At 41.9% G+C, this 144179-nt stretch overlaps 10 protein-coding genes and 1 pseudogene across 26 annotated transcripts in view; 5 read left to right on the forward strand and 6 right to left on the reverse strand.

Annotated features, from left to right (window-relative positions):
• The first annotated feature begins 17675 nt into the window (after nt 1–17675).
• On the forward strand, nt 17676–39257 carry LOC111970236 (mitochondrial proton/calcium exchanger protein). The gene is made up of 11 exons (XM_023996858.2): nt 17676–17923; nt 20774–20907; nt 21260–21375; nt 21661–21743; nt 21950–22136; nt 22599–22700; nt 23100–23252; nt 23684–23780; nt 37215–37343; nt 37541–37923; nt 37999–39257. The coding sequence occupies exons 1-11, from the start codon at nt 17802–17804 to the stop codon at nt 38176–38178; spliced, it is 1686 nt and encodes a 561-aa protein (XP_023852626.1). The 5' UTR covers nt 17676–17801; the 3' UTR covers nt 38179–39257.
• Nucleotides 39258–39999: 742 nt separating this feature from the next.
• LOC111970237 (NGFI-A-binding protein 2) lies at nt 40000–47173 on the reverse strand. 3 transcript variants are annotated; one of them, XM_023996860.2, is made up of 8 exons: nt 46801–47167; nt 46520–46653; nt 44830–45747; nt 44551–44684; nt 43783–43834; nt 43000–43114; nt 41978–42163; nt 40000–40343 (listed from the first exon to the last, which is right to left on the reverse strand). In XM_023996860.2, the coding sequence occupies exons 3-8, from the start codon at nt 45736–45738 to the stop codon at nt 40246–40248; spliced, it is 1494 nt and encodes a 497-aa protein (XP_023852628.1). In that variant the 5' UTR covers nt 45739–45747; nt 46520–46653; nt 46801–47167; the 3' UTR covers nt 40000–40245. The 3 variants fall into 3 exon arrangements, with proteins under 3 accessions (XP_023852628.1, XP_023852627.1, XP_023852630.1); XM_023996859.2 differs by having other exon boundaries at nt 46520–47167; XM_023996862.2 differs by lacking the exon at nt 41978–42163 and having other exon boundaries at nt 46520–47173.
• A 3744-nt stretch (nt 47174–50917) lies between these two features.
• LOC111970238 (dnaJ homolog subfamily C member 14) lies at nt 50918–61069 on the forward strand. The gene is made up of 7 exons (XM_023996863.2): nt 50918–51194; nt 51815–53352; nt 55313–55419; nt 55801–55920; nt 56127–56287; nt 56562–56667; nt 57430–61069. Exons 2-7 carry the CDS (start codon nt 52075–52077, stop codon nt 57749–57751), a joined length of 2094 nt encoding a protein of 697 aa, XP_023852631.1. The 5' UTR covers nt 50918–51194; nt 51815–52074; the 3' UTR covers nt 57752–61069.
• Nucleotides 60972–79730, reverse strand: LOC111970240 (inositol polyphosphate 1-phosphatase-like). The gene is made up of 6 exons (XM_023996869.2): nt 79310–79730; nt 76506–76727; nt 76282–76342; nt 75897–76097; nt 63340–63508; nt 60972–62941 (listed from the first exon to the last, which is right to left on the reverse strand). The coding sequence occupies exons 2-6, from the start codon at nt 76707–76709 to the stop codon at nt 62437–62439; spliced, it is 1140 nt and encodes a 379-aa protein (XP_023852637.1). The 5' UTR covers nt 76710–76727; nt 79310–79730; the 3' UTR covers nt 60972–62436.
• A 2289-nt stretch (nt 79731–82019) lies between these two features.
• Nucleotides 82020–83490, forward strand: LOC111970243 (protein S100-B). Its single transcript, XM_023996872.2, has 3 exons — nt 82020–82580; nt 82924–83082; nt 83403–83490. Exons 1-2 carry the CDS (start codon nt 82473–82475, stop codon nt 83071–83073), a joined length of 258 nt encoding a protein of 85 aa, XP_023852640.1. The 5' UTR covers nt 82020–82472; the 3' UTR covers nt 83074–83082; nt 83403–83490.
• On the reverse strand, nt 83180–92422 carry LOC111970239 (bile acid-CoA:amino acid N-acyltransferase). Of its 6 annotated transcripts, none has more exons than XM_023996865.2 (13): nt 92077–92411; nt 91681–91777; nt 91058–91183; nt 90564–90773; nt 90236–90335; nt 86751–86971; nt 86398–86573; nt 85755–85871; nt 84718–84803; nt 84400–84493; nt 84122–84202; nt 83811–83946; nt 83181–83491 (listed from the first exon to the last, which is right to left on the reverse strand). In XM_023996865.2, the coding sequence occupies exons 4-13, from the start codon at nt 90721–90723 to the stop codon at nt 83391–83393; spliced, it is 1272 nt and encodes a 423-aa protein (XP_023852633.1). In that variant the 5' UTR covers nt 90724–90773; nt 91058–91183; nt 91681–91777; nt 92077–92411; the 3' UTR covers nt 83181–83390. The 6 variants fall into 6 exon arrangements, with proteins under 6 accessions (XP_023852634.1, XP_023852633.1, XP_023852632.1 ...); XM_023996864.2 differs by having other exon boundaries at nt 91681–91796; XM_023996867.2 differs by lacking the exon at nt 91681–91777.
• A 2986-nt stretch (nt 92423–95408) lies between these two features.
• Nucleotides 95409–97408, forward strand: LOC111970241 (protein SYS1 homolog). Its single transcript, XM_023996870.2, has 4 exons — nt 95409–95545; nt 96017–96217; nt 96310–96377; nt 96657–97408. The coding sequence occupies exons 2-4, from the start codon at nt 96056–96058 to the stop codon at nt 96895–96897; spliced, it is 471 nt and encodes a 156-aa protein (XP_023852638.1). The 5' UTR covers nt 95409–95545; nt 96017–96055; the 3' UTR covers nt 96898–97408.
• Nucleotides 97409–102036: 4628 nt separating this feature from the next.
• LOC111970244 (neuritin-like) lies at nt 102037–108365 on the reverse strand. Its single transcript, XM_023996873.2, has 3 exons — nt 108108–108365; nt 103231–103381; nt 102037–102696 (listed from the first exon to the last, which is right to left on the reverse strand). The coding sequence occupies exons 1-3, from the start codon at nt 108220–108222 to the stop codon at nt 102462–102464; spliced, it is 501 nt and encodes a 166-aa protein (XP_023852641.1). The 5' UTR covers nt 108223–108365; the 3' UTR covers nt 102037–102461.
• Nucleotides 108366–109583: 1218 nt separating this feature from the next.
• On the reverse strand, nt 109584–113159 carry LOC111970245 (translocon-associated protein subunit alpha). The gene is made up of 9 exons (XM_023996875.2): nt 113030–113159; nt 111831–111946; nt 111625–111718; nt 111345–111472; nt 110871–111005; nt 110624–110700; nt 110408–110486; nt 110184–110277; nt 109584–109956 (listed from the first exon to the last, which is right to left on the reverse strand). The coding sequence occupies exons 1-9, from the start codon at nt 113097–113099 to the stop codon at nt 109886–109888; spliced, it is 864 nt and encodes a 287-aa protein (XP_023852643.1). The 5' UTR covers nt 113100–113159; the 3' UTR covers nt 109584–109885.
• Nucleotides 113160–135579: 22420 nt separating this feature from the next.
• On the reverse strand, nt 135580–136714 carry LOC111970691 (ammonium transporter Rh type B pseudogene; annotated as a pseudogene).
• Nucleotides 136715–140249: 3535 nt separating this feature from the next.
• Nucleotides 140250–144179, forward strand: part of LOC111970247 (ADP-ribosylation factor GTPase-activating protein 1) — a 20742-nt gene continuing 16812 nt past the window's right edge. For 6 of the 10 annotated variants that reach the window (XM_023996877.2, XM_023996879.2, XM_023996880.2 and 3 more), the window contains exons 1-5: nt 140250–140449; nt 140763–140833; nt 142562–142671; nt 142942–143113; nt 143276–143376. In XM_023996877.2, coding sequence (XP_023852645.1) covers nt 140774–140833; nt 142562–142671; nt 142942–143113; nt 143276–143376 — 443 coding nt within the window. In that variant the 5' untranslated portion in view covers nt 140250–140449; nt 140763–140773. The remainder of the gene's footprint in view (nt 140450–140762; nt 140834–142561; nt 142672–142941; nt 143114–143275; nt 143377–144179) is intronic. The other 4 variants (XM_023996883.2, XM_023996884.2, XM_023996886.2 and 1 more) reach the window with 1 other exon arrangement.

A 144179-nucleotide genomic window follows, 5' to 3' on the forward strand; every position in this document is an offset into this window, starting at 1 on the left:
GGGAATAAAAGGAGCAGATGTCTGGGTGTGGTAGGATAGATTCAGGGCATAATGTACAGACAAGGATATGGTAGGGTGCGAGTACATTGGAGGTAAACCTAGGCATTGAGTGACTATGAGAGAGGTTGCATCTCTGGAGGCGCCAGTTAAGCTAGGTGCGGTCTCCGCATGTGTGGGGGATGGGACAGAGGAACTATCTGAGGCATGTTGAGCGGGACTAGGGGCTCCGCAGTAAAATAAAACAATGAGAGCTACCCTAAACAACAGTATACAAGTCATTTTTACATTAMAGAGATGCATAAAGCAATCACAGGTGTTGATTGGGAGAGCTAAGACAACAACGGGTAAAGACAACAACGGGTAAACAGCTAAGACAACAACAACGGGTAAATGGCGATGAATGGGCAGAGAGGGGCAGTTAGCTACACACAGGGCTTGAGTTCGAGGCTGGTGCCGACAGATAAACAAAATTAAGTACCGTGTTAATGAACAGTCCAGCAGGCATCAGCTGTGAAGCCAAGTGATCATAGGGTCCAATGAGCAGCAATAGATGAAACAGGAAGCCGTTCGGTAGTCGTTACTACGCTAGGCGAGTGGGAGACACGGCGTTCAGGAAGCTAGTGGGCCGGGGATAGCAGAAGGGTCTTCACCGACATCCATGACGCAGAGGCCAGTTGAGAGCACATCGGCCGAATAACGTCAGCAGACCAGCAGACCAGTCGTGATGGATCGGCGGGGCTCCGTGTCGACAAAGAGCCCAGGCCAATTGGCAACAGAGGTATTGTAGTTGGTGTACTTCGTTTGCTAGCTGATGGGCCCAGCTCGAGGCTAGCTGGTGCTTGCTTCTGGACAAGGGCGTTAGCCACAATAGCCACTTGGTAGCAGATAGTTAGCTGCGATGATTCAATGTAATGGTCCAGAGCTTGAGGCAGGAATCCGGTGATGTAGTGGGGGAAAAAATCGGTCCGATATCGCGCTGTGCAGACTGGCAGGTATTAAGCAGGCTATCCGTGCTAAAGCGTCTGGTGTCTGAGCTAAAGGTAAAGACCACTAGCAGTGGCTAACAATGACTAAAAAGCTAGTAGCTAATTAGCTGGCTAGCTTCTGATGGCTAGCTTCTGATGGCTAGCTTCTGATGGCTAGCTTCTGATGGCTAGCTTCTGATGGCTAGCTTCTGATGGCTAGCTTCTAATGGAGGTTCCAGTTATAAGGTCTAAAAAATAGCAGATCCGTACCACATTGGGTGAGGCGGGTTGCAGGAAGGTATATTTAATTCGTAAATGGAAAAAAGAGATTGAAATATATTGAAATGTATACAAAAAAAAAAGAATGTATATATATATTTACATAGGACAAAGACAAACACGTCTTACTGTTACGCCATCTTGGATAATAATGAACAGGTGCATAATGAGTGTGTGAGAGAGACAGTATGGTTAGAAGCAAGGAATAGACCAGGTAGAGTTTTACTCCTGGATTTAATATTTTAATTATGGTTTGACCATGTTTCTTTCCTTACAAGAGACAAATGCATTCGTTCATGGGTTTATGTACCTTAGATGGCTGTCTTACACCTGGGAAGAAGAACTCTTGCAGCTGAGAAAACGTAGTGTACTGACAGTGTCCCAGTCTGACGGTAAAACACTACAGATTTATAATCTTCAAAGAGATTAAATTACACCCCACCACTCTCATCCCTCAACCACAGAGAGCCTGCACACACACACACACACACACACACACACACACAACGGCTTGGGTTTCACCGGCAGATGACAGTCTGGCCATCGGCCTGAAATGTTCACAGCAAAACCACCCCATCACATGCCACCCCCCTCTCCCCACAACACACACACACACACACACACACACACACACACACACACACACACCACACACACACACAACACACACACACACACACACACACACACACACCACAACACACACCACACACACACACACACACACACACACACACACACACACACACACACACACACCACACACACCACACACTTCAGAAAGGCCCAATATAAAAGGGGGGGGGGACAAGGTCAGAAGGAACACATGCTGTCAGACACACTAGTACAGGTGGGAAACCATCAGGCGATGCTTTGATTCCCCTCCAACCTATAACACAGGACCGCAAACCATTTAGGCATCATGCCTGAACCTGACTGGTAGATTACATAGATAGGCTAGTATTGATTGGAGTTATAATTGGGACAGGAAATTCCAAGCCCTATCTATAGTCTATAACTATGACCCTTTATTCCGATAATTCAAGTTGGTATTTTAACTTGCTAAGCATTCAACACTATTTTAAATATTTAGCCCACTACCATAAAAATTGAATTCACAATTTAGTTTTGGGGGTCGTTTTAGATTCCTTGTCTACATAAATCCACAATTGGCCCTTCCCTAAGCCCCCCGCCCCCCCTTGATTACCGTTGCAACCTCGGACAACATTTTCCCGGGAAGCCRAATTACCCATTTCACTGCTGGTGAAATCCCTTCACAATGATCCCAAACTGTGTTTCTAAAACACAAAGAAATTAAACCCCTTGCTAATCAGGAAACTCCTGGGAATGWTGTAGTAGACTCATTACAATTGCTTTACGGGAACCTGGTAAAATGATGTTTGTAGTGTAGCTAACCACTGAATGGCTCTGAATTCACTGTCAGCATGCAGTCAAAGCTATGACCACATTTGGAGCAAACTAGTGCTCTCAAATTGAATCCTGATGTCGACAGCAGATGGGAGTTGTATTCATAACATTGCTAACTTAGTTAGCTAACATACATTTTAAGAAAATAAGTTGTATTAAGTGGCCAGATGCTGTAGCTAGCATTAGCAATGTTTGGTTGTCAAAGAGAGTTAACCAGCTAACCAGCTAATCAGCTAACCAGCTGAGCTAGCAAACAATGTAACAAAAGTATAATTTTTTCAATAGGCTCTGCACTTCAGGAATCACAGTAGCAAGTACTCCTGGTGCACTGTACAATTATTAAGCTATTTAACTTCTCTAGGATAGAGGGCAGCATTTTCACGTTTGGATGAAAAGCATACCCAAATTCAACTGCCAGCTACTCATCCCCAGAAGATAAGATATGCATATTATTAGTAGATTTGGATAGAAAACACTCTGAAGTTTCTAAAACTGTTTGAATCATGTCTGTGAGTATAACAGAACTTATTTAGCAGGRGAAACCCCGAGGACAAACCATTCAGATTTTATTTTTGTTGAGGTCACTCTCTTTTCAATGGGTTTTCATTGGGAACACAGATTTCTAATTGACCTTCTTGCAGTTCCTACTACTTCCACTGGATGTCAACAGTCTTTAGAAATTGGTTGTGTTTTTTTACTTTGTGTAATGAAGAAGTACGGCCATCTTGAACGAGGGTCACTGGAAGTGTACTGTTAGAGGCGCGTGACCAGAAAGCTAGCTACAGTTTGTTTTAATCCTGTATTGAACACAGATCATCGCGTCTTCAATCTTATATATTATTTACGTTAAAAAATACCTAAAGTCGTATTACAAAAGTAGTTTGAAATGTTTTGGCAAAGTTTACAGGTAAGTTTTGAGATATTTTGTAGTCACGTTTCACAAGTTGGAACCGGTGTTTTTCTGGATCAAACGCGCCAAATAAATTGACATTTTTGATATATATCGACGGAATTAATCGAACAAAAGGACCATTTGTGATGTTTATGGGACATATTGGAGTGCCAACAACAGAAGCTCGTCAAAGGTAAGGCATGAATTATATTTTTATTTCTGCGTTTTGTGTCGCGCCTGCATGGTTGAAATATGCTTCTCTCTTTGTTTACTCTGTTGCTATCCTCAGATAATAGCATCGTTTGCTTTTGCCGAAAAGCCTATTTGAATTCTGACATGTTTGCTGGATTCACAACCAGTGTAGCTTTAATTTGGTATCTTTCATGTGTGATTTAATGAAAGTTAGATTTTTATAGTAATTTATTTGAATTTTCTCTGGCTTTTGGCCAAGTGAGACAGTAGCGTCCTGCCTAAACTCAGATTTTTGAATATAAATATGAACTTTACCGAACAAAACATACATGTATTGTGTGACATGAAGTCCTATGAGTGTCATCTGATGAAGATCATCAAAGGTTAGTGATTTATTTTATCTATTTTTCTGCTTTTTGTTACTCCTCTCTTTGGCTGGAAAAATGGCTGTGTTCTTCTGTGACTTGACTCTGACCTAACATAATCGTTTGGTGTGCTTTCGTCGTAAAGCCTATTTGAATTCTAACATGTTGGCAGGATTCACAACAAGTGTAGCTTTAATTTGGTATCTTTCATGTGTGATTCCATGAAAGTTTGATTTTTATAGTAGTTTATTTGAATTTGGTGCTCTGCATTTTTACTGGCTTTTGGCCAAGTGGGACGTTAGCGTCCCACATATCCCAGAGAAGTTAAACATACAGTTTTTAAAGAAAACTATCAGTTTTTGCCATAGACCTCACTGGCTTTCATGCGATTTAAACATGAGCTTGTCTGACAGTTGCTATCCAGCGCTGGAGAGCTGCGATTAGTTGCCCAAAATTTGGGGCGGGGCTTATCGAAGGGTCAATTGTTCCCAGACTTATGCCAAAGCTCTTATTCATGTGTGGACACTTACATTACATGTACTAGAACAATAACTAAGTAAGCAAGTACCACATTTCGTCCATATGAGCTTCTTGCAACCTGAGAACACATGCATGGGCCCCAGGTCTAAAACAGGCATTAACATGCTAGCTCTAGCACAATGTGAAGAAAGGGGAGCAGCATAACAAAAACATAGGCCTCTTACCACTGGGAAGGCTGTCCTTCACTGAGTCACTTCACTTGTTTCAAATTGCACTCTATTCTCAATGTAGTTCACTACTACCCATAGGGCTCTGGTCAAAAGTAGTGCACTACATAGAATAAAGTCCTTTTTGGAACGCAGTGTTACGTAATACTGCTGGAGGACAAGGAGAGGGAGTCGGCGCCCTTTTAGGTATAGTTGCTGCTCGCCGTAGAGGATAAAATCTATCGCACTCCATTGGGGGGATGCCACCTCCAATGTACCGTTCGCTGTCTTGGGACAGGAAGTACAGAGCTATTTCTGAACCAATGTCAGCCACAGCCCCATGACTCGTCTTCCCACATCCCAACTCCCCCCACCCACCCCCCACCACCACCCCCACCCCACCGTCACCTCCCCTCCAACGCACCAAGCCCCACTCACCAGCCCTATAGCCTGGGTTCTGATTGGAGAGCACTGCTGTGTCTGCAAAATATAGCCTGGCAGACTGCAGACAATGGCTCCAGCTCAACTCTGCAGCTAACGGTCATGTTTGGGGAATAAAGCATTAGCAAGGGTCTCATAGCATCCTGTCACAGAATATCCCTGTCTGTGACGCGGTAGACAGCGGTGCCAATATATTAATATAATGCCATGTCAAGTGTTTAGTGCCCAAGTACCTATTGACTGTTTTCTTCTCTGTGTTAGATTTATTAGCCTGTCTATATTCAGCACCGTCAGTGCGGTCTGATTTATTCATATGATATGACAGGTCTTTGTACTTCCCATCTACCAGGGCTGGTGTGGAGCTATTGGGAGAACAGGCCCCGGGTAATATATTTTTGTGTCATAAAGAGTAGTATATAGCTGCAGTATGTGGAGAGTAGTACATTGGTAAATAGCATTAGAATAGGATAGTATAGTATGTACAAGCCCCTAACTATCTACTTCTAGCTGTGCTTGATAAAGTGGAGGGTAACTACAGTGTAGCAGGATAACAAACAGTCTTATTGAGGGATTCAATGATGTACACTATCCAGAGAAGCCAATAGTGTGAATCATCAAGCCAGCATGTTCATAACAACGCCAACCCCTGTACACAATTCTACCCTTGACAAAACCTGACAAAAACCACCAACAAAATAATTTTCCTTCTTTTCTTTGGTCACTTTTTTGTTCATACCCCCCCTCCCCGGCAATGGAGACATATTTGAATGTGTGGGCATTGGAAATCCTGCATCACACATTACCAGAGATTTCATCTCCACTGAATGGATGCGTTTGACAGTTTTTTTGTGGGAACTGTTTCCCACTGAACGAGTAGAGAACAAGGCCCGTTGTTCGACAGAGGAACCATTGCAGCAGATGACGGTTGTGGAGGGAAGACATGAATAAAATGATTTAAAGAGGTCCCTCCCATTCACTTTGTCTTTGACTCTCACTCCCACACATGTTTTTATGACGGGTTTCAATAATTACCTCAGGCTGAGTTCATCTGGAGGACTGGCTTTGTGAAAGAGAGAAATGGAAAAGACCCACACACATGAAGAAAAGAGATAAGACCTACTTTGTGATGGGAAGAGGACAGAAATGAGTTTGTTGACAACACATAAACATATTTTCCACCCTTTTGATTTGTAGTGGCTTCCTAAAATGTTTGGTCCATTTATGTTTTTTGTCACACTCTTAGTTTTAATCTCACATCTTTAAAATGACAGTCATTCAGGCTTGTCCACACTCAGTAACTGTAGCAACTCCAAAGCTGACCCACTGTCTCATAAATGTGCAGAGCATGTGGGTTTTCAATTATAACTTCAAGGCAGTAACCTGTATTGACACTTAAAACTGCGAAAGGGGAAACTTCTTACGGTCTAGTAGTAGAGAATGCCCAGTCAGCGGTCACAGTCTGAATAAGACAGGCACACTTGTACTGTATGATGTATCTACATAGATTTATTGAGTCACACATGCACAGACAGAACACACAGTATATGTCCAAGAATAACTTTATGCAAGCCCAGCAGAATGTATACCGTACCCATAGCAGCCTATGACAATAAATCATATAGATAACAACTTTTTCCCCTTAAAAAGGCTGAAAAGATATTGTCATGGGCCTTCAGATCCTCAAAAAGTTCTACAGCTGCACCAATGAGAGCGTCTTGACTGGCTGCATCACCGCTTGGTATGGCAACTGCTTGGAATCCGACTGCAAGGCGCTACAGAAGGTTAGTGCGTACGGCCRAGTACATCATTGGGGCCGAGCTCCCTGCAATCCATGACCTCTATATCAGGCAGTGTCAGAGGAAGGCCCTAAAAAAAAAAAAAAACACCAAGGTCATAGACTGTTCTCTCTGCTACCACACGGCAAGCGGTACTGATGCACCAAGACTGGATCCAACAGGACCCTGAACTGCTTCTACACCCAAGCCATAAGACTGCTAAATAGTTAGTAACATAGCTACCCAAATAACTACCCGGACTATCTGCATTGACCTTTTTTGCACAAWTTTTTTTGACTCATCACATACAGTACGCTGCTGCTACTGTTTATTATCTGTCACTTTATTCTTAGTTATACTGTATGTACATATCTACCTAAATTACCTCATACCCCTGCACATCGACTTGGTACTGGTGCCCCGTGTATATAGCCATGTTATTGTTACTCATTGCGCATTTTTATAACTATTTTTATTACCTGTTTTTTCTATTATTTCTCTATTTTCTTTCTCTCTGCATTGTTGGGAAGGACCCGTGAGTAAGCATTTCACTGTTAGTCTACACCTGTTGTTTAAGAAGCACGTGACAAATACAATTTTATTTTATTTGGTTACTGAATATGCAGGTCAGTGAGGAAGGAGACAGCTTCAGTATGCGCCGCAAATGGCACCCTATTCACCATGGTCAAAAGTAGTACACTAAATAGGGAATAGGGTGCTATTTAGAATGCATCTCTGTTAAAGGAGAATTATCATGAGACATTAAACTGTGATAAATGGGTCTGAACCGTCACCGAACCCAGCTGCTGTGGACAACATGCTCAGTCACGGTCATCAAATGTAAGTATGAAGTGAGACAGRATTAGTCTAACATAGGTTCTCTCACTTCTCCTCCAAAGCCAGGCGCAAACCCTTCAATAAAGGAACTGAAGTTCCTCTTCTAACTGATTCACATTTTAGCTGAGGGACCACACATTTTTTTTTTTTTACCAGGTAGGCCAGTTGAGAACAAGTTCTCATTTACAACTGCGACCTGGCCAGGACAAAGCAAAGCGCCAAAAACAACACAGAGATACACATAAACAAACATACAGTCAACAACACGATAGATAGTTCTATGTACAGTGTGTGCAAATATAGAAGAGTTGGGAGGTAAGGCAATAAATAGGCCATAGATATTATAGCATTTACACTGGAGTGATGGATGTGCAGATGATGATGTGCAAGTAGAGATACTGGGGTTCAAAAGAGCAAGAAGATAAATAACAATATGGGGATGAGGTAGTTGGGTGTGCTATTTACAGATTGGCTGTGTACAGGTACAGTGATCGGTAAACTGCTCTGACAGCTGATGCTTATAGTTAGAGAGGGAGATATAAGACTCCAGCTTCAGTGATTTTTGCAATTCGTTCCAGTCATTGGCAGCAGAGAACTGGAAGAAAAGGCGGCCAAAGGAAGTGTTGGCTTTGAAGATGACCAGTGAAATATACCTGCTGGAGCGCGTGCTACCGGTGGGTGTTGCTATGGTGACCAGTGAGCTGAGATAAGGCGGAGCTTTACCTAGTATAGACTTATAGATGACCTGGAGACAGTGGGTTTGGCGACGAATATGTAGCGAGGGCCAGCCAACGAGAGCATACAGGTCGCGGTGGTGTGTAGTATATGTGGKTTTGGTGACAAAACGGATGGCACTGTGATAGACTACATCCAGTGCTGAGTAGAATGTTGGAGGCTATTTTGTAGATGACATCGCTGAAGTCAAGGATTGGTAGGATAGTCAGTTTTACGAGGGTATGTTTYGCAGCATGAGTGAAGGAGGCTTTGTTGCGAAATAGGAAGCTGATTCTAGATTTAATTTTTGATTGGAGATGCTTAATGTGAGTTTGAAAGGAGAGTTTACAGTCTAACCAGACACCTAGGTATTTGTAGTTGTCCACATATTCTAAGTCAGAACCGTCAAAGTAGTGATGCTAGTCGGGCGGGCGGGTGCGGGCAGCAATCGGTTGAAGAGCATGCATTTAGTTTTACTAGCATTTAAAGCAGTTGGAGGCCACGGAAGGAGTGTTGTATGATTTGTCGGGATCCAAGATTTGCAGCTCTATCAGAACATCAGCTGTCTTGCTTTGGGTGAAGGGAAGCGGGGGGGGGGGGGGGGGGGGCTTTGGGCCAAGTTGCTGCAGGGGGCGCAAAGCTGTTGGCCGGGGTAGGGGTAGCCAGGTGGAAAGCATGGCCAGACGTAGAAAAATGCTTATTGAAATTATAGATTATCGTAGATTTATTGGTGGTAACAGTGTTTCCTAGCCTCAGTGCAGTGGGCAGCTGGGAGGAGGTGATCTTATTCTCTATGGACTTTACAGTGTCCCAAAACTGTTTGTAATTAGTGCTACAGGATGCAAATATCTGTTTGAAAAAGCTAGCCTTAGCTTTCCTAACTGACTGTGTATATTGGTTCCTGACTTCCCTGAAAAGTTGCATGTCACGGGGGCTATTCGATGCTAATGCAGAACGCCACAGGATGTTTTTGTGCTGGTCTAGGGCAGTCAAGTCTGGGGTGAACCAAGGGCTATATCTGTTCTTATTTCTACATTTTTTGAATGGGGCATGCTTATTTAAGATGGTGAGGAAAGCACTTGTAAAGAGCAACCAGGCATCCTCTACTGACGGGATGAGGTCAATATCCTTCCAGGATACCCAGGCCAGGTCGATTAGAAAGGCCTGCTCGCTGAAGTGTTTTAGGGAGCGTTTGACAGTGATGAAGGGTGGTCGTTTGACSGCGGACCCATTACGGACGCAGGCATTGAGGCAGTGATCGCTGAGATCCTGGTTGAAGACAGCATAGGTATATTTAGAGGGCAAGTTGGTCAGGATGATTGGGGTGGCAGGTAGCCTAGAGGTTAGAGCGTTGGACTAGTAATTAAAAGGTTGCAAGATCAAATCCCTGAGCTGACAAGGTAAAAATCTGTCGTTCTGCCCCTGAACTGTTTGTAGGCTGTCATTGAAAAGAAGAATTTGTTCTTAACTGACTTGTCTAGTTAAATAAAGGTTAAAATAAATGCTTTTTAAAATATCTAAGAGGGTGCCCATGGTTACGGATTTAGTGTTGTACCTGGTAAGTTCCTTGATAATTTTTGTGAGATTGAGGGCATCTAGCTTAGATTGTAGGACAGCCGGGGTGTTAAGCATATCCCAGTTTAGGTCACCTAACAGTACGACCTCTGAAGATAGATGGGGGGCAATAAATTCACATATGGTGTCCAAGCGGCAACGGTGAGAGACTTGTTTCTGGAAAGGTGGATTTTTAAAAGTAGAAGTGTAACGCTCGTCGGAAGGATGAGACCAAGGTGCAGCGTGGTACGTGTTCATGCTTCTTTATTAAAACCGAACAAAACAACAAAAGAACAACACGTTCTGAAGGCTACACAGAGCTAACAAAAACAACATCCCACAACCTAAGGTGGCAAAACATGCTGCCTAAGTATGATTCCCAATCAGAGACAACAATAGACAGCTGTCCCTGATTGAGAACCATACCCGGCCAAAACATAGAAACACAAATCATAGAAATAAAGAACATAGAATGCCCACCCAAATCACACCCTGACCAAACCAAATAGAGACATAAAAAGGCTCTCTAAGGTCAGGGCGTGACAAGAAGCTCGAATTGTTTGGGCATAGACCTGGATAGTATGACAGAACTCTGCAGGCTATCTCTGCAGTGGATTGCAACTCCGCCCCCTTTGGCAGTTCTATCTTGTTGGAAAATGTTGTAGTTGGGGATGGACATTTCTGGATTTTTGGTGGCCTTCCTAAGCCAGGATTCAGACATGGCTAGGACATCAGGGTTGGCGGAGTGTGCTAAAGCAGTTAATAAAACAAACTTAGGGAGGAGGCTTCTAATGTTAACATGCATGAAACCAAGGCTTTTACGGTTACAGAAGTCAACAAATGAGAGCACCTGGGGACTGGGAGTGGTGCTGGGGGCTGCAGGGCCTGGGTTAACCTCTACATCACCAGAGGAACAGAGGAGGAGTAGGATAAGGGTACGCCTAAAGGCTATAAGAACTGGTCATCTAGTGCGTTCGGAACACATAAGGGAACACCAATGTTAACTTTTATTTATGTTACAGCGGACTTAACATTCCTATGCAAACTAGGACTAGGCAGCATATCCTTGTGTAACGTTGCCCCAGGCACTTGACCTTGACCACGACCGTAAAATTAGGTCAAAATCCAAAATTAAGCAAACAATGCAAAGTGGACCAAACTGATGATATGAAGATTGCTTGAAAAATCTATATTTGGTGAATGTATTCATTCATGACAATGGAATATTCCTTTAAAAGAAATACTACCTTGGCCTACCAAGAGTTGCTGAATATTTTCTCAACTAACTTTGACAGTTCAGCTTGAAAATAACAATCAGCAGGTGGCACATGTACCTTGGATACAAACTAGAGCTCGGCTGCATCTCCTTGTGTCCAAAATTGTAGTCAGTAATGTAACGGTAATGTAACTCACATTTTATCTTCGCAGACGATGGGGAGGAAGGAGGAGTGGCAAAGGGGTAAAAGGCTCGGGGATGGGTGGGTATCATAAGAATGTTTCCAATATTAGCCTTGTCCTGGCTTTAAAAATAGAGCTTCATCACATGGAATCAATAATGCCACTTAGAAGTGACAGAGTGTGTGTTGGCGGCAAGGACCCTCCGTGGATTAGCGCTCTCTGTGCTTGGTAATCACTACCACATTTGGATGGCAACACCACTAGCGGTCGGTCGTCAAAAAGGCCTGTGGGGAACTCCAGTGCACAAAGCCTATACAAATAATGTTGTTGGGCCTTTGCAGATGTAAGATCTTAATTTCATCACCCTGTTGCAGGAGAAATTAAGATCTGTATCTTCATTCAATGATCATCTAACATTTGACTGGCATAATTGATGCTAGAACTGTCAAGGTTAGGTCATTTTCAATTTCATTCGCAAATATCTTTGCATACATACAGTGGGGAGAACTAGTATTTGATACACTGCCGATTTTGCAGGTTTTCCTACTTACAAAGCATGTAGAGGTCTGTAATTTTTATCATAGGTACACTTCAACTGTGAGAGACGGAATCTAAAAACAACATCCAGAAAAACCATTGTATGATTTTTAAGTAATAATTAGCATTTTATTGCAAGACATAAGTATTTGATCACCTTCAACCAGTAAGAATTCCGGCTCTCACAGACCTGTTAGTTTTTCTTTAAGAAGCCCTCCTGTTCTCCACTCATTACCTGTATTAACTGCACCTGTTTGAACTCGTTACCTGTATAAAGACACCTGTCACACACTCAATCAACAGACTCCAACCTCTCCACAATGGCCAAGACCAGAGAGCTGTGTAAGGACATCAGGGATAAATTGTAGACTGCACAAGGCTGGGATGGGCTACAGGAAATAGCAAGCAGCTTGGTGAGAAGGCAACAACTGTTGGCGCAATTATTGAAAATGGAAGAAGTTCAGATGACGGTCAATCACTCGGTCTGGGGCTCCATGCAAGATCTCACCTCGTGGGGCATCAATGATCATGAGGAAGGTGAGGATCAGCCCAGAACTACACGCAGACCTGGTCAATGACCTGAAGAGAGCTGGACACAGTCTCAAAGAAAACCATTAGTAACACACTATGCCGTCATAGGTTAAAATACGCAGCGCACGCAAGGTCCCCTGCTCAAGCCAGGGCATGTCCAGGCCCGTCTGAAGTTTGCCAATGACCTCTGGATGATCCAGAGGAGAATGGGAGAAGGTCATGTGGTCTGATGAGACAAAAATTTAGCTTTTTGGTCTAAACTCCACCTCGTGTTTGGAGGAAGAAGAAGGATGAGTACAACCCAAGAACACCATCCTAACTGTGAAGCATGGAGGTGGAAACATCATTCTTTGGGGATGCTTTTTTGCAAAGGGGGACAGGACGACTGCACCGTATTGAGGGGGATGGATGGGGCCATGTATCGCGAGATCTTGGCCAACAACCTTCCTTCCCTCAGTAAGAGCATTGAAGATGGGTCGTGGCTGGGTCTTCCAGCATGACACGACCCAAACACACAGCCAGGGAACTAAGGAGTGGCTCCGTAAGAAGCATCTCAAGGTCCTGGAGTGGCCTAGCCAGTCTCCAGACCTGAACCAATAGAAATCTTTGGAGGGCCGCTGAAAGTCCGTATTGCCCAGCGACAGCCCGAACCTGAAGGATCTGGAGAAGGTCTGTATGGAGGAGTGGGACAAAATCCCTGCTGCAGTGGTGCAAACCTGGTCAGAACTCCAGGAAACGTATGATCTCTGTAATTGCAAACAAGGTTTCTGTACCAAATATTAAGTTCTGCTTTTCTGATGTATCAAATTACTTATGTCATGCAATAAAATGCAAATTAATTACTTAAAAATCATACAATGTGTTTTTCTGGATTTTTGTTTTAGATTCCGTCTCTCACAGTTGAAGTGTACCTATGATAAATATTACAGACCTCTACATGCTTTGTAAGTAGGAAAACCTGCAAAATCGGCAGTGTATCAAATACTTGTTCTCCCCACTGTACATCCATTTCCAAAAATCACTTGATACTTTATTCATAGCATTTGCATTTGTCCATTTACAGTTTGCACTAAAATAGTTAGTTCTTCAGTTGTAACACAATGACAGTCAAAAACCATAGACTGAAGAAAAAAACATCATGGTGAAGTTATAGATGATCAAAAACCAGGTAATATCCTCAAAATACACACTGCCTTGTTTTCTCTACAATATTAAAATATAGCAGATGTTGCCTGGGAGAGCTTAGTGTGTACATATTGTAACTTTTCCAACCACATCATGAGATACCCACTAGGTCCTAGGACTTTCTCGGAACTAGCCACTACAAATCTTCCCTGCGATGCTCAGTCAGGGACCAATATAGATCCAAGATAGAGATATCGCATGGCCGATAAACTCGAGGGACAGGCTGTCCCCTGGACGCACTGCGGCTCTTTCTAGTGACACGCTCTCTGAACCAGGCCCTCCACCAGTGTCTAGTTTAGATCAACTGCATGCTAAAGCCAGCATTGTACTGTTGCATCAGCTATAGGCAAGTATCTCACTTATAGCTAGTGTCTCACCTCACCCTCATCTTATGGTTCAAATTCCCCTGTATATAATTTTATTAAAGCAGTGTCAGGTACCAACTGAATATCCTACATTATAAGTTACATTAATACTTCACTCTGAACTTGTATTTACAATTACTTATTCTGACCCCAAGGTCTTCACCTATAATAACTAGTCTAGAGCGCATCAGTGGGCAACATCTAGGCCAACTCATTTTTGCAGACTGCCCTACTCAGTGGTTGTCACTAGTTACCAGAGCCACAAAGTCAAAATTGTCTGRGTCGTAAAAATGTATGACAACAAAAATGTAATTTAAGTTTAGGGTTAGGCATAAGGTTAGCAGTGTGTTTATGGTTATGGATAAGGTTAGGGTTCAAATCAGATTTTAAAAAGATAAATTGTAGAAATGGGTGGGGTTTAGCCATAATTATGACTTTGTGGCTGTGGTAACTAGTGGCAGCAGCTCAGCCTGATGTGATGTACAAGATTGCTATCTGCTGGCTATTTAGTGTCCCTACAAGTTCATTCAGTTTAATATTTAGACAAATGTGGCCTACATGCTGAGATAACATGATATTACATCATAATAGTAGTAGAAGAAGAAAATGGACTACTTAAAAATGTATACAGCCTCAATGGCGCTGCCCTTCCGGTCACAGAAGCTATTATGGGACAGATCACCGTTGCCATACATCTCTATGGGTCGCTTGTACTTTCACGCACGAGTGGCGAGTGGCGACGGCGGTTTTAATGTGCTGATTCGATTACGCTGAGCCGCGGGGCACCGGGCATATGCCCATCTCGTCATCGGGCAAAAGCGGGGAACAGTACTAGGTCATTTTGTCAACAAGGCTGCATGGTGCATCATCCAGAAACAACCAACATATATTTTTCCATTCAATACATTTTAGAATTGTCTAACTCGTTTTTATTGGGAAGGCAGATAAAGCTTCCCTATCAAATCTAAAAATCTAAAAATGTCAAACAGAAAACCGAAGAAAATAAACAACAATGACAAATGGTTTGATAAAGAATGCAAAAATCTAAGAAATAAATTGAGAAACCTGTCCAACCAAAAACATAGAGACCCAGAAAACATAGAGACCCAGTCTATGCCTTCACTATGATGAATCACAAAACCAATACAGAAATACACTACAGAAAAAGAAGGAACAGCAAGTCAGAAATCAGCTCAATGTAATTGACGAATCCATAGACTAATCACTTCTGGGAAAATTGGAAAACACTAAACAAACAACAACACAAATAATTATCTATCCAAAATGGAGATGTATGGGTTAACCACTTCTCCAAACTTTTTGGCTCTATAACAAAAAACAAACAGCAAAAACATATACATGATCAAACACAAATCTTAGAATCAACTATTAAAGACTACCAAAACCCACTGGATTATCCAATTACCTTGAATGAACTACAGGACAAAATTTAAAAAAACGTGCAACCCAAAAAGGCCTGTGGTGTTGATGGTATCCTCAATGAAATGATAAAATATACAGACAACAAATTCCAATTGGCTATACTTAAACTCTTTAACATCATCCTCAGCTCTGGCATCTTCTCCAATATTTGGAACCAAGGACTGATCACCCCAATCTACAAAAGTGGAGCCAAATTTGACACCAATAACTACCGTGGGATATGCGTCAACAGCAACTTTGGGAAAATCCTCTGCATTATCATTAACACCAGACTCGTACATTTCCTCAGTGAAAACAATGTACTGAGCAAATGTCAAATTGGCTTTTTACCATATTATCACCCTACACACCCTAATTGACAAACAAACCAACCAAAACAAAGGCAAAGTCTTCTCATGCTTTGTTGATTTCAAAAAAGCCTTTGACTCAATTTGGCACGAGGGTCTCCTATACAAATTGATGGAAAGTGGTGTTGGGGGAAAAACATACGACATTATAAAATCCATGTACTGTACACAAACAACAAGTGTGCGGTTAAAATGGGCAAAAAACACACATTTCTTCCCACTGGGCCGTGGGGTGAGACAGGGATGCAGCTTAAGTCCCACCCTCTTCAACATATATATCAACAAATTGGCGAGGGCACTAGAACAGTCTGCAGCACCCAGCCTCACCTTACTAGAATCTGAAGTCAAATGTCTACTGTTTGCTGATGATCTGGTGCTTCTGTCACCAACCAAGGAGGGCCTAGAGCAGCACCTAGATTTTTTTGCACAGATTCTGCCAGACCTGGGCAATGACAGTAAATCTCAGTAAGACCAAAATAACGGTGTTCCAAAAAAGGTCCAGTCGCCAGGACCACAAATACAAATTCAATCAAGACACCGTTGCCCTAGAGCACACAAAAACTATACATACCTTGGCCTAAACATCAGCGCCACAGGTAACTTCCACAAAGCTGTGAACGATCTGAGAGACAAGGCAKGAAGGGCGTTCAATGCCATCAAAAGGAACATAAAATTTGACATACCAATTAGGATCTGGCTAAAGATACTTGAATCAGTTATAGAAACCCATTGCCCTTTATGGTTGAGGTCTGGGGTCCGCTCACCAACCAAGAATTTACAAAATGGGACAAACACCAAATTGWGACTCTGCATGCAGAATTCAGCAAAAATATCCTCAGTGTACAACGTAAAACACCAAATAATGCATACAGAGCCGAATTAGGCCCCAGGTCAGCAACACAATTAGACCCAACCAAATCATGAGAAAACAAAAAGACAATTACTTGACACATTGGAAAGAATTAACAAAAAAGTGAGCAAACTAGAATGCTATTTGGCCCTAAAGAGAGAGTACACAGTGGCAGAATACCTGACCACTGTGACTGACCCAAACTTAAGGAAAGCTTTGACAATGTACAGACTCAGTGAGCATAGCCTTGCTATTGAGAAAGGCCGCCGTAGGCAGACCAGGCTCTCAATAGAAGACAGGCTATGTGCACYCTGCCCACAAAATGAGGTGGAAACTGAGCTACACTACCTAACCTCCTGCCAAACGTATGACCATATTAGAGACGCATATTTCCCTCAGATTACACAGATCCACAAAGAATTTGAAAACAAACCAGATTTTGATAAACTCCCATATCTACTGGGTGAAATACCAGTGTGCCATCATAGCAGCAGGATGTGTGACCTGTTGCTACAAGAAAAGGGCAACCAGTGAAGAACAAACACCATTGTAAATACAACCCATATTTATGTTTATTTATTTTCCCTTTTGTACTTTAACCATTTGCACATCATTACAACACTGTATTTAAACATAATATGACATTTGAAATGTCTTTATTCATTTGGAACTTCTGAGAGTGTAATGTTTACTGTTCATTTTTATTGTTTGTTTCACTTTTGTATATTATCTACCTCACTTGCTTTGGCAATGTTAACATGTTTCCCATGCCAATAAAGCGCCTTGAAATGAATTCAAGCCTTCCCAATGAAGACAATCACGTTTGAATGGCGAAACACTGAATCCTACTAATTACAACACGCGCGTAAATACTTTACTCTTGAGTCGACCGGGAGGCAGCCCGGTTCTAAATCAAATGCAATCAACATTCAGCCGACGCAAAACACGCCAATACGGGCGCCCGGGCGGGATTAATCGAACCCCCTCATTGACGCACCCTGCAGTGTAAAAACCACCATGGCGCTGTGCAAGAGAGGGGTCCAATGCTGTGTTACAACGAAAATACGATGCAGTTATCCATTTCAAGGGATCTCAACCGTGTCGACATACACTCCAATATTAGCCTACTCCAGATTAAGGTACTGAATAACTCGAATGTCACTGGAAGATGGAGAGTAGCTAGCCTACTCGAAATGTTTTGTCGGTAATTGTCGTTGGTTATTCTCTCTTGTCTTTCCAGCTAGGGCTAACAGTGATCATTCTAATGTTGCAAGCACGCGAAATAAACAATGTCGCTAACAGCATTGGCATGCAGCCTTCTCGTCTTAAACGCCGGGCAGTTTCTGGTGGTCGGTACTAACGTTAGCTTCTATAGCCACAAAGGCATAAACTCCGGTCTTCTATATCTAATTAAAATTTGATTTAAAACCTAACCTTAACCACACTGCTAACTTTATGGCTAAGCCTAACCGTATTAAGACCAGAAAGAATATTTTGTTATGTGCTCATTTAGTTTTTGTGTATGAAATCTGACTTTATGCCTATAGAAGCTAGTGGAAACCATTTTGGTAAGCGAGGGGGGAGTGCCTCGCCATGGGGTTAGAAAACATTTTCTGCAATTCTACACATTTTCCCATGGGGCAGAGTGAACATTTTGCGGTTTTAAAGCAAATTCTGTAATTCTACACATTTTGCCATGGGATGACGAGAAAAATGTAAAGCTAATTTCCTGCTTTCTACACGTTTTTCCATGACTTATGCCATGTTATTATGATATGTGATTTTAAAGTGACTAACAAAATCGATTGCTAGGTAAGTTAGTCTAGCCAGCTATCTATAAAATGTCAGCTGACATGGGCTAATTGAGTGACTGTCAGTGACTAACAAGCAGAACGGACAGTTATGCCGTTTATGCCTGAGAACAGCACTGTTTAAACGGTGACAATGTAACCAAATACATTTGCCTTCCTGTTATATTTTGTGATTTTCCCCCCCCTGCGGCAGGTGCACGTGAAAGAGCAAAGACCACTGTCAAAGTCATCATATTTCACAACATATAACCACATCCAAATTGATAATTCTTTCCCTGATTTTAGGAGACATCTGCAGGCTAGCACATTATGCTGCATCCAGAGGTTAAGCAGACTTGTCAACAGAAATCTATTACATTTCCACTGAAACCTTATACGCTTAGGTGTCCTAAACTCTTCCCTGTCCTCATACAACTACAAAACATCACATGGGATATATACAGTGGGGAGAACAAGTATTTGATACACTGCCGATTTTGCAGGTTTTCCTACTTACAAAGCATGTAGAGGTCTGTAATTTGTATCATAGGTACACTTCAACTATGAGAGAAGGAATCTAAAACAAAAATCCAGCAAGTCACATTGTATGATTTTTAAGTAATAAATTTGCATTTTATTGCATGACATAAGTATTTGATCACCTACCACCCAGTAAGAATTCTGGCTCTCACAGACCTGTTAGTTTTTCTTTAAGAAGCCCTCCTGTTCTCCACTCATTACCTGTATTAACTGCACCTGTTTGAACTCGTTACCTGTATAAAAGACACCTGTCCACACACTCAAACAGACTCCAACCTCTCCACAATGGCCAAGACCAGAGAGCTGTGTAAGGACATCAGGGCTACATTTTAGACCTGCACAAGGCTGGATGGGCTACAGGACAATAGGCAAGCAGCTTGGTGAGAAGGCAACAACTGTTGGTGCAATTATTCGAAAATGGAAGAAGTTCAAGATGACGGTCAATCACCCTCGGTCTGGGGCTCCATGCAAGATCTCACCTCGTGGGGCATCAATGATCATGAGGAAGGTAAGGGATCAGCCCAGAACTACACGGCAGGACCTGGTCAATGACCTGAAGAGAGCTGGGACCACAGTCTCAAAGAAAACCATTAGTAACACACTACGCCGTCATGGATTAAAATCCTGCAGCGCACGCAAGGTCCCCCTGCTCAAGCCAGCGCATGTCATGGCCCGTCTGAAGTTTGCCAATGACACTCTTGGATGATCCAGAGGAGGAATGGGAGAAGGTCATGTGGTCTGATGAGACAAAAATAGAGATTTTTGGTCTAAACTCCACTCGCCGTGTTTGGAGGAAGAAGGATGAGTACAACCCCAAGAACACCATCCTAACCGTGAAGCATGGAGGTGAAACATCATTCTTTGGGGATGCTTTTCTGCAAAGGGGACAGGACGACTGCACCGTATTGAGGGGAGGATGGATGGGCCATGTATCGCGAGATCTTGGCCAACAACCTTCTTCCCTCAGTAAGAGCATTGAAGATGGGCCGTGGCTGGGTCTTCCAGCATGACAACGACCCGAAACACACAGCCAGGGCAACTAAGGAGTGGCTCCGTAAGAAGCATCTCAAGGTCCTGGAGTGGCCTAGCCAGTCTCCAGACCTGAACCCAATAGAAAATCTTTGGAGGAGCTGAAAGTCCGTATTGCCCAGCGACAGCCCGAAACCTGAAGGATCTGGAGAAGGTCTGTATGGAGGGGGCCAAAATCCCTGCTGCAGTGTGTGCAAACCTGGTCAAGAACTACAGGAAATGTATGATCTCTGTAATTGCAAACAAAGGTTTCTGTACCAAATATTAAGTTCTGCTTTTCTGATGTATCAAATACTTATGTCATGCAATAAAATGCAAATTAATTACTTAAAAATCATACAATGTGATGTCTGATTATGTTTTAGCATTTCCGCTCTTCAAGTTTGAGAGTGTACCTATGATAAAAATTACAGACCTCTACATGCTTTGTGAGTAGGAAAACCTGCAAAATCGGCAGTGTATCAAATACTTGTTCTCCCCACTGTATACAAAAACATAATCTTGAAACCCAGAACCAAATTATTTTATGAACACTGGGATGATGGGGGGAGAGACTAACAAAAACACAATGTCACAAGGTGTTTTTTATGTAATTTGTCTCTAAATCTGATATCCCTCTCTCTTGTATAGTGTATTATCCTGCAGGCACTACTCGTTATCTCAGGGCAGACAAGGCATATTTCAGAGAGCCAGTGAGAGGTATGAGAAATTCCTTGAACATCGATTCCCCCGCCTCTACATCCTTTATACCACCTTTGTGAAAGGTAAGTACCCCCTAACCAAAACAACACCCTCTAATGCCTAACTGACAACTTCTCATGGGCAGCTCCAGGGAGGGGTTTGACGGTGCTGAAGCCCCCTCAAGAACAGGCTTAGCACCCCCGAGAAATAATGTATTATTACTTACATGCATAGGTTGCAAGCAACCCTACGCAACAACCAAGCTACTTCTTAGTTACCTCAGTGCAACTTCTCCATAGACAGTCTACAGCTGTAACATTTTCCTGTTGGAATTGGATAGCCCCTTTCCCGCTAGATTGTGCTGCCCAAAGTGTATTTGTGTTTTTCTTTGAGGCAATACCATGAAGCATTTTTGCAATATGTTTTTGTGTTCAGGATTTCAGCTCATGGTACACGATGTGAGGGAAACGAAGAGGATAAGGATGAAAATGCTCACTCAAGATGTTTCACTCAAAGAGCTGCCCTACCGTGAGATGGAGACCATCATTCTGGTCAGTGAGTCACACTTTGCAGTTCCACCCTGGCAGCCATACATTTTGTGCAGTAGACACATTGACTGTGTCCCAAATGGCACTGTATCCCCTACATAGTGCACTACTTTTGACTAGGGCCTCTAGCCAAAAGTAGTTAACTATAGGGAATACGGTGCCATTTGGGATGCACATATCATAGAGGCAGTTTATGACTGTCATAAACTCTACAGCAGAGAACGTGATAAAATATTCAAATGTAATGCTCTCTTTCTGTCTACCTCTTTCGCTATCTTTTTCTTGCAGTTTCGCAAAGACATGATAAAAGCCATTCCGCTGGTGATAATATCTATCCCGCCTTTTGCCATCATTTTGGTTTTCACTCTTATGTGAGTTGTTGTGAATCAACCAACCTGATATTGACTATCATTTGCTAACAGTTTTAAGAGACTGATTGAAAAGAGTGSAAATTAAGTCCATTTAGGGGAGTCATGCATGCTTCCAAAATGCCTTTTTTGGGGGGGGTYTTAAATGAGTGGTGAATGATGGGTTACCTCCAACCCCTAATCTGATATGTGTCCCCTCTCCTCGGTAGGTGCCTGTTTCCTAGGCAGCTCCTGATTCGTCACCTGTGGACTCCGCAGCAGCAGCAGGACTTCCAGAGGTTGTACCACGAGCAGAGATGCCGATACCGTGAGAACATCCTGAAGGGTGTGGCCTGGTCAATACCTCACATCAAAGAGTGGACCCTCCGCAGCCATCTGCTTACTCTTATCAGCAAGGTTAATCATTTAGCTCTTTAAACTCTGAGCATGTTTGTTAATTTAACACGGACATTTCAAACAGTTGCCATGCATTTATTTTATTCTAAGCCTATACTTTAGGTAATGATTCATCACAATTTTGAAATGCATAACCAGACTGTCAGTGTATGTAAATATTACAGATCATCTAAGGGTTATCCCAGCTATACAAWTCTGTGTTTACTAATTATCATTACATAGATGATCAGTGAGAAATTGTGTTAATGGCTAAAGGGAAAGGTCCACACCCATATCATGCTAATAATACAGTGTGATAACTTCTCACACCAGTGATTGGTTGAGGCCTTTTGTGTTATGAAAGAGTACAAGACTGTAAGTGGGTGTTTTTTGTGTGGAGAATGCAGTGTAACCTGTCCTGCCTGGTACAGTTGSTGTGTATCTGCAGAATGGGAGGGGTGATTTGAAATGTTTGTTATGCAGGTGCAGAGTGGGGCTCACCCCAGTGTGAAAGACATCAGTGCAGTGAGAGGCGTGTTTTCCGGACAACCACTGGGATTAACAGGCATGGACTCTGGTCACATGGTAAGGATTTTTGGTGTTTATTTCAGTGGGCCTCTGCTTGTAAAGAGCATCGCATTTCATATCGTTATGCAATTGTGTTTTATAAGAAACTTGGAGAGAGCAGATTAGGAGAGTGAGGGTCATTCCTGTATAAAAATAGTTTTGTTTCATCTGTGTTTGGTCTTGGGTTTCACAATATGCTTCAGGTTATTTTAACCCTTTTTGATTTGTTTGGGGATTCAATTCACATGGATGATTCATCTGACAGGTGTCTTTCTCACTCTTTCTCCCCATTTATTCCTCTCTACACTTCTCTTTCTTTCTTTCCTGATCTTTATTTTTCCCCATGCTTCCTCTTCCCATTTCTTTCCCCCTTCCTGTATTCTTATCCTCTTCTAATTCCATTGTTCCCTCTCTCAGAGGCTGCTGTGCTCCCACCTCTTGCTGAACCCCTGGCTCCCTGGGTTCCTGCTCCGGCGACGGCTGAGGGTCAAAGCCCTGGACCTGCTTTACTTGGATCAGGCTCTAGACACACTGGGACAGGGCCAACTCACTGACTCAGAGATTAGAGAGGTCAGGTTCCCCACAACACCTCCATATAATCCCATCTCAAGACTACCATTTAAAGATCTAAATAAAGTCAACACGGTACTCCCTCTATACAAATGGGTTGGAATGGAATAGCAAGTGACAATCAGAGAAGTCAGGGGTCTCAACACTGTCATTTTTAGATAGAAATCAATAAGCAAATGCCTTTACCCAAAGCAGAATTTGTATTCAGTAGATGTGTCCGATGCAGTAAGCAAACCTACAACTCCGGTGTAGCACTATATTCTAAATAAGAGAGCAGTTGGAACTGCTAGCTGATCCTCCAGTGTATGGTTTATGGCACAAAAAATAAACATACATAATAATCTTTGGTAAATCAGAATTACAAATTTACAAGGGAAATGTTTTATCTTAAGCGTGATACACTGCTTCTCTTCCTCCCTCCACTTCCCCAGGCCTGCTATCTGCGGGGTCTCAATCCCAGTAGCCTCACCAGTAGCCAGTGTCGAGAGTGGCTCCTCCAGTGGCTTCAGCTGTCTACCCAGCTCACAGGTCTGACACGTTTTACTTACAGGCAGACTTGGGTTCAAATACTATTTTAAATAATTTCATATATTTGGGGTTTTCAATTGAGCTTGCCTGGRGCGATGGAACCAATAGAATTGTCGCTAAAGTGCAAACCCCTCCCGTGGCACGCAAGGCGGGCTAAAGCAATCACTCAAATATATTTGAAAGACTTCAAAAAGTATTTGAACCCAGATCTGTTTTACACAACGGGGATTGCTTGCTGTCATATTTATGACGGCTTGGTTCACAATGCCAGTTTGCTCTATACACTCTACTTTTATCATGGCACATCCTGGCTTTCACAGTGCACCTGCTATACAGCATTATGCTATTGACCTGGGCCCGGTTTCCCGATAGCGATGGAACCTAGGRATATGAGGGTTTTAAAGATGCATCGTTCCTACAACAGCCGAAGATGTAACATGCGTTTCCCAAAACACTGCGCAGAAAGAACGTTCGTTGGAGCATGTGTCGATACTGATAGGATCGAAAGACCGTGCTTCTCRCAGACCGTGCTTCTCTAAGACCAGCTATCTCCATTAAAATCTAACCTTAACATTGCAATTATTCCACAATAATGATGACGGATCAGCTCCTAGAGAGATACCACTTATATGGTTGCAAATATTTAGGCAGCTTATTTTTATGCTTACCCTGTAATAATGTACTATATCACAGATTTGGCACATTTTGTTACATACTTCAAAAATGTTTTTTACAGTGTAGCCTACAATTTGCAAAAAATAACTCAAATGACTGAACATTATATTTCAGTCATATTGAAATCAAATCAAATATTAAGTTCTGCTTTTCTGATGTATCAAATACTWATGTCATGCAATAAAATGCAAAATCTATTACTTAAAAATCATACAATGTGATTTGCTGGATTTTTGTTTTAGATTCAGTCTCTCACAGTTGAAGTGTACCTATGATAAAAATTACAGACCTCTACATGCTTTGTAAGTAGGAAACACTGCCGATTTTGCAGGTTATCAAATACTTGTTCTCCCCACTGTACGTGTTTAGTAGATGTGGGTGTAGCGAAATGCTCGTTTCTGGCTCCAGCAGTGCAGTAATATCTAACAATACACACAAATCCAAAGTAAAGGAATGGAATCAAGAATGTATAAATATTTGGATGAGCAATGTCGGAGCAGCATAGACTAAGATACAGTATATACATATGAGATGATTAATGCAAAATATGTAAACATTATTAAAGTGACCAGTGAATTCAAGTCTGTATATAGGGCAGCAGCCTCTAAGGTGCTACTGATGGCTGTTTAACAGTCTGATMGCTTTGAGATAGAAGCTGTTTTTCAGTCTCTCGGTCCCAGCTTTGATAACCTCGCCTTCTGGATGAAAGCGGGGTGAACGGGCAGTGGCTTGGGTGGTTGTTGTCCTTGATTTCTTTTTGGCCTTCCTGTGCTGTAGGTGTCCTGGAGGGCAGGTAGTTTGCCCCCGGTGATGTGTTGGGCAGACCGCACTACCCTCTGGAGAGCCCTGCGGTTGCAGGCGGTGCAGTACCAGGCGGCGATACAGCTCGACAGGATGCTCTCAATTGTGCATCTGTAAAAAAGTTTAAGGATTTTAACCTCTCTTCGGGTATGTGAGACGGTAGCGTCCACTGGCCAGACAATCCAGTGAAATTGCAGAGCGCGAAATTCAAAATACTAAATTCAAATTTTAACATTCTGAAAATATATGTGTTATACATCATCAAAATAGCTTCCTTCTTGTTAATCCAGTCGCATGTCAGATTTCAAAAAGCTTTACGGCGAAAGCAAACATGATATCTGAGGACAGCACCGCATAAAAACACATTGAAATCATATTTCAACCAGGCAGTGTGACACATGTCAGAAATAGCAATATAAAAAATGCTTACCTTTGATCTTCTTCTGTTGGCACTCAAAGGTCCCAGTTACATCACAAATGGTCTTTTTGTTCGATAATGTCCTTTATATCCATAAAACTCAGTTTAGCTGGTGCGTTCAGTCAATATATCCATCAGTTTCCCTCCATCAAAATGCATACAAAATGAATCCCAAACATTAACGTACATTTCAACAAGTCAAACAACGTTTATAATCAAATCTTAGGTATCCAATACACAAATAAACTATAAAATTTAAGATGAGAATAGCATGTTCATTACCGAGATAAATAAGAAAGAACGTGCCTTCTTCCACTCGCTTGAAACACTACAGCCAAAATGGAGTCACCTAGAAAAACTACAATTTCCGGGTCATTTTTCAAAAACCAGCATAACTCTTTCTAAAGACTGTTGGACATCTAGTGGAAGCCTAGGAACTGCAAATTGTGAGGACTTGGGCTTATAATTATAGTACTAGCCTTGAAATAGTGGTAAGCTGAATTTGTTTTTTGAGGGATGGTTTGTCTTTGGGGTTTTGCCTGCCATATCAGCTCTGTTATACTCACAGAATACTTTCATCTAAAACTACCAATTATATACATATCTAGCTTCTGGGCTGAGTAACAGGCAGTTTACTTTGGGCACGCTTTTCATCCGGGTCAAAATACTGCCTCCTAACCCAGAGAGGTTAACTTCTTTGGGAAGGGGGGCAGTACTGAGTAGCTTGGATGAATAAGGTGCCCAGAGTAAACTGCCTGTTACTCAGGTCCGAAGCTAGAAAACACTAAAGTTTCCAAAACTGTTAAAAAATGTCTGAGTATAACAGAACTCATATGGCAGTCAAAAACCTGAGAAAAATCCAACCAGGAAGTGGGAAATCTGAGGTTTGTAGTTTTGTGTATTGCCTATCCAGTGTAAATGGGGTCAGATTGCACTTCCTAAGGCTTCCAGTAGATGTCAACAGTCTTTAGAAAGTTGTTTCAGGCTTCTATTGTGAAAGGGGAGAGCTGTTTCACCAAGTGGTCGGCTGAAAGCCTTTAGTTTAGTCCGGGAGTGGCGTGAGCGGACGGTCGTTTCCTTTCTAATGACAACTGAATTGTCCGGTTGGAATATTATTGAAGATTTATGATAAAAACATCCTAAAGATTGATTATATACATCGTCTTCCGGGTGGCGCAGTGGTCTAGGGCACTGCATCGCGGTGCTAGCTGCGCCACCCAGAAGTTCTGGGTTCGCGCCCAGGCTTCTGTCGCAGCCGGCCGCAACCGGAGAATCCGTGGGGCGACCACAATTGGCATAGTGTCGCCCGGGTTAGGGAGGGTTTGGCGGTAGGGATATCCTTGTCTCAGTATGTAAAAAAAATGTAATAAATGTATGCACTCTACTGTATAGTCGCTCTGGATAAGAGCGTCTGCTAAATGATCAAATGTAAAAAAAAAAATGTTGACATGTTTCTACGAACTTTATGAACTTTTTTGACTTAGTTCTGGATTAATGCCGCCCGCTTTGCATTTTGGATTCGTGAACTAAACGTGCAAACAAAAAGGAGGTATTTGGACATAAAGATGGACTTTATCGAACAAAACAATCATTTATTGTGGAACTGGGATTCCTGGGAGTGCATTCCGATGAAGATCAAAGGTAAATTAATATTTATAACGCTATTTCTGACTTTTGTTGACTTCACAACTTGGCTGGTATCTGTATGGTTTGTTTTGGTGGCTGTGCGCTGTACTCGGATTATCGCATGGTGTGCTTTCGCCGTAAAGCTTTTTTGAAACCTGACACAGCGGTTGCATTAAGGAGAAGTTTATCTTTAAGTGCCAAGCCAAAGAGACGCTGTTGTGCCTTCACCACACTGTCTGTGTGGGTGGATCATTTCAGTTTGTCAGTGATGTATACGCCGAGGAACCTGAAGCTTTCCACCTTCTGTGGATGGGGGGGGTGCTCCCTCTGCTGTTTCCTGAAGTCCACGATCAGCTCCTTGGTTTTGTTGACATTGAGTGAGAGGTTATTTTCCTGGCACTACACTGCCAGGGCCATCACCACCTCCCTGTACGCTGTGTCGTCATTGTTGGTAATCAGGCCTACTACTGTTGTCATCTGCAAACTTGATGATTGAGTTGGAGGCGTGAGTGGCCACGCAGTCATGGGTGAACAGGGAGTACAAGAGGGGGCTGAGCACACACCCTTGTGGGGCACCTGTGTTGAGGATCAGTGAAGTGGAGGTGTTGTTTCCTACCTTCACCACCTGGGGATGGCCCGTCAGGAAGTCCAGGACCCAGTTGCACAGGGCAGGGTTCAGACCCAGGGCCCCGAGCTTAATGATGAGCTTGGAGGGTACAATGGTGTTGATTTATAGCACAGCATTCTTACATAGGTATTCCACTTGTCCAGATGGGTTGTGCAGGGTACAGTGTGATGGCGATTGCATCGTCTGTGGATCTATTGGTGCGGTAAGCAAATTGAAGTGGGTCTGGGGTGTCAGAGGTGATATGATCCTTGACTAGTCTCAAAGCATTTCATGATGACAGAAGTGAGTGCTACGGGGTGATTTAGTTCAGTTACCTTTGTTCCTGTACCCAAGAAATCAATGTTGGACATCTTGAAGCATGTGGGGACAGCAGACTGGGATAGGGAGAGATTGAATATGTCCGTAAACACAATGGCCAGCAGCCCTGCGAGGGTTAACACGCTTAAATGTCTTACTCACGTCGGCCACGGAGGACAGCCCACAGTCCTTGGTAGAGGGCCGCGTCGGTGGCACTGTTATCCTCAAAGCGGGCAAAGAAGGTATTTAGCTTGTCCGGAATCAAGACGTCGGTGTCCACGACGCGGTAATACATTCGGCATTTGAGGTATTCTAGGTCGGGTGAACAAAAGGACTTGAGTTCCTGTATGTTATCACAATCACACCATGAGTGGTTAATCATGAAACATACACCCCTGCCCTTCTTCCCGGAGAGATACTTATTCCTGTCTGCATGATGAACTGAGAACCCAACTGATTGTACAGGCTCAGACAGTATATCCTGAGAGAGCCATGTTTCTGTGAAACAGAGTGTTACAATCTGTCTCTCTGGAAGGAAATGCTCGTCAACTTTATTATGCAGAGACTGAACATTAGCGAGTAATGTACTCGGGAAGCGGAGAGTTGTCTGCGCACCTCCTGAGTCGACTAGAAGTCCACTCCAAATACCTCTTCTCCGCCTGTGTTTTGGATCAGCRTCTGGAATCAGTTAAATTGCCCTGGGGGGTACGAACAAAGTATCCGATTCGGGAAAGTCGTATTCCTGGTCGTAATGCTGGTGAGTTACCTCTGATATCCAAAAGTTCTTCCCGGCTGTATGTAATAACACACAAATTAGGGATAATAATGTAAGCAATAACACAKAAAAACAGTACTGCAAAGTTGCCTAGGAACTGGAAGCACGGCTGCACTATCTGTCGGCGCCATTTTCACAATTGTTACTTGTTTGTAATAATTTCAAAGACATTGCAACTTTGTATTTGTAGTTAACTTCGCTCAAGTTGTCAGTGGTCAGAGAGACAAACAGCTTTATTCTATGTTTAGTGGATTCCTTCAGTTTATGAAGTGGCGGGGAAGGGCATAAAAAGCATTTAACATCGCACTTAGCTGTTCTACAAGTGGTATAAGGRAGTCTGTAAATAACAAGCATTTAAGTGTAACTTGAGTAACGATGGTTTTGGGGAAACAGTCAGGGGATTTAACGATGCTCCTTCAAAAATTCTAATGATGAACTTAAGTCTAAGATGCTTTTGGGAAACTGGGCCCTGGTATTTACAAAAGAAATGACATGGTAAATATGGTTATTATATAGTAATTACAGATATTACACTTCACAGTTATTGGGGATTAATGAAAAGACTGTCATTATATAATTTCATAGCTACAATGGTGTTGAATGCTTTGAAGTAGCCTATACCAGAAAGTAGCCATTTAATTTCTTTATCACACAAACACCTGAAAGTAATTTTTAATGCATTTTTTTACTGTAGTAATGATAACTTCAGCTTCATTAATATTTAGAAGTGTATACTTCCACAGATGGTGCTACGGCCTGTCGAGCTGTGAAAATTATTGAATTTGACATTAATGTTAATTCTTTATTTTCCAATTGTCACTCATGAATCTCCGATAGTATTCACTATCCTTGTCTTATGGGTCTCTTTCTGTGCTTTCTAGAATCAGAGACATCTCTTCTGCTGCACAACATGGTCCTGCTCTCAGTAAACTACCCCAGCTCCTGACCAGAGGAACAAAAGCATGCAGCAGCAACCAGACTTTATTATATTTATTAATTGCTCTCAGGCGAGAAAGTCTAATGGAACAGCGACAATTGTCATCTCATTTTCTTGGGACAGAAAGGGAAAGAATGATCTAAACTGGTCAATTGTTACCATGTAGAGAATCAATGATTCAGTGCATGGATGACATTGACTTTTACTGTGCTGTATGTCTTTATTCATTCCAGTCAATTGATGTCACACATTTGGTTGGAATCACACGTGTACGTACACACACACAATAGACGTCACGCATATGTCTTGTGGAATGAATTGGAAAGAGATGCACTGGATAAAGTGACTCAAAAGAAGAAGCTCGCACACACTCAAACTTTTATTTGGCATGCAAACATTTCAGTCTACCAACTGGTGTTCAGCATAGAAGTGGGTTCCCAGTTCAGCATAGAAGTGGGTTCCCAGATATGCCAATGCAGCCCAGTTGTACCTTGCTCTTCCAAAATGTATAAATGTCCTGTGGGGCTGTATATTGATACTTTCAAGGAGATAGTATGGGACATTTTTCTATGTGTTAATGTAAGTGTCCCTTTAGTTAACTTCTTGACTTGGTAAGTATGGTGCATTGTAAAATGATAGTCTGTCAGAACACCAGTCTAAGGTGCATATTTATATAGGCCTACCGTAATAAATTTGAGACATTTGTTTACATTTTTTATTATCTGAATTTATTTATAACAAGCATACCACTGGAAACCATATTGCAACCAAAAGATGCAGGTGCATATTTAGTTTCACCTAATATAAGGTAAATCAAAAAAAAAAAGCACAGTGTTCATGTGTATGACACTACAAGATCTATAAACCTTTTGTCTGTATCTATGCTCATCAATCTCTGTCTACTTCAAACCCTTGATTCACGAACCAGAAAACAATGTATCAAGTTCTGCTCTAAAGCTCAGCAGTTTTTCTTGGGAAAAGGCTGCTATAGAGAGCAACAGTAATGGGGGTACAGGTTTGAATATCTTCGACTACCCAAAAGAAGGCATGACTGACAAAATATTGGGGGGGACAGGTTTGAATATCTTCGACTACCCAAAAGAAGGCATGACTGACAAAATATCCAGAAGAGGGTGCGGTGAGGACAGGAAGAGTAAGGATGCGTATGTGAGGAAATCCGTTTGAGGTGTCAAATGTAGGAGAGGCCAGGAGTGGTCTTAATTTGATTAATTGTATTTCTTAAGAACAGTGGGAGATTGCAGTGGGCCTTAAAAGAATCCAGACAACAGAAGTTTTGTGTTTTGAACTTTAGAGTAGGAGTCATCTCAGGGGTGACGACGGATGTTCAAGTTGAATACCTGAAGAGAATTCCTGGAGTGGTTGGTGCCCAGCATCTGACCCGCTGGGTGAATGGAGAAAAATAAAATTCGGTCCTGTTTTTTGATAAAGAGCAAATACCTACGCATGTGAAGCTTGGTTATGTAAGAGCTTTCGTCCACAAACCACTGCAGTGTAAGAATTGTAAAGGATTTGACCATGTTTCAAGCGTGTGCATACGAACAGAGTATACTGAAGAAAGGTGTGTAGAAAGATGACAGTGTTGCAATTGTGGTGAGTCTCATGATCCTGAGTTCCTGGAGTGCCCTGTAAGGGTGAAGGAATTTGAGGTGGCAAAGTTAGAGCGGTCAATCAAATCTCCTATGCGAGGTGATTAAAATAATTGAGACAACAAGTGATGCAGCCGGTAGTAAATGTTTGCTGCCAGACAAAAGATACCCTGTGTGTTAAGAAGGTGGAATATTTTGTGTTCATTGCCACAGTTATAAACTGTARGCGCAAGTCTCAAAGCAGTTGAAGAAACTATACATTATTGTGGCTGCAGCAGAAAAGTTTTTGGGACTCAAGGAAGACTTGCAAGTGGTACTGGTGCAGGAAGACCTGCCCTCCCAGGTTCTCATTGAGCCTGTGTAGGGATCAGATCTGTTTTTAGTTATTTATTTAGTAAATTATTTTGTTTGTTTTTTGGAGGAATCCTGTTTCCATCCCTCATAGTAGGTGGCGGGATGCACATTAAATTGTGTGATCGCCAATATACCATAGAAAAATAAGTGCATGTCATTGCAAAAACCAAGCCGTGAGGTCGAAGGAATGGTCCGTAGAGCTCCTAGACAGGATTGTGTCGAGGCACCGATCTGGGGAAGGGTACCCCAAAAAATTCTGCAGCATTGAAGGTCCCCAAGAACACAGTGGCCGCCTGGCCAAACTGAGCAATCGGGGGAGAAGGGCCTTGGTCAGGGAGGTGACTAAGAACCTTCCAGAAGGACAACCATCTCTGCAGCACCAATCAGGCCTTTATGGAAGAGTTGCCAGACGGAAGCCACACCTCAGTAAAAGGCACATGACAGCCCACTTGGAGTTTGCCAAAAGGCACCTWAAGGAGTCAGACCATGAGAAACAAGATTCTCTGGTTTGATGAAACCAAGATTGAACTCTTTGGTCTGAATGACAAGCGTCACGTCTGGAGGAAACCTGGCACCATCCCTACGGTGAAGCATGGTGGTAGCAGCATCATGCTGTGGGGATTATTTTCAGCGGCAGGGACTGGGAGACTTGTCAGGATCGAGGCAAAGATGAACTGAGCAAAGTACAGAGAGCTCCTTGATGGAGAAACTGCTCCAGAGTGCTCAGGACCTCAGACTGGGGCGAAGGTTCACCTTCCAACAGGACAACGACCCTAAGCACATAGCCAAGACAACGCAGGAGTGGCTTCGGGACAAGTCTCTGAATGTCATTGAGTGATCCAGCCAGAGCCCGAACATCTCTGGATAGACCTGAAAATAGCTGTGCAGCGACGCTCCCCATCCAACCTGAAAGAGATTGAGAGGATCTGCAGAGAAGAATGGGAGAAACTCCCAAAATACAGGTGTGCTAAGCTTATAGAGTACCCAAGAAGACTCCATGCTGTAATCACTGCCAAAGGTGCTTAGACAAAGTACTAAGTAAAGGGTATGAATACTTACAGTATTTTTTWATACATTTGCAAAAAATCCCAAAACTATTTTTGCATTGTCATTATGGGGTATTGTGTGTAGATTGATGAGGGGAAAAAATATTGAATCAATTTAGAATAAGGATATAATGTKACAAAATGTGGAAAAGGTTTACTTTCAGAATGCACTGTAAATACAAAACATTTACATAGATAGACAAAAATATTCTCAACCTCCAGATGAGTATGAGGGGGGATTTTAATTATAATTCTTACAAGCTTGTTTTGCTGGTAGCTTATTCTTTAGATGTTTAGGGCTGCTGGTAAATCCTGATGTGCAGGCATAAAGAAGTGACATTGGACTAGTCTTTAGGGTGTCTATAGCTAGGTTTCCATCCAATTGGCGACAGATTTTCATACCAATATTCTAAAATCTTCATAAAAACAATATACCATTTGAGTTTCCTCTTGAAAAATTTGGCGTCGAACAACATGACAGGGAAGATTTTAATTTACCAGACATATGCATTCAGATCTGACCTGGCGCAACTAGCGCCATCAATAACAGAGGGATGTTGGTCAAATGAGCCACATTTACGTGTCCTTAAACAGCTATAAGAAATTACAAAAACACTTCCTTGTGTTTTGATGTGTAGTGTATGCTAAACTTCATAGCCTATTTTTTTTTCTGCTTTCCTAAACTTTCCTAAAACTATAATTGTCCACCTCACGGGTCAGCTTTCAGAGATTTGAATATTAAATTGCATCAGGGCATTGCATGCATAGGCCTTTAGGCTTAGATGTCCACTGTATAATATTAATATTTTAATTGTATACATACTACCGTTCAAAAGTTTGGGGTCACTTAGAAATGTCCTTGTTTTTGAAAGAAAAGCACTTTTTTTGTCCATTAAAATAACATCAAATTGATCAAAAATACAGTGTAGACATTTAATGTTGTAAATTACTATTGTAGCTGGAAACAGCAGATTTTTTTTTTATKGAATATCTATATAGGCGTACAGAGGCACATTATCAGCAACCATCACTCCTGTGTTCCAATGGCACATTATGTTAGCTAATCCAAATGTATCATTTTAAAAGGCTAATTGATCATTAGAAAACCATTTTGCAATTATGTTAGCACAGCTGACAACTGTTGTTCTGATTTTAAAGAAGCAATAAAACTGMCCGCCTTTAGACTGGAGCATCAGTATTTGTGGGTTCGATTACAGGCTCAAAATGGCCAGAAACTGGCCCTAACCAGAATAGAAAAGATTGGGAGGCTCCGGTGCACAACTGAGCAAGAGGACAGTACATTCGAGATCTAGTTTGAGAAACAGACACCTCACAAGTCCTCAGCTGGCAGCTTCATTAAATAGTACCCGCAAAACACCAGTCTCAACGTCAACAGTGAAGAGGTGACTCCGGTATGCTGGCCTTAGAGTTACCAGCCTCAGAAATTGCAGACCAAATAAATGCTTCAGAGTTCAAGTAACAGACACATCTCAACATCAACTTTTTAGAGGATAGTGCCTGAATCAGGCCTTCATGGTCAAATTGCTGCAAAGAAACCACTACTAAAGGACATCAATAAGAAGAAGAGACTTGCTTGGGCCAAGAAACACACGCAATGGACATTAGACCAGTGGAAATCTGTCCTTTGGTCTAATGAGTCAAAGTTTGAAATTTTTGGTTCCAATCGTCATGTCGATGGTGAATGGATAATCTCTGCATGTGTAGTTCCCACTATGAAGCACGGCGGAGGAGGTGTGGGGGTGCTTTGCTGGTGACACCGTCAGGGATTTATTTAGAATTCAAGGCACACTTAACCAGCATGGCTACCACAGCATTCTGCAGCTATAAGCCATCCCATCTGGTTTGCGCTTAGTGGGACTATCATTTGTTTTTCAACAGGACAATTACCCAACACACCTCCAGGCTGTGTAAGGGCTATTTGACCAAGAAGGAGAGTGATGGAGTCCTGCATCAGATGACCCGGTCTCCACAATCACCCGACCTCAACCCAATTGAGGTGGTTTGGGATGAGTTGGACCACAGAGTGAAGGAAAAGCAGCCAACAACTCCTTCAAGACTGTTGGAAAAGCATTCCAGGTGAAGCTGGTTGAGAGAATGCAAAGGGTGGCTACTTTGAAGAGTCTAAAATATTGTCAAGTCTACTCCTGCTCCCCGGCACTCAACATTGCCGGTTTACTAATCACTGGTTCTGACTACCATCATTACGCACACCTGGATCCATCGTTACACACACCTGTGCCTCATCGTGACACACCTGGACTCCATCACTTCACTGATTACCTCCCCTATATGTCACTCCCTTAGTTCCATTCTCCAGGCAGTATTGGTTGTGTTTCATGTTCAGGCGCTACTCTTGTTTTTGTATCGTTCCATGTTTATAGTATTATTAAACTCACCTCCTGCACTTGCTTCTCGACTCCCAGCATCTCCGTTACAAATATAGTTTGATTTGTTTTACACTTTTTTGGTTACTACATGATTCCATATGTGTTATTTCATTGTTTTGACGGCTTCACTATTATTCTACAATGCAGAATATAGTAAAAATAAAGAAAAACCTTTGAATGATTAGGTGTGTCCAAACTTTTGACTGGTACTGTATATCGATCTATATAAAAGGTCTATATAAAGGAAGAGAAGCTTAGTCCTAACACCAGAGAGATATGCATTTCTTTGTCAGATGGCTGTTGCGGCTACTATACAGATATAGACGTACAGGAGGCTAATTAGATCAATTTCGATCCGAATATTTTTTATAAAGATACTCATATAATCTAACAATATAATGCTTAACTCTGGTAGGCCTCAAACAGACTTTCTCACCTTAAATTCAATTGACAGAGTGACGCGACGCACTGCCTTCAGGAAGTTTACCCAGGACACTCCTGACCTGCAAACCAACATTTTATTTCATAATTGGTTAAAGTAAGTCAGTTTTAGATGTTGGTTAGTCGTTTTACATGCGTATCCTTATCGAGATTCCCTAAAAAACACACCTCTTCGATACAACTACGACCGGAAGTGGCTTTTTCGCAGCAGGTTAGGATAATTKGATTCCTAACCTGCTATAAAAAGTAACTTACGGTCGTAACTATATCGAAGTTCCGTGTCCTTATCTTATATACTCTGCCTTTTTCCTGCAACAACTCAACTTCTCTGTTGTGCTCCTCTCATTGAAAGTTCAAAAATGATCCGGTTAATGGTATTCAAAAGAACAGTTTACGAAGAACAACTTTTCCTGTTCCTGTTTCGGGGTTGATTTTGTTTCACTGGTAGGCTACAATCAACATTAGGACAAGTCCTCTTCTCAATAACGTTACATGAAAGATATGAAAGCGTGTTCAACGTGATTTCCCGTTGTGTCATTGAGAAAGACCACTCGTATGATCGTAAGTTATATTAATCTTCACCTTTGTCAGTTTAAGTGCGTCCACGTCTTGAAAATGCCTGTTCCAAAATTATCAGAGTTGACCTTATCTCACAAGAAATTCAATCAATGAAAACAAAGTTTGAAGCTAGGGGAACAACATGCTTTGTTTTCAACAATTGCAGTATGTTATTTAATGGAAAATCAATAGTATATGCAGGTTTTCAAATACAGCTCTAATAAGTTTTCACAATAATCATATACACTTCAACATGTGATTGAAGTGGTAATTTGAAGGCTGGCTGTATCAAACATGAATGAAACTTTTACATTACCTTATTAGAAAGCCTGTATAAGACATACACATGTAATGGAATTGACKGTATTTTCCTGTTATGTTATGAATGCTTTCTGTTTTATGAAGTGGTATGAGTTCCTGTACAGTTTACAATTCTCGTCACAAATAGAATATGCCTCTTGGAAAAAACCAAATGTGATTTTATTATGCCTGAAATAAAGGCGTTTGATAGGTATCAGTTGTATTTAGTACATTTAGAGCCAGGTATTTTTAGTTATACTGTAAAAAGTGTTCAGTGATTTCTGTGTTTGACTTTGGACATAGACCCCACAGATGTTTTGTATGATAGGGCCCCATTCTCTCCCCTCGACTTGGTTCCCTTTTTCCTTATCACTTCCTTCTTTAGACTCAAGTTGAGGGAGGGAAACTAGACCTTGCACACAACTGACTYTAGCATAACATAACAGTATATTACACTCACGGGAGCAGAAGTACCACCTCAACATTTATTTTTTGGACTCAAAGGTGATCATTTTTCATGTACATTGTAATGTACGGGTCTGTTTTTCAATGGCTTTGTAAAGATCCCTATGCTGCTGAGATGGAGGAGGCGTACACAGAGCTGTACAGGGAGTTCCTCCGACTGCGCTCACTATGTCTGAAGCAGGCTGCTCTACTCCAGCAACTCACAGAGACACTGAGGAGACAGCGAGGTCACTCCCATCTCCTTTTTATATGATAAGAAATTATATGCTTCTCATACATGCCTGTTCTGCAGGTTTTTTGTGTTACGATGAATGCCAAAATCTGTGAATTCAGTGCGTACTGTATATACAATATAAATTAATCTAGTAGGCTACAAGACAGTCAAGATGTTTGACAGACTTATAAAATCTGGTTCCTTCCTTAGGAGAAGCCCCTGTTCCTGATGGACAACCCAGCGTAATGGCATCAATCCCAGTCCAGTGCACCCAGGATGGCCTGGGGTCTCTCCCTGCACGGCCAGAACCCCCAATGGTACCAACACACAACCCTGCTGCACACCGTGGCGGTATAGTCCTATCTGGAGCCTTTGGCTCACTCTCTGATCTCCTGGAGGGGGATTTGGGCAGACTACGGCTGGACTTTGCTCATCCAGGGACAGAAAGGAATGAGGTCCTCAAAGCRGCCCCCCTCAGGCCTCTGGATCTACCTGGGGGTAATAATGGAGAGGTGGCACCCTCCAGTGTCTCTGGGGACTCGAAGCAAGCAGGTCGATTTTGGGGTGATGATACGACCCGACAAATGTTCCGGGTAGGTTTCTCCCCTTGAATTCATATTTAAATGTTTTATTAGACTTAATCATTTGACTAGTCACCCCCTCCTTAGATGCCCTCGGCGTGTGGCTCCTTCTTGGACAGTGAGTTCCTGAGCCAGACCGGGGGAATGATGCTGATGTCAGAGGTGGCAATGCAGTCTCAGGTGTGTGACTTCTGCAATGCTGTGTTCCCTGGCTACACCACCACCAGGGGGGACTTCCTGCGCCATCTCCACACACACATCAGCTAAAACTCTGGTTCCACGTTGATTCAACATCATCGCATAGATTTTTTGTGGTTGAAATGACATGGAAACAATGTTGATTCAACAAGTCTTTTCCCAGAGGGTTATTTTGTTGCCACAGTGATCAGTAATTTGCGCCATGGGCCCTGGTCAAAAGTAGTACACTATATCATAGGGTGCTATTTGGGATGCTGCCTTTGTCTTTCACAATCAACGCAGCGATGCAAAAGCACACAGCAGAACTCCTCAACGAGCCACCAGATTGGCAGCTATATCTCCCTATATTTAGTCTGCTATCTCATCATGGTGGTGGGGGGGTGGGGGGTGCGCAGACTCACATGGAGTGAAAAGAGGGTGACATCACAGATACAGGTGAGTCATGCAAGCATCGTTTGTACAGGATTAGCACTCAGCACAGAACTGGAAGGAACAAACAACTTGACGGCGGTGATGATGGTGGTGGTGATATTGGGGGGAGAGTGGGAATGTCTGTTTGGACTTAGTGCTTTTCTATTAGTTCCCTAATTGCTGGCAGCATTCGAATGACGAAGGCTTATTCAGCCTTATCGTACATTTGACTCTTATGCTCCGTCAAAATGGATATCCTCAAAAGGAGTGCAACAAATGGGGCCACAAGATTTTTAAAACAATAAAATAACATTTATTGAGATTTAACAAAATAAATAATTTTCTGTTCAACATAACAAACTGAGGTTGTTTAATGCTTGTGAGGCAGGAGGTTACAGTTTAGGTACCTCATGGTAATAATGTGTGCATCCCAAATTGCATTCTATTTCCTCTATAGAGCACCACCTTTAACCAGAGCCATATGGGCCCTGGTCAAAAGTAGTTCATTATATAGGATATTGAAGGCCTTTTGGGATGCAGAAAATGAAATGTCCTTGATTCACCCTGATTTCTTAYTCATCCAAACACCTTTCTTTTCAACATTCATACCCAGTAACATCTGATGATGTTTTCTTAAAAAAAAAAAAAGTTAAATTATCCAAAACTCCGTTGTCAAAGAATTTAGTGTTTTAATATGACATACATACTGTATAAAAAAATAAAACATTGGGAGATGATCATTTGTCATTGTTACCTAAGTAATTGCCTCAAGTAACAGTTATGCAAATGATTGTTGCTTGTAAATTATTGTTGCTTGTTTAAGCCTTAAGTTAAATCAAAGAATGTTGAGTTCACCAATAAATCTAATCTAAGGGCTCAATAATATTTACATATTAACATCCAAACCCACCTCTCCAAATGAACATAGTCTCAGTGSGTGTAAGTGACACTTGCTGCAGTATTGGGAGGAAAAGGCCTCTGAACCTGATTATCGTCTCTGTACACATATTTCTGTTTATCATCTAACTATCAAACGGTCAACACTCGAACGAGTGACACTTTGCAAACCAAGCTTTAACGGCATTGTCATTACAGATACTTATCCTCATCACAAGTCCTTTCTCAGTTACAACCTTCTGATAGAAGGAACAAAAATAGCACCAAAAGTTAGTCATGATATCAACATTTTGCATCCATTGTCCCGGGGGCGGAGTGGGGGAGGAGGGGATTATTGGGATTATGTTCATAGGGGACAAACCTCCCACAGTTGTGTAAGTGTTACTGTAGTCCTGTGGAGATGTGGCTAATGCCCTCGGAGGGTTTGGGCACACAATATACAGAGGTAAAGTTGTAGAGCACCTGTCTCTCAATTTCAGTACTGGAGGGCCGTAGTATTTGCAGGTTTAGGATGTGTTGCCTCTGCCTGAACCACCCGATTCAGCCAATCATGGGTTCTGTCCCAAATAGCACCCTATTCCCGAAATCATGCACAGCTTTTGACCAGGGTTCTGATCAAAAGTAGGGCATTATGTAGGGTGCCATTTAGGATGCACATTTGATTTAGATTGGAATTATTTATTCCACGTCCCCTCCCCCTTCCCTGTACTACTACTGTTAGTGGTTTAAGTACAGATGGAAAGCCTGCTGAGTTTGGCCCTCCAGGATTGAAGGTGATGAGAGGCAGGGTTGTTGATGGGTTCTCAGGATGATGAGTGGTTGGTTTCACTACTTTCCCCCTTGGTCCGAGTCATCTTTGGTGCTGCCAGGGCTGCTGCTCCTGCACACTGCTACTGAGCTCCTCCTCTCCGCCTTAGCCTCAAAGTCTTGAATGGGAAAGATGAGGGCTGTTAGCCTATATGCCCGACTGAGACAATATGATGACAATACATTATTACTCCCCCTGAACCTTTGAGTGCTTGCTATGGTCAACTGTACACCAATTAATGCATACTAGATTGGTTAGGGTCATAACTTTTACGAGTACTTCACTTACTCAAAGTAATAAAACTGGAAATACAACAACACCATTCAACTATGGTAGCAAACTTGAATATTTGAAATGGAATATTAAATGTCAAGGGTTTTGTCTGACAGAATGAGCCCACCTACAGGCTAATAGGATAACACTGTAGAGGGAGTAGGTGCAGTTAAAGTATAGTCAGAGGAGACGGGTCGTGTTGAGTGAGTGAAACAGAAAAGGAGAAGGAAACCAAGGTGAGTGATAAGAACAAAGGACGACGGAGGGGAAGTGAGAGGGAGACCGACGTCATAGAGAGATGAAATGGTTGTTTTTCCCCCTCTACTTACTTCTTAAGTAGAGGGAGAGGGAGAAAAATAAGCCTGTGCCATTTCCCTGCCCACAGGTTTTTATTTTTGTTCTCTGTCGCTCGGTGAGTCAATGCAACGCCCCTCCAATTACAGCCCACTCCTTCGCCCCCTCTCTCCATCCATCCCGCCCTTCAGCCCACATGCCTAACACACTGTGACGTCAGCCGGTGGCGGAGCGAGGGAGGGGGTCTGTTTCTACCGCCCCACAGCACTTCCTCTGCCCCTCCCGCTATCATTCTCTCTTTCTCCCACTCGATCTCCCTGTATCTTCTCCACCCTGCCTACTGTGACAGCCTAGTGCTACGGCACAGTAGTTTTATTCACATCTGAATGGCTGTACCTTTAACATTTTAATGATGTGTTATAAGATGTGACAGGGTAAAGGGTTAAGTACAATCATTTGAAGTGTCATAATCAGTTATTTACATACGCTACTAGACCTCATGGCAATTTGACTGTATTGACATCCATGTCAATTTTCAGTATGGTTTGTAGCTGATAGGCTACCTCCTCCCCTCTCTATCCCCCAACTAATTTTCCTTCTTTCTTCTCCAGTCCCAGCTAGTTAGAACTCAGACCTGGCTAGTGGGAGGAATCACAATAGAGATTCTGACTCACTTGGGTTCAAACCGAAGATCCTTGAAACAGTCTTTAAATGACGGTAGCAAAACTCTCCGGCCTTTTAGCCCTACCTCAGTTTCTACTTGTTATCAATGTAAACGATACTGGCAACAGGGACAGTATGTTAAAGTGATAGTTCACTTCAAAATTTAAGTTTGTTAAAAAGATTCAGGCCTCGAAAGTGGTTTAATATCAGGATGAGTCAATGTGCCAGTCAATGTCCCACGCCATCTGTTGCGTCGCTCTAGTGAGATTTGGCTGTATGTCTCAATCTCAAATTAATGGGAAAGATAGGCACCGTTTAAAAACAATGAAATGAGACAGTGCATATTTCCTATTCATTTGAGATTGAGACGTAGCCGAATCTACACAACAAATGTTGTGAGACAGAGTCATCTCAACATCACAAAAACCTTTTATCCCTGAAAAATTCAGACTATCACTTTAAGAGTGTTAGTATGATAACTCTTGCATGATAATGTTTGTAAGCCATTATTCAGAAAGTCACCTGTGGTATGTGTCCCCTCTGACCTAAGGCTGACCTTGCCAGCACGGTCATGTGACACCATCCTAGCCAATCGCAGCCCCTCATCCATGAGCGTTTGTTGCATGAGATGGCGATTCCAGTTGGCAGGTATGGAGGTGTCGGTGGGGGGGCGGGGTGATGGAGATTGGTTGCACTGTGAGCCTACGTCTAAGACAGACAAGGTTAGGTGTGAATGCCATTTTGAACCAATCACATATAGCTGCTTCTTGACAAGGCTGAGATTGCGTCCCAAATGGTACCCTATTCCCCATAGACGGTTTGGTTGATTAGCAACAAAACCGACACGTGCGCAACTATGGGGCAAAAAAGATGGGGTTGGCATAGATTGTTGACAAAATTTAAATACATTTTAGTCCCCAAATGTTTATTAAAAACAAATACATTTGCACAATGAGCACTTGTCTCTCAAATACATAGTTACAGTTGTTGATGCCCTAGCTAGCGAATTTTAGCCATATTAGCATAGACATGAGTCAAAACGCCTCAAAAGAATACATGGTATCAATAACAAGATACAAAGAGCTGAAACGAGCCACTTACGATTCCCCATATGGCAGCTTCTTGTCATTGTTGCTAGTTATTTGACTGTTCAGAATCATAACACCACATGGCCTTCTGCCTCATCGATGCTCACACATTTTTTGTGACGATGTCAGCCAACCTGTCTATTGGGCTACGGTCAAAAGTAGTGCACTATATAGGGAATAGGTTGCCATTTGGGACACATATGACACCACAGAAAACATTAACTATTTGGGCTTGATTATAAATGGTGCTTTAAAGTCAGTGGGGCTCTGTGACATTTACAGAAACACATAAAGAATGTCTGGGAATGGAATGTGATTAAGTGACACTACAAGATCAGTGCTAAATGTGTTCAACAATTACTGTATATACTGTACATGCTAGACTTACTTGACTTAAGCCGATATAAATGCTAGTGTTACTAAGAAATAATATTTGGATCTGGACACCATACATACCTTGTGTTAGGCTGTCCAGACTCTCTCCTGATAGGCTGTCCTCGTCAGCCCTCTGGGACACGCCCTCTGACCCTTCAACACCATGGAGGGAGGACACACACTCCGACACTATCACCTGAAACACACACACTTAACCATTAAACACACAAAACATCTCAAACACACACTTCCACACTATCACCCYAAACACACACCAAAACGTAATATTGTGTGTATTACAATGCAATTACTACTGAAAAGTACCTATGGTATAAAATGATTTATGAACTGGGTGATTTGAGCCCTGAATGCTGATTGGCTGACAGACGTGGTATATCAGACCATATACCATGGGTATGACAAAACATTTATTTTTACTGCTCTAATTATGTTGGTAACCAGTTTATAATAGCAATAAAGCATCTCGGGTGTTTGTGATATATGGCCATTAAACCACGGCTAAGGGCTGTGTCCAGGCACTTCGCTTTGCGTCATGCCTAAGAACAGCCCTTAGCCATGGTATATTGGCCATATACCACACCTCCTCAGGCCTTATAGATTAAATATTGTAAAGGACTAATTGAATTGTAGCCATGGTATAAATTACAGCATATAAATTATTGCAATTTATTCCCATTACAGCTCATTCATTGTCTACCAATGCCGTATCCAATAGATTACCAATATTATGTTGACAAAACAGCTTTTGTACACCCACAATAACACAATTAAACAAGAGTGAGATAGAGTTTGGTATAGTTTTACTCTTTCCTGTTAGGGGTTCAGAGACTTTAGCCCACTCACCTCACTTTTTACTCTCTTTTGGGATGGTAAGCTGCAGTCATCTGCACTTGATCTGTAATAAGAMAAGGTATAATAAAGTAAAAAGGCAGTAAAAGAAGAGCAAACCTCTTGTGCAAACTCCAGAATTCAGTTGGTCCTGTTTTGTTCATTAGCAAGTAGTAGCTCACTATATCCAATTACAATATAAAAACTGATGTTGAGTAACCAAACCTCGAGGCTATTTGTGACTAAAAGTAAACACATACATTATTCATTGAGTTTGAAAGATGTTTTTTTGTTATTGATTATATGAGACGCTTGAGTGTTTGAATGTGCTTTAATTTAGTTGGTTACACAGTATGACTTTGTTTTTAAGCTGATGCACTGACTGCAGTGCTGTCTGACTAATAGCATGACCTTGGCTAGGCTTAGCTATGTGTGCTGTGGGAGTTCCCAGCTTTCCCTCTGTTCTATACGCCCACCTCTCTTCGCCCCTATGCTGCCTGCAACCACATAGTAGTTTCTCTATGATCATATCTGGTTGAGAAAAGGAATCATATATTCTCAAGGCAAAGCAGAACATAACATTTGAATTTCTAATATCGTAACTCTCTCTATTTGGGTTTCTTTGTTTGCGTCCCAAATGGCACCCTATTCCCTATGTAGTGCACTACTTTTGACCAGAGCCCATAGGGGATAAAACCTAGTTATAGAGGAAGAGACAGAGGGTGGGATGGTCATCAGATTGGGGTAGGGAAGACCCTAAACTGCGCAGGCTCGTGCCCTTACCTGGCATGCTTGAGTGTGGAGGTGTAGGCGCATTCTCTCGCCACCTGTCTAGCCAATGAGAAGAGCTCTACCCGTCGCAGAAGCAGAGCGTTGTCACGCATACAGAACTGTGCAGCCGCTTCATTGATGATCAGCTGAAAATGAAGAGGACATAAAATAAGGTGAAAGGGGAAAGAGAATGGTAGAATGATATGAACAGCATGATAAAAAGAAAAGGCTCAAGCCTAACACATACCGGTACACAGAGACCTCTAATAGTGGAAACACTGATGCCCTTACCTCGTGATGTGTGAGCTGCTTGCCCTCCCTCCTCTTGGAGTCGAAGCGGCCGTAGATGAGGCTGTACTTACGGATCTCCTCCTCCTTGGCCACATCCTGGGGTGCCATCTTGAAGATGTGGCCCACCGTCTTGGCCATCTTCTTGTTCATCCTCAGCAGTGTCTTCACCTCTCTGGGGTCCGACCTGGGTAGGGTCCTCAGGAGCCTGTCCACGCTCTCCCCCACTGCCTGCGCCGTCTCCCCATCCAGCTGGCCCCCGGGCCAGGCCGAGAGGGCTGCCGGAGAGAGAGATGAGGAGGATGCCGGGGGCGTGGAGGGACCTGGGGGACGAGGGGGGAGCAGAGGTGGGCTGGGCTGCTCCTCGTCCACCCCTGAGGCTGAGGCGCTATTCCCGTCCTGTTCAGGGCTGAGCCAGTGGGGGTCCATTGGGGACAGCTTGTCCCTGTAGTGGGTGTCCTGGGGCTGCGGTGAGGCCTGGGAGCAGGGGCTTCTGGGGCTCCCGCTGTGCATAGGGGTGAGGCATGCCCTGTCCTCTCTGTCACACGGTGACCCCGGCTGCCCGTTGCTCAGGGACTTCCTGAGTCCTCCGGCAGCGGTCCCGCTAGCACCCGTCCCATCAACCTTGAACAGAGGGATTCCCCCCAGGGGCACGTTGGCCAGGGGCTGGTTGAAGAGGGCTGGGTTGGCCGCCCAGTCGCGGAGGGCCTTCTGCAGACGGCGCACGTGCAGTGGCTTGGTCGCCATGCCGACCAGCGCCATGATTTCCAAGAACTCGTCCTCTGCAGCCTCACAGAGCTGCTGCACGTCGTCGCCACCRTGCTGGATGAAGGTGTCGTAGTATGCCAGAAGGTTGGCCCTCTGCAGCACCCGGTACAGCTGCAGCTCGCCCAGCGTGCGTGGCAGAGACATGGTGCAGGACTGGAGGTGGGAAAGAAGGAACAGACCGGAGGAGAGTTACTCAAGAGTCTTAAGTTTTAATAAATGGCTCATCAATCAATGGTAGGASTATTGTGTTGTGTGTACAGAATGCTTTATTCATTTGTTTGCTATATGGTATAATCTATATGTATTGTTATTTCGGGTTATGTTTTCTTTGGAATGTTTGGAAGCAATTTTCTACCAATCTTTTTGTGGTGTAGTGGTAACTACTGCTGTGATGCTATATCTGGGAACAGATGTCTCATATAAGAACACCTAAAGTCCATATCCATCAGATGTCTTGTATAAGAAGACAATGTCAATATCTTTAATTTTTTTTACCAAGATTACTAAATTAGATACTTATACTCCAATAGCCTACTTTTCCTGATAGTATATTATTATTGGTGATAATCTTTGGCAACATTTCACATGTGGGTGCCCAACCCTCTATACCTCAAATATGCAGGATATGTACACATGGTATTATTGGGGAAATGTAGGCCTACAGTTTAGAAATGCACCATTTTTGATCTCTTATTCAAGTTGTGAGAATTAAAAACAGTTTGTCTATTCTTATGAGACCCGAATTTGATAGTTCATATTACGCACAAAGCGATGGTTACGAAAACAATAATTGAAAAAACTATGACAATAGTATTACGCGCACWTCCGTCCAAGCCCAATACCAGACAATGCATATATCTATGGAATTACACACGCATGTAAAATTTCAGAATAAAACATTTAAATGACTAATGTAATCTCTTACCTCGTCCACGTCGTCCGACGGCTGAATTGGCAGAGGGGACCCGCGCTCACTGAGTGACCGAGTGGTGTCTCCAGCAACAGAATCCAGTTTTCGCGCAATATGTGCCGCCTCGTAATAGGCTCGATTATGGAATGCTAAAGGTAAATGAGCAAAATCCTAATGGTTATCTCACTTTTAACCTTGTCGAAAGTCCCATCCAATCCCGTTAAATTGTTATCAATGAAAGGGCTGAGACAAAAAATAATAATAAGAAACGGTGATCAACAGCCTATTGTAAATACCTTAAATTGCTTTGTATAATCGCTCTCTTTCCCTGTACAATCGTTTTCTTTCTCACTTCGGAGTGGTGTTGTCATCAGCTAAATCCCTGAGCATATCGTAACTCGTCTGGATTCGTTAGCAGATATCCTCCCCTGACGAACCGTATTGGTTGCTGGCTGCCTTTTTGCTGGTTGTGTGGGTGCGAGAAACCTGGGGGCGGACTGCAGCACGCCATCTGACCGAAAAAGAGCTTTCCTCTCCCGGTAGAGAGGCGGCTTTCAAATTGGAGATGTGGGAGGCGGGGGCTTGAAAGGCTGAGGTTTGCTTATTAACCCTTTCATTTTCTGATTTTGTCTGCCCACTTCGCAATAAGATGCACCTGTCTAAGCCTATTCAATACAAACTGAGGAACACATAGGCTACCATTCTGGTCAGTCACATAAATGTGTGAGGTTAGCTGTATGATAGCCTATGTTGATAATAGCATAACCTTCGATTTAATTAATCTCCCTTTATTGCACTAGATCAGTTATTTATATTGGGTGCTGTTTCACATATATATCGTATTGATATACAGCGCAGTCGTGTAAACAGAATGGACATACAGTAATAGCCTTGTGCAGCAGAATCATAAAGTGGGTGGCAAGTGGTGAAGGACTGTTTCCGATCGGTTGGGTAGATTCTCTGCATGACGCATAAGATAGGGGATTCCCCAATGATGCAACAGGCATCACTGTGAATTTGATGTACAGTAGTCCTACAMCGTTGCAGGTTTGTTGTGATAAATAGGCTATCTTAAATTAATTGAACAAAATCCGAAGTTGATTTTGCYTAAATTAATGGCATTTAGGCTCCAACATGTCTGGCCATGATTGTTTTGATTGGTTTAACTTGGGAAGAATTGGTTATATGGTTTATGTTGAGTAGGCCTATATGTTCACCACAGCTGTGTGATTTTGCACAAAGCACCACTGTCTCTGTGTCCTTCGGGTCACCATGTAGGCGTTGAAGCATGCTGACACGTTCTATTTCCGCCCTCTCAACCAAATAAGCAATCTTTTTTTAAATTTATCAAAAGCTGTGTGTGTGAAAAGAAAGTCTAGATTATTAATGAAAACTAAACTATAGGCTTCACTATTTCTACTAGGCTGAACAATTTTTATTAGGCCTACAGTGCATTCGGAAAGTATTCAGACCCCTTCCCTTTTTCCACGTTTTGTTACCATACATCCTTATTCTAAAATGGATTACATTTTTTCAACCTCTCATCAATCTACACAAAATACTCCATAATGACAAAGCGAAAACAGGTTTTTAGATATTTTTGCTAATTTATAAAAATGTTAAAACAAATACCTTATTTACATAAGTATTCAGACCCTTTGCTATAAGACTTGAAATTGAGCTCAGGTGCATCCTGTTTCCATTGATCATCCTTGAGATGTTTCTACAACTTGATTGGAGTCCACCTGTGGTAAATTCAATTGATTGGACATGATTTGGAAAGGCACACACCTGTCTATATAAGGTCACACAGTTGACAGTGCATGCCATAGAAAAAACCAAGCCATAATATTGAAGGAATTGTCTGTAGAGCTCCGGGACAGGATTGTATCGAGGCCCAGATCTGGGGAAGGGAACCAAAAAAATTCTGCAACATTGAAGGTCCCCAAGAACACAGTGGCCATCTCTTCCTAGATCTGTCCGCTTGGCCAAACTGAGCAATCGGGGGAGAAGGGCCTTGGTCAGGGAGGTGACAAAGAACCCGATGGTCACTCTGACAGAGCTCTAGAGTTCCTCTGTGGAGATGGGAAAACTTTCCAGAAGGACAACCATCTCTGCAGCACTCCACCAATCAGGCCTTTATGGTAGAGTGGCCAGACGGAAGCCACTCCTCAGTAAAAGGGACATGACAGACAGCTTGGAGTTTGCCAAAAGGCACCTAAAGGAGTCAGACCATGAGAAACAAGATTCTCTGGTCTGATGAAACCAAGATTGAACTCTTTGGTGGGAATGCCAAGAGTCACGTCTGGAGAAAACCTGGCACCATCCCTACGGTGAAGCATGGAGGTGGCAGCATCATACTGTGGGGATATTTTTCAGCGGCAGGGACTGGGAGACTAGTCAGGATCGAGGAAAAGATGAACTGAGCAAAGTACAAAGATATCCTTGATGAAAACTTGCTACAGAGCGCTCAAGACCTCAGACTGGGGCGAAGGTTCACCTTCCAACAGGACAACGACCCTAACCACACAGCTAAGACAACGCAGGAGTGGCTTCAGGACAAGTCTCAGAATGATTTTTACATTTTTTTTATTTATTTAACCGTTATTTAACTAGGCAAGTCAGTTAAGAACATATTCTTATTTACAATGACAGCCTACCCCGGCCAAACCCAGATGACGCTGAGACAATTGTGCGCCACCCTATGGGACTCTCAATCATGGCCGGATGTGATATAGCCTGGATTCGACCCAGGGACTGTAGTGATGCCTCTTGCAATGTCCTTGAGTGGCCCAGCCAGAGCCCGAAATTTAACAGGATCGAACAGCTCTGGAGAGACCTGAAAATAGCTGTGCAGCGATGCTCCCCATCCAACCTGACAGAGCTTGAGAGGATCTGCAGAGAAGAATGGGAGAAACTCCCCAAATACAGGTGTGCCAAGCTTGTAGCATCATACCCAAGAGGACTTAAGGCTGTAATCGCTGCCAAAGGTGCTTCAACAAAGTACTGAGTAAAGGGTCTGAATACATATGTAAATGTATTTWTTTTTWTTAWTTTTTTTWATAAATTTGTAAAAATTAAAATAAAATAAAACTGTTTTTGCTTTTTCATTATGGGGTATTGTGTGTAGATTGATGAGGAAAAAAACGTTTTAATACATTTTAGAATAAGGCTGTAACGTAACAAAATATGGAAAAAGTCAAGGGGTCTGAATACTTTCCGGATGCACTGTTCACTTTCCTAAAATTCTTATAATAGTAGGCCTAATTGGACCAGAGAATTCTGATTTTCTTATGAATAAGAAATAATGATTGCCCTCTTAAAATATCAGATTGACTGTAGGTCAAATAAAGGTGATTCTGAGAGGTCTTCTACTTCTTGGTCTTCTGAGGCAGAGGACATCCATACTGTGTTCAGTCCATCCCACTTCCTTTATATCCATCCAAGGATGTCATGCACCCCAAAAATCTGAGGGGGCAAAAGTTACGTGAGGATGGCGGGGGGTGGTCTGGAGGGTGCTAGATCCCCCATCCGTAAATTGGATAATTTAACATTTTTCACCTGAATCAGCTTTTTTTCTGCAATCTAGAGCCATAATCATTATGCTTAATTCTATGTAACAAAAAATGTTATATTTTTCTGTATATCTAAGCAAACCTCTTGAGCTGTCTGTATCCTCCTGACTGGTGGTTCTTTTTTTAAAGAAACTAAATATGCTTCTCTGTATCGCTGCTCAAATCTGGGTAAAATATGAAAGGAATGTGATTATTGTAAAGTACATCTAGTTATTTCTAAAGTCTACCAACCTTGCCAGCAGGCATGCCAGCTAAGATAGTTAGACAAGCTAGATACTCTAACTGATTGATAGCCTAAAATGGCTTCTTGGTAGCTAGTTATGAGGTTGATAGATTGGAAACCCACAGGATAAATCCGAGGGGGCACGTGCTCTCTGTATCCATCTCCAGCCTAACTAACTAGACACTTGGCCCACACAGACTTCTTGCACACACAAACACACACACTCCTTGAGGAACACACAGCATCCAGAATGGGCAGAAATAGGCTAGAGAATGCAATGCATCCAGGGAGTGTGTAGGTGGGTGGAGAAGGCAGACATGAGAGAGTGGATGGTGTTTGAGAGTAGGAAAAAGTGACTGCATGATATCCATGTTTACATTGTTGAATAAACAATTACTTGTTTTGTTAATTCTAGTTTTTTWATTATTATTTCGTTATTAGGCCTAGGCTTCTTGAAGATAATACAATTGTAGACCCATGTAATTGCATTGATATAAAGAGAAACCTGGTGATTAACGTTACATTCATCCTCTTCTCTTTACATTCAGTGGCCAATAAAAGTTAATTCGGAACGTTTGTGCGTAAATTTGTTCTGGCAAGGATAGGGTTAATACAGCGGAAACGAGGTTGTGGTTTGTTTCACTCGGAAGTGAAAAATAGTAAGACAAAAAACAAGGACAACGTTAGCCAAGAACATAATAAGAAAACAATTATATTTGAATTAGGAAAAAGAACACACTCTGCTAATACAGGATAAATGTTCTTTCTACGAGAAGAACTGATCAGTTTGCCACATTTGGTCATTTTATAGGAGCGACGCTAACGTTACAGGGCTCCAGCTAGCCTACATTGTGTCACCTAATCTTGCCTTCCCTTTTTACGGAAGAGAAAGGTGAGTTGCGTTGGTTGTCATCTTTCCCAATGTTATTCCAGTCAGTGTTAGCAGTCAAATAGCTAAAATAACATTGTCAACAATCCACCGTTAATATTATTAAAATTACATTAGCTAGATAGCTAACGTTATATACGAGCAAACTAATGTTGTAAACTAGTTAGCGTTTTAGCTACGAGACAGCTAGCTATTCGTCTCGAGACAGTTGGTCATTTTGTTCGCGACGGTGACGACATAACTTATTAGCTAGAACCTAACATTGCCCCAACTATCCTCTGATATCACGTCCCAGTCATTTCTTGTAGAATAAATTAATTGCATTTCTAGATAGCTAGCTAGTGCAACTGCTGATAACCAGATGGCTAGCTAAAGAGTTTGGTTTATCTTTTCAAAATGTCGGCGCTGCGGATCAGCTCGTTGAGTGGATATTGTGGTCATCAAATATGACATTATTGCCAATAACATGTTAGAACTTTGACAACAACAACGATTAATGCAGAAGCTCCACATCCCGTTTGATTTCACATTTCGGTGAACTTTAGATTTGACCCCTAGTTCTGGTGCTTGGAAAAGTGAACGTGTTACAGGGAGGCTAATGTTTAAACTTGCTGTCTCCACAGGCAAGAACCAGATACAAGATGAAGCCAGTCGGGTCCAAGGATTGTAACGATTGATCCTTGATTCAATGTCTGCATTGGGTAGGGTACCAAGGACAATGATGCCTGCCATTGCAGTATTATTCAGCCGTCCTTGTCTGACTCTTTGGCCCTGCTGAGGTGTGGTGTCGGAGAAGGTGCAGTCAGTGAGAATGGATCAAGGCCCCCACCTGACATGACATTGGATAATTTTTTGGAACTTTAATCAAGAGACTGGGAGGAAGATGGAGAACAAGGTGGCTGAGAGGGAGGTGGAGATGAAGGGAGYGACATGGACTGTAGAGGCAACTGAGGAGAGTCCTGAAGAGCTGCCCTCAGGTGTTCCTCTCCTCCCATCTTCAACCGCCATGCCCGACAAGTGGGAAGTCAGAGGAGATGAGGAGGAAACTCAACAACCAGTTCCCAATAAGGACATGACTGACTATATCAAAGTTACCCCTCAGGATATCCAATCCCTAGTCAACCAGGAGGACTCGGAAGATGTAGAAGCAGAGGATTGTGGGATTGCAGAGGACAATGAGGTCTCTCTAAGACAGGAGGGGGTGGAGAGAGAAGGAGAAGAGGAGACAGAGGGTGGAGATGAAGAGGAGAGCGGAGGGAAGGAGCCAAGCATAAATGGGGAGTCAGGCTGGAGGAACTCAGGGGCCGGAGGGAGGAGAGTCCGGTCCCGGAACAGCGGAGGAGGGGGGGCAGCCTCGGAGCAAAACACTCAGGCTACATTGTCGTCCTCCTACCTCCCTAAAGGTTCCCTGTCGTCGGGTGGCGGTAGGAACAAGCAGACCCGGAGGCGCAACCACCACCATCAACAGGGCCGGGGCCGGCGGCGGACGGGCACCCAGCTGGCCTTGGCCTTCAGGGAGCTGCTGTCGGAGTCGCTCAGCCCCTGGTGCATCTCCTGCATCCACATGGTGGTGGAGGTCATTGTCATCGTGACCCACCGATGCGGAGTGGCCGTGGAGGTCGGAGGGGTGGCCCTCTACGACCTGGGCTCACAGATGCTCAACAGGGTCACTGACGTGCCGGGGATGAAGGCAGATGCCCAACGCGTGCTGGAGAGGGCGAGGTGCGCCGGGGCGGTCCTGGTGGATAAGAGTGTTCGATTGGTGAAATGGGTCCGGAAGGCCTCCCTAACCTGCTTCGGCCTCTTCTGTGCCGTGGTGCTGCTGGGGTTCCAGTGGGCCCGGTTCACGCTGGTCCGGCTGGGCGGGGAGAGGGCCCAGCGGTGGTGGACAGCCATGCAGGACTCCAGGGTATGGAGGAGTGTGGCCTCGCTGGTGGAGAGGGTCAGCAGCTGGTTCAGGAGGAGAGCCACCCAGGTGCCCCCCTTCACCCCGGATTCTCCTGGTGGAGCAGGCAGATACCAGCCTGGGAAGGAGCTGGAGAGACTGCTGGCGCTGGCTCAAGTCCCTGAGGAGGAGCTGGACCCTTTTACAGTGCTGGGGGTGGAGGCCCACGCCACTGAAGCTGAGCTAAAGAGGGCCTACAGACAGCTGGCTGTCCAGGTGAGTTTACGGTTGCAATGAGATGTGCATTACATCTTTTGAGTACATGTGTATAAAAATGTGTGGAATTCATCAAATGGAGAGTGTAGCGATTATAGTCAGACGCAATCCAAAAGCAGTTTTGCACTTGGCTGTGCATGGCTGCATGCATCTTTTTTTAATATCCACAATAGAGGTCGACCGATTAATTGGAATGGCCGATTGATTAGGGCCGATTTCAAGTTTTCATAACAATCGGTAATCGCCATTTTTGGACACCGACCATGGCCGATTACATTGCACTCCACGAGGAGACTGCGTGGCAGGCTGATTACCTGTTATGCGAGTGCAGCAAGGAGCCAAGGTAAGGTGCTAGCTAGCATTAAACTTATCTTATAAAAAACAATCAATCTTAACATAATCACTAGTTAACTACACATGGTTGATGATATTATACGCCTTTCTTAAAATCAATACACAAGTATATATTTTTAAACCTGCATATTTAGTTAATATTGCCGGCTAACATGAATTTCTTTTAACTAGGGAAATTGTGTCACTTCTCTTGCATTCTGTGCAACAGTCAGGCTATATGCAGCAGTTTGGGCCGCCTGGCTCGTTGCGAACTAATTTGCCAGAATTTTACGTAATTATGACATAACATTGCACAACCTTCAATGTAACAGGAATATTTAGACTTATGGATGCCACCCGTTAGATAAAATACGTAACGGTTCCGTATTTCACTGAAAGAATAAACGTTTTGTTTTTTAAATGATAGTTTCCAGATTTGACCATATTAATGACGTAAGGCTCGTATTTCTGTGTGTTATTATGTTATAATTAAGTCTATGATTTGATATTTGATAGAGTAGTCTGACCGAGCGGTGGTAGGCAGCAGCAGGCTCGTAAGCATTCATTCAAACAGCACTTTTGTGCGTTTGCCAGCAGCTCTTCCCTGTGCTTCAAGCATTGAGCTGTTTATGACTTCAAGCCTATCAACTCCCGAGATTAGGCTGGTGTAACCGATGTGAAATGGCTAGCTAGTTAGCGGGGTGCGCGCTAATAGCGTTTCAATCGGTGACGTTACTCGCTCTGAGACCTTGAAGTAGTTGTTCCCCTTGCTCTGCGAGGGCCGCGGCTTTTGTGGAGCGATGGGTAACGATGCTTCAAGGGTGGCTGTTGTCGATGTGTTCCTGGTTCGAGTCCAGGTAGGGGCGAGGAGAGGGACGGAAGCTATACTGTTACACTGGCCTATAAGAACATCCAATAGTCAAAGGTATATGAAATACAAATGGTATAGAGAGAAATAGTCCTATAATAACTACAACCTAAAACTTCTTACCTAGGAATATTGAAGACTCATGTTAAAAGAAACCACCAGCTTTCATATGTTCTCATGTTCTGAGCAAGGAACTTAAACGTTAGCTTTTTTACATGGCACATATTGCACTTTTACTTTCTTCTCCAACACTTTGTTTTTGCATTAAACCAAATTGAACATGTTTCATTATTTATTTGAGGCTAAATAGATTTTATTGATGTATTATATTAAGTTAAAATAAGTGTTCATTCAGTATTGTTGTAATTGTCATTATTACAAATAAATACATTTTTAAATGAAAAAAAACAAATAATAATTTTTAAAATCGTCCGATTAATCGGTATCGGCTTTTTTTGGTCCTCCAATAATCGGTATCGGCATGGAAAAATCATAATCGGGTCGACCTCTAGTGGACACCTGCTTGTCGAACATCTCATTCCAAAATCATGGGCATTAATATGGAGTTGGTCCCCTCTTTGGTCCTCCAATAATCGGTATCGGCGTTGAAAAAATCATAATCGGTCGACCTCTAATCCACAATATAAAATGTAATCAGAAAATGACTAGAAGTAGTCTCTTCCTTAGTTCTTCTCTCTATTCCATTATGTTTTCTGCTGTGCCCTTCTGTTTGTATTTATTTTTTCCTTCCCTTCTCAGGTTCATCCAGACAAGAACAAGCACCCGCGTGCTGGGGAGGCCTTTAAGGTGCTGAGGGCTGCCTGGGACATCGTCAGTAACCCAGAAATACGGAGGGAATACGAGCTGTGAGTAGAAGACACACAAGCTACTGGACCAGTACTTATATCAAATGCAAGAAACCATGATCACATGACTTCACCTTTAACAAAAACATCTGAAGTTAGAACTCAGGCCTTTTCATAATAGGATTACAGATGGAGAAGCATTCCTTAACTGTGGTCCTTGGCATGTTATAGTCAATTTAAAGGCCTYTGGGATGTTTAGTTTAGTTTCTCAGTAACCCAGAAACATGGAGAGAATACGTGATATGAGTAGAAGGCACAAAAACTGGACTATTACTTAATTAAAATGCAATAAACCGTGATCAAATGACTGCACTGAAGGCCGGTGGGATGTTTGGTGTAGTTAATATGGCTTTGACTTTTGTTTCCCTGCTCCTCCCTCAGGAAGCGCATGTCGAAGACGGAACTCTCCAAGTCGATGAATGAGTTCCTCACCAAACTGCAGGATGACCTGAAGGAAGCTATGAACACTATGATGTGCACCAAGTGTGAGGGCAAGCACAGGTACATCACTGACTGAATTAATATCTGTACTATTTGAATATATTAATAATCTATTAATAATATCTGTATCGTACTTTTATAACCAGACTATTGTGAAAGTGAGGGATTGGAATAGTAATATAATTTACCTACCCTGACTACTCCCAATCACTAAAAATTAGTTACATACAAAACGCACAGGCCCTGACTCCTCCCTGTGTGTGCAGGAGGTTTGAGATGGACCGGGAGCCTGCGGAGGCTCGGTTCTGTGCAGAGTGTAACAGACGCCACAGCGCCGAGGAGGGAGACCTGTGGGCCGAGTCCAGCATGCTGGGCCTACGCATCACATACTTCGCCTGCATGGATGGCAAGGTCTACGACATCACAGGTACTGGCTTGACTATGACAGTTTTTGAGAGCATCAAAACTGTAGTGCATTGTGGGTACATTTTGACTTAATGATGTTTCTGTTTCATCTGTAAACTAAAAGCACTCTTAACAAGCCAACTGACATGCTCAAGAGCTCTACAACTAAATTGAATTCTAAGCTGCTAAATAATGTTAAGACAGCTAAAGTCAGACTGACTATTTCTCCTCCTTGCCGCTTGATTCAGTATTGTCACATTGATTAATTTGTCACCTTTTCCGCTCCCACCTTTTAGAGTGGGCCGGCTGCCAGAGGATAGGAATCTCTCCAGACACACACCGCGTTCCCTACCACATCTCCTTCGGATCCAAGAACAACAGCAACTCCACGCAGCGCCACAGGTAGGTCCCAGGGCACTGAGGGTTGTGTTCCAATCTAATTTTCCTCCTGAAGTTTGCACTCGTTAACTACTCCACACGAATGTAAAATTATTGTATTGGTGTATGCATGGGCTAGAGGGAGTTTCCATATACCAGTCATATCCTTTCAAATCCATGAAGGGAAGGGAACAAGTGCATATTTCGTGAGAAAGGAGAGATTATTGGGACACAACCTAGGTGTTATGTGACCAACCGTCTAAAAGGGGCCTAAATTAGATTGTTCTCTGAAATACCATTACGCTCTGGTCAGTGCAGGTGCTCCTGCATGTGAAAGAGTTACATATTTGTGGACAGAGATGAGTTTTGGAGCTCCAGATTATCAAGCATCTCTGATGCTTGTGAATGATGCCTCTTGGCCAAGGCAAAAGATAGAACAATCTCTCTTAACTATAGGCTAGATGGGGGTGGGGCCACAAAAAATCTGAACTCATTATGAGAGGCCGCAGTTGCTTGCGAGTGAGTTACTTTTTTGGGGGGATGGGATTGATCAAAGGCCATTTGGCCCACGTGCCCCCGGTTGCCCATCCCTGGTGGGCTAGATGGAAATAGAATGAATGTAACAGAATGAAAGGCTATCCAAGGATCTGATGGTTTTTTGTTTGTCCCGTGAATAAAACTCAGACACGGAGTGCTCCTTTTTCTTGATTTTCCTGGAGTCACCTGTTGAATATATATATATATATATTTTTTTTATTAATGTAACTCTCCTTTCATGATCTCCAGGACACCTCCAGGCCCAGAGCACCCTCCTCCAGGCCCGACCAACCCTGCTGACCTGCAGGACTTTTTCAACCGCATCTTCCAGGGGGGACCTCCCCCTGATATGGCTGCCAACGGGGGTTTCTTTCCCTCAGGACCACCCCCCCATCACCCCTCTGGTGCTGGACCGGGACCTAGTGGACCTTTCTCCCCTCCTCCACCTCAGACTGGCTTCTTCATTCCTCCTGGGGGGCCCCGACCAGAGCCCAGCGAGACGTGGGCTGAGAGCGGAGGCAAACCTCCACCCCGCAGGAAGAAGAAGGTCCGCAAGCCCTTCCAGAGGTGAGAGCGGCCATTGTTGTGATACGTCATCGTAGCAACACAGGGACACTCTACACACGACCATGTCTGTCTTCTTGCTTGTCTGTCAGCGAGCCCGGACCTCCCCTTACTGTACATGAGTCGAAGGATCACTCGAGCTCAGGAAGATTCACATTGGTCGTGGCTACCACCCAAATCAATGACTGACAACACATAGGTCCCAAGCCAGAGATGAGACTGGACCATGTATAAGAAGAAGAAACTAACTCAGTTTAAATATATTTGGGGTAAGGAGGTGGCAGTATTTCTGCTTCTCCCTCTCTCATTTGTTTTCTTCTTTGATGAAACAGCTGTAGCCATGCCACTGAAATCACAAGCCTATTGCTTATAATGCAAACACATTTCCTTAGGTCTTACTTTCCTGCKCAATTCTGCATACACGATTGCATTATTACATGCCATTGGACTCTTTTATTCCTTGAGACTTTTGTGATACATTTTTGGGGATATGGTAATGTAATATTGCTTCAGGTCTCTGTGCATTTATGTTTGAGAGGGACATGGCTAGAAGAAGCCAATCAGAATTGATTCATTTCTGAATTTAACTGCTCAATCTGAATCCTGGGTCTCCAGAGAGAGGGCTCCTCTGCCTGTTACTGCTTGTACACACCCTTCCTTCCGCCTGTTGCCTTCTTTGATAAATTGTTAGGTTATCATTTGAGCAACTGCTTTTCTGCCATTTTTATTGCTTTGAATGAAGTTAGAGTGAAAGTTTGTCACTAATTTATATTGGGAAGTAGGTTAGTGGGGAATGCTTTTGCACCTGAATTAGAGTGCAAGTATGCGCCCTGCCAAACATAGATACACTGCTTGTTGAACATCTTATTCCAAAATCATTGGCATTAATATGGAGTTGGTCCTGTTATAACAGCCTCCACTCTTTCACTAGATGTTGGAACATTGCTGCGGGGACTTGCTTCCATTCAGCCACGAGAATGAATTAGGTCGGGCACTGATGTTGGGCGATTAGGCCTGGCTCGCAGTCGGCGTTCCTATTCATCCCAAGATGTTGGATGGAGTTGAGGTCAGGGCTCTGCAGGCCAGTCAAGTTCTTCCACACCGATCTCGACAAACCATTTCTGTATGGACCTTGCTTTGTGCACGGGGGCATTGTCATGCTGAAAAAGGAAAGGGCCTTCCCCAAACTGTTGCCACAAAGTTGGAAGCACAGAATCGTCTAGAATGTCAGTGTATGCTGAAGCGTTAAATTTCCCTTCACTGGAACTAAGGGGCCTAGCCCGAACCATGAAAAAGAGCCTCGGACCATTATTCCTCCTCCACCTTTACAGTTGGCACTATGCATTCGGGTAGGTAGCGTTCTCCTGGCAGATGATGAAGTGTGATTGACGTTGCTTCCGGAGGTAGTTTGGAACTTGGTAGTGAGTGTTGCAACCATGTTGCTACGCGCTTCAACACTCAGCAGTCCCATTCTGTGAGCTTGTGTGGCCTACCACTTTGCGGCTGAGCTGTTGTTGCTCCTAGATGTTTCCACTTCACAATCACAGCATTTACAGTTGACCGGGGCAGCTCTAGCAGGGCAGAAATTTGACAAACTGACTTGTTGGAAAGGTGGCATCCTATGATGGTGCCTTGTTGAAAGTCACTGAGCTCTGTAGTACGGGCCATTCTACTGCCAATGGCTATGTGCTCGATTTTATACACCCGGGTGTGGCTGAAATTGCCGAATCCATTAATTTGAAAAGGCATCCACATTCTCTTGGCCATGTAGTGTATCAACTCCGTCTAGCTACAGTGAATACTGTATGTTTAACCTGTCTCTCAAAACATTGAAGCCCACTTAGAATCACTTTGAGGTATCAGAGGTTAGCAGGTTCACATTCAAATCAAGACGGTTATATTGTGAGTCAAGGACCTAGGCTATTTACTGCTTGCAGTCCCTAGTATTGGTGTGAAACATCAGTGTTCAGTTGATTTTCTAGTAAAGTTGATTTCAGATGGATGAATGGACTTTGTTTGTTTTGTGAGTTATGTGGATTAAATTCCATGTTCAAGTTTCGACTCTCACAGTACAGGAGAATGCTGGATAATTCCAATGGAGCAGAAACCAGAGGACCTGTCTAGAAGGCATCATGTTGTTCCTGTGGCTCAAGAGAATGTCAAGATGCAATCCGCCCCGAATTGCATCTTGACACCCTTTAAGATTGGAGGTGACTGAACTTCCATTGAGAACACAATGACTATAGCAGTGTACAATATTGTTATCAGAGATTATTCTTTGGCAGATACTTACCAACAGTTTAAAGGTTGATTGAATGACAGTGGAGCTGAATATCAAGACTAACAGTCCTACCACCACTTTTTATTTCAAAGAAAAGCTACCACTGCCCTCTTTCGCCCCTTTCTCATTAGTCAGTATGCTCCAGATTGAAGAGGGATAGTATTCAGATCTCTAACAATCTGCCTGTACTTATTATGGCAAATCATTGTGTTTTTCCTGTGGAGATACAGTATTGGAAATAAATGTGGTGAAAGTTGATAATCTAATTCCTTTTATAAGCCACAGGACTAGCTAGGTTCCAGTGAAGGAGATAAAACATTCAAACGTTAATAGGTCTGATTCCATATTTATCGATCGCCCCAGAGTAGGAGTGCTGATCTAGGTTCAGGCCTTTCCATGTAATCTTATTCATTAGGATCAAAAAGGCTAAATTGATCCTAGATCAGTACTCCTACTCTGAGACGCTTTATGAATATGTGCCCTGCCCAGGTATCGGTTCCATTTTACCTTTTGATTTGTGTTATTCTGTGGATGTTGGGAGATGGGTTGTAGCTTTGATTTAAAGGGCCTAGGTCCCTTGTTGCACATGTTTATTTGTTCTCCTTGAAGTGAAAAGGGTTTTCAGTGCAATTGTCCACTTGCTTTTTATTTTTTTATGGAGGTATTCGAGGTTTAATTTAATCTCAGTTTTAGCCTGAATTATCAATACTGTCAATGTTTAGATACCCTAGTTGACTTGAGAATGTATGGCTTAAGTGGCAGTCTAAAGCGGCAAGTCAACTAAGGGCTCCCACTGTGGAAGAAGAGCCAATATCGCAGATTATAATTTGTTCTTGAGATATCTTTAAACGGTATATGCAAAAACAAATATTGCAAAAAATCAGACAATCATCAGGGTTAAATGTGTGGGGCACTTGCATTTTTTTCAGTTTTTTGGGTAGGAAAGTGAGTTTGCTGGCAAGAGTTTATTACAATTGTGAAACATCAGTGTTCAGTTGATTTTCCTTTTCTCTGGATTTCATAGTAAAGTTGATTTCAGATGGATGAATGGACTTTCATTGTTTTGTGGATTGAATTCCGTCTTCAAATTCTGACTCACAAGACAGGAGAATGGTGGATAATTCCAATGGAGCAGAAACCAGGGGACCTGCTAACGGCACTTCTGGAGCACACTCATGAAATGGCCTTTTACAATACACAAATTTTAAACATACAGTAGATCYAACCAGTCTTTATACAGAAGTGGTCCACAACACAGACCTGAGTGGTTGTCATGCTTTTCTGATGGAAGGCCATAGACAGCCACATTTAGTAATGACAACCACTTTGGACCGCATCCCAATAGATTCTTGGGTGTGCCAATGAAGTGGTGCAAGTGATAGTTGTGGAAAATAATAAAAATGAATCTCCACACCACCCCCTTGGTACAGGACAGGTGGACTTATGTTAAACAAACCTAATCCTGTAACTCTTTTTATTCAATAAATGGAGTACCTGACTGGGTTTAAATACCCCTGAATCATGCTATATCTCCAGAAATCAACTAACCTGGCTGTGTGACAGTTCCCCTTCTTTCCTTCAAAAGGGGTTTAATCCTTAATTTACAGTAAATGAACACTAGCCCCCGTTTCATTGTTGATTGCTGCACCTCGTGTTTTCCTCTGCCCTGATTTATCCTAAGACATACAGCTAGAGCTATGGAAACAGTGTCAAATGCACCTCTTTTCCATAAAAGGCCTTTTCTGGGCCGCTGCAGATTCCCAGAAGCCAGTTTATTTGAGTCCTCTCAGCTCTCGCCTGTCACACACACACCATTAGTGCTTCTGTCAAGGGGGGACACTTGGGATATTTACTATGTCTCCCTGTCCCACTATACTTCAACTAGGCCATCAAGTAATATTCAGGTAAGTCCAGCAGAGATCCTTAACCAATCAAAAGCAGGGTTATTGCCATGTGCCACATTTTGGTATGACAGACAAAAAGCATGTTTCAGCTATGCAGTGTGTGCTACTGTTCCCTGAACCATGCTTGTTCCTGTTCATACCAGTCTCTCGATTCTGATTATCTTGCTTTGGAATAAGTTTTACTTAAACAACACTCAGGTCTTTCCTGAAGTTAGATTTGTTTGCCACCAACACGCTTCCTGTCAATGAGAAAACCAGTAACTGTAAAAGTTAGATGCAGCTTAATCTTTTACGAAACACCTTTAACATACCACCTACTGTAGATAGTTTAACATGTTTACATTCCTTACTATATATTTGCATATACATCAAGCTTTTACAAAATAACTTTAACAGCATAGTAGATTTTTTTWAAACAGCTCCTCCAAAAATTGACATTAAGCAGCACGTCCCTATAAGCAATGATACAGCTACTTGTGCCCTTCACCATAATCAATGCCTCTTCCTTTAAAACTTTCCCTTCAGTTCTCCAATAACCCTATGAAGCATTTGACAGTCTAGGTAGGCCACCAGGCCACCCTGGTTGGCCCAGCGGTCTGCCCCAGTGCTCTCTGAGTGGGATTGGTGGTAGGTTAGTTCCCCCTGGTCATGGTGCCCCCCCTCACAGTGGCCGAAGCGGAGGCACTCTTTAAGGTCCAGCATCCCCCCACCCAGTGCAAGGAGCAGGGCATGGGGGCCGCAGGAGTCCCACTTGAAGGTGCTGCCCTCGGAGAGGACGTAGACGTCAGCTAGGCCCAGGATCACACACAGGATCTTGTATCCGGCCCCCGAGGCGTACATCAGCCTGTCAGGCCCACACAGAGGGGCCAAGGCCTCCTTCACCGCCTGCTTCTCACTGGAGCTCAGCACCACCGATAGTCCTGGACATTCTGCAGGTCTGTCTTTAGGTCGGAGCACCGAGCAGGCTTTGACGCTCCCATATGACACACCCCAGAAATGCTTCCCCTTCCAGCTGCAACAAATATGCACATCACATCAACCAAATGTCATTAAAGGAAGCTTAGTTGGTGAAGTCTGAGCATTACTGAGTATGTTATTTCTGTGTTTGATAGTTAACTCTATTTAAATTCAGTAAGTGGATTGAAAATAGTAATTGCAAATGAAAATACCTTTTCCAATACTTAAATTGGGGAAAAAATTGTAATTTAATCGACAACTTAAATAGCATTGACCCTAACACTGGTGTCAAAATGATTGCTGTTCTGGTTCTAGAGTCAAATCCAATTGTTTTTGTCACATGCTTTGTAAACAACAGGTGTAGACTAACAGTGAAATGCTTAAATACAAGCCCTTCCCAACAATTCAGAGAGAAAGAAAATAGATAAATAATAGAAAAGTAAAGAGTCTCACCCTGTTGGGTCTTTGTGGTTGAAGGGCTGGTTTATGACCCCTATGACCGGTTCCCCAGTGGCGCGGATGTATAKCCCGATCAGGACCAGGGCACACTGCAGACCTGAAGAACAGAGACAGCCCTCCTCCACCACCTCCTCACGACCCTGAATGTACTGGCTAGTGGCATCTGAACGAAAACCAAACACATAGAAACAACATACACTATATATAAAAAAGTATGTGGACACCCCTTCAAATGAGTGGATTCAGTGATTTCAGCCACAGCTGCTGCTGATAGGTGTATAAAGACGAGCATGGAAGAGCTCACTGAATTTCAACGTCGCCTACAGGGATGCAAACTAAGGGGAGTTGGGGTTGGAGCCCTACTGGCTGTAAGCGAACGAGTGATGCGCGTTTGGAGCAATACTGGCTGTATCCAAGGCTCAGCCAATCGTCCACATAACAACAGAATGCAGCGCAGCACGCGACTGAAGGAATAAGAGACAAACAATGTGCTAGTTACAGCATCAGCGCGCGCTCTGGAAAGTCAGCTTGCCAGTTAGAGCAGCGTGTCCCCTGAACGGTAACGAAGAGGTAACGTTAGGTGAGAAGCCTGACCACGGAGACAGGGGTGAGAAGGTGATGAAGCCTACTTCATGAGCTGTTACCGAAGAACTACTGACATTTGGAAAATTTGAGGCAAGGGAGAAAGTGTGGTGGAACAAGCATTAGCATTGTTAAGTATATTGATAGCTGGATCGAATTCTACGTTAACTAGTGTTAGGGTTGCGTAAGTTCAACTGAGATAGGAACAATAGTACACCTGAACTTGGTTAAAATAATTGTTTAATTCAAAAGTTAATAAATGGCAAATACAATTTCCGTATATACGGGTTCAATGTTTCATCACGCAGGATAAGACAGAGAACTGATTTGTTCCTGACAAAGATAGTATATTATACTCATGACAGAGATAGTTCCCGCTTCTGAGCCGGCCTGTCAGAGTAGAGACTGGGCGTGGTTTAGACTTACCCAGCCTATCGTTGATGTTGGCACATAAGCTAGTCCTAGCCCCTTTGCGCTCTCTGTTGTCCCGTCGCTGTTGCTGTGTAGATTATGCTCCTTCACCCCAAAGACTGAGGTCAGACAGCTCTGTAATATTGTCTGAGCTATTCACACCTGTTATACAATGTCCACTGTTCCCGCTCAAGGCTAACTACAGCTTCCCAGCTTCTTATCTGAGCTAACTGTTACTTCCAGCACACACACACAGACATCCAGGCGCCCAGACCAACAGGTTGTCAATATCCAATCACATATGATATAGTTGCRAATCACGTTTGTTATAGTATTCAATCACATATGATATAGTTGCTAATCACGTTTGTTATAGTATTCAATCACATATGATATAGTTGCTAATCACGTTTGTTATAGTATTGGGTTATAGTRCATTGTACACCACAGTCAGCAGTCTCATGATTCACCCCCTCCTGTGTCTCTCTAAGATTAGCACAGTCTCAGTCACACAGTACAGCGCCCACAGTGCCCTTTTTAACACACACACATTTCAGACTGATACATTTGTTGCGTACACACACATATTTCACACAGTACAGCGCTCTCTTTAACACACACACATTCCAGGCTGATATTCATGGTTAGGCCCTGAGCACTGGTAAGAGTGAGAACAATGGAAAATGCAGGTTCAGCAATTCAAACTTTAATGCATAAGAAGCCCTACTAGCTTATAGTTAGTTAAGCATGTCAAAAAACCTTTATAAAACCCCACACTAGCCAGAGAAATGTTGAGCAACAAAATAATTGAGTTTATGCTGTGAAAATTAACTTGCTAATAAAGTCAGACAGCTAACGTTACAACATCAGATGAGCTAACATTAGTAACCCTGGGGCAGCGGGTAGCCTAGTGGTTAGAGCGTTGGGCCAGTAACCTAAAGGTTGCTAGATTGAATCCCCGAGCTGACAAGGTAGAAATATGTCGTTCTGCCCCTGAAACAAGGCAGTTAACCCACTGGTCCTAGGCAGTCATTGTAAATAAGAGTTGGTTCTTAACTGACTTGCCAAGTTAAATCAAATAAAAATATATAACTGTCTTGTTTTGCACACTTTGTACAAAATAATAAAATGCAGTACTACGGGATATTTCTTAACGTAGCTCTTTATTAGCTAGCTATAACTGGTATGTTCACGTATCGCCAACCAGGATCAAACTGACCATCACCTAACCATTTGGGTGGTCTTAACCAATCATAGCACAGTATGATATGGCGGTAAAATGCATCCAATTATAATTCAGTATGTTTACACATATGAATATTACATCCCCCTTCTTTTAAAACAAAATAAAAATGTTTACATATTCTAAGCATTTCTTTTGAAAACATGCTCTGCAGTTTGAACTCAAGGTAAGTAAKCWTTTATATTGCATACTATACCAACTGAATCAACATAGACTCTGAAACAATAATCCAACATACTGTTACTTTTCAAACAASMGATTCTCAGCAACTCAGCTTTCACTGTAGAAATAACATCTTAACATTTCAAACAAATACAATACCAAAGCATTTCAAGTGAACTTTCAATAACAAGTTTACAGTCTGGAACTCTTTTAGGGCAGCGATCTGCCTACACCCTTTGACATTTCACAGGTCTAGGACAGCTCTGGGCTTGACCTCTCTTCCTGATTTGTGCAATATGATGCTGAGCATGCTTCTGTGTCAGTCAACAGTTCTTGTGGTGTTGCAGGTAAGTATGGTGTATGRTGTGCTTTGTGTGTGTTTAGTCCATCACGTTCTCTTTCAGGGGAACAGTTCATCTCATCAGTGTGTTGTTCTTTTGTGTTCAGTAGGTGACGACGATTGCGGCGGTACACTGCTCCTTCTGCGGTGCGAACGTGATTTGAACGTTCAGTGTCAGCTGGCTGGATGACGACTGCTGGCTTCCAGAGGCCATGCTCCTGGATTCTAACTGACTCTCCGTCGATCAGTGGTGGCAGTGYTCTAGCTGACCTGTCGTAGTATCGCTTTTGTTGTTGTTGTCTCTGTGCACGTTTTTCATGCATTTCCTTGTAGCTGACGACCTCAGGTTGTAGCTGCTGGTTGGTGCTGGGAAGGATTGAGGGAAGTCTGCGGCTCATCAACAGCTGSGCTGGTGATTTGAAGTTGTCAACTGGAGTGTTGCGGTATTCAAGGAGGCTGAGGTAGGGGTCTCTCTTGTCTGCTTTTGCTTTATCCATGWGTGATTTAGCAATCTGCACWGATTTTTCAGCAAGGCCATTACTTTGAGGGTAATGCGGGCTTGTGGTGACAGGGATACAGTGAGGTAACATTGGCTCTTTGGTGTTTGAGGGGCGTRGTTCAAGACATATGGCGCATTTACCAACAATGTCCTCTATTTGTTTGCACATTCCGGGCCAAAACAAAATGTCCCGTGCTCTCTGTTTGCACTTTTCCATGCCCATGTGTCCAGCATGGATCTTTGTCAAAATCTCTTCTCTGAGACTGGTAGGAATAATGATTTTCTCTCCTTTGAAAATTATTCCGTTGATCTGTGATAGTTCATCACGATGGTTCCAGAATTCTGAGACGCTCTGAGGGCATTTTCTCCTCTTCTCAGGCCATCCATCCTGTATGACTTTCCTCAGCTGTGCGAGTTGTGAGTCCTTTTCTGTTTCTGCTTGGATCTCCTTCAGTTTTGTGTCACTAACTGGTAAGTTGCTGTACACAGTGTGCACTTGCATGTCCATGCCTTCACTGAGGCTGCTGTCCTTATAGGTAAGAAACTTCCTGGAGAGTGTGTCTGCGACAGGGATGTCTTTGCCTGGACGGTGAGTGATTGTGAAGTCGTATTTTTGTAGTTGAAGGATCATTCTCTGTAGCCTTGGCGGGGCTGCGGCTAGTGGTTTCCTCATAATTGACTCAAGTGGCTTGTGGTCGGATTCCACAATGACTTGTCGTCCATATATGTACTGATGGAAACGTTTACATCCGAACAGAATGGCGTAGAGCTCCTTTTCAATTTGAGCGTAGTTGATTTCACAGTCTGTGAGAGATTTGGAAGCGTAGCTGATGGGCTTTCCTTCTTGCAGTAGCACTGCACCTAGTCCATACTTCGACGCGTCCACTTGGAGTCTGAGCTCTTTGTCGGGGTCGTAGTAGGCAAGGATTGGTCCTGGTTCTCTCGTGATCAAGTCTTTCACATTCTGGAAAGCAATGTCGTGTTGCTTGTCCCAGAGAAACTCACTGGACTGCTTTAGCAGTTGACGCAGGGGTGCATTAGCATTGGAGAGGCTGGGTGCGAACTTGGCTAAGTAGTTGACCATGCCAAGCACTGTTTCCAGCTCTGCACGGTTCTTTGGTGGCTCCATTTCTTTTATGGCTGAGATCTTCTGTGGATCTGGCTTGATTCCAGTCGCTGTAAGAAGATGTCCGAAGTAACTGACCTCTGTAGCGCCGACTGTGCTCTTCTCGGGGTTGAGCCGGACTCCTCTCTCGCGGGACCTTTGCAGCATCGCGCAGAGGTTTCGGTCGTGCTCCTCTTTGGTTCGACCATAGACAAGGATGTCGTCCACAATTGCCACAACTCCGTCGAGGCCTTCGTACACTTCGTCAATCTTTCGCTGAAACTCGTCTTGGGCTGAGATAATCCCAAAAGGCAGGCGACGGAACCTGTAGCGTCCAAACGGTGTGTTGAATGTTGTGAGCTTAGATGACTCTTCTGTGKGCTTGATAGCCCAGTAGCCTGATCTAGCGTCCATGACACTGAAGTAGTGTGCTCCCGCTAGCTTGTGTGTGATGCCATCTAGCGTCGGTAAAGGYTAATGGGGGCGTTTGATAGCCTTGTTCAAGTCTCTTGGGTCGAGACATACTCTGAGCTTGCCTGTGCATGGTTTCTCCACCACCACTAAGGCGTTTACCCAGTCAGTCGGTTCTGTAACCTTGGTGACTATGTCAGATTGCTCCATGCTCTCCAACTCTTTCTTCAGACGGGCACGGAGAGCAAGGGGAATCTTTCTCGTGGGTAGACCACAGGGGTTGCGTCTGGGTCAAGGTGAATGGTACATTCTCCTGGGAATAATCCTATTCCTGTCTCTACTGGTGCTGTCACTGATAAAACTAGCTTGATGAGGTCCATGTCTAAACATGCTTTAAGACCTAGCACTACAGGTGCTCTAGTGTCAACAACATAAAAGTCTAACATCATGTCACTTTCCTTGTATTTGCATTTGAAGGTGCATGTGCCTTTTACTGGGAGCTGTTCACCACCATAACCAGTCAGTCTGCGTGTGGTGGGCTGTAGCTCGCACTCAGATGTCAAGCTGCGGTACTTATTCAGAGGAATAATGTTTACTTGTGCACCAGTGTCTAGTTTGAACTTTAGCTTTGTGCCTTGTGTTCCTATCTCAATGTCAGCAAATGCTTGCTCTGTCTCTGATATTTGACTTTTCTGTGTCACTGAATCAATAAACAGTTCATCGGCGTTTGACTCTATGATTGACATTTCATCTTCACTCACTGTGTGTACTGTTTTTCCACGGTAAGCTCTGCACACCTTTGCAAGGTGATTCCATTTTCCACATTTAGTACACTTTGCCTTTAGCTAGGCAATTTCCTTGTACAATTTTGTATCCGCAATATCCACATGTTTTGGGGCATTTTGAGTATGTGTCGCTCTGTTTTGGAGTTATGTCTCTCCGTTCTAAAACGCGCTCTCTGCGCACCGGAGGTGTCCTTTGATGTCTGCGTGCACTGCTTGTTCACGTGATGCGCTCGTGCTGCCGCGCGAAATGGTTTTCATCTGAGCCTGTGCTAGCTCGTGAGATCTGGCTATGTCGATAGCTTTGTCCAGCGTTACCTCAGACCCAACATTCAAAAGTTTCTCTCACTCGCGGTGAGTGTATTCCAAATACAATACGGTCCCTGACCATCTCATCCTTGTTTGCATAATCAGTCTTTCACAAGCAGACGCAGTTCTGTCACAAACTTTTCAAAAGACTCGCTAGCTCCCTGTACTTTCTCATGGAATTTGTACCTAGCGATAATCGTATTGGTCTTCGGCACAACATATGCTTCAAAACGATCGTAGTATGTTTTCAGTACCTTTGATTCAGCCTCGGTAAGTGTCCATGTGTTGTAAATATCTCTCCCTTTTTTACCGATCCAGAGGAGTAGGTAGCTGCACTTTTCCTCTTCTCTTTCCTTCAGAGGACCCGTGAACATGAGCTCCACATGCTGTTTGTACTTACGCCATGCATCGGGTAAGTTTGTAGACTCCTGTGGGGTTTTATAAAGGTTTTTTGACATGCTTAACTAACTATAAGCTAGTAGGGCTTCTTATGCATTAAAGTTTGAATTGCTGACTCCTGCATTTTCCATTGTTCTCACTTTTACCAGTGCTCAGGGCCCAACCATGAKTATCAGCCTGAAATGTGTGTGTGTTAAAAGGAGAGAAGCAACAAATGTATCAGTAGTGTGAAGCTGTACTGTGTGACCGAGACTGTGCTAATCTTAGAGAGACACAGGAGAGGGTGAATCATGAGACTGCTGACTGTGGTGTACAATGGACTATAACCCAATACTACAACAAACGTGATTGAATATTAGCAACTGTATCATATGTGATTGAATACTYTAACAAACGTGATTAGCAACTATATCATATGTGATTGAATACTATAACAAACGTGATTAGCAACTGTATTAAATGTGATTGGATGTTGACAAACTGTTGGTCTGGGTGTCTGTGTGTGTGTGCTGGAAGTAACAGTTAGCTCAGATAAGAGTGCTGGAAAGCTGTAGTTAGCCTTTAGCGAGAACAGTGGACATTATATACAGGTGCAGATATCTCAGACAATGTTATAAAACTGTCTGACCCCAGTCTCTGGGGTGAAGGAGCGTAATCTACACAGCAACAGCGACGGGACATCACATGCGCTAAGGGGCCAGGACTGGCTTAAAGCGCCAACATCAACGATAGGCTGGGTGAGTCTAAACCACGCCCAGTCTCTACTCTGACAGGCCGGCTCGGAAGTGGGAACTATCTCTGTCATGAGTATTTATTATAATGTCTTTGTCAGTAACAAGTGTCTTCTCTGTTTCCACCCTGCGGGGTGGTGCAGTGGACCCGTATATACGAAAAATGCATTTGCCATTTATTAACTTTTGAATTAAACAATTATTTTAATCAAGTTCAGGTGTCCTATTGTTCCTATCTCAGTTGAACTTACGCAACCCTAACACTCCCAGTCCATTCGAGGTAAAGGAAACTCCAGAAAAATCCATCTTTTAAGACCTTTTACTCTGACACCATGTCTTGTTTTGCACACTTTGTACAAAATAATAAAATGCAGTACTACAGGATATTTCTTAACCTTTTCTCAATAGGGCGCTGTTTTCACTTTGTAAAAAAAATTGTTCCAAATTAAACTGCCTCGTACTCAATTCTTGCTCGTACAATATGCATATTATCATTACTATTTGATAGAAAACATATCTAGGTTCTAAAACCGTTTGAATTATATCTGTGAGTAAAACAGAACTCATTTGCATTTTAAAAATCGGAAATGATGGCTGGATTCACAAGATGTGTATCTTTCAAATCTGGTGTCTTGGACTTGTGATTTCATGATATTTAGATGCTAGTATTTACTTGTGGCGCTATGCTAGGCTATGCTAGTCAGCTTTTTTACTGATGAGGGTGCTCCCGGATCCGGGATTGTGACCAAGTAGAAGTTAKCGTAGCTCTTTATTAGCTAGCTATAACTGGCATGTTCACGTATCGCCAACCAGGATCAAACTGACCATCACCTAACCATTTGGGTGGTCTTAACCAATCATAGCACAGTATGATATGGCGGTAAAATGCATCCAATTATAATTCAGTATGTTTACACATGAATATTACAATAACCAATTCGCTATTGTAATGAAACAGCAGGGAGCAGGTCTCGAACCCTCGACCTTCTAGCCCGAAGTCCGGCGCGCTATCGACTGTGCCGCAAAAACATGCTCGTGCGGCAGAGTCGACTGGTGTACGACTCCTTGCCATTCCTCAAGCTATAACGGGTTAGTTGCTTACTGGATCCTTTGTGAAATGTTAACGAACTAACCACTATCTGTTAACTAATGTTTTCCCCCTACAGTATGTGGTTAATTTTCAGAATTAGGTGAAAATGAGGCGTTGCTTGTTAAACAAGTGTATTCAGGGATCAAGTGTAGCTGGAGCTGGACCTGGCTTAAACTGGATGCCACTATAGAGGTGAAAGGAACACCACACACTTTCCCTCTTTCTCACTTTTGCTGGCACATTGTAGAACAGATGTCCACAGGCAGAAAGTGTACAATATAATAATGTGCAGTGTAGCCCAAATATATTGCTTTTGTTGTGTTGAACTTGACAGTAACGTGAGGGAGATTATACTTTTTTTTTTCTCAGTGAATGTTATTTTTGCACACATGTAGCCTTGTGCACTTGATCGATGTCTATAGTGGCGATAAAAGAGCAAAAATAGAATGCCAGTTTGTTTCATTTCATTTCTACTTTAAGATGTTTTTTCCCCAAGTATAATATTTATGTGTGTGGTCACAAGCGTTCTATTATAAAGGCTGTCATGGCTAACTGCAATATTAGTGTATTGTTTTTTCTCAAGACGAGTGTCATTTGCAGTAAAGTCTAGGCAACAAATGACATTGGATTGCTTTCTTAACATTTTTTAGCTGTGAGTTAGGTTCACATTAACCACTTTATTTTACACACAGAGACTGATCATGTAGATCATATTATTTTTTGTTTAATTAGTTAACCTGCATTTCCCCCTAGCAGGGATTGTTTTGCATGTTTCAGTGCAACAAAAAAAAGTGTTACCTTTTTGGGCCCTCAGCAGTTTGCATCCCATGCACCTAGGATGCCACCTTTCAAACAAGTCAGTTCATTAAATTTCTGCCCTGCTAGAGCTGCCCAGGTCAACTGTAAGTGCTGTTATTGTGAAGTGGACARGTCTAGGAGCAACAACGGCTCAGCTGCGAAGTGGAAGGCCACACAAGTTCACAGAACGGGACAGCCGCGTGCTGAAGCGCGTAACAATTGTCTGTCCTCAGTTGCAATACTCACTACAGAATTCCAAACTGCCTCTGGAAGAAACATCAGCACAATAACTGTTCGTCGGAAGCTTCATGAAATGGATTTCCATGGCCGTGCAGCCGCACACAAGCCTAAGATCACCATGCGCAATGTCAAGCGTCGGCTGGAGGAGTGTAAAGCTCGCCGCCATTGGACTCTGGAACAATGGAAATGCGTTCTCTGGAGTGATGAATCACACTTCACGATCTGGCAGTCCAATGGACAAATCTGGGTTTGACAGATGCCAGGGAAACGCTACCTGCTCCAATGCATAGTGCCAACTGTATAGTTTGGTGGAGGAGGAATAATGGTCTGGGGCTGTTTTTCATGGTTCGGGCTAGGCCCCTTAGTTCCCGTGACGGGAAATCTTAACGCTACAGCATACAATGACATAGTACACGATTCTGTGTTTCCAACTTTGTGGCAACAGTTTTGGGAAGTCCTTTCCTGTTTCAGCATAACAATGCCCCCGTGCACAAAGTGAGTTCCATACAGAAATGGTTTGTCGAGATCGGTGTGGAAGAACTTGACTGGCATACACAGAGCCCTGACCTCAAATTCATTGAGATGAATTGGAACGCCGACTGTCCGCCAGGCCTAATCGCACAACATCAGTGCCCGYCCTCAGTAATGCTCTTGTGGCTGAATGGAAGCAAGTCCCCGACGCAATGTTCCAACATCTCGTGGCAAGCCTTCCCAGAAGAGCAGAGGCTGTTATAGCAACAAAGAGGGGACCAACTCCATATTAATGCCCATGATTTTGGAATGAGATGTTCGACAAGCAGGTGTCCACTAGAGGTCGACCGAATATGATTTTTCAACGTCTATGCCGATTATTGGAGGACCAAAAAAAGCCGATTAATCGGCCGTTAAAAAAAATAAAAAAATTATTTTAATTAAAAAATGTATTTATTATCTTTTGGTTCTGCCCCGCAATCGAAACTTATTGGGGAGAAATAAGATCTAACATTGGAAAAATAATGGGATTTGACATAGAACAAACATTCATTTCTTTGTACTTGGGTGAAATACCTGATAGCTTACACAATAGACAAAAGTACCTCTTGAAGGTCCTACTGGCAGCCAGTAAAAAGGCTGTCTCTAGGAAATGGCTACAAAAAGACCCTCCCACAGTGACACAATGGATAGACATTGTAGAAGAAATACACCACATGGAGCGTATGACCTTTGCTTTAAGAACTCAACAGGAGAGAGGTCAGGAATACTGGGAAAAATGGGTTTTGTACTTGGAAAAGGTCTAATTCAAAGATGCCAATGTAACTAATATGATGATATGATGATGAAGGTATGAAGTGCACTGTAACTGCCAGATCTTTTTTGTTGTTCTTTTATTTTACTTTATTTGTACTTTCTTTGTGTTCCTACAATAAAAACAAAGTATAAAAAATTTATTTATTTGTAATAATGACAATTACAACAATACTGAATGAATGAACACTTATTTTAACTTAATATAATACATCAATAAAATCTATTTAGCCTCAAATAAATAATGAAACATGTTCAATTTGGTTTAATGCAAAAACAAAGTGTTGGAGAAGAAAGTAAAAGTGCAATATGTGCCATGTAAAAAAGCTAACGTTTAAGTTCCTTGCTCAGAACATGAGAACATATGAAAGCTGGTGGTTTCTTTTAACATGAGTCTTCAATATTCCTAGGTAAGAAGTTTTAGGTTGTAGTTATTATAGGACTATTTCTCTCTATACCATTTGTATTTCATATACCTTTGACTATTGGATGTTCTTATAGGCCAGTGTAACAGTATAGCTTCCGTCCCTCTCCTCGCCCCTACCTGGACTCGAACCAGGAACACATCGACAACAGCCACCCTTGAAGCATCGTTACCCATCGCTCCACAAAAGCTGCGGCCCTCGCAGAGCAAGGGGAACAACTACTTCAAGGTCTCAGAGCGAGTAACGTCACCGATTGAAACGCTATTAGTGTGCACCCCGCTAACTAGCTAGCCATTTCACATCGGTTACATCAGCCTAATCTCGGGAGTTGATAGGCTTGAAGTCATAAACAGCTCAATGCTTGGAAGCACAGGGAAGAGCTGCTGGCAAARGCACAAAAGTGCTGTTTGAATGAATGCTTACGAGCCTGCTGCTGCCTACCACCGCTCGGTCAGACTGCTCTATCATATCAAATCATAGACTTAATTATAACATAATAACACAGAAATACAAGCCTTACATCATTAATATGGTCAAATCTGGAAACTATCATTTCAAAAACAAAACGTTTATTCTTTCAGTGAAATACAGAACCGTTACGTATTTTATCTAACGGGTGGCATCCATAAGTCTAAATATTCCTGTTACATTGAAGGTTGTGCAATGTTATGTCATAATTARGTAAAATTCTGGCAAATTAGTTCGCAACGAGCCAGGCGGCCCAAACCGATGCATATAGCCTGACTCTGTTGCACAGAATGCAAGAGAAGTGAAACAATTTCCCTAGAAATTCATGTTAGCAGGCAATATTAACTAAATATGCAGGTTTAAAAAWATATATACTTGTGTATTGATTTTAAGAAAGGCGTATAATATCAACCATTTGTAGTTAACTAGTGATTATGTTAAGATTGATTGTTTTTTATAAGTTAAGTTTAATGCTAGCTAGCACCTTACCWTGGCTCCTTGCTGCACTCGCATAACAGGTAATCAGTCTGCCACGCAGTCTCCTCGTGGAGTGCAATGTAATCGGCCATGATCGGTGTCCAGAAATGKCGATTACCGATTGTTATGAAAACTTGAAATCGGCCATAATTATTCGGCCATTCAGATTAATCGGTCGACCTCTAGTGTCCACATACTTTTGGTCATGTAGTGTATGTACAATTAATATGTGAATTAACAGTCTTAAAGGACAAGGTGTCACGACTTCCGCCGAAGTCGGCTCCTCTCCTTGATCGGGCGGTGGTCGACGTCACCGGCTTTCTAGCCATCGCCGCTCCATTTTTCATGTATCCATTTGTTTTGTCTTGTTCCCTGCACACCTGGTTTTCATTCCCCAATCAATCCATATGTATTTATTCCTCTGTTCCCCATGTCTTTGTGTAAGATTGTTTGTGTTACGTGTATTTTGGTATTGTGGTTATTGTTACGCGCATTACTTTTTGTCTATGTTCGGGCACATTTTATGTTACTTTGTGCTGTCATTTTGGACCGGAATAAAAAGTGCGCCTGTTCACTACATTCTGCTCTCCTGCACCTGACTTCGCCTCCAATACACACTCCTAACACAAGGTAAAATCTCTGCCCTGGAATTTGTGTAGTATTTACACCACACAATAAGTGGATCTGCTCAGTGCTCACACATCCCTTCTAACATTATCCATAATATCATTCCAAGTATATCTACGAAGACGACAAATCGGGTTTTTAAAATAGTGACTCCTGGTCAGGTATTACCGATGGGGTCAATCCAGATGCCCAGGTCAGAGGGGCTGAGGGGTATGTGGAGGTCGTCTGTGCCTGTGAGTGTGAGCGTAGCGTCCTGGTGGATGGCACACGCCAGGAGAGTCGCCGCCATCTGGTCCCCGTCCAGCACCGTGGCCAGCAACGCGGCCGTCTCCTTCTCTGTCCCACACACTGTGACTATCACACTCTCACCTGGGATGCACGCATGAGCACAGAGCCAACAGGTAGTCGACAAGTCCAGTGTTATTAAAAAATTAGATGGTATAGTGGAATTGCTGCTCTTACCTATCTGTGTAGTAAGTAACACTGTTATTACCCAAGTAGCTGTATATGTTTCATAGTAATAATAGTAATTGTGGATGCTGTTTCTACTAACCTAGTCCATTTTCAAACTTGTTAGACTCCTCTCCTTGTATATGATCAATAATTTCGGGAAACTAAGGTAAAACATAATAAAAACCAGTGGAGGGGTTAGGGTTGCCAAAAACATTTGATCATACTAGAGAGGGATATGCCACAAATCCTTCAGAGGGTTGCCTGGATTTCAGACATGAAACAATCCTCATCATGATAACATGAGAAGTGTTTTGGTTCCTGTACCTGAGCTCCAACATCATGGCGGATCATCTCTTGGATTACCACATCGGCCAGCGTCTTGAAGTCCTGGACAAACTTCTTGTTCTTGTCCACCCCAGTCTTCTCCTGGACCAGCAGCTGGAAGAGAGGGGCTTCCTGCCTGCACACACGGGCCACGTTGGCCGCCTTCTCTGCCACACGCAGTAGCAGCTTCAGCAGATCAGCCATACCTAACTGACACCTGACCTGAGTGAGAGGGTTAACACATTAAATACCTACGTGTAGGCTAGAGGGTCCATAGATAGTACCTTAGATATGGGATCAGAATTTCTGGAAGAAGGTGTTTTCCAAAAAACATGTTGTGCCACGGCGTGGCTGAACTGAGGGGTTACAATTTTATAATTATAGCCTCTCAAATGATGAAACCAGGACATCTCTACGTGACTGCAAAGGAAAAGAATGACCCCATTTAATAAGAAATAACCTAACCTGTTTAATGAAGCCACGCACTCTATCCACATGCAAACTGTATCCACATACAAAACCTTCAAAGAAGTCCAGTCGCCTAAAACGTATCTTTCTGGTTCCTCCTCGCTGCTGTAAGTCAAAACAATCTATGGCATTTGGGCAAGTTGATGCAGCTGTGTGGTTGCCCCATTGGGTATTTTTGTACAGCCAGTGTTTCTCTGGTTATGGCCCTGCTAACAAGTTGTTTGGAGACAAACAATTCAAGAGTTACTCTGATTACAATCTTCAAATATGACTAGAGTGCACGGTCAAGAATAGGCTACTAACACAGAGAACACCAGTTTACTAACACAGAAAACTGCAAAAGTTTCCAGTTTGTATCAAGAATGGTCCACCACCCAAAGGACATCCAGCCAACTTGACACAACTGCAGGAAGCATTGGAGTCAACATGGGCCAGCATCCCTGTGGAATGCTTTCGACACCTTGTAGTCCATGCCCTGACGAATTGAGGCTATTCTGGGGTTCTTAATGTTTAATACACTCACTGTAAATGCTAAATAATTTCAATTGTAATTGCGTCGCCAGTCACTCAGTAATGTCTTACCTCATCCACAGTGCATTCGGAAAGTATTCAGACCCCTTGACTTTTTTCACATTTAGTTACATTACGGCCTTTATTCTAAAATGGGCTAAATAGTTTCCCCCCCTCATCAATCTACACACAATACCCCATAATGACAAAGCAAAAACTTTTTTWTWWATTAAAAATAAGAAACTGAAATAACACATTTACATAAATATTCAGACCCTTTACTCAGTACTTTCTTGAAGCACCTTTGGCAGCGATTACAGCCTTGAGTCCTCTTTGGTATGATGCTACAAGCTTGGCACACCTYTATTTGGGGAGTTTCTCCCATTCTTCTCTGCATATCCTCTCAAGCTCTGTCAGGCCGGATGTGGGAGCATCGCTGCACAGCTATTTTCAGMTCTCCCCAGAGATGTTAGATCGGGTTCAAGTCTGGGCTCTGGCTGGGCCACTCAAGGACATTCAGAGACTTGTCCCAAAGCCACTCCTGCATTGTCTTGGCTGTGTACTAGGGTCATTGTCCTGTTGGAAGGTATACGTTTGCCTCAGTCTAAGGTCCCGAGCAAGTTTTCATCAAGGATCTCTGTACTTTGCCTCCGTTCACCTTCCCTCGATCCTGACTAGTCTCCTAGTCTCTGCCGCTGAAAAACATCCCCACAGCATGATGCTGCCACCTCCATGCTTCACCGTAGGGATGGTGCCAGGTTTCCTCCAGATGTGACGCTTGGAGTTCAATCTTGGTTTCATCAGACCAGAGAACCTTGTTTCTCACGGTCTGAGTCTTTAGGTGCCTTTTGGCAAACTCCATGCAGGCTGTCATGTGCCTCTTACCGAGGAGGGGCTTCTGTCTGGTCACTCTACCATAAAGGCCTGATTGGTGGAGTGCTGCAGAGATTGTTGTACTTCTGGAAGGTTCTCCCATCTCCCAACTCTGGAGCTCTGTCAGAGTGACCATTGGATTCTTGGTCACCTCCCTGACCAAGGCCCTTCTCCCCCGATTGCTCAGTTTGGCCAGGCAGCCAGCCAGCTCTAGGAAGTGTCTTGGTGGTTCCAATCTTCTTCCATTTAAGAATAACAAATGCCACTGTGTTCTTGGGGACCTTCAATGATGCATAAATGTTTTTATACTCTTCCCCAGATCTGTGCCTCGACACAATCTTGTCTTGGAGCTCTATGGCCAATTCCTTCAACCTCATGGCTTGTTTTTTTGCTCTGACATGCACTTTCAACTGTGTGACCTTATATAGACAGGTGTGTGCCTTTCCAAATCATGTCCAATCAATTGATTTTACCACAGGTAGACTCCAATCAAGTTGTAGAAATCTCAAGGATGATCAATGGAAACAGGATGCACCTGGCTCAATTTCGAGTCTCATGCAAAAGCTCWGAATAATTATGTAAATAAGATATGTTTTTTATTTTTAATACATTTGCAAAAATATCTAAAAACCTGTTTTCGTTTAGTCATTATATGGTATTGTGTTTAMATCATGGGGAAAACATGTAATGTAATCAATTTGAGTATAAGCCTGTAACAAAATGTGGAAAAGGTCAAGGGGTCTGAATAGTTTCCGAATATACTGTTGGCTACTGTACGTGCGCATATTTCACGCAGCTGTAGTTCTTTACCGTAATAGAAGACAAAAACGATCAACCCAGCCACTCCGCACTTGAGTAGATTATCTGATCTATTAATTATTATAAAAATACTATCAACAGTGGATGCTACCTTAAGTAAAATATAAAAGCATTATAGCTTATTCTACTCTTACCGGGAAAGGTTCCGGCTGATTCGTACTTTGTTCTTTTCTCGTCTATCGCCCTTCGAAGCTGGCCTGTCACGATCACGGCAAATGTTTCCTGTGTCTATGCACACAGGGTGGGGATTTCCAGAATGGGAGTCAAGCCGTGTAGGCTAGTCTACAATCGGCTACAAAAACAAATGCACTATGGGCAAAACTCCAATGTAGGGGATCTCAATTCCTTACTTCAGGGAAGGGGTTGCCTATTGTTTGATTACGTCGGTGCAGATGTTGCGTATGGGAAGTGGCGGATTTTCCACTGAGCTCGCGAAGGCTTTTCCTGCGCAGACAACGAGGGCGGAGTTTAGAATGTAATGCTTACTGTAGCCTACCATTGTAGAGTTGTATGCTGCTACAATGTAACCTAATTTAGCATGAGAAAAAGTAAGCACTGCTACACTACAATGTAACAATTTGAACTTCAACACTTCTGGACCCGCCTACGGCGTAGTAGCGCTGTTTATTTCCTACAACATATACTTATTCTACATCCCCAATACATTTCTCTCTACATAGAAAGGTAAAAGGACAAAAGCTATGCAACACAACATTTAGAAGTCTGGGAGAAGAATAATCATTGCATCAATTCTAAATGCTCAAACCTAGGTTAATGCTTAATCCAAGGTAAAGGTGACCTATGCAGCAACATTCATGMAAACTCGCGGGATCAGGCGGCTTTGCGAGGCTGAAGGTGACCAAAACAAATGTTATCATACAGTTGAAGTCGGAAGTTTACATACACCTTAGCCAAATACATTTAAACTCAGTTTTCACAATTCCTGACATTTAATCATAGTAAAAATTCCTTGTTTTAGGTCAGTTAGGATCACCACTTTATTTTAAGAATGTGAAATGTCAGAATAATAGTAGAGAGAATCATTTATTTCAGCTTTTATTTCTTTCATCACATTCCCAGTGTGTCAGAAGTTTACATACACTCAATTAGTAGTTGGTAGCATTGCCTTTAAATTGTTTAACTTGGGTCAGACGGTTCGGGTAGCCTTCGACAAGCTTCCCACAATAAGTTGGGTGAATTTTGGCCCATTCCTCCTGACAGAGCAGGTGTAATGGAGTCAGGTTTGTAGGCCTCCTTGCTCACACATGCTTTTTCAGTTCTGCCCACAAATTTTCTATAGGATTGAGGTCAGGGCTTTGTGATGGCCACTCCAATACCTTGACTTTGTTGTCCTTAAGCCATTTTGTCACAACTTTGGATGTATGCTTCAGGTCATTGTCCATTTGGAAGACCCATTTGCGACCAAGCTTTAACTTCCTGACTAATGTCTTGAGATGTTGCGTCAATATATCCACATAATTTTCCTCCCTCATGATGCCATCTATTTTGTGAAGTGCACCAGTCCCTCCTGCAGCAAAGCACCCCCACAACACGATGCTGCCACCCCTGTMCTTCACGGTTGGGATGGTGTTCTTCGGCTTGCAAGCATCCCCCTTTTTCCTCCAAACATAACGATGGTCATTATGGTCAAAGTTCTCTATTTTTGTTTCATCAGACCAGAGGACATTTCTCCAAAGAGTACAATCTCTGTCCCCATGTGCAGTTGCAAACCGTAGTCTGTCTTTTTTATGGCGGTTTTGGAGCAGTGGCTTCTTCCTTGCTGAGCGGCCTTTCAAGTTATGTCTATATAGGACGTTTTACTGTGGATATAGATACTTTTGTACCTGTTTACTCCAGCATCTTCACAAGGTCCTTTGCTGTTGTTCTGGGATTGATTTGCATTTTTCGCACCAAAGTATGTTCATCTCTATGAGACAGAACGCGTCTCCTTCCTGAGCGGTATGACGGCTGTGTGGTCCCATGGTGTTTATACTTGTGTACTATTGTTTGTACAGATGAACGTGGTACCTTCAGGCGTTTGGAAATTGCCCCCAAGGATGAACCAGACTTGAGGTCAACAATTTTTTTCTCCTGAGGTCTTGGCTGATTTCTTTTGATTTTCCCATGATGTCAAGCAGAGGCACTGAGTTTGAAGGTAGGCCTTGAAATATATCCACAGGTACACCTCCAATTGACTCAAATMATGTCAATTAGCCTATTGGAAGCTTCTAAAGCCATGGCATAATTTTATGGTATTTTCCATGCTGTTTAAAGGCATAGTCAGCTTAGTGTATGTAAACTTCTGACCCACTGGAATTGTGATACAGTGAATTATAAGTGAAATAATCTGTCTGTAAACAATTGTTGGAAAAATTACTTGTGTCATGCACAAAGTAGATGTTCTAACCGACTTGCCAAAACTAAAGTTTGTTAACAAGACATTTGTGGAGTGGTTGAAAAACTAGTTTTAATGACTCTAACCTAAGTGTATGTATACTTCCGACTTCAACTGTATATGCATTGTCATTTGATATGAACACAACAGTAAAATAATCCTAATAAAGGGTATAGGGTGACTTTTGGGACACTGACAAGGAGTGTGTCAGTCTTAGAGCATCAGTTTGCCAAGTCTCACAATACAGCGAAAGAAGGGTGGGTTTRTGTCTTCAAATGCAGGTAATATAATAAAGCAAATAATTGAGCAGTAATGATTGCATTTGCATGGAATGTTTGTTTAGATAATTGAGGAAAATCATTTTGGTGTATTGTCCCACGCCTAGTGTCATTCTATAGTTGTCCATGTCATTTTGGTGTTGCATTGTCCCACGCCTTGTGTCATTCTGTAGTCATCCATGTCCTTTCGTATTTCACTCTATGGTCAGATGATCTGAATGAGCTTTCATTTGTATGCATTTATAAGACGATAAGGTGAACACAATGTACATTTATTTGAACATTGAGTTTAGCTAAGGAGCAATATGAGACCAACATACAATGAAATCATAGGCAAATGTTTTTATTTAACCAGGTAAGATGCTATACAATTCTAAATATGCCTTATAAAACCGGCTATATTCCTAATCTTATGAGTCTCTATGAAACAAGTTAAAAACAGTGGTCATTCAAATACTTTTGTATTTAATGACAATTTACTTGAATAATATTGAAATATAGTTTTGATAGGTGATGTGTGCTTGCTGTATCTGGGTTTTGTGCATAGAGTGTGTTCTATATGTAATTATATGGTACTGTGTTCCTGAAAGAGAACTGAGCAGAGCATGTCAGAACTAGAGTTCCATGATCGCCATCATCGATGTGTTCCATAAATACTCTGGCCACAAGTGCAAGCTGAAGAAGGCAGAGCTCAAAGATCTTATCAATAATGAGATGAGTCACTTCATCATCGTGAGTCACTCTCCACTGTATCCCAAATGGCACCCTATTCCCTATATAGTGCACTACTTTTGACCAGAGCCCTACGGGCTCATCCAATTCGAAATAGAAGAATCGTTTTTTAGCCTTCTGTATGAATAAAAAAATTATACAATAAAGAATTACATTGAACAGCTGTAATGATTTAGATGACTATTAGATTATTGCACTTTACTTAAAGCCTGCAGGTCTATGTGTTATTACTTGTTATAAACTTGTACGGGCCTATACAGAACATTTTTAACTAAAATAACCTGACACAAATTATAATCTGACAGATTCATTTTTACTGTTGACTCTTCTTGTCTCATTTAAGAAAATACAAGAGAATCAGACTCTGAATGAGATGTTTGCAGACCTGGACCAAAACAGAGACCTSGAGATTGACTTCCAAAAGATCATCGTGTTGATCGCCATGGTGACATCAGCATGCCACGACCTCTTCAGCCCAGATCACAACCATTAGTGGCACAATGTAAAGGCGTGACTGTTTCAGTCAACACACATGCAGTGTAACCCTCTCACAAAGATGAAATGATGATGAAGCTACTTTGTTTACCTGCCATTGAATTTATTATGGTATAATAGTTGTATACATAAACATTTTACAAATCAATGACAATACATAGATGCCTACATAACAATATGTGTTGTGAAATTACAGTACATTCACGAGAACACAGTCCACCTGATTTTGGACAGTTGATTTTGAGTTTTGGGTCTTGCATTGTGGAGACATGAAATGTACCATTCTATCACAAAGTGGTCACTACTCCTCTCCCTTCACCCTCTTAGATGGCGTTCCATAAATTCCAGGGTCCTCTTCCAGGCATCTTCTTGGGCGGCAGCATGGGGTGCCAGGTGCCCTCCCCAGAGAGTGATCACTATAGGAGAAAAAAATACATAACAGGACAGCATGGGAAATAACCTGGAAAAATGAATCACATTGTCGTCCTCTCAATGATATATGTTAATTAAAATGTCTATTACCCTTTTTTGGAAACCCTTTACAATCTAACTGGAGATAGAGATCAAGAATAAAGGACTGAGAAATTTACTTCAAGACAAATTCAAATTATGATTATCATTTAGGATACAATCAAGAATATTTACAAAAAGTACCACTGAAAACAAGGTCATAACAGCATGACAAACTAAATATGACAGAGATGAAGGTGTGTATGGGAGGAAAGGAGGACCCACGTTTCTTTGGTCGGGTGGTCCACATGGAGGCTCGGGCGTTGGGGGTGTAGGGCGGCTCAATCAGGTGGCCAGCACCCAGGTATGACAGGCGGGTGAACAGGTGGGATCTACCAGCATCTTTAAGCTTCTTCTCAATCTGAAAACCAAGGAGATATACAGTATGTTCATTCAAATGTTCATGACATTTGACTCGTCAGGATATTGGAAAAGTTATTACTATCAGCAACTATAACTAGGACACTAGCTATATACTACCATAGTATGTCATATGGTAGGTTTAATGGTAAGGACATACCTTGAAGTAGGCTTACCTCATCTGCGTTCTCAATAGCTGCACAGCTCAAGTCATCTTCACCCACAATGTACAGTAGGGGGCAACACAGGTTTTCAACCTGCACGAACAGAGGATATCATTGTTGATGTAACCCTAGGAAACAAATTCTACATTCATTTCCACCAATACCACACTAGCTGCACAGGTATTACTATACTAGAAATAAAATAATAGGATATGATAAGAGTATTATAACGTTTTCTGTGCAGCTGGCTGGAGGGGGTTCTTGACCCCATCAACACTTGAGGGTCGTACCTTTGCTTTGTTCTCAGGTGGAATGTTGTTGGGTGTGGACACTTCTCTGAAGCTGACGTAGCCCTGTTCATCGTAACTCCAGTGCTTCTGATCCCTATAACATAACAATGGGTGGGATAAGAAAAGAGTTGCATCCCTCTTGACAATAACACAATATAATGAGAATGATCTAATTTAGACCCTGTAAAGTCATCTTTCAGGCATACCATCATTTTTAAAACATCACAATACTTAAATAGGTTAACTATATTTCAAAATTGCTATAATGTTAAGAACAGTTCTTCAAAAGCTTATTTCTGTGTTTCCATGGTAACTAACCCTTCAAAGCTTTCGGTCTTGCCGTCGCTGTCTGATAGTTTGTTGATACTTCCTATTGGACCATTGACTCCGATCACACACCTGGGCTGAGAGAAAGAAACTGAGTGAATGGGAATCCCAGGAATTTCTATTCAGATGCAGTTCCACATGCAGATACAGTGAGCTCTAAAAGTATTGGGACAGTGACACATTTTTTGTTGTTTTGGCTCAGTATGCCAACACTTTGAATTTAGTCATTTAGCAGACCCTCTTATCCAGAGCAATTTACAGGAGCAATTAGGGTAAAGTGCCTTGCTCAAGGGCACAGACAGATTTTTCACTTAGTCGGCTTGGGGATTCGAAACAGCCACCTTTCGCTTACTGGCCCAACGCTCTTAACAATTATTTACATTAAAAGTGACACCAAAATGACACAATACAACATTTACTATTAATTTCTATTGGGCACAAAATAATCTCAAACACAACCAAAACAAACAGCAAATGCATCCAACAAGTTTGTAAAGTCACAAGCTTGATGTAATCATTGCGTGCTAGGAATATGGGACCAAGTACTAAACTTTTGATACACAAGTGAATTTGTCCCAATATTTTTGGTCCCCTAAATGGAGGGACTATGTACAAAATGTGCTAGAATTTCTAAAAGGTTTACCCAATATGGATGAAAATACCCTCAAATTAAAGCTGACAGTCTGTACTCTAACTTCAGTCATTGTATCTGTTTAAATCCAAAGTACTGGAATACAGAGCCAAAACAAACAAAAAAACTTGTCACTGTCCCAATACTTTTGGAGCTCACTGTAACGCATCATACTCATGACATATGCCTTTCGTATTTGTATATAGCCTTAATTCTCAACTTTCTCTTTTACCCAAATTCTGGTCATTCCACCTTAGACTACATCGGACATACCAACTCCCGAACACATCACAAGAGGTATAAACATGATTTCATATTTGGAAAGCTAATAGTTGTTTGATGACTGGTAAGGAATAGTCCAGATGACCGCTTCAGGGGGTTGTATGGCCAGACTTACATTGACACCAATCTGAGTGGCGATTCGCAGAGCCAGGTAGGCTCCGAACGAGAGGCCAATGACCCCCAGCCTGTCCCCACACACCTGGGGGTGGTCCTGGAGAAACTGGAATGCAGTCTTTCAACGCCCATTGAGAAAACAAGGAGGAAAGAGAGTTTTGCAGAGGTGCCAGAATGTTTCGTCATACAGGGGAGCATCACCTAGCTACTTTGAAACCTAGCACTACCTAGGGCTGTTACGGTGACCATATTACCGCCACACCGGTAGTCACGAGTCCTGACCGCAGTCAAATTCCATGTCACCATTGAGTCACGGTAACTAGGCTTCTCCAACACTACACTGCCACTGATGGTCATTAGTAGCCCAACAAACTTACTAACTGACAGTCGCTAATCGCCGGCACTCAGGTCTCTATTGTTCCATCTAATCACACTAACATCAATGCAAATCCAATCAAAAATCAAATCAAACTCTTCATGAGAGCCCTGGCATTCAGAGTTTGAGAGTAATAGGATCACCTGTTGCACAGCGAGAGCCATCTCTTCATAGCTGGTTGATGCATGGAATGAAATGTGTTCCTATAAGCCCATGTTGTCCTACATTTCTTTTGGCTATGCACTACCACCTTATTACTACCGCCTACCTGAAAGTAGGCATCTCCCACATTGATAGTGTTGAGTGGACCAGGGATGTCTTTGTGGCCAATGTAGGCCAGGGAGAGACTGGCAAATCCCCGGGAAGCAAACAAGGCTGAGCGATACTCTATCAGCCCCCCGCCCATACCCCACAGGTCCACCATGGCTGGGAAAGGACCTGGACCTATGGTGGCAACAAAAGAGGACACCACAACACCCTCAGTATTGGAGTAAAGCCTCAGTCATAATAGTTTTTGTAAAGATACTCTAATCTTGTGTTACAAATAAAAGATTTGAAATGTGATTTGATATGTACAATTTAACAAAGCAATCACCTTTTTCCCTCAGACCTAGTTCTTACCTGGGGGTAAGAACAAGGTCCCCACTACTCCGTTCTGCCTAATCTCTATTCTCCGGACACCTGGTGCCATGTACCAGCGTTCAACAGTCACTGCAGCCAGCTCCTGTTCCCCTCTCTGCTGCTGCTCCTTGTTGGAACCCTCACTGGGTAGAACCGGAATGTGACACTCTAATAAGGACAACTGTACTGAGTACGGAGTCTCAACGTTTCTCTTCTGCAGCCTGTGGGAAAATACAAGGATGAAATTGTCACCATCATGGGCTATGTATGCAAACCCCAAGATTGTATCGCAATAACTCCTGGCCCATAGAGTACTTTCAAAATAAGGAAATGGAATATTCCTCACAAAACAAGACCAAGGGTCCTTTGGAGGAAAGATTGTTGACATATATTTGACATTTGTTTCTTAATGCGGAAAACAGTAACAAAGCGGCCTCTCCGCCGCTGTTTTGGTAAGAGAAATGTAACCACCATCCATGATATCAGAATTATAGCTTTAAACATGTTGAGGCTATATAGTGTTTGTTTACATTTATTTAGTTTACACACATTGGAGTAAAACATGCTTATATTTTTGGTTCTGATGGGGTACGACAGCTGATCTAAGCTCATGCGGCATTTACAAGGTATATTCTTCAAGAATCAATGGGTTCATATCATTAATTTAAGTTTTAAAAAAGTATATAGCAACTGCAGATTGCCTCTTTAATGAAGCATAATTGAGAAAGAATTAATTGAAATTGGAATATTTGTGACATTTTGGCCTAATCTGTAGGTGCTACAAAGCAAAAGTTGGTGTCATATGAAGCTTTAACACTTGCTCTGTAATGAGTAGTATTTTTATATCAATAACAAATGTCTTTAATACATTTATGAATATCGAGAAATATACACATTAATATAGAAATATATATATATTTGTTGGCAAATTGTTCTATATTGTTGAACATAATATACTCTACGGGCATATCAAAGTTCCAGAGTGGGATCTCTGCTACTATTAGAGTTACTGTATGATCCAATTTGTAAACATTACCAACAGAGTGAAAGTGAAAATGGGCCATAACTTTAAAACTACCAGAGATCCCAGTCTGGAACCCATAAAGTAAATTATGTTCAACAATATAGAACAATTTGCCAAATCTAAAATTTATATTTTCAATATTCATGTTTATCTTTTTCTATATTCATAAATGTCTTATTGATATCAAAATACTACTCATATTACAGAGCATGCGGTAAAACTTCATGTGAAACCAACTTTTGCTTTGTAGCACCTACAGAAAGGCCCCCCAAAAAATCAAATATTCCAACTTCAACTAATTATTTCTCAATTATGCTTTAAGATACAAATGTTAATTACAGTTGAAGTCAGAAGTTTACATACACCTTACATTTACATTTAAACACAGTTTTCCCAATTCCTGACATTTAATCCTAGTAAAAATTCCCTGTTTTAGGTCAGTTAGGATCACCACTTTATTTTAAGAATGTGAAATGTCAGAATAATAGGAGAGAGAATGAATTTTTTCAGCTTTACTTTCTTTCATCACATTACCAGTGGGTCAGAAGTTTACATACACTCAATTAGTAGTTGGTAGCATTGCCTTTAAATTGTTTAACTTGGGTCAAATGTTTTGGGTAGCCTTCCAGATGCTTCCCACAATAAAGTTGGGTAAATTTTGGCCCATTCCTCCTGACAGAGCAGGAGTCAGGTTTGTCAGGTTTGTAGCACTCCTTGCTCGCACACGCTTTTTCAGTTCTGCCCACAAATTGTCTTTCTTTTTTTAGGATTGAGGTCAGGGCTTTGTGATGGCCAATCCAATTCCTTGACTTTGTTGTCCTTAAGCCATTTTGACACAATTTTGGAAGTATGCTTGGGGTCATTGTCCATTTGGAAGACCCATTTTATTTTATCTTTATTTAACTAGGCAAGTCAGTTAAGAACAAATTCTTATTTTCAATGACAGCCTAGGAACAGTGGGTTAACTGCCTTGTTCAGGGGCAGAACGACAGATTTGTACCTTGTCAGCTCGGGGATTTGATCTTGCAACCTTTTGTTTACTAGTCCAACGCTCTAACCACTAGGCTACGCTGCCGCCCCATTTGCGACCAAGCTTTAACTTCCTGACTGTCTTGAGATGTTGCGTCAATATATCCACATAATTTCCCTTCCTCATGATGCAATCTATTTTGTGAAGTGAACCAGTCCCTCCTGCAGCAAAACACCCCCACAACATGATGCTGCCACCCCCGTGCTTCACGGTTGGGATGGTGTTCTTCGGCTTGCAAGCATCAACCTTTTTCCTCCAAACATAACGATGGTCATTATGGCCAAACACTTCTATTCTGTTCTACGGCTAAATAGTTCAATATTTTTGTTTCATTAGACCAAAGGCCATTTCTCCAAAAAGTACCATCTTTGTCCCCATGTGCAGTAGCAAACCGTAGTCTGGCTTTTCAGATGGCGGTTTTGGAGCAGTGGCTTCTTCCTTGCTGAGCGGCCTTTCAGGTTATGTCTATATAGGACGTTTTACTGTGGATATAGATACTTTTGTACCTGTTTACTCCAGCATCTTCACAAGGTCCTTTGCTGTTGTTCTGGGATTGAGTTGCACTTTTCGCACCAAAGTACGTTCATCTCTATGAGACAGAACGCGTCTCCTTCCTGAGCAGTATGACAGCTTCTTGGTCCCATGGTGTTTATACTTGCGTACTATTGTTTGTACACATGAACGTGGTACATTCAGGCGTTTGTAAATTCCTCCCAAGGATGAACCAGACTTGTGGAGGTCTACAATTTTTTTTCCTGAGGTCTTGGCTGATTTCTTTTGATTTTCCCATGATGTCAAGCAAAGAGGCACTGGGTTTGAAGGTAGGCCTTGAAATACATCCACAGGTACACCTCCAATTGACTCAAAAGATGTCAATTAGCCTATCAGAAGTTTCTAAAGCCATGACATAATTTTCGGGAATTTTCCAAGCTGTTTAAAGGCACAGTCAAATTAGTGTATGTAAACTTCTGACCCACTGGAATTGTGATACAGTGAATTATAAGTGAAATAATATGTCTGTAAACAATTGTTGGAAAAATTACTTGTGTCATGCACAAAGTAGATGCCCTAACCGACTTTGCAAAACTATAGTTTGTTAACAAGAAATTTGTGGAGTGGTTGAAAAACTAGTTTTAATGACTCCAACCTAAGTGTATGTAAACTTCCGACTTCAACTGTGTATGTCAACATTCCATCTTCCAAATTACCATTCTATGGATTACATTTCAATGAAATCCCCAAAATCATGGTCTTTTTTTGTTCTAGCTTTGTGAGGAATCACCCAATATATACGTACTTTTATCATTTTGATGAACTATCCCTTTTAAAAATCTTTATATTGACTTCGTTGAACAATAGCATTTGTCTCTGAATCATTTTCAATGTGACCATAGCTTCGCATTCTTTGTTAGTTTTATTCCCTGTTCCAACCTCAGACCCTCTCTCTCTCCAGGTGCAGGCTGCAGGGCCCAAAACAATCCCATGGGCTCACAGCCCACATAGGAACCCCCTACAGACACATCTGTGGTCACTGTGAGAAGAAGAGGGTTAGGGGAGTGAGAGAGAGAGTAAATAGAGAGATGGAGAGAGTGAGATAGTCTAAGATTAAATAATAATAGCTGTTCAGACAAAACTATCTGCCATCCGAGATTCCTAGCTCCTGCATACTGTAGCCAGTGATCATAGAAATATTGTTGCTAATAATTCTACTACTAATATAAACTAGTAATTATATTTCTTTGTCAGTGATGTGACTAACTGTTGACGACACCCCTCCAGTCTGTGTTGTAGTGAGAGAGCGCCTCCCATAGGTCACCGTCCTCGTTATGCATATAGGCGCGCACCGTGATAGGTGAGTGAGGGGGAAGGTGATGCCCCTCTAGGGTAATTGGCTCATCTATGAGAGCACGGGTAGGCATGGCTGTCAAAAAGGGTGCTGGGCTGCAGGACGTCTTCCATCTCACTGGCCCTGAGAAGCACACCAAAACAACATGGGATCAGACGGGATTTTGCACTTTGTGCATTTTAGTTACAATGTAAAAGGACAAGATATAAAGATGTAGACTGTGACTGCTTCATAGCCCTGGTGTGACATAGGCGCTTCAATAAATGGAAAATGTGGGAAAGTCCAGGTAAAAGAAAGATTGGATAGTCACATAGAACAAAATCTTCTGTATTGACAAGGACAAAAGTTTGGTCAATGTAATGTGCTTCCAGAGGGATATGACYTATTTTAATCAATCCATTCCTTACCCACTGCACTTTGCAAACATGCTATCTTCTTGCGGATGTTGACCCATCGAAGCACAAACGTCTCTGAGAGATGACATAGCGCCGACACACACGTGTGCTCTTAGCATACTGGTCTTTCAGTACTCCCTGTGTAGAGAATAACATTGTGCAACGGTCAAACATATATATGAGAAAATGTAATATTGTTAAGTGTTTTTGTTGTCTAATGCTGTGTTCATAACCAGTTAGGAAGCTGGTAGATACCACATACGATGGGAATAAATCCACTTGAACGCCCCTCCAACTGGTAATTACAAGTGTGAAACTTGTCTATCATCCCTGAGCTCTGAATTTTCCCACATGCTGACCTTTGATATCACCTACTAAAAAATGACCTCGATAACAGGATTTTAGGCAGTTAAATGCAACAAAACATTATTTATAAAAAGCTATCTATTTATATGATTTTTGAACACTATAATTCGTTTACAAGCATGATAGTTGTACTTTTAGTTTATGGTTGAAACAGCTTGTTTTCCATTAGCCAATCTGCAGTCCAAAGCAGGTGAATGCATCCAACTATTATTTAGGACTTCACAACTGGTAAGTACCACCTTCCCATTTGGTTATGAACACAGCATTACCCCTAGTATAGGGTGACCAGACGTCCCCAGGGACATTCCCTGATTTTGGTGGCCTGTCCTCGGCTGGAGCTGTCGCTGGAAATGTCTCCGATTAGCCCTCAAACAGAAAAACGCAACTGTAAAGTTAAATTGAGGTTGAAATGTCAATAATCAAACGCTGTATGTAATCATATTAGCATGTAAAAATTATGTACATTCCTGTACCAAACTCGTTTGCTCCCGCAGACCTATGAGAACGTTGGATCAGTTATACATTGGGACCACCACATGAACAAGCATGCGCGGCCATTAGAGCATCTAACAACATACCAAACTTGTGTCATTCTAAAATTACTAAAATCACTCTGAAAAATAAACCCCCTATTTTCATTTCCAAAATCGATCTGGTCACCTTACCGTAGTAGCCTATTATTGAAGTAATGTGAGGTCAGTCTATTCGTGACAAGATTTCTCTAGTTCGAGATAGTTTCCCCCCTCTGCCAGACACTGACCTTCAATCTCTATTTTGTGTAACGTGCCAACTTCCTATACCAGGAGTTCACTTTCTACTACAGTACCCAGCTAGCACAGTGGATCTGGGCCGATTCAGTCTGAGAGTCTGGGCCGCCTTCGGCAGTATTACTTATGGCCATGATGCGAGGTTTGAGTTCGGGACGATTCCGGTGTGAGTTTTCTGGCCCAAATGTATTACTTGGTGCTCGGGCCGAACCCTGTGAGAGTTATCTGGCCCAAATGTATTACTTGTGGCTCGGGCCGATTGGGGTTACTCTCCGGCAGATGATTGCACGGGCTGCTTTATATAATTAACATTTGTGATCAAAAAAAAAATATTCTTTAAGAGTCCTGTTTAAGTAGTATTTTGATACTTTGTGCAAGGGAATTGATAAGCATTAAAAACTTTGTGGATGGAGCCTCCCMAATGACACTGCATCTCAGTGCAAACTGCGTTGCTACAGATGCTGGTTCGAGACACGTGCRGGCCGCGACCGGGAGACCCATGAGGCGACCCACAACTGGCCCACCCTTGTCAGATTTAGGGGAGTGTTTGGCCGGCCGGAATGTCCTTGCTCCATCGCGCTGTGGCGGGCCAGGCGCATGCACGCTGACACCGTCATCATGCGACGCACAATTGGCCCAGCGTCGTCCGATTTAGGAGACACAAAAAACATTGTTGATGGGTATAATGTGTATGTATAAAATGTATAATAGTAATATTTAAAATGACTAAATCGGGTAATTTTGTATTAATTAATTTAATTGTGCATCGGGACGCTTCTGTAGGGGATTCTGGTAAGATGCCAGCAGAGTCGGCTAAAATCCGGTAGACGGAAACGGCCCGATGTGCTTGGGCAGATTCTGGGCAGTCATTCATTTTGATTCCGGGCCGAGTCCGACACCCGATTCAATCAGTTCCGGAGGGCCGCTTCTGGACCGATTCCTCATTGCTAGTGTTAGGATTTATGTTTAAGCATAATAGCCTGTTAGCATATTGGTTGAAGAGGAATATTGTTTTGTTACACACATACACAAACTATACAGAGGGGTGTGGGTGTGTAGGTGTAAGGACTGACCAACACAGGCCATAAAAGTTGTGGACAGTCTGGAGAGGGGGGGGGTGCATCTCTCTAGACCAACGAGGAGGTTACAATACTGGACAATACCATATTAGGAACTGTTTTAGTGTAGAATCGACAGACCCAAGACGGAGCTAATCTACCCAGCAACCAGATGTGAACAAAGGAACGCGCCAAGGGGCTTGGACAAAGGGCCAGCAAAGGGGGGCAAAGTCTAAACCAAGCCCAGCCTCTACTGTGATAGGCTAACAGACGCGTTGAAACTACGTCATCACGGTATAAGAACAGCTGTTTACGTACTTCTTGCCAGTTCTCTGTTCATCCTGCGCGGTGAAACAGCGAACCCGTATATACGAAAATTGCATTTGCCATTCATTGTTTGCGGTAATTAAACATAATTAAAGAAAGTTAGCAGACCTTGCATTTTATTTATCCTGACACCGGATGTGTTACACGCAGCGTTCACACTAGCTGGGTACAGTTCTTTGCCTTATGAGAGGTTCAAACTGTCTGCAACTGTCTACCAATTCATTTCCAACAATATTGACCCTGTCTGTGTGGTGCGCCAGTTTGTCTATCACTCCCTGTGTAGCCAGTTGACGTGATAACTGTCTTGTGGGTTGACAGACATTTCCCCCCCAAAACTTTCTCAATTAAAATGTTAACTGCAAAGTAGGCTTACCAAGCAGAAGTATATATTGAGTAAGTATATCATGTGTATCTATTATTTGTTTATTTGCTAACTTTGCCATGAAATGAGCAGCAGCAGCAGTACAGAGACCGGCACATTAAAGGGGAATTACACTAACAAATCCAAATGTGTTCGTTTTCTTCCAGACCTAAAAAATAGTCTCCTGATGTGATTTAAGCATTGACAAGGACCCAGAACATCCAATTTCGTTGTTTATCTATGAACAAATGTAATATTGACAGTGAAAAACAAACTAAATCTAAAACCAGGATTTTTTTTTACTGATAAAACATAGTTTGGGATAATATCAAACTGAAGAATTTGGGAGAAAAAAAATACATTTTATAGGCCCCTCTTTAGAGTTTATTAACCATTATTTTACCTGGTATATTGACAGAAAACATAGTGCTCTAGTTTATCTTGTACACTAAGGACCCAGAGAAGGGTTGCAGGGGAGAGAAGAGAAGAATGTGCCTATTTGAAAGGTAGAAAAAAATGAGTAGCTCGCTCGCTACGTACATAAAAAWATAAAATAAAGTAGCTCTCGTGCTAGAAAAGGTTGTAGACCCCTGGAATAGCCTATAATGCATATGTGCAGTGATGAATAGGATTAGTAACAGCTGTCATTCTTACCACCTAATTTTGTAATGGGATTATTCTGAGACTCTGATTTGTCACTTTAAAATGTATGCCAAACAAAAAACATTGATTTCAAAGTTTAACAAACCATACAACTCTATGCACAGTGACTACTTTGAACAATTTACACAGTAAATAAACAAAAACATTTACTGGAAAAACTGCAGATGCAAAGTTTGATAAACATTTTATCTGCACAGTTCTTCCTGGAAATGGGTTTTTGTACAATTTTCTGTTAAAAGTGGTCCTTATGCACAGAGTTGTATGGTTTGTTAAACTTTGACATCAATGGTTTTTGTATGGTATACATTTTAAAATGAAACATCTGAGTCTCAGCGTAAATTATTTACCACTGCCTGAGAGAGAAGTGAGCAAAGCATTTTGGGACTGGTAATTGTTTAAGAACGTTTATATGGCATTGTATTTGATACCTATCGCCTATTTTTCATATGCACGGCTGTTGGCAAAGTGTTGACTGCTTGCAGCTTTTTCTTGGGCGTCCACCTGGCCAGGCAAACTTGCAGGGCCCATTCAGTGAAGAAGTGGGCGAAAATTAGGAAAGAAACGTGAGCTCTAGGAATTTCTGTCAAAATAAAAGTATCAGAAGAATGAAATAAAATACTGCAACTTGTAAAGGCCTTAAAACAAAATCGTATCACCAGACGTATTAATTTCGGCACCCAAAATCAGTGAAATAACATTTTTATTAAAGATGTTCATTTATTTTAAAAAAAGCCGGATATCCCTTCTCATTCCAGATTCAACATACTTTTATTTTGAAATGAATGTAATAGAGGTTAATCACTTCCGGGTCAAAATTTGGTGGCGTTGTTGTTTTCACGTTTCTGTTATTCGTCATCAGCTCCACGTTATCTGGTAGATTTATCGTGGCATTTCATGTGTTGTACTTTTGGATATCTCACTACCAAACACCCCGACTCGATATTGATTATCAGCAAAAGTAGGCTACAGTTTGTAAACTCAATAACAATCACTGCTGCTAACAAGTTAATAGCTTGCTAACGTTACCAGCTAGGTAGCTATGTCACCAAGCAGTTGTTGACATAGTTCGCTAGCTACCAAGCTAATCCAATTAGCCAATCAGCTAATGTCGGCCAGCTATCAAATATTTCAGGTAGCTAGATTTTTTCAAAAGAGGACAATGTAAACACGAGTTTGGTTGTAACGTTAGCTAATTTGCTCAATTAAATTAGCTAAATGAACTATGTCACATAGCTAGATAACTACTGTAACAAGTAGGCCTAGCAACGTTGTTAGATATCTAGCCAGCTAACTATCTTGAATAATGCTTGTAACAGAACAGCTTATAGCTAACGTTAGGTTATCGTGTACTAACTCAACTATAATGGACCTTTGAAATGTCTACAATTTAATTTCAGGTTTTGATTCACTGACACTCCCTACTTTTCAGCTGTTCGGTGGTCCCTGTGTTCCCTCCTAAAGCTTTGGAATGGGCAGTCATTTCCGCAGCTACATCTGGGACCCGGTCCTCATTTTGTCTCAGATTGTGTTGATGCAATGCATCTACTACAGCTTCCTGGGTCTGTGGCTGGCTGTTGTGGACAGTCTTGTACAAACCAACAGATCACTGGACCAGATCTTCAGTTATGAGGTGAGTCTTTGTGAAATGTTTCCTACATTTTCCTAATTTTTGTCTGTTGAGTTGACAGTGGACTGATTCACAACATGGCTCTATGCTTGCAGGTTCTTGGATTTGCAACAATGCAGGGCAGACTCTCAATGATGGCGTTCATCTTGAACTCACTTACCTGGTAAGTTAATGGGCTGACTTCGAGTGCTGCATGTTCCCTCAACACTTTGGTATGAAGAAGTCTAGTCATATACCATTGATGAAAGGCTGGTTTGTTATGAGGTCAATCATCCATGATGCTTTATAGTAGATGACAATCTTAACGTTTGGTAAACTTAGCCTAACTACGAGCTATGAATCAAAAACTATCATAACATTTACACACACACTTCAGTTGAATGACCAACCTGTTTTGTGGCATGTTGTCCTTCATCGTGCATCTGTCTCGCTGTTTCGTCAGTGCCCTGGGCTTGTTGTTCTTTATCCGCCGAGGGAAGCAGTGTCTGGACTTCACTATCACCGTGCACTTCTTCCACATGATAGGCTGTTGGATCTACAATGCCCACCTCCCGGCGGCCCTGTCCTGGTGGCTGGTCAACGTGGCCTGCATGGCTCTGATGGCCGTGATTGGAGAGTACCTATGCATGCGGACTGAGCTCAGGGCCATCCCAGTCAACAGTGGACCTAAGTCTAACCTTTGACTGCTGACCACCTGACCTGACCCCACTCTGTGACTCTGGCTCACTCCCTGTGAACTGTTCACTGACAGTATTCTGCCCAGTATGATGTAGGCTATGACATTTGTGCCCAAAGACTTGGTGGGACTGGGATGTGAGCTGCAATAACGCAGTAGTTGGATCTAGAGACAGAGATGCTTCAAGTTGGAACATTGCACACCTCTCAATAGATTCAAGGACTTGGAAATTAACTGAAATGGGGCTGGTTGCTGTATTTATTTGTAAACACGTACTACCTGTCTAACAGTGAATGCCAACTTTTTCCTCGACCCACTAAGATATCACTTGCTTTGAGACAGTTCAAAGCAGAGTTTAGTTTGTCTTACAAAGATCTTAATGGTTTCATGATTTGATTAAATAATGATGATATCACATGATTGTGGCAAAATGATTGTCATGCACATGCTTTCGGTTATGTCCTTTCCAGTTGAGAAAAATAAAAACGATAACAAACTAGTCATACATGTAAACAACAGATCACCACATATGGAATTCTATTTTATTCCTCATTATAGTTTGTGAGCTTGAGGGGTGAAAGGAATCAGCAATGCTCATCCATACGTCAACATTATGAAGTTTACATGACAACGCTATAAGAGCAGCAAGTATCTGATAATCATCGCTTAGCATGATCATAGTGTTGTGTGTGTACAAGATGTGATGCTGTGGAGAGCAGATGGCTCCTCTGGGGATGGTCTGTCAGCCACCAGCTGTGTTCTGACAAGATGCTGTCACTGTGTGTGTGCCTGACTGTGTGCTCAATGGTGCAGTGACTGCCATCTATGGTCAAATTATACATAAACCTATTTTAGTAAGCATGCTTAGTGCTCCTGGTTCTCTGCTGATTTTCAATGCACTTTCTCTTTCCTTCTCATATCCTATTATTTGTAAAAATGATTTTCAGCCTGTCTGGACCTTACACATTTTTATATCATTTTGAACTTTGTGTGAGATCACAGAGGTTTTACTTGAATTGCGGTGAAAATCTGGAGTATGCAGTGAGAGCTTTCTACACCTCACCTGTTAAATTTTTTCCTCTGGCATTGCTGCCGTGGTTTTATATAACCAAGGTATTGAACTCTTGATAATAAGTGGGACCATTTGGTGTCTTAAGACCAAATCTTTTTTTTTTGGTTTATAGTCACCACAAAGAGTGCTTCTCTTCACATCACATATTTGACTCATATGTGATCTTAACATATACTCTGAGATTATCTGGGATGGTTATTCTCAGATTTTAAACCACAAGTCCTGTTTTTTCAGGACTTGCGGTTTAATGAAATCATAATTGCCTGCAGTATTGTAGATGCATTTGTTGAAAATTAGCTCTTGGTGTGGGAATAATCTATTCGACTAGACTAGATGATAAGCACTCAGGAAAGTCATGGTTCAGCAAATTTTCTTGGACTTTGTAAGGTTTCTCTGTAAGGAAGTGCAATGCTGTAGTTTCCACTTATTGCATCACTGGATCCACGTTAAGATTATTTGTCTTAGATCTGAATAGATAGATCTGAATATTCAGTCATTCATTACTTGTCAGATTTCTATCCACCAGAGCATTACTAGACAGTGCAGGAAGAAGTTACTTACTGCAACATGCAATACAGACCTACTTTCTTATTAAGTGCATTATCATTGGCACAGACAAAGGGATCGTGTGCATTGTAATGTGGGATATTGTGGGTGATACACTGGACTGTAGAAATGTCAACGACCGGGGAGGCAACATAATGAGAGGCTTACACCACCACCACACATGGATGTTAGCCTCCCATGGGGGAGTCCTGGGGGCCCTGAGCCCTGCTGCACCCTCTGCCTCTCCCCCACTCCCTCTGCATTCTCTGTGGCCAGGTTGGGGAGAACAGATGGTAGCCCACTAACAAGCGGCTGACTGCCAGCTGGGCTGTTCCATACTGGATCCAGTCCTGATTATTAGCACCTTGCCACGAGGACGACTAAAACAGAAACCATGGTGCAGGGGAGGGACATCATATCAACAATAAGTGTCTCGTGGCTAAAATCTATCCTCTATAACTGTGATAAAGCATATACTGAGTAGGAGCAAGTATGATCTTGATCTAGCAGATCCCTCTGTGGTCATGCAGGTATAAACAGAATAATATGTCATATTTCCAAACTTGATACTTTATTTCAAACACATTACTTTGCAATACAATACTTAATGTACTCTGTAGTTTGTATCGCTGAAAAACCACATACATTTTGAATTATTACTGTTTCCTGATGTAGGCCTATTTTTCTATGCAGTAATCATTTCAATAATCAGTGATACATAATGATATGCTTAGTGTTTATGATATCTCCCTTTAATAATGTGATATTTTTCATGCTTTCGTTAGCTGCCGATCTCACAGAAAAGGAAAGTAGTTGGTCCCTCAAGTGTTTCCCATACATATTGCTCATGCTTTGTGAATAGCACAACTCTGTTTAAAAAACAAACAAATGTGGACTCTTGCCACCAGGCACACAGATTGGGTGACAGAATGCTACCACAATCAGGAGCACAGACTAGGTGTGGAGGACAACCAGTACAAACATGCTGATAGAGGATAGGATGTCTCTTGGGAATGTATTTTCAACTGAATATCTAACCTAATATCTAGACACAACCATGCAGAGAGAGATCCATTCATACTATAGGTACTGTTGGGAGGGTACAAAAGAATACAAGAAGAATGTCCTATGTTGGCTGAAGCAGTGTGAATATTTTGACATGCTCTCTCTGGGTCAAATCCTAATTTAAGATACATGGATGTGGATGTAGCTTTAGTTTAGGCGTAAATCATGCATTCTTATCAATGYGAGATTTGCACAAAAATCTCAGTACTAAGGCCTCGATTCCGACCCAAGTTAAGCGTGCGTAAATGGAAGGTAATTACCTTTTTATGCGCTTTTCTCTCTATGCATATTATGACCTTGAATTTAAGCTTGAGAATAGCATGATATTCACCTGCTATTCGTCTGAGGTGGAGCTCGAATAAATGAAGGTTTGGTGGAGGTGTGTCTACGGATACGTCGTATTTTGACCTTGATTTAATTCCCCTCATAATTCTGCCATTTTAACGTGCGAGGAAACCATGAATAAGGTCAAGCTAGCCTGACAGTTCCAAGTGGAAAAAGCATATGCTTTCTTTTTTTCTAATTTAAATAACAGCATTCTCCATGCACTGTAATTTATATATTGATAAGAGCTATTAATAAGAGCTAGGTAAATGAGTATTCCATTTGGAGAAGGGGATTGTAAATAAACATGGCAGTTGTTTTAGATAATATTTTCTTATAATCCCTGGAGACAAATGTGACACCAGCCATATAGAAGCAAACTGAAAATCATATCAACATGACATGTATTGCCGCCCCTTTAACACAGTGAAATAGAAAACAAAAATTGCRMTGTCATTATTCAGAATTGTAATTGTGTGCCCTCAAAATTTGCATTGATGAAATTTGGAGACCATAGTTTATAGGCTTCTGTAGGGCTGAACCTGCCAAGTTGATGTATGCTCTTTAGAATGTTTTTATTATATGCCCAGGCTTTTCTCCGTTTTATTTTACAATTTGTATCACGTTAAATATTAGCCACTATCGCGAGCCACCGTCAGTAATACCCACATACATTTATTTTTGCATCATTTCATTCCATTCCGTTTTCATGTCCTTGTAAATTGTTCCTGAGGGGTGCTAGCATTAGTGGATCATATTCGGCTAACGCTGTGCAATAAGTTGGGACATGTAGCCTATTTGAATCATTATGGAACTAAGAACACACGACTGGACTGTTGTCATACAATTCCATGATTAGTGGGAATTAGAGTAGATTTATAGGATTATTGTTCAACCTCTATTGTACTCTTTTTTTCCACCTTCCAATATTTTATGGATTGAACTTGAATATGACAGCTTTCAGTTTGACTCAAACCACTGTATTTTTTATTTTGTCGCACTGCTTTGCTTTATCTTGGCCAGGTTGCAGTTGTAAATGAGAACTTGTTCTCAACTGGCCTATCTGGTTAAATAAAGGTGAAATWAAAAAAAATAAGTTAAACTGTATTTAAAGGGATGGCTTAAGATAAATGTACTGAAAACACCATTGAATGAAAACTCATTTAGAAAATATGGTGGCCAGCAAGTGGGAGGGTTTTACATTTATTCAGAGTGCGCAAGGTAGCCATGCCTGCAGAGCACGTTACGCGACTCAATAAGGTAAGTCTGAATATACTGAGAAGTGTGTAGGAAAGGCATAAATTCCTAAGTCAGGATTCACCCCTCATTGCCTATTCAGTCTGAGAGTAGAAACGGAAAAGCTATACAATAACACCACATGTTGCTATAAAACTACAAATTACTTACATTTTACATTTATATTGACTCAGTTTGATGTTATAGTACAACTGTTGACAAAATCAAATATTGTAATGCATTGAGGCATTAGCCCTAACAATGCAGGGTGGTGCCATAGGAGAATCCTATGACTTAAGTCCTATATATTTTAGCTTCCATAATAAAGTGAATATTTGTGGCATTACCTCGTCTTTATTTCTACTCAGTATGCTGTGCGTTTTGTGTAAGGGTGAATGTGCTTGGAAGTGAACTGTGTACAATTGTATATAGTTGTGGAGTCAATGATATAAAATGAATTAACAGCCAAACACTTGGACTTCCATACAAAACACAGGTTCATAAAACAACGCTGAACATTCTCACATAACCAGCGATCATTTTCAGGTACAATAACTAGTTGGCAAGAGAGAAACTAACTAGACTATTGTCCTTCATCCACAATTACTAACAATAATTTAGGCATTTTACTGTAAGGTGCATAATAAAGCAAGGAATGATATTTTCAGATAAGAGCATAATCTACCTCAACAATTTTTTACAATATTTTCAGTTAAGAGCATTACCTGACTTTAACAGCACCTACTGACTAACAGGATGACCAAAGAAACGGTTTAACAGAGCAAACATACAGAAAATACCTTTTTGGTGTCATTATAGCAGCCATGCAACTCCAACCATTTGGGGCTGGTGTGTAGGGGTCAAAAGGTCATTGTTTATAAAGAATTAATTTGATTGTCAACAAAACAGACCAATGGCTTTTTTTCATAGGCGTATACTGTAGTAGGTAATTTCATTACAATTGCTTGGGTCTTGGATATGTATGTTTATCCAGACTCCTAGATATTGATGACATTAACATCTAAGGCCCTGATAACATAACCCTATAATTACTTAGTGCCATAGACATCTATGGTGGGTAACCCAGAGCCATAGGTATCCATTCATCTCTCCATAGACATAAATGGCTCTGTGATATCATAGCCTTCTGATTACCCAGTACTATAGATATCAATGGTGTCTTCATAGAGACATGGCTATGTATGCTAACCTAATCTTCAATCCATATCCCCTCTCTACTCACTGATCGTCTCGCTACTCACCCCGCCTCGGGGAATGTGAGAGCGCATGGGGGCGGAAGCGAGGAGGAGGAGAGAGGCATCCCCCACCTATGTGGAGGGCCAGATGGGCCCTCCCAGGATCAGCAAGCCCAGGAACAGCAGGGGTAGAGGGGGTAGAGGCGAGCGCAGGCTTGGGGCCGAGCTAGGGCTGCACAGGTCAAATAGGCTGCCCTGGAAGCGGATCTTCCTGGAGTCTTCTCTTAGGGTCTCCCAGATGGAGCCCACCTCCTCCTGACACCCGGACAGTGCCGTCAGGGCACACGTGTGGAACGCCTCCCAGTGGCTAGGGATGAAAGATCAATCAATGAATCAGTCAAATATATTTTATAAAGCCCTTTTTACATCAGTAGTTGTCTCAAAGTGCTTTACAAGAGGGTCTTCCACAAATCCACTACCTGTTACATATTTGACATGAAAACATGCCATTGGTTTTCAATCTATTGGATTGAAGAATGTCATTGATTTGATTTATCTGGCACTTTAATCGCCTCACATGCCAGGCTTCAAAGCTCACCTGTAACACACATGGCCAAAGGTGTGTTTTACAGGAGTATTTTTGGTTTATTAATGTTTTTTATACTACTGTCCAGTGWAACTGTAACAGTTTTTATTCTAGCGTTTTGCAAGATCAACCCAGCTTTATTTTGTAGCCACAGAAATTAGATCTGATGCTGCACAGGGAACTTGTTTCACCCCAGTCGTAAGAGTAATCAGGTCCCATGAGATCCCGGTGCATTGCAAACACAGATGCAGCTATGTAGAGGATGCTGTACGTTGCACACACACACATGCACACAGACACACACACCCCTCTCACCTACACACAGCTTCCACTCCCATCTCGCTGGTCACATTCTCCTGGTAGTTATCCATGCTCTCCCCCAGCTCCAGAACACAGTCAGAGAAGTCCCTGTAAATATTCTCACACTTCACATCCGCCGCTGAGTCTCTTGCCACAGCCAGGGACACTGCAAAACACACACAGAGAGAAAAATACATCCAAATGCATTAAGGAAAGAAAGGCCATTATATTGCCTGTTGTGAAAAAAATAATATTGTATCCATATGGTACATATCCTGCTTGTTCATTTTTACCATAGGTTTTATTGTACAATTCAGCCATTGCTCTTACAGAGGCCAAATATAATTGTTTTATGTCATGATAGAATAACAATAGGCTCTAGTATCATCTTTATCTAGATCAGTGGACGCTGGTGAGAGAAGCTGTAGGATGAAGGGCTCATTGTAATGGCAGGAATGCAGTGAATGGAATGGAGTCAAACATGTGGTTTCCATATGTTTGATGTTTTTGATACCGTTCAATTAATTCCATTCCAGCCATGACAATGAGCCCGTACTCCTATAGCTCCTCCCACCAGCCTCCACTGATCCAGATCTTTATCCATCTCCCTGTTTGAAGCGAAGAGTGTCTTCTGAAACAAATGGGAGGATGCCAAAAGTAGGTCACCCTCCTTCTTTGTTGTTCTTGGAGTTAAAATGGAGGAAACAGAGACATAACAGCTCTCAGCATCCCTCCCAGGAAGTTTAGCTAACGTTTTTCTTCCAGTCTTTCAAAATGGCCTCTCAATGTAGTTTTAATGACGAGATTGCTTTGGAGATATTTGTCCTCCTGTGATTTAGAGATGCTTCAAAGGGTGGATGATGCCATCAGCAGATATGTCCGTTAATAGATATAATCAGCATAGGCTACCTGTGAGAATGGTTCATGTCACAATTCTCTCCCATCTACCTCCTCCCTCCCACCCCCTTATTGATCACTTAGGCTCAGGTGTCAGGGATAAGGTGTCCAAAGCCACTGTAATAGCCACTGTCTGTTATATAAGCTTGAATGATTGATTTTAAGGCATAGAAAACATTGAAGTATATCAAGGCATGGGTTATATTGGGATTCTGAGAATAGAGCAACTGCCCCCAGATTTGGTTGCTTGCCTGGATCATTTGCAGTGTCCCACTGCACATTAAATCCAATGCCCCCTCCCCAAATACAGTGGCTTGCAAAAGTATTCACCCCCTTGGCATTTTTCCTATTTTGTTGCTTTACAACCTGGAAATAAAATAGATTTTTGGGGGGTTTGTATCATGTGATTTACACAACATGCCTACCACTTTGAAGATGACATTTTTTTAAAATTGTGAATCAAACAAGAAATAAGACAAAACAACTGAAAACTTGAGCGTGCATAATTATTCACCCCCCCCCAAAAGTCAATACTTTGTAGAGACACTTTTTGCAGCAATTACAGCTGCAAGTCTCTTGGGGTATGTCTTTATAAGCTTGGCACTTCTAGCCACTGGGATTTTTGCCCATTCTTCAAGGCAAAACTGCTCCAGCTCCTTCAAGTAGGATGGGTTCCGCTGGTGTACAGCAATCTTTAAGTCATACCACAGATTCTCAATTGGATTTTTTAAAAATGTATTTTATTTCACCTTTATTTAACCAGGTAGGCAAATTGAGAACATGTTCTCATTTACAATTGCGACCTGGCCAAGATAAAGCAAAGCAGTTCGACACATACAACAACACATAGTTACACATGGAGTAAAACAAACATACAGTCAATAATACAGTGAAAAATAAGTCTATATACAATGTGAGCAAGTGAGGTGAGATAAGGGAGGTGAAGGCAAACAAAATATATATATAAATAAATAAAAATATAAAAAGGCCATGGTGGCGAAGTAAATACAATATAGCAAGTAAAAAAAAAAACACTGGAATGGTTGGTTTGCAGTGGAAGAAAGTGTAAAGTAGAGATAGAAATAATGGGGTGCAAAGGCTGTCTCTTATACACATCTAGATGTGTATAAGAGACAGAAATTATAGATGGGCTATGTACAGGTGCAGTAATCTGTGAGCTGCTCTGACAGCTGGTGCTTAAAGCTAGTGAGGGAGATAAGTGTTTCCAGCTTCAGAGATTTTTGCAGTTCGTTCCAGTCATTGGCAGCAGAGAACTGGAAGGAAAGATGACCAAAGGAGGAATTGGCTTTGGGGGTGACCAGAGAGATATACCTGCTGGAGCGCGTGCTACGAGTGGGTGCTGCTATGGTGACCAGTGAGCTGAGATAAGGCGGGGCTTTACCTAGCAGAGACTTGTAGATAACCTGTAGCCAGTGGGTTTGGCGACGAGTATGAAGCGAGGGCCAACCAACGAGAGCGTACAGTTCGCAATGGRGGGTAGTGTATGGGGCTTTGGTGACAAAACGGATGGCACTGTGATAGACTGCATCCAGTTTGTTGAGTAGAGTGTTGGAGGCTATTTTATAGATGACATCACCGAAGTCAAGGATCGGTAGGATGGTCAATTTTACGAGGGTATGTTTGGCAGCATGAGTGAAGGATGCTTTGTTGCGATATAGGAAGCCGATTCTAGATTTAACTTTGGATTGGAGATGCTTAATGTGAGTCTGGAAGGAGAGTTTACAGTCTAACCAGACACCAAGGTATTTGTAGTTGTCCACGTATTCTAAGTCAGAGCCGTCCAGAGTAGTGATGCTGGACGGGCGAGCAGGTGCGGGCAGTGATCGGTTGAATAGCATGCATTTAGTTTTACTTGCGTTTAAGAGCAGTTGGAGGCCACGGAAGGAGAGTTGTATGGCATTGAAGCTCGTCTGGAGTTTAGTTGACACAGTGTCCAAAGAGGGGCCAGAAGTATACAGAATGGTGTCGTCTGCGTAGAGGTGTATCAGAGAATCACCAGCAGCAAGAGCAACATCATTGATGTATACAGAGAAGAGAGTCGGCCCGAGGATTGAACCCTGTGGCACCCCCATAGGATTGAACCCTGTGGCACCCCCCTGTGGCACCTGTGGCACACCCATTGCGTGGTCCGTCAGTTTTGGTGGGCTGTCCACTCTTTGGCAGGTTTGCTGTGGTGCCATTTTCTTTAAATTTTTTAATAATGGATTTAACGGTGCTCCGTGGGATGTTCAAAGTTTCAGATGTTTTTTTATAATCCAACCCTGATCTGTACTTCTCCACAACTTTGGAGAGCTCCTTGGTCTTCATGGTGACGCTTGCTTGGTGGTGCGGCTTGCTTAGTGGTGTTGCAGACTCTGGGGCCTTTCAGAACAGGTGTATATATAATGAGATCATGTGACAGATCATGTGACACTTAGATTGCACACAGGTTAACTTTATTTAACTAATTATGTGACTTCTGAAGGTAATTGGTTGCACCAGATCTTATTTAGGGGCGTCATAGCAAAGGGGGTGAATACATATGTACACACCACTTTTTTTGAAACAAGTAATTTTTTTAAATTTCACTTAACCAATTTTGACTATTTTGTGTATGTCCATTAAATGAAATCAACATAAAAATCTATTTAAATTACAGGTTGTAATCCAACAAAATAGGAATAACGCCAAGGGGGATGAATACTTTTGCAAGGCACTGTATAATAATAATGATATTTAAAAATATATATTAGCTGTAATACTACTGGCCACCTAGCAATTTTATGACGTTGGCTTTAGCTAGCCTAGATAGGTTACCAATCTCCCAACCTCATAACTAGCTACCAAGAAGCCATTTCATGCTATCAATCAAGCAGCATACCACCCTGCAACCCACTGCTGGCTTGCCACTAAAGCTAAGCAGGATTGGTCTTGGATGGGAGACCAGATGCTGCTGGAAGTGGTGTTAGAGGGGCAGTAGAGGGCACTATTTCCTCTGATCTAAAAAAGATCCCAATGCCCCAGGGCAGTGATTGGGGACATTGCCCTGTGTAGGCTGCTGTCTTCTGGATGGGACATTAAACAGGTGTCCTGACTCTCTGTGGTCACTAAAAGATCCAATGGCACTTATTGTAAGAGTAGGGGTGTTAACCCTGGTGTCCTGGCTAAATTCCCAATCTGGCCCTCATACCATCATGGCCAACTAATCATCCCCAGCTTCCAATTGGATCATTCTGCTCCCCTGTAACTATTCTGRGGGTTGTACCTGTAGATTATAAAACTTACCTGGTAAAATAAGGACACAATTAAATAGCTGCCATACCTGCTGGCAAGGTTGGTAGACTTCAGAAAAGCAAGCAATTACTGAATACAACTCACATTCCTTTCAATCATTTTTACCAGAGAAGCATATTTTGTTTCTTTAAAAAAAGAACCACCAGTCAGGAGGATACAGCTCAAGAGGTAAACTTAAATATGCAGAGAAATGTACATATATATATATTTTTTTTACATAGAATTAAGCATAATGATTATGGCTCTTGATTGCAGGGGAAAAAATGTTTCAGGTGTTTGAAAAATGCACAATTCTCCAACTTCAGGATGGGGCCTAGTCCCCCTCCGGACCACCCTCCAGCCATACTCAGTACTTTGTGACCCCAAACCAGCACAACACTGCAAGTCTATTTCTGGTCAAATATCATTCAAGCACTCCAAAATCTAACTGCACACACCTGAGTGACAATGAGTTATTGATAAGCACTTAAAATATGAAAAAGGCTTGGCACTGTCAAATAGTAGGCTACAACTCTATTCTCACCCTGCATGCAACATCTACATTTAGCCTACACCCTTAATTAATAAAATATTACGTTTCATCCAATTTATTATAAAAACAGAGCCAATACAGTGGTGTCGAAAAATAAATTCGTGTAATATGACAAATTATTATTCTACAAATAAATATGTATCTAGAACGATAATTGAACCCGTCTTACCTAATGTAATACATGCACAAAATATTAGAATCTTCGCTGACGTAAATCCCATTCCCATATCAAACCCAGCGGAGGGTGCCTCTCGCCATCTGTGGGATCCGACAAAGTCGCTCATAAATTGAGAAAAAAAATCAAAGCGAAGTAAGATGAATCGATCAAGATAAATTACTTATGGCGTCCTATCTGGTTACCAGGAGGCGATTGACATTTGCAGTATCAGTTGCAGTTTATTCTCGATCCAAAACATGATAACAACTGTGACGTTACTTAACCTGCCCCTCGCGTGCGTGCTTCGTCTCAGAGCGCTTCTCTCACCTCATCAACGCTCTTCGCCAGAGATACGTTTAGTGCCATCCCATGTCTCTCATTTGCTGACGGACAAATAGCCCATTGGTACATATGGACACTCTCCTCTCAYTCGGATCCCTTGTCAATCTGACATCAGTCATCTTTGATTTCTCTGAGAATAATATTGAGCAAAATCAAAAGTCCAAATAAAGTGCTTATTTCAGAGCTTCATAAATTGAGGCATGAAATCAAAACAAATGTATTTGTCACATGCTCCAAATACAACAGGTGTAGACTTTACCATGAAATGCTTACTTAAGAGCCCTTTCCCAACAATTCAGATTTAAAAAGACAATTATATAAAATAAAAAGGAAATAGAAACACAATAAAATAACAATAACAAGGCTATATACAGTACAAGGAGTACTGGTACTGAGTCAATGTGCTGGGGTACGAGGTAGTTGAGGTGACTGAGGTAACATGTACATGTAGGTAAAAGTGACTAGGCAATCAGTATAGTTAATAAACAGAGTAGCTGCAGTGTGTGAAGAGTGTGAAAGWGTGTGTGGCGGCAATATGCATGTGTGTTTTGTGTGTGTGCATATGTAGTTTGTGTGTGTTGGAGTGTCAGCGTAGTATGTGTGAAAAAAATTATAATTCATAATTCAACCAGTTACATTTATTGTAGTATGGTTTGGGAAAAATGAAACCTGACTCTGAAAGCAAGTACCTTTTCAAATGCATTTGTATCATTCACATTTAACAATGTAACCTGGTAGCTGATGGCCTTTTCTTTTGAAATTCTCTTCACTGAGCCTTTCAAAGCATCTTTATGATATTCCAAAGTATGACACTGAAAAACCTGGTCCACATTAAGGAAAACTTTCCCTTGGAGGAACTTGGGAGACCCTTTTGGTCACTATCTCAATTCCTGACCGTGCAGACAGGGAGTCAGCCACTAAGGCACTGAATGAAATAGAACTAAAAGCTCAATATCATAATACTTCAGGAATTTAAGTATTTAAATACATTTGTAAAAGTAAAAAAAGATTTTGATTGAAATACTTGGTGTAGCATTATAGCTTTCTTTGGCAGGTCTAAAACTCCCCAAGTCTTCCCCATGTCTTCCATGGAGCTGGCATGGTGATTAAATTACTCAGTCCTTTAGTGTTTCAACCACACAGTGATAAAAAACAAGTTCCTTTAATTAAACAAAATGTGGGCCAAATTTGCACAATTATGACCATGTTCAACTAGAGTGGTGTCTAAATGGGACACATTCGTGACACCAGTCTCTTCAGTCCAAGAACCCTTGACATTGAGACATTTGGCGTATGCCTATGTATCAGCGGCGAAAAGCTCTTGGATAACTAACTAGGTCCACCCAGAGGTTGAGCAGAGGTTGATGGTGTTGACGGTTGTGATGTCATGGGCCTTGAACATGGGCCTGGTGGACATTGATATGAAGACGGCCGCATCTTGGAATGGTTTACTGATCTACTCCCACCGCTCTCTTGGTGCGTTTCCTTGGGGAGGCTTTAGGGGATGCCGATGCCTTGCCTGTAAGAGAGAGCGAGACAAAGAGAGTAAGAGAGAGTGTGAGAGAAAGAGAGATGGTCAATACAGCCATTTGAGTTGATATTCATCTTTGTACAGACAAGATTAAAACAGAGGATGCCTTTTCAAGTACACTTCCAAAAAAGTGGTTGTTATAAGCAGAGTTTGAATTTGTCTTCCTGCACAAAGCTATGACAGAGTATTAAAGCTCATGACAAAGCTCAACTTACTCATGATGTTGAGGGTCTCTTGGGGAATCCAGCTTATGTCCACACCGTTCATCCCACCAGTGCCCGTCTCCACCTTCACAGGGAACCTCTTCCTCTGCACAACATAGATGAAAGGTCATCACTTCATTCACCCTGGTGCTCATTTTTAATGTAACATTCAACACCATATGTAAAGAGGTGGAGATATTTTAGACTATGACAATTTAGATTCATGAAACTCGTACCGTCCTAGACTCCAGCACCTGGTACATGCCAAAGACCGCCAAGACAACCAATCCAGTCAGGAAGATATACATGAATATTCTGGAGGAGAAACAAAGGAAAACATGTCATACTATAAAAATGAGTTAAAATATTTTAACAAATGTACCTAAAACATAAATTAAAATAACCAAATACTGGCATAAAAATAGAATTGATGTATGCAAAGAAATGCTTACGTCTCTCCATCCAGTCCTTCCTCCAGCTCAACGATAGTGACGGTCTGGTTGTAAATGGCCGTCTGGAAACCGTTGCCCTGCGGAACAGTCAAAACACAAGATCAGCGCCTCAGGACATACATTCCAAGGAACTTCTGAACCTGGTCAGGGTGATGCCTGAACACCTGGTCAACAACCCATATGAGCTGGGCATACTGAAGATGCAAAACATTCCAATAATAAAAACAATCAATAAATCTAGTCTCACCTCACTGTCCTGGTAGTTGAGTAGGATAACCAGGCCGAAGGGACGACCAGCCATAGGCTGAGCAGGGATGAAGGAGTACTCAAAGGAGGCCTGCTTCTGGGGCTGGACCACAGTGCTCAGGGGCAAGGCTGTGAACTAGATACCAAAAACATCTTGTCTACTTTTCTGATCAACAATGGCAGAAAGTTCCCAATACTACATTTTACAGGGCATTCCATGTATATTTGGTAAATACAACACACTGTTTTTGAACTAACTGTCATCTATAATAGGTAATACATATGTTATCGGGTTTGTAAAGGCTTTATAATAAGTTAATATTATAGTAATTGTTAGTTAATAAATTGGAAGTAAACAGATTACAAACCCCATTATAATGTATGAAGTGTTACAGAATCATGTGTGTTTTCATGGGGACTTTCTATTCCTCAGATGAGGCATGCAGGCGTCATGCATCCGAGAGCCCAGACTCACGTTCTGTATGTAGAACTGGAAGTCCTGAGGGTAACGGAAGGAGGCCTCCAGGGAATGGACAGTGAAATCCTGGCTTCCCTTGTTGGTGAAACCCACCAGGAACTTCACAATCTCATTGGCTGGGAACTCTGGATAGAGGGCACAAAGATATACAAATTAAACCATTGATGTGAATGAATAATTACATTCAACACTGTCTTGCATATTAGCCTTTAAATTTACAATGAATGACTGAGTGTAAAATGATATGAAAGTCTTCATCAAGGAAGAGAAGGCCAACCTTCCCCAGTCACAAAGACAATGGTGGTGTCAGCATCAGGGTGAGAGGTTACATCTCCAACTGCAGCATCTTCATCTATGTCATCTTCTGTTTCCTGAGAGATTTCAAAATATCAAATCAAATAGCAATATGTCAAACAACTGTCTGGTTCATTTGGCAGGGACAATAGAAGCCGCTTTCATCCCAGTTCGAACAACATCACATACTGAGCCTGGGACCTGATCTTCTTCCACCAGCACCTCGTCCTCTTCCTCCTCCTCCTCATCGACTGTTGAATCTGGGGAAATGTCCTCCGCAGACTCAGAGTCTGCAGATACTTGGCCTGTCCAAACAGAGAGAAGAAGCCATTAGCAATGTGTGCATTTAAACACATACACATTGCATAAATTGCTATAATATCTGATGATAATTGTGACTTCAACTCGCCACCTGTTAAAAAGGCCAGGCCTCTTAACCTGACGTTACCCCTAGTTTGTCCATCTTCACAAAAAATACACATAGGATACAATGGATCAAATAAATGTAAACTAGTGACACTACTAAATAGATACAAGTGATCATGAAAAGAGATTAGTTCATTGTGCTCGTTCACAAAGAATGTTTAGCCTAAAGGCTAAAACTAGGTCCTGTTATGCTTCATGATTGGTAGGCCTAATTAATCGAAAATGCTGTATAAACTTTGTATAACAAATTGCAAAGCCAATCATTTAGTAGTAGGCCTGCCCTATTGTAACAATTTGAACACTATGTAACAGGCAAGATACAACGTAAAAGTCAGCGCCTCACACGGGTGTTACAATGCATCAACACAGTACTAACGCAACGATGATCCTGGGACACGTCACCATAGAAAAAGGGGAACTCAGAGTAGAGATTACCGTTCTCCTAGCAGCAGTATATTATGCTGGCAGCACAATTCAAAATAAGAGCCTCCCTGCAAAGATATGCTAAACTTTGTGAATATCTTTTTTTTTTGCGCTCTAGTGCAGAATACTAGTTCTGTATAGAAACAATATTGCCTACCAGACACATTTTGTCTTGAAAAATGTGTCATTTTTGTTTCTCTATTTAAGGTTCTTATTGTCTTTCACCATAAAACTACATCTATGGAAATGTTTCATTTGCATAAGCATGCAATGTCTCAACAAGCATATATTGAGAAAGCTTCCCAAAGTTTTATGTTCCTGCTATAATTTTATGTTAAATGCATTTGTTTACTTAATTAATCAAATATGGATATTGAGCACGAAGCTTTAAGACAATGCAGTCTTCAAACGTTAAATATCACTGAATGAAAAACTGCGTTATGCCACGTCAATGTTAACTTTGTTAACGTTTCATTATTGCAATGAACTCTGCACCGCTGGAGTGACGAATACAAATTCAGAAGGATAAAATGACTTACCGAAGGATATCAGGCCACATGGGAAAGCCACGAGTAAAAGTAAAAGTATTTTTGATCCGAAATTGAACATTTTGCTGCGTCAAGTTCGTAGCTTGCTACATACACATCAGCACTCAGGAAAAGGAAGAAAAGTTAGAGAAGACGTGGGATAAGAGTTTTAAGTCACGCCCATACTAAGCACGTATAGGTATTGTCAAACTGTTTAGGAGAAATTGATTGAATCAACAACAACAAAAGCACATGTCATTCTTCCATCCATAATCGACAATTAAATTAACTTATGTTGGGGGGGGGGGGGGGGGGGTTTTCAGTATAGTTAACCATAGTAGATCATTTTAGGCCTACGCTGTCTAAATATTTATAATATTTTTTAAATATCTTTGCAGACACTATATTTTTCTTTTTTTTAGCACACTAGCAAACACATTAGTACATGTCCCAAAACGTACAAAACCAAAAATGTGTCCTAATCTTTCAGTCAAAAATAAAGCGGTGCTGCATCCCTTGGTATAAAACTCACACAAAATATTCTCTCTCTTTTGCGCATTAGCAAAATGTGGCTCAGCATGAGTTGTTTTCATAGGAAGGATTGTGGTTTTCTGCAGATTGCCCTGCTGATGCACAAAAGAAATGACAAGCTAACATCCTGCAGCAAACTCCCAGAAAGAACCCTAGATGAACCTGCATCACTAAAACCAACACCTTAAAATACAAATATAATAGTTTAGTACAGAATTACGCTTCAATACAATTACATCTTGGATCAATATTTTAGAGAGTCGCAGGGAGGGATACAATTATTTTTTATTTTATTTTTGTCAAGCGAGTCTGAATTGATCAGGTTTATAAACTCGCAATCATGGCAGATAGCTGTAACAGCAGCACTCAAACAACAGGTAAGTCTGATCTATTTTAACTCACAATATTTTATTTGTTTACCTTTATTTAACTAGGCAAGACAGTTAAGAACAAATTCTTATTTTCAATGACGGCCTAGGAACAGTGGATATTGTGGTGTCCTTTTTAAAGCTTGTTTGAAGTTAGACAATATTTTATTCTCATCAAGAGGTCAAAAAGGTCAAATTTACATGCCATAAAAAAAATGAAACTCAAAACTCTTCAGGCTCAAAGGTGTCAACGTTACATTTTTGAAAATGTATTACACAGTGTAATCCAAATGAACCCACACACTGTTGTAGGCTCCCAAAATACATGTGGGAGGATATACAACAGTGTGTTGGTTCATTTAGTTTACMTTGAACTATTTATTCAATTCAGTGTCTTCTGGAGCTATAGACATATTACACATGACAAGCCATCAAATCTTGAAAGAAAGATGAATACCCACACACTATTCCATGCACCTGCCGTTTTATTGTGCAAAATTTAGACCCGAAAGTCTTTGTCAGACTTGCCATAAAGTCTTGTCAGCCCAATGCAAAGAAAACAACATATACTAACGGTTATACACCTGTTCTCTTTCTTGTTGTTGTACTCCCCATAGTTTTTGGTATTTTCTGCGGGTCTTTTGAGCTGTGGATCCTACTGTCAGTTGTCAGCACAATGTTGGTCTTTTCAGTGTGCTGGAATATTCTTTGCTGTATCGCAACACATTGTACAGGTAAGACTGAAGTCAATGGTTAACACAACCTCTGATTTAAAAGAAAATACTGACAGAGAACACTCTTTTGTTGTTACAGATAAAGGAAATACATTTCTGCCCCGCTTCAGAAGGAGGTGTGTATCTAATTGCAGTTTCTCAATTTCCTACAAGCAATTTTTTGATCTGTGCTCAAATCCATTTACAGATCTTCTGATCATATTCTTGGTTTTGTACCTGACTTGCATATCTTAGACCACCTTTTGCAAAACTTTAAATACATATGTCATCAGAATATTAACACAACGTTTTTGTCAGAGGAGAAATGTGGGCAATTGTGTTCTGTTTCCGGCAATCTTAAATCATAATCTCCAACAATTTTACATTCCATTATAGATAATTACTTTGGTATAGATTGAGGGCTATACATTCATATCAATTGTGTTCCTCCATTGTATTCACCTTTCCTTATTTCTACTGTGGATTTTGTTTCTGTGCACCAAAGGAAAGTCTCCAAAACTACGAACAAATCAGCCTATGTATTGACTACATGGAATTAGATTGTGATGATACCGATGAATGAATCTGGCTAAAGTGTTGGTTGGCTGGCTGGCTGGCTCACTTACTCACTCTCATAGCAGGCAGGGGCAGAACATCCAGCCTTTCTGGGGGGTATAAATCTGGTCTGGAAAGATGGGGAGGCCAAATAGTCCACATGTGGGTGCTTGTTCTCCGTTACAATGGTGGCTAGCAGCATGCCTCTTTCCACTGTTTTATGCATCACTACAGCTGATGTGCATCTAACAGTCAAAACTCTGCTATAAAAAAATTAAAGAAAGGGAAAGTAACTGAACGACTACCGACCAGTAGCACTCACCTCCTCCCTCCCCAACACTCTCGACCCTCTCCACGGACGATGCAATRGCCATTGCACTGCACACTGCCCTCACCTAGCTGGACAAAAGAAATGCATAAGATGCTGTTCATCGACTACATCTCGGCCTTCAATACCATAGTGCCCTATAAGCTCATTAGAAAGCTCACAGCGATCGGCCTGAACTCCTCCCTATGCAACTGGTCCTTGACTTCCTGACCGGGCGCCCCCAGGTGGTGAAGGTAAGCAACATTACCTCCTCAACAGTGATTCTRAACACGGGTGCCCCACAAGGGTGCGTTCTCAGTTCCCTCCTGTATTCCCCTGTATACCCACGAGTGTGTGGCATCACACAGTTCCAACTCCATCATCAAGTTCCATGACGACAACAGTAGTAGGCCTGATTACCAACAACGACGAGACAGCCTACAGGGAGGAGGTAGGCACTCTGACGGTGTGGTGCCAGGTAAGCAACCTCCCCCTCAGCGTTAGCTAAACAAAGGAGCTGATTGTGGTCTTCAGGGGGAACCAGGCTGGGGCACGCCCCCATCCTCATCAACAGGGCCGCCATGGAAACGATCAATAACTTCTATTTCCTCTGCGTATACATCTCAGAGAAGCTGAAATGGTCTAACCACATGGACACGTGGTGAAGAAGGCACGACAGCGACTCTTCATCCTCAGGATGCTGAAGAAATTCGGCCTGTCCCCGAGAACCCTCACAGTGTTCTACAGGAGAACCATTGAGAGCATAATGTCGGGCTGCATCATAGCCTGGTACGGTAACTCCACCTCTGCGGACTGCAAGACTCTTCAGATGGTGATACGTGCAGCCGAACGCACCATTGGGTACACACTGCCTGCCCTACAGGACACCTACAACACCAGGTGTTGCAGGATGGCCGATTCTCAGGGACTCCAGCCACCCAAGCCATGGCCTGTTCTCCCTGCTTCAATCACTCAGACGTGGAGAGTACAGGAGAATCATGGTAAAAACTGGAGGACTGGCCAATAGTTTCTACCCTCAGACCATCAGGCTGCTGAATAGCCACCACTAGTCAGCTACCTGCTCCCCCCTCTCCCCTGCTACTCCCACTATGGACACCCCCCCCAAGGGACTTTTACTCTGCCCCCACACCGACGACATTCATTACTTTTGCAGTTATTAATATATATATATTATACACTGCTCAAAAAAATAAAGGGAACACTAAAATAACACATCCTAGATCTGAATGAATTAAATATTCTTATTAAATACTTTTTTCTTTACATAGTTGAATGTGCTGACAACAAAATCACACAAAAATGATCAATGGAAATCAAATTTATCAACCCATGGAGATCTGGATTTGGAGTCACACTCAAAATTAAAGTGGAAAACCACACTAGAGGCTGATCCAACTTTGATGTAATGTCCTTAAAACAAGTCAAAATGAGGCTCAGTAGTGTGTGTGGCCTCCACGTGCCTGTATGACCTCCCTACAACGCCTGGGCATGCTCCTGATGAGGTAGCGGATGGTCTCCTGAGGGATCTCCTCCCAGACCTGGACTAAAGCATTCGCCAACTCCTGGACAGTCTGTGGTGCAACGTGGACGTTGGTGGATGGAGCGAGACATGATGTCCCAGATGTGCTCAATTGGATTCAGGTCTGGGGAACGGGCGGGCCAGTCCATAGCATCAATGCCTTCCTCTTGCAGGAACTGCTGACACACTCCAGCCACATGAGGTCTAGCATTGTCTTGCATTAGGAGGAACCCAGGGCCAACCGCACCAGCATATGGTCTCACAAGGGGTCTGAGGATCTCATCTCGGTACCTAATGGCAGTCAGGCTACCTCTGGCGAGCACATGGAGGGCTGTGCGGCCCCCCAAAGAAATGCCACCCCACACCATGACTGACCCACCGCCAAACCGGTCATGCTGGAGGATGTTGCAGGCAGCAGAACGTTCTCCACGGCGTCTCCAGACTCTGTCACGTCTGTCACATGTGCTCAGTGTGAACCTGCTTTCATCTGTGATGAGCACAGGGCGCCAGTGGCAAATTTGCCAATCTTGGTGTTCTCTGGCAAATGCCAAACGTCCTGCACGGTGTTGGGCTGTAAGCACAACCCCCACCTGTGGACGTCGGGCCCTCATACCACCCTCATGGAGTCTGTTTCTGACCGTTTGAGCAGACACATGCACATTTGTGGCCTGCTGGAGGTCATTTTGCAGGGCTCTGGCAGTGCTCCTCCTACTCCTCCTTGCACAAAGGCGGAGGTAGCGGTCCTGCTGCTGGGTTGTTGCCCTCCTACGGCCTCCTCCACGTCTCCTGATGTACTGGCCTGTCTCCTGGTAGCGCCTCCATGCTCTGGACACTACGCTGACAGACACAGCAAACCTTCTTGCCACAGCTCGCATTGATGTGCCATCCTGGATGAGCTGCACTACCTGAGCCACTTGTGTGGGTTTAGGACTCCGTCTCATGCTACACTGAGGAGTGGAAAGCACCGCCAGCATTCAAAAGTGACCAAAACATCAGCCAGGAAGCATAGGAACTGAGAAGTGGTCTGTTATCACCACCTGCAGAACCACTCCTTTATTGGGGGTGTCTTGCTAATTGCCTATAATTTCCACCTGTTGTCTATTCCATTTGCACAACAGCATGTGAAATTTATTGTCAATCAGTGTTGCTTCCTAAGTGGACAGTTTGATTTCACAGAAGTGTGATTGACTTGAAGTTACATTGTGTTGTTTAAGTGTTCCCTTTATTTTTTTGAGCAGTGTATATTATTTTGATTGTTTTTATTTCACACCCCCTCAATGGTCATGCTTCTCACCCTATGGTCATTCCCCCACACCCCTAAACAGTCTTTACTCTGCCTCCACACCAATGAACACTTATTTATTCATCACTACTACAGTTAGGATGTATATAGGGCTATTTCTATTGTTTTGTTTTTTATTACCATTTTAATTATTTTATTTCACTAAGTCCTGCATGCTGGAGCTTGGAGCCTACGATTTCCCCTGTACCCTGCAATAACACCTGCAACCCTGTACATGTGACTATTAAACACTCTGAATCTGAATCTCTCAATCTGAATCCTGCAAACAATGTATTTTTTAAATTATTTTTATTTGAATAATTTGATGTGTATGAAATTGTTTGCTGAAATATGCAAAAACGGAGAGTAATTGCCCATAATTCTGCACCTTTGGATAGTTGCTCTTCCAAATTTGATCTTCATGATTTAGTGACTGCAAAAACAATGTATTTATCTACTGGGATATTTAAAAGACAGACGAACTGTGTTTTGTCTGCTTGGACTAAGGGAAATATGGTTGTGTTATTCTTTTTGCAGGCATTCGTGTTATTTTGATTCATGAATTTGCAATTTTGACGGTATAATATAGTTTTGATTAATGTATTTATGTTTTGAGAAGGCAACTACATCTGGAAAATGTATTTACTGTTTTGTTCCAAAAAATGCTTGTAGGCAATTGAGAAAAACTGTAATGATTAGACAGAGGGACAAATGAGGGACAAAGGGACAAAAAGGTTTAATGACAGATTAATTGTCTGTCTGATGGGGCTGCAATGAATGATGCAGAGCCATATATACAGTATATAGACAGATATAGATACAGTATCTACATGGCTCTGGATCACAGATTTTTTGTCTTTATTCATCTTTAGAGTTGTTTATCTGGTTTGATCATGATGGTTTTGGACTATTATTACATGCTAATATCTGTTTTGCTAATGACCTCACTGTTTCCTCTCTCCTCATCCTCGATGGGAATCAACCAGTCTTAGTCTGAGACTGAGGGACATGGAGGACAACCCTATCTATGGGAACATCAGCTACACCCAGACAAGTGAGAAGAAGTTCCCAGAAGATGCTTGCTTGCAGAATTTCAGTTGAATTTCATTTTGAATGTCAATGTTTCACTGTTGTCAGAGTATATCATAAGCACCCGAAAGCAAAGCATTGTGAATCGTAATGTAATGAAACAGGTCATTTAGTTTTTCAAATGTGTTTTGTAGTATAGTTACTATGTAGTTACATGTAATAACATCAAGAAAATACAATTCCATCTTACTGCATGGAATATGTGCACTGCGATGTGATGAGTGACCCAGGGTTGAATTATCCTCTTTTTCACAACTGGTTTCTCTTTGTTGACAGGAGAAGAACTTCCACTCAGTTCCTCATCCGTCAGAGATCGTCCGATCAAAAGTGGTTCTCAGGTGCTACTTTTTCTACACCTTCTCCTTGTGAAACACAGATGTCTCCTGTTATTGTTCATTATTTGTGTTACCTATCTCTTTGTGTCATGGATAGGCCCATACCAAAAGGTCCTATAGTATATTAAACCTAACCTTGTCCCCAGGCTCAATTGCTAGAGAGTGCTGGCTGGTCGACAAGATTATATATAAAAGGTCCAGTATAGTCAAAAATGTGATTTCCCTTTGTGGTTGGAATTATACTGCGAAATTGTGGAAATTATGATAATACCCTTTTTGTGTAAGAACTGTTTGAAAAGACTACCTGAAATTTCAGCCTGTATTGGTAGGATGAAGTTTTGGCCTGCCTGGTGAAATCACCAAGCGGTAAATTAGTTAGCAGACCAATAGGAAAAAGAGTTCCAAACCTCTCTGCCAATAACAGCTAATTTTCCGTTTTCTCCTCCCCATTCAGACCACTCCCAGGCAGTCCTAGCTAAATTCTTTCTTGAGAAATTGCTCTTTGCTAAGAAGCTATTTTTGTTTCTTTTTGACTATTTTAATTAAAACAATCACAGTAAGGTACTTTGCCGTTACTCAGACATGATTTGATATTCAGATAAAAAGGGCTGCATTGGACCTTTATTAAACATACATTTACCATGTGTCTTCTTTCTGTCAGGCGCCCTCTAAAAGGCAGGACTGTTATGCCAACCTGACTCTGAAGGCCCCAAAGATGTTGTCTGGCCGCAGCTCCCCACAGCCCCAGATTGAGTACTCTGACGTAGTGACACTACAGGGGCCACAGGAAGTGGAGAAGGTGAATGTGGCCAACAACAATGCTGACACGGTCTCTGTGCTTTCTGACCTCTATGCCTCAGTGCAAACGGACCGCACCAAAACTCTGGACACAGAGGATGGCAATGACGGCTATGCCAACCATGTCTGAGAGACAAAACGTTGGTGATACGCTTTCCGATCTGTTATTGAATTTGTGTTTTTATTTGGCAAGATTTGGAGACGATGATGTTGGTTGTCTAGCCGCAGTTTCACTTTCATAACCACTGAGTGTCGCTATTTGTTAGTTTTTGAAAAATATATCCCCTTGCTCTTCTTAATATCAAAATCTGCAGAGCGGTGTGTGTGTGTGACAACTGTGTGGTTTAACTTCAGTAATCAGTACATGCAGCCAGACTTTATTACAACTTGCTGAGGCCCGTACTTACTTATCTAAATCCCCTGACCCTTTGTCTGAAATTGTGGCTCAAACAAGAAGCCAGTAGGAGGTAAGAGGCTACATMCAAAGCACAGGAGGATGGTCGCACCTTAATTGGAGAAAACGGGCTCATGGGAATGACTGGAACGGCATTTGTGGAATGGTATCAAATACATCAAACACATAGTTTCCAGGTGTTTGATGCCATTCCATTTGTTCCATTCCGGACATTTTTATGAGCCGTTCTCCCCTCAGCAGCCTTATGTGATGCAAAATATTTGGGGGTGGATTATTTCCATTTTTTTTTTCAATGACACATTTTCAGAMGCCTGTTAGGGTAGAGTGTCTACCTTCCGGGGAATGTTATTTACCGTTTTATAATCTCCAGATCCTGCCTAACAGTAAGGTTGAACTGAACATGAAATGTATGAAGATAAAATTGTTGAGATATTCATCCATATTGTTTATGTCTAAATTGCTAATACCTCCTTTCGTAATAAACAAAAAACGGATCATTTTTTTAAGTTCGGTGTATATTTATTTGTCAGTTCATTTGACAGTCAGATTCTACTGTAAGGGTAATAATGCATCATAGACCTTTTGATATGTTAATGTTTAACCCATAGAATGCTCCATTCGTGATTGTGAGTGACTAGGCCTTTTTTAAATGTAATTTTACCTTTATTTAACTAGGCAAGTCAGTTAAGAACAAATTCTTATTTTTAATGACAGCCTAGGAACAGTGGGTTAACTGCCTTGTTCAGGGGCAAAAAGATAGATTTGTACCTTGTCAGCTCAAGGATTTGATCTTGCAACCTTTCAGTTACTAGTCTGACACTCGAACCACTAGGCTACCTGCTGCCTTGAGATACAGGTATGAGGCTTTGCAAGTTGTAATCACTATATTAAAACTTGATCAGTTTGTCTGAAATTCATTTAAAATCTAGCATTCATTACTGTCCTACATATACCACTCTCAAGTTTTAATTTCTTTGCCTTAAAGGTGAGATCCTTGTTTAAGTGTGTGTGTGCAATAGTTCAATTTGCCGTTGAGTTCCTTCTAAACAACACAATTTAAAAAAACTTTGGCAAAGGGTAAAGTCTGCAAAACGTAGTCCACTCTGTTCATAATAGATTCTAGTTTTGGGGACAGAAAACTGTATTGAGATGAAATGTTTCATCGATGAGAAAATTTGCAGAATGTTGGCCAAAATCTATCTTGTTCCATCTTCTCACACTGCCGGCCACTGTGCTTCCTCCCACTACCATATTTGGTAGTGAGTGGAAACACAAGCTGATGCTTCACAACTATACATCAGGTGAAATATCTGTCTCATTGTTCTATCTGCGTTATTATGTGGATTGTGGACATTTTTGTAGGGGTTGATACATTTTTCATAAGTGAATATCAAGTCTGAAATTTAAAAGTGGAAATTACAAACTTCAAAAGCCTGTTTACACCTCAAATACAGTACAAGTTTGACATTTATCCTGTAACAGGGTGATCAAATTAAGATCCTACATCTGTATTGTTGACCGACTCAAGGTGTTCTATTGGAAAAGGCAACAAGTACCATGAAACCATGTGTTTGATACGGTTCCATTCCGTTCAAATATTTTTTATTGAACACACACAAGAATGGTGTATAGGTATAAAAGACAGGTATACAATTCTTATCTAAACATAAAAGAGCAGACAGAAACAAAAAGACCCAGAGTTCTGGGTACAAAACAAATATTACAAAACAAGACATACAGAACAAGGACAGGTAGAAAGAAAGAGGGTAGGTGTCACCGCCCACTTATTCCCCCTTTATCCCTCCCCACTTCTTCCCCCCCTTATCCCTTCCCTTCTTTCCCCTCCGACTGCTCGGGTGGGTGGTGCCAGCACATGCTGCCCAAAGGTGGATTAAAATATTACAATTGAGAGTGCGTTAAAAAGTACAAATTCACAGAGCCGAATGGTCCAAGTAAGAGAGGAAAGGCTGCCAGATTTGATCAAATGTTGATAATTTATTTTTCAGAATATATCTAATTCTTTCTAAGTGTACAGTGTTTGCCAATTCGCTGAGCCATAATTTGGTAGTGGGCGCTTCCCTCTTTTTCCAAAACAACAAGATTAGTTTTTTTGCCGAAATGAGACTAAGAGATGAGTTGTTTTTGAGGGTTGGTTAATCCGTTTAGGGAATCAGACACTCCCAGGATTATCAGAAGCGGGTCTGGGTCAATTGAAGTCTCCAGAACTTCAGAGAGGATCCTAAAAATTCCACACCAGTAACCATACAAGCTAGAGCATAGGGCAAAGCAGTGGAGTAGTGTACCCTGTGCAGCCTGACATTTATCACACATAGGGGATGTATCAGGAAATATCCTATGCAGTTTGGTTTTGGAATAGTGTAATCTGTGTAATACCTTGAATTGTATGAGACGATGTCTGGAGTTAATGGAGCAGGTGTGGATATACTCCAATCTATCTTCCCAGTCGGCCACCGAAATGTCAGCCCCTAGTTCTTCCTCCCATTTTCCCTTAATGGCATCTGTAGAAGGTGTGCTAACAGATTGAAAAGCATCATATAAACGAGATATCAGTTTTTCTGAGGTGGGGGATGTTTTTATGCATCCGTCAAACATGGAAGGCTTAGCGTTCCCAAATGTTGGGAGGTGTTTTCTAACATAGTCTCTGATTTGTAGGTATCTGAAAAAGTTACTTCTGGGAAGATTATAAGTTTCCCTCAGCAACTCAAAGGCAGCAAAGGTCCCTTCTATATATAAATCCCCTATGGTACTTATCCCCAACTCTCCCCATTGCTCAAAGGCGTTATCAAGGTTAGAGGGGGKAAAGGAGGGGTTCCTGGCAACAGGGAGCATGAATGACATTGGTCTAAGCTCAAAGTGGGTTTTAATTTGCTTCCAGATTCGGACTGTGCTATATATAATAGGATTGTTACGATAAAGTGACCTCTCCAGATTGACAGGCGACAAAATCACAGCACCAATAGAGAAGGGGTGACACTCCTCCCGCTCCATACTAAGCCAGCTGGGTGACGGACGTGCGTCATCCAGCAAAAACGTAACAGCGCGGAGGTTAGCGGCCCAGTAATAAAATATAAAATTTGGGAGAGACAATCCTCCTTCCATTTTGGATTTGCAGAGGTGTTTTTTACCTATCCTGTGTGTTTTATAATCCAAGATGAAAGGATTGATAATTGAGTCTAGTTGTTTGGTAACTACAATTCCTAGATAGGTAAATTTTTCTGAAGATAACTTAACTGGAAGATGTTCTAGCCAGGAGGTGTTTTGTAACCGTATGTGCATTAATTCACTCTTGTTCCAATTTATTCTGTATCCCGAGAAGGTACCAAACAAATTAATCACATCAAGAATAGCTGGAATACTAGCTTGGGGTTCTGTTACATAGAGGAGAATGTCATCTGCATATAGGGAAATCTTATTTAGAGTATCTTTAGTATTATAGCCGTGTATTGCTGCATSAGATCTAATCGCCTGAGCGAGAGGTTCAATGATTAGGGCGAAGAGCATAGGCGACAGCGCACAACCRTYCCTTGTCCCTCTGTAAAGGTTAAATCYGGGCGACAATGATTGGTTAGTGAGTATTCTCGCACAGGGGTTCCTATATAAAAGCTGGATCCAATTTATGAACCCATCTCCAATATAACATTTCTGTAGGACTTTGAATAGATAGGACCACTCAACTTGGTCAAAAGCCTTCTCGGCGTCAAGAGATATAACGGCAAGGTCCACGTTMGGTAACCTCTGAGAATACATAATGTTGAAGAGGCGCCTGAGATTGAAGAATGAGTTTCTGTTCGGGATAAAGCCGGTCTGGTCCGAATGGACCAATTTGCCAATTAAAGTGCTAAGCCTGTTAGCCAGGGTTTTTGCTCAAATCTTTTGGTCTGTATTAAGGAGGGATATTGGTCTGTATGACCCTACCTCTTCCGGATCTTTACCCTTCTTATGTATAACTGTAATGAATGCTTCATCCAAAGTAGATGGGAGAGCTCCATCCTRCTTGGCCTGAACCAACATTTTGTGCAGGTAGGGAGAGAGCATGTTGCTGAATGTTTTATAGAATTCACTAGGGTATCCATCTGGGCCCGGGGTCTTCCCACTCTTTAGAGATTTAATTGTTTCTCGAATTTCTTCAAGAGATATTTCCTTATTCAGGAAGTTAGAATCTTCCTGGTTCAGGGCAGGAAGATTACAYTCCTCCAAAAAGTTTTGCATAATTAAGGGGTTAGGATCTGCTTTAGATGTATATAGAGTCTCATAKAACTGACGGAATCTGTCATTGATGTCTTTGGGGGAAGAGAGTAGTTCCCCAGATGCAGATTTAACTTTGTGAATCATTCGGTCACTCACATTTTTTCGAAGTTGTCTGGCGAGTAATTTGTGTGGTTTGTCACCAAACTCAAAATAGTTTTGCTTGGCGTAGAGAAAAGATTTAGCAATTTTAGCTGAGAGAATCTGATTATATTCAAAATTTAAAGAGGTAATTTTTTTATGTTTCTCCATAGATGGATGTCTAGCATTCTCCTTATCCAGTAAGTGAATTTGTCCTTTCAGTTCTACCAATTTTCCCCTGTTTAGCCTACTCCTGGCAGTCTGATAGGAGATGATACAGCCTCTCAAATAAGCCTTAAGTGTTTCCCACAATAACGTTGGGGAAGTCTCTCTGTTGTCGTTGGTATCAAAGAAAAATGTAATTTGGTTTTTAAGATGTTCACAGAATGTTGGTTCTGTGAGGAGCTGAGGATTCAACCTCCAGACCCTCTCGTTTGGTACGATGTCACCCAATCTCAGGGAGAAGGTGAGTGGACTGTGGTCCGAGATTATAATATCATGATACCTCACATTACAGGTATAGGGGAGTAGTTTAGCATCAACCAAAAAGTAGTCAATTCGAGTATAAACATTGTGAACATGAGAGTAAAAGGAGTATTCCCTACCCGTAGGGTTAGTGATCCTCCATATATCAAATAAGTTAGAATTCTTTATGTAGGTATTCAAGAATTCACTTGAATAGGAGGTGGGGGTTCGCCGGGTAGAGGATCTGTCCAAATATTGGTCTAGCACACAGTTAAGGTCCCCTCCAATGARCAGGTTAGTYTGGGAGARATCTGGAATCAGGGCAAGGACTCTTTTGGAAAAAGAGGGGTTATCAATGTTTGGCCCATAGATATTTAGTAGAGTTACAGAAGTAGAGTGGATCTCTCCTATTACGATCACAAAACGACCCTCTTTATCCACAATAGTGGTTTTATGTAGAAAGGGAATTCCTTTCCGTACCAGAATCGCTGTGCCTCTCGTTTTGGCAGAGAAGTTAGAGTGATACACTTGCCCCACCCACCTACATTTAAGTCTGCTATGAGAATTATTTTTCAGATGGGTTTCTTGCAAAAATATAATATCAGACGAGAGTGCTTTCAAGTGGGCTAGGACCTTGCCTCTCTTAATTGGTTCGTTTAAACCCTTGACATTCCAGGAAGTGAATGTGAGCCCCGCCCCCCTCTCATTTGTAGTTCCTATGGTGGCCTGCATAACATGTAACTCAATAAAAAGGTAAGAAAGCGCACCAAATCATCACGATCAGCATATGTAGCAGCTACACCCGAGCAGTATCCAACCAGCCCCTCCCCCCCTGCAAGCACCTTTACTTCCCACCCTGTTCCCCTACTTTCCCCACTATTTACCCCCCCGATCAACCCACCTTTAACAGGCATACACAAATAGGAGAGAAAAAAATAGAAAAATAAAAATAATCAACACATTATCTGGCCGATGCCAAAAAAGCACGGCGCGACCTCGAACAAGAGGTAAAACAAAAATCCCAACTATACGTTCACCTCTCACTATCCTAGAACTTCTACTAACATATGAACTGAGGAGGRTCCCGCGAATAAAGTGTTCAATTAGCATCTAATAAACCTAAAGAGAATAAGTTGCKTCTTAAACATATTGCGCACTTAAGRGTKATCTTGGGTCAATCCCTGAGATAAGCAAGATATAGCATCACAAGATTATATTGCTAAGCAATGCCGGTCTAAACATGAACCATCAGCAACCGACATAGACAGCAGTACATTTACATATTGTGGGTTAGATCGGAAACAAGATTAAATTAAACGTACCCCAATCAGAAAATTAAATAAATAAATAAAAAGATATATATATATACACACACACACATACACCACATACATACACACACCCAAAAAATACATATAAAAGTATATATTTAAAAAAAAAAATACATCACACACACACACACACACATACATATATACATATGCAAATACACATATACATACACAAACATTCATGCCCCAGAATAATAATCTACACTAATTTTAAATATACACATACATAATAGAAAATAATTATAAAGTACAAATAATAATTATATGTACGCACACCTACACTACAGAGGGCTGGTGGGGATCTAATCGGGAGAGCGGCCCTCGGCTAAAACAAAGGCAGAACGGCACAAAACATCAACTTGCTATCCAGGTGTCTGTGTCTGCCACCTTCCCAACCATCACCCCCAGTCCCCTGCAAGCAATAAATAAATGGTATTGTAATAACAATAAAATGTGATACGGTTCCATTCCAACCATTCCAATAAGCCCATCCTTCGATTTAAAGTGGCACTAGCCACCACTGATACTCATTACTGTTGCTGAGTGGTGGGAGCACGTGTTACGGCTGTCGTCTTCCTCCTCTTCCTCGGACGAGGAGAGGAGGATCGGTGGACCAATACGCAGCGAGGTAATTAGACATAAATGATATTTATTGAAACACGAAGACGAAATACGAAAACACTTGGAAATTACAAAATAACAAACACGACGTAGACAGACCTGAACATGGAACTTACATAACTACACGCAGAACTCACGAACAGGAACAGACTACATCAAACGAACGAACAGCCAAGACAGTCCCGTGTGGTGCACATACACAGACACGAAAGACACAGGAGACAATCACCCACAAACAAACATTGAGAACAACCTACCTTAATATGACTCTCAATCAGAGGAAATGCCAAACACCTGCCTCTAATTGAGAGCCATACCAGGCAACCCTTTAACCCAACATAGAAACACAACACATAGAAATGCCCACCCCGCTCACGCCCTGACCAATAAACACATACAAAACAAGAGAAAACAGGTCAGGAACGTGACAGCACGTGTACTTCATATCTTTGTTGGATCTTTTAATTGCCATTGCAAGGTCAAGGCCATGAGATGTTCCTGGTCAGGTCACATGGTCAGGACAAAACCCTGGCCCCAGACATTAGGAATACAAGTATTTTTATTAGCAGGTCAGTGTTGTTGCTTTTGCACTTGATAAAGCATTCTTGTGTGTTATGCCCTTTGCCACTCGTCTCCTCTCACAGAAGCTCTGGGAACAGAGCCATGAAAGATTACTGGGTTTCCGGATACACAGGTTCAAAGTGATCAAAACCTTGTATTATGTCCTCATTATTGATTTCACCCAGAGTTTAGTAAGGCTTTTAAAACAGCACCATCCACGTTACACATGATCTCTGGTAGAGAGTACAGAGCAGCATCACTTTCTGTCCACTTTCATTTCTGTGGATGGTGCTACACATAATCTGCAAAAATAGTCTGCAAAAATAGTTTTACCAAGGTAGTAAATCTTTATTATGGGATTATCGTTATTTATCGATCATCATTAATATACCATTTTGACCATAAAGTATTTTCTCATTAACAATTATCGCTTGTGGATTATTACTCCTCTGTCATCTTGATTGAGATAAGATGCTGGACAAACACAAAGGCAACACAAGATAACAGAACATTATAGTACATTTATATCTATGAACAGTTGTCCATACAAATAATACACAATATCTAATATATATTGGGTGATTATTTTGTGAACATATAGTATACTTTGTTATTAACCCTCTAGACTAGAGTCTAAGCCCCGTCGAAGCCAGGGGAGGGGTTCCAAGACCCCTTAAGGTATCAAAAAAATATATTTCAAAAATGATTGGAGGATACATTGAATTTGGCATTATTTCTATTAGCCAATAGAAACACATTGAATAACAGATTCACTACATGGAACAAAAGATAGTCCCCCCAAAAGTGTCTGTCCTATAGCTATGAAATAAGAAAGATCAGGAAACTTCTAAAAACAATTATTAAATGTTTTTATCCCCTTATTTTAGGCCTAAACTATCTCCATATATACTTCCATTCATTTTTTAAACTGGTACCGGGACCTTCAGACAAGTCTAGTGAGGCTTGTGGGTGTCCAAGAGCAAAACGGAGAGTATTAGCTTTCCACAGAAGGGGTCATTCCACAGAGGGGTGGCAGGTAGCCAAGTGGCTTTAGGGAATTGGACTAGTAACTGGAAAGTTGCTAGATCGAATCCCTGAGCTGAAACGGTAAAGATCTGTTGTTCTATCCCTGAACAAGGCAGTTAACCCACTGTTCCTAGGCTATAATTTTAAATAAGAATTTGTTCTTAACTGACTTGCCTAGTTAAATAAAGGTAAAAAAACGAAACAAAATTAGTGTGTAGCCCAAACCACTTGGATGCTACAGACAGAAATTGTCAGAAGAGGCTGTATCGCCCTCAGAGGAGGCTTGTGGGTGTCATAGAGCAAAACCGTTCAGACGCTACATATGATTTTGTGACAAGACCGATTTTCGGGATGTCTCATGGTCTAACAAACATCTCTCTAGCTCTGCCACCTTTCACAGTAGATGCGGAAGGGCGATATCAGCAGATGCGGAGGGGCGATATCAGCAGATGCGGTGGATTGAGATGTAGCGCATGCAAAAAAACACAGTTTAAACAGACAGATTTTGATGGGGATTTTTTTATGTTAATTCGATTTCTACTAGTGCGCGACCATTGTAGCCTAAGGGTTCATTTAAATTAAATCAGTTCAGGAGTTTAATTGGATTTCCAAATCAACAATTGAATATTATTTGGGAATTTGGATTTAAGAATTCAATTCACCTACTGAATTCAGATGGACTTTAGATGGAATTGACACATTCCTTAAGCAGATACAAAATAAACACCTGTGGTTATTGTAGCTAAATCCACTTTAAAATTTAGCATAAAAACAGCACAATTCGAAGATGCATTCATTATAACAACATAGGACAAACATTTTAATGCAGACACGTTCTAATGCCGTCCAGATACAGTGCGTGGACGAATCGTGTTAAGTTGTATTTTGAGTGGAACGCCTTAACAAAGTAGGCGTTCTCTAACGAAAATATGCTAAAGCATGCTAGAATGCGCCAATAGGATCTTGCTAGATCGTGCTTGACTCTGCCCACCTACTTTCTTGTTCTGCCCTCTATGACTAATTTGTTCCCATTTGAAACGACGGGCTGTGGTCTATCTTGGTTAAGTTATAAGAATCTTTGATAATAATTCACACTTCCTGTTGCTGCAGGATTATTTTCCTGCTGTAGCAAACTGGCTCAAATTAAGATCCTACATATGTGGGTATCACAATGAAAAGAGACACTGTACCCAAAGAGATAAATATCTGTCATAAATAGCTGTTAATCATCAATGTTATTATCAGGGTAGACTTTCCTTGGTCCTTCAACCAATACTCCTGGCACTGTTGCATTTTTAACATTAGCCGCTGGTGCTGATATAGAGTGGTACGATTATTGAGGTGCCGATAAGATAGTAAACTATAGATAAAAACTGTAAACAGGAGATTAAGACTGTAAAATAAGTTGAGTATTACAGTCAGGTCTATACGTATTTGGACAGTGACACACTTTGCATCATTTTGGCTCTGTACGCCACCACAATGGATTTGAAATGAAACAATCAAGATGTGCTTTAAGTGTAGACTTTCATCTTTAATTTAAGGGTTTTGTCAAAATTATCGTATAAACCGTGTAGGAWTTACAACAATTTTTATGCATAGCCCCCCAATTTTAGGGGCTCAAAAGTAATTGGACAAACTAACATAATCATAAATTAAATACTTGGTTGCAAATCCTTTGCAGTCAATGACTGCCTGAAGTCTGGAACCCATAGACATCACCAGATGCTGGGTTTCTTCCCTGGTGATACTCTGCCTGGCCTTTACTGCAGCTGTCTTCAGTTCCTGGTTGTTCTTGGGTCGTTTTGCCTTCAGTTTTGTCTTTAGCAAGTGAAATGCATGCTCAAATGTATTCAGGTCAGGTGATTAACTTGGCCATTGCAGAACATTCCACAACTTTGCCTTAAAAATTATTGGATTGCTTTCGCAGTATGCTTCGGGTCATTGTCCATCTGCACTGTGAAGCACCATCCAATGAGTTTTGAAGCATTTGGCCGAATATGAGCAGATAATATAGCCCTAAACACTTCAGATTTCATCCTGCTGCTTTTCTCAGCAGTCACATCATCAATAAATACAAGGGAACAAGTTCCATTGGCAGCCATACATACCCACGCCAGAACACTACCTCCACCATGCTTCACAGAAGCTTCTAGGTGGTATGCTTCAGATCACGAACAGTTCCTTCCCTTCTCCATACTCTCCTCTTCCTATCATTCTGGTACAAGTTGATCTTTGTCTCATCTGTTCATAGGATGTTGTTCCAAAACTGTACAGGCTTTTTTTTAGATGTTTTTTGGAAAACCTGGTCTTCCTGTTTTTGAGGCTTACCAATGTTTTTTCTCTGGTGAAGTCTTCTCTTGATTGTTGACTTTGACACAGATACGCCTGCCTCCTGGAGGGTGTTCTTGATCTGGCCAACTGTTGTGAAGTGGTCTTTCTTCACCAGGGAATTAATTCTGTCATCCACCATAGTTGTTTTCCGTGATCTTCCGAGCCTTTTGGTGTTCCTGAGCTCACCAGCGAGTTCGTTCTTTTTAAGATAGTTGATTTGGCCACACCTAATGTTTTTGCTATCTCTCTGATGGGTTTGTTTAGATTGTTCAGCTTAATCATGGCTTGCTTCACTGGCAGTGACAGCTCTTTGGACTTCATATTGAGGGTTAACAGCAACAGATTCAAAATGCAAATGCCACATTTGAAATCAACTCTAGACCTTTTATTTGCTGTGATAGAAATGTTATACATGTGCTTTTCTTATAACTAATTTCTGTGTTCTATTCATATGTTGTTCTATAAACCAATTTATGTGTTCATGCAAATGGCTGACTGAACGAATCATCACTATCAGTASCTGCAATTTGGCAGTACGCCCAGACCTTGTTTTGAGAACAAAAGATGTCTCAGTTTCAAGGTCTCAGCTTAGAGAGAAGAATCCTTGTGAGGTATTGGTCTATCACATGTTATGAACCAGTATTGGTCAGCCACATGAATGAAACAAAATGGTAAGGATTAATTAATTATGCTAAATCATGCAAATATAACTTGTCTGTGTATAACCCTAACTGCTGGGACTGCCCAAGCAGAGCTCCTGATTGACATGTGTATTATGGTGCATTGAGTTGGTTGGAATCTCTCCAGCGCGCTGACAATAAACAATGATTCATATTAAGATTGACTTCAAGTATCCCTGTGTAAGAATTTCCACAACACTGCTTACTTGTAAATGAACTGATGAGGGAATAACACACACCAGGCCATGGAACAGCTGAGCAGCCAATTGTCCAATTACTTTTGGTCCCTTAAAAAGAGGGGACCACATGTAAAAAGTGCTGTAATTCCTTCACTGTTCACCCGATTTGGATGTAAATACTCTCAAATTAAAGCTGAATGTCTGCACTTTCAACTCATATTCATTATTTAATTTAAACTGCAATATGCTGTGGTAGACAGCTAAAATAATAATAACTTGGTCAATGTCCAAATATTTATGGATCTGACCATATATGTTTCTTTTGAGCTTCACTTTTAATAATTCAGCATGACCTGAACTTGATAGATAGGTCTTCTGTAACTAAGCCACTCAGGAACATTCAATGTCATCTATGTTAGCAACTCCAGTGAATATTTGGCCTTGTGTTTTAGTTTATTGTTCTGTTGAAAAGTGAATTTGTCTCCCAGTGTCTGTTGGAAAGCAGACTGAAGGTTTTCCTCTAGGATTTTGCCTGTGCTTAGCTCTATTCCATTTAGTTTTATCCTAAAAATACTGCCTAGTGGTACTCAGTGATGTGTTGGAATTGCCTTATTACAAACAGAATGCATATTTTGTATAAGCTTCCTTCTTTTCACTTATTTAGGTTAGTATTGTGGAGAAACTACAATGTTGTTGATCCATCCTCAGTTTTGTCTTATCACAGCCATTAAACTCTGTAACCAGAGGTGTAAATTAACTAAGTAAAAATACTTTGAAGTACTACTTAAGTCATTTGGGGGGGGGGGTATCTGTTCTTTAAATTGCTATTTATACTTTTGACCACTTATACTTTTCGCCCACTACATTCCTAAAGAAAATAATGTATATTTTACTCCAAAGTACTTGTTACATTTCGAATGCTTAGCAGGACAAGAAAGGGGTCTAATTCACGCACTTACAAAGAGAACATCCCGGGTCATCTACTACCTCTGAACTGGTGGACTCACTAAACACATATTATTAGTTTGTAAATTGTGTCTGAGTGTTGGAGTGTGCCCCTGGTTATCTGTAAATAAATAAAAACAAGAAAATGGTTCAGTCTGGTTTGCTTAATATAAAGAATTTTAAATGATTTATACTTTTACACTTATGTATATTTTACTTATGTGCATTTACTTTTGATACTTAAGGATATGTAAAAACCAAATACTTTCAGACTTAGTAGTATTCTACTGTGTAACTTTCACTTTTACTTGAGTCATTTTCTATTAAAGGTATCTTTACTTTTACTCAAGTAGGACAATTGGGTACTTTTTCCACCACTGTCTGTAACTGTTTTAAAGTCACCATTGGCCTCATAGTGAAATCCCTGAGTGGTTTCCTTCCTCTCCGGCAACTGAGTTAGTAAGGACACCTGTATATTTGCAGTGACTGACTGTATTGATACACCATATAATAATTTCACCATGCTCAAAGGGATATTCAATGTCTGCTTTTTTATTTTACCCATCTACAAATAGGCATTGGAAAACCTCCCTGGTCTTTGTGGTTGAATCTGCGTTTGAAATTCACTGCTTAACTGAGGGACCTTACAGATAATTGTATGTGTGGGGTACAGAGATGAGATAGTCAAAAATCATGTTAAACACTGTTATTGCACACAGAGTGAGTCCATGCAACTTATTATGTGACTTGTTAAGTAAGCTTTTACTCCTGAACTTATTTAGGCTTRCCATAACAAAGGGGTTGAAAACATATTGTCTTAAAACATTTCACCTTAAAACATTTTATTAATTTATAAAAATGTTTAAAAAAGTAATGCCACTTTGACATTATGGGGTATTGTGTGTAGGCCAATGACAAAAAAAATCTTAATTTAATRCACTTTAAARGCAGGCTGTGACAGTTTTTTMGGGAAAAAGTCAAGGGGTGTGAATACTTTCTGATGGCACTATATCAATAAATCTTGTGACCTTGTTGATGCCTAATATGTACTCCCAATGATATCCCCTTTGTGTTATGTGTGCAATCAAACTTGCAAACAAGGTTTGCCATAACAAAGGAGTGGAATATTCACTCAAGCCATTTCAGCTTTTCCTTTTTAATCAATTTGTTGAAATCTCTAAAAACATAATTCCACTTTGACATGATGGAATATTGTGTGTAGGCCAATAATGGTCTGGGCTYTTTTTTATGGTTCAGGCCGCATAGTTCCAGTGAAGGGAAATCTTAACGCGACAGCACACAATGGCATTCTAGACGATTCTGTGCTTTGTGGCAACAGTTTGGGGAAGGCCCTTTCCTGTTTCAGCATGACAATGCCTCAGTTCACAAAGCAAGGTCCATACAAAAAAGGTTTGTTGAGATCGGTGTGGAAGAACTTGCCTGGCCTGCACAGAGCCCTGACCTCAACCTCATCTAACACCTTTGGGATGAATTGGAATGCAGACTGCGAACCAGGCCTAATTGCCCAACATTAGTGCCCAACCTCACTAATGTGCTTGTGGCTGAACGGAAGCATGTCCCCACAGCAATGTTCCAAAATCTAGTAAAAAGACAACCTGGAAGAGTGGAGGCTGTTATAGCAGCAAAGGGGGAACCATCACGAAACACACGGAGGAGAAACCTCTYCTCCTAACACAGTACCAACAGTACAACGACTGTGAGGGAAAAATCCCTGTGGCGCAAACACGGACCCCTAACAGAGCTAACACAGCAAAATAATCCCGCACAAAGACTAGCAGGCAGCGGAGGTTAATAAACCCACCGAAATTAACTAATCAGACACAGGTGATAACAACAACAGACAGACACAAATGAAAAGGAAAAATGGATCGGTGGCAGCTAGTAGGCCGGCGACGACGACCGCCGAGCACCGCCCGAACAGGGAGAGGAGCCACCTTCGGTGGAAGTCGTGACAGTGTACGCTAAGAATTGGGAAGCAAGTATAGGGAGTGAGTTTAATAAAAAACGGAACATAGAACAAAACAAGAAACACGAGTTGCGTACAGACATGAAACACAGAAACAGAGTCAATAACGCCTGGGGACAGAACCAAAGGTAGTGACGGATATAGAGGAGGTAATCAAGAAGGAGATGGAGTCCAGGTGAGTCTCATGAGGCGCAGGTGCGCGTAATGATGGTGGCAGGTGTGCGTAATAATGAATAAACTGGCGACGTCGAGCGCCATAGAGGGGGAGKGGGAGTAGACGTGACAGAAGCGGCAGGTCAGGAAAGGGGTGAGGTACCTGTATCCCGTGAAGCAGGCTGTGCAGCCCATGACCCCCAGGGCATAGGCGGCTGCAGGGGAGATCATCATGTCCACGGAGGCCACGACAGTCACACCACCCGCCAGAGTCACATTCTGAATGTCGGCCATGGTGATCTAGCCTCTCTTGTTGATTAGGGCAGATGAGGCGAAGGCTGTCATCGACAAGGAGCTGAGGCCTATGAAGGTCTGCAGGACAAGCCTGTGCTGGTCAAAGTTGAAAGAGGGCCAGAACACCCAGAGAACCAGGGTGCCCATCACTGACAGGATGTCTGACTGGTAACTAGTAATCTCTTTGGCGTGGCCATCGTTCAGGCGCGGCTGGTACAGCACAAACGTGACCCCCAACCCAAAGTAACAGACAAACAGATAGATGAGGATGGAGCCACCTGCGTCATTGTTCTTTAGGTATTTCAGCATAGCCCACTCTGCAAAGATATGGACCTCTAGCAGGTCCTCTAGCGGACTGTTCTTTCCCAGCACCGCCCCGAAGGAGATAAGCACCACGGCGCATGTAAACTCAGCATTGACCAGGTTGACGACCCCAAGGTGGATCTTTCCATCGGAGTATAACTGGAAGTAGCCCTGGACCAAGTAGCCCTTCCCACTGGATCGCGAAGTTGGCTATCAGGAAGTTGAAGACCATCCATCTAAAGCCGTAAAGCCACATGAAGGCCAGCAGGCAGCCGCAGGAAGGCCAGCAGGCAGCCAAAGATCCTCATCTGCATGTCAGCGAAGAAGGGACAGTCTCGATACAGGGAGTTGTCCATAGGGTTGGTCTCATTGTTCCTGAAACTTGCCGTTGGCATTGTCATCATAGGTGGCAAGAGCACCCTCAGGCTATTGGACTTATTCATTGTGCAATGGACAGCTCACAGAGACCAATTACTCTAGCAGCAGCACTCTCTCCTTCCCTTTCTACCTCTACTGCCAGATAAGTGACTTCCGGCATTGGGCAGAGAGCAGACGCACACCACACAGCTACACAAGGACTCCACATCTCTCCCACTCAGGACAGAGTTGTACTTTCGTCCCTCAAATTAACCAGCATGTTCTACAGTTTCACAACACAATGTGTACTGATGGAATTATTATAGATTCAGATAAAATAAATTGGTAGGGTTGTAGCCATGCAGGGTCTATTTTGATTAAGAAAGTAAATGTTTTTTTGTGTTTTTTTTTTTACTTCCCAACTATTTGTTACTGTAAGCCTCAAATTTGAATTTCTATTGTGAGAGGGATTCATTTTTTATTTTCAATTTTTTTATTTAACCTTTATTTAACCAGGCAAGTCAGTTAAGAACAAATTCTTATTTACAATGACGGCCTACGTCGGCCAAACCCGGGCGACGCTGGGCCTATTGTGTGCCGCCCTATGGGACTCCCGATCACGGCCGGTTGTGATACAGTCTTAATACTGTAAAAAGCACTGAGCTAATGAGCTAATGCCTTCAAGGTATTATAGTATTCAACACTTTTACTAAACAAAAAATGCTCAAACAATTTACTTGGATTTTATGTATTCATTGCAATTACTAGTAATTCTACTTCATTAGAACACAGCACAATATATTCCACAACATATTTCTGCAGTCCCACCCACCAACGAATTTCTGACTACACCTCTGCATTGGAGTAAATGTAATGTAAATCTGTGATACTCAAATTAGTATGATATGTTACGTTTGGAATGGTTACTTAAGACAGATGGTTCCATAAAGCAAAAAACAAATTATGGTGGTTGGTCGGTGTGGATGGGTGGGCGTTCAACGTGAACGTCTAGCAACACAAAGGTTGCGAGTTTGAATCCCATCATGGACAATTTATCTAATTATCAACTTTTCAACTACTTACTACTTTTTAGCTACTTTGGAACTACTTATCATGTTAGCTAAACCTTACCCTAACCTTAACCTTAAGTCTTTAACCTAACTCCTAGCATAGCTAATTTTAGCCGCTTAGCCACCTAGCTAGAATTCGTAAAGCTTTCATACATTTTTCTAATTCGTAACATATTGTACATTTTGCAAATGCTCGATCTATTGTTCGTTTTGCAAATTCGTGACATTTAATACAAATTGTAATTCAGAACATATCATAAGAAATGGGTGTTGGACATTCACAAATGAATACATACCATACATATAATAGTAAAAGATATTTCTCGGATTTACGTACATAATAATAAGAACTACTATGAGACTASGTTGCAGCGTTGGGTTGGTGTTGGTTAAGTAGACTGGAACTGACCTTTTTTTTTTTTCAATGATGAATGGCCTGAGTGAACTATCTTCGTTTAGCCACCTTCTTTGACTACGTGGGAGGGGGTGTCATGTAGAAATATCTTGCTTGTCAACTCCAAATGGCTCATATGCCTCATATTTAGTTGTCTAGATTTTTCCACAACTTTTAAATTCCAATCATTTAAACAACATAAAAGATAGTATGCACACCCCTGTAGATTATTAGATATGGGTGTTCTTCTTCTGGTGATGTAGGTCTATCCCAGTGGGCACAGATGTCAATTCAACGTCTATTCCACATTGGTTCAATGTAATTTCATTGAAATGACGTGGAAGCAACGTTGATTCAACCAGTGTGTGCCCAGTGGGATGGTTCTGATAAAGCTGTGGCTTTCCCTGATCTAGACTTCATAAAAATGATTAGGTTTAGCTATTTCATCTGGGATTAAATATAGACTACTGTAATGAAATGAATAAAAACTATATTTTTAATAGTAAACCTACGCATAATTGTCGCCTATAGGCTTATTAATACATGCATAGATGACAGCCTCATGAGTCTAACATTTTGGTTCTGTGAGTGACATTTATTTACAGTAGAATAATGTTGTAGCTATGTATGCCTCCTGCATTTTAATAGATACAGTTACTCAGGTGATTGAAATAATTCTCCATGTTTGAATGTGTGATTCCCTAAAACCACACCACTTCGATACAGCTATGACCGGAAGTGACTTTTCGTAGCAGGTTAGGATAGCATTTTTGCTAACCCTAACCCTTTTCCTAACCTTAAACTAAGTCTCAGTATGACTCCCTGATAAAATAAGGTTAGGTTACGGGTTTAGGGAAGGCACTTTCAAAGGATTCTTGATAGCACTGACCATCAACAAATTGTGATGTTTGAGGACCACGGTTCCGGTTCAGAAAAAAAGATGGCGGAAGTGGATGCTGAGTTCGAATCAAGCAGCGCGTCGAGCAAAGTTGGTGAAAACGAATGTTCTGAATGGACAACAGTAGTAGTGAAATCTGGAATTTAAAAAAGTAAATTGTCTAAATTTGTATGAATGAATGATAATGAATGATAATGAATCGCTTCTTGTTGGGATGCGTTTGTTGAGTCAGGATGCATATTTTGGYAACCCGTTTGAGGTGTTGAAAATGGGGAAGTTTGCGCTGGGAAAAGTGGAGCCTGTCAGAATGACCAGGAGTGGTCTTATTTTGATTAATTGTATTTCTGAAGAGCAGCGGCAGATTGCAGTGGGCCTCAAAATAATCAGAACAACAGAAGTTTGTGATTTGAACTTCGGAGTAGAGCACCCATCAAAGAAGTAATCTCATGGGTGATGATGGATGTTCATGTTGAATACCTGAAGACAATTCCTGGTGTGGTTGGTTCCCGGCGTCTGACCCACTGGGTGAATGGAGAAAAAGAAGAAAGTATGTCGGTCCTGTTGTTTTTTTGATAAAGAGCAAATACCTACGCATGTGAAGCTTGGTTATAAGATACAGTGTAAGAGCTTTCGTCCCCAAACCACTGCAGTGTAAGAATTGTAAAGGATTTGACCATGTTTCAAATGTGTGCAGATAGACAGAGTATAATGAAGAAAGGTGTGTAGGTAGGACAAAGGTGTTGCAATTGTGGTGGGGATCATGATCCCGAGTACCTGGAGTGCCCTGCAAGGGTGAAGGAGATTGAGGTGGCTAAAGTCAGAGCGGTCAATTGAATCTCCTATGCGAAGGCGATTAAAAAAGAATTGAGGAAACAAGTGATGCTAGTGAAGATGGTAGTGGATTCACCACAGCCTGTTGTAAATGTTTGCTGTCAGTCAAAATATACCCTGTGTGTTAAAAAGGTGGATTTTGTTGCGTTCATTGCCACAGTTATAAACTGTACAGCACAAGTCTCAAAGAAGTCTAAGAAACTGGGCATTATTGTGGCTGCGACAGAAAAGTTTTGGGGACTTTATATCTGGGGTACTGGCGCCTGAAGACCCGCCCTCCCAGGTTCCTCTTGAACCTGTGTAGGGATCAGATCTGTTTAATTTTTTTAAAGAAAAGTTTTTTTAAATTTATTTTTTGGTAGTTTGGTAGTTCTTTTTTTTGGCGTATTTTGTTCCATTTTGGGGAATCCTATTTTCATCCCACACATTAGGTGGCGGAATGCTCATTAAAATCTGCGATCGCCAATATACGATAGAAGAAGAAGAAGAAGAAGAGTGACGCTTTTCCCATAATGCATTGCAATGCCAACGTAGGCACATCTGCCATTGCCTAGCTAGTTTTCAACATGGCGACCGGTGTTTGACATCAGCTAGCATTCGTAGCTCTTCTCAATGGATTTAATTTGAGCTGACACATATTTTCCATACATTTTAACTCCACATCTTTAGCAAAAAGTAATATCGAAATAAGCAAGCAAGACGCTTTCTACATTACCCTGCCTGGTAAAGAGACTAGCAGTAGCTAACATCAGCCAGTTGGCTACCGGCGTTATCTATACGGCTAGCTAGCTCCAGATACACAATATATCATACATAGACTATTGAATGCCATTCAGCTTGGTAGTTGCTGTCAGTTCGTATTTTCGTTTTTTTCGAATAGTGTTGATTATTTAGCTAGATAGCTACCTATGTCTTTCAAAGTCTCTCCAAGGCTGCCTAAATTAGCCGCTAGCTAGTGGTGCATTGATGGCTCGTTGATAAGAGGTAAATGGGACGTGATTTCTTTGTAAGATTGCTAATGATTACTCTCTTTCAGTGTCAGTCAAAATGGCAAGCCCAAGGACTAGAAGAGTTTTGAAGGAAGTGAGAACTCAGGAGGAAAACAACGTGAGTAACTACTGTTGGATAGCTAACGACATTCGCTTGCTGTTTGAGCAGTGTAACCAAAGATGGAGTGCCTTCAGAAAGTATTCAGACCTCTTGACTTTTTCCACATTTTGATATGTTAAAGCCTTATTCTAAGATTGATTGAATAAATTAAACATCCTCAGCAATCTACACACAATACCACATGGRGACAAAGCAGAAAGAGGTTTTTAGAATGTTTTGCTAATTTGTAATAAAAAATTTGGAAAAACTTATTTACATTAGTATTCAGACCCTTTGCTATGAGACTCGAAATTGAGCTAAGGTGCATCCTGTTTCCTTTGATCATCCTTGATGTTACTACAACTTGATTGGAGTCCACCTGTGGTAAATTTAATTGATTAGAAATCCATACGCCTGTCTATATAAGGTCCCACAGACGACAGTGCATGTCAGAGCAAAAACCAAGACATGAGGTCGAAGGAATTGACCGTAGAATGTGCGAGACAGGATTGTTGTCGAGGCGCAGATCTGGGGAACAGTACCAGCAGCGTTGAAAGTCCCCAAGAACACAGTGGTCTCCATCATTCCTAAATGGAAGAAGTTTGAAATCACCAAGAGTCTTCCTAGAGCTGGCCGCCCGGCCAAACTGAGCAATTGGGGGAGAAGGGCCTTGGTCAGGGAGGTGACCAAGACCCAATGGTCACTGAATAAGCTCCAGAGTTCCTCTGTGGAGATGGGAGAACCTTCCAGAAGGACAACCATCTCTGCAGCACTCCACCAYTCAGGTCTTTATGGTAGTGGCCAGACAGAAGCCTCTCCTCAATAAAAGCCAAATGACAGCCTGCTTGGAATTTGCCAAAAGGCACCTAAAGGACTCTAACCATGAGAAACAAGATTCTCTGGTCTGATGAAAGCAAGATTGAACTATTTGGTCTGAATGCCAAGCGTCACGTCTGGAGGAAACCTGGCACCATCCCTACGGTGAAGCATGTTGGTAGCAGCATCTTGCTGTGGGGATGTTTTTCAGCGGCAGGGACTGGGAGACAATAGCTGAAAATAGCTCTGCAGCGATACTCCCCATCCAGCTTGAGAGGATCTGCAGAGAAGAATGGGAGAAACTCCCCAAATACAGGTGTGCCAAGCTTGTAGCGTCATACCCAAGAAGAATCGAGGCTCTAATCGCTAGAAAAGGTGCTTCAAAAAAGTACTGATTAAAGGGTCTGAATACTTAAGTAAATGTGATAATTTATAAAAAACAGTTTTTGCTTTGTCAGTATGGGGTATTGTGTGTAGATTGATGGGGGGGGGGGAAACAATTTAATCAATTTTAGAATAAGGCTGTAACGTAACAAAATGTGGAAAAGGTCAAGGTCTGAATACTTAGCGGATGAGCTGTGGATGAAGGTAGGACATTACTGATTGACTGGCGACGCAATTTGAATTGAAATTATTTTGCATTTACCGTGAGTGTATTAGACATTAAAAACACCCAGTCAACTGTTTTGACTGGGAAGCATGCGTCACGACTCACACTTTAGTCACGACTTGATTGCTTGATTGCTCAGGGCAGGGCCTAGGGTGAACTAGCTAAGGTTTTATATGGACACTGGAGTTAAAACAGTAGCGAGGGCTGAACAATCTCTGCTGATATAGTCAATGTGATAACTGTCCAGTGTCCACATTCACTTTTTCACTGTCAACAATGACATCAAATGGTTAGACAACATTTCCCCCTCCTTTTCTCAGCTTTGCTTTGAGTGTGGGGGCTTCAACCCTCAGTGGGTTAGTGTTACCTATGGGATCTGGATTTGTCTGGAGTGTTCTGGCAAACACAGAGGCTTGGGAGTGCACCTTAGGTGAGTAACTTCAAAGTTCCAAAATGACAATTTTGCTGATTGTGTTGGGATTTATGCTTGCCAGCAGAGGCATGTGCATGAATGTCAAATTCCTCTCTTATCCTAGATTAATTGTTTATTGCTTTTAGCCATGCTCTTCTAAGATAATGATTAGCAGTTATGTGCTTTGTTAACCCACTATAGCCAGAAGCTATCCACATTTCTTCTTTCCTGACTGTTAGTCAGTGTGTTTGGAAGTATTGAACCCTTGATGTGATCTCTATACTGTAGCTTTGTGCGCTCTGTTACCATGGACAAGTGGAAGGACATTGAGCTGGAGAAGATGAAGGCGGGAGGGAACGGAAAGTTCCGTATGTTTCTGGAACTCCAAGATGATTATGATGCCACTTGGACTATGCAGGACAAATATAACAGCAGAGCTGCTGCACTTTTCAGGGACAAGGTGAGGAAGCCTCTCTCATGAGTCATAATTTAATGATCATGCGCAGCACAGTTGCTGGGGACACTCCAGATGTCAATTTATGGATTTCCAATGCTAATATCAGACAGGACATATTGAATGGTCTCACTCACTGAATTCAATTCCTCTGTATTCCATTGACAGGTTGCAACCATTGCAGAAGGGAAGGAGTGGTCTATTGAAACTTCCTCTGCCAAGGACTGGACTCCACCTCAGCCCAAGACAGGACTTTCGTCGTCTCATCGGTAAGTAGGGCTGGGTGATATTTTTAATTAATTCATGTTTTTGTGCGATATTCCAAATGCCTCTATTGGAAGAATCAAGGTTTTTTGTATTTCATTTTTCTGACTGTTTTTCTGCTTGTTCTCATGATGTCTTTTTGGTTTTGTCTACTTCGCTCCTTCTGTGCTGTGTGCACTTTCCCATTTACGCCAGAGATCTGAATATAATGACAAGCTGTTCATGTCTCCGCCCTAACAATGGGAGTCGTTGTCCCAAAGGCGGGAAGGTAGGAGACAAGCCTAAGTCCAAAATAAGCCCATAGAAATGCATTGGACATATTTTTGGTGAGTGAAACCTCCAGGGTTTGTATGGTCATGAAAATCCTGGAAAAGTCATAGAATTTAAAAATGTTGTTTTCCAGGCCTGGAAAAGTTTAGAAAAATTATAACATCTGTAATGTTTAGGAAAAGTCCTGGAAATTCATTTAATTTCTGTTAATGTAATTTATTTAAGCACTGTTTTTAAATATTTGATCAATCAAATAAAAATCAACACATCAGCCAGGATCAGAATGTGTGTCTGTTTGCGTGCATAACCTGCATGTGTGCAAGATGAGTGGGCTGTTGCTTAATGGCGTTCGCATGCTTCCCAGCCAAAACAATTTGGAAGGGTTTGTGCATATACACTAAACATAAACGCTACAATTTCAAAGATTCTACTGAGTTACAGTTCATATAAGGAAATCGGACAATTTAAATACATTTATTAGGCCCTATTCTATGAATTTCACATGACTGGGAATACAGATATGCATCTGTTGGTCACA

The sequence above is a fragment of the Salvelinus sp. IW2-2015 genome, linkage group LG11 (assembly GCF_002910315.2).
Source record: "Salvelinus sp. IW2-2015 linkage group LG11, ASM291031v2, whole genome shotgun sequence".
NCBI classification, from domain to species: domain Eukaryota; kingdom Metazoa; phylum Chordata; class Actinopteri; order Salmoniformes; family Salmonidae; genus Salvelinus; species Salvelinus sp. IW2-2015.

What these genes read in the sequence shown, in the direction of transcription:
- LOC111970239 (XM_023996866.2), bottom strand. Translation starts at nt 90,723, where the DNA reads ATGCCTACCCGTGCTCTCATAGATGAGCCAATTACCCTAGAGGGGCAT. An exon ending in TGGGAGATGCCTACTTTCAG is followed by an intron (nt 85,872 to 86,397) that starts GTAGGCGGTAGT and finishes GGGCGTTGAAAG; the next exon opens with ACTGCATTCCAGTTTCTCCA. An exon ending in AAGACCGAAAGCTTTGAAGG is followed by an intron (nt 84,494 to 84,717) that starts GTTAGTTACCAT and finishes GTTATGTTATAG; the next exon opens with GGATCAGAAGCACTGGAGTT.
- LOC111970244 (XM_023996873.2), bottom strand. Translation starts at nt 108,222, where the DNA reads ATGAGCGACTTTGTCGGATCCCACAGATGGCGAGAGGCACCCTCCGCT. An exon ending in TTGTGCATGTATTACATTAG is followed by an intron (nt 103,382 to 108,107) that starts GTAAGACGGGTT and finishes TGTGTTTTGCAG; the next exon opens with TGTCCCTGGCTGTGGCAAGA. An exon ending in GGAGTGGAAGCTGTGTGTAG is followed by an intron (nt 102,697 to 103,230) that starts GTGAGAGGGGTG and finishes TTTCATCCCTAG; the next exon opens with CCACTGGGAGGCGTTCCACA.
- LOC111970245 (XM_023996875.2), bottom strand. Translation starts at nt 113,099, where the DNA reads ATGTTCAATTTCGGATCAAAAATACTTTTACTTTTACTCGTGGCTTTC. An exon ending in AAGATCAGGTCCCAGGCTCA is followed by an intron (nt 111,719 to 111,830) that starts GTATGTGATGTT and finishes GAAATCTCTCAG; the next exon opens with GAAACAGAAGATGACATAGA. An exon ending in TCAACTACCAGGACAGTGAG is followed by an intron (nt 110,701 to 110,870) that starts GTGAGACTAGAT and finishes ACTGTTCCGCAG; the next exon opens with GGCAACGGTTTCCAGACGGC.
- LOC111970241 (XM_023996870.2), top strand. Translation starts at nt 96,056, where the DNA reads ATGGGCAGTCATTTCCGCAGCTACATCTGGGACCCGGTCCTCATTTTG. An exon ending in ACCAGATCTTCAGTTATGAG is followed by an intron (nt 96,218 to 96,309) that starts GTGAGTCTTTGT and finishes CTATGCTTGCAG; the next exon opens with GTTCTTGGATTTGCAACAAT. An exon ending in ATCTTGAACTCACTTACCTG is followed by an intron (nt 96,378 to 96,656) that starts GTAAGTTAATGG and finishes CTGTTTCGTCAG; the next exon opens with TGCCCTGGGCTTGTTGTTCT.